At 42.8% G+C, this 139,265-nt stretch overlaps 1 protein-coding gene across 1 annotated transcript; it reads right to left on the bottom strand.

Annotated features, from left to right (window-relative positions):
- Window positions 1–30,374: 30,374 nt before the first annotated feature.
- On the bottom strand, window positions 30,375–107,016 carry LOC123990812 (uncharacterized mitochondrial protein AtMg00860-like; the record flags this gene model as incomplete). The annotated part of the gene is given in 4 exon segments (XM_046291700.1): window positions 30,375–30,410; window positions 106,494–106,516; window positions 106,519–106,623; window positions 106,626–107,016. Coding segments are annotated over 4 exon segments (555 nt in total), but the record flags the coding sequence as incomplete, so codon positions are not given.
- Between the last annotated feature and the right edge of the window lie 32,249 nt (window positions 107,017–139,265).

Raw genomic sequence — 139,265 nt, 5'->3', positions numbered from 1 at the left:
TGGATCGATGGAAAGATGAATGTACAGAGAGACCCTTGATGAAAACCTGCTCCAGAGTGCTCAGACTGGGGTGAAGGGTCACCTTCCAACAGGACAACGACCCTAAGCACACAGCCAAGACTACGCCGGAGTGGCTTCGGGATAAGTCTCTGAATGTCCTTGAGTGGCCAGCCAAATTAAATCAAATTTTATTGGTCACATACACATGGTTAGCAGATGTTAATGCTAGTGTAGCGAAATACTTGTGTTTCTAGTTCCGACAGTTCAGTAATATATCTAACAAGTAATCTAACAATTCCACAATTCCTACCTAATACACACAAATCTAAAGGGATGGAATAAGAATATGTACATATAAATATATGGATGAGCGATGACCGAGCGGCATAGGCAAGACGCAATAGATGGTATGAGATACAGTATAAACACTACCATTCAAAAGTTTGGGGTCACTTAGAAATGTCCTTGTTTTTTAAAGAAAAGCACATATTTGGTCCATTAGAATAACATCAAATTGATCAGAAATACAGTGTAGACATTGTTGTAAATGACTATTGTAGATGGAAACGGCAGATTTTTTTATGGAATATCTACATAGGCGTACAGAGGCCCATTATCAGCAACCATCACTCCTGTGTTCCAATGTCACGTTGTGTTAGCTAATCCAAGTTTATCATTTTAAAAGGCTAATTGATCATTAAAAAAAACTTTTTCAATTATGTTAGCACAGCTGAAAACTGTTGTTCTGATTAAAGCAGCAATAAAAATGGCCTTCTTTAGACTAGTTGAATATCTGGAGCATCAGCATTTGTGGGTTCGATTACAGGCTCAAAATGGCCAGAAACAAAGTATTTTCTTCTGAAACTTGTCAGTCTTTTCTTGTTCTGAGAAATGAAGGCTATTCCATGCAAGAAATTGCCAAGAAACTGAAGATCTCGTACAACGCTGTGTACTACTCCCCTTCACAGAACAGCGCAAACTGGCTAAAACCAGAATAGAAAGAGGAGTGTGCTTTTCTTTCAAAAACAAGGACATTTCTAAGTGACCCTAAACTTTTGAACGGTAGTGTACATATGAGATGAGTAATGTAAGATATGTAAACATTACTAAAGTGGCATAATTTAAAGTGCCTCGTGATCCATGGCTCGGTGGTGAGAAGCCAAGTTTCTTCAGCCTCCTGAGGTTAAAGCAGAGGTTGTTTTACTGACACCACACTTCAAGTGCCCTCACCCCCTCCCTGTAGGATGTCTCGTAATTGTTGGTAATCAAGCCCACTACTGTTGTGTCATTTGCAAACTTGATGATTGAGTTGCATGTGTGGCCACGCAGTCATATGCGAACAGGGAGTACAGGATGGGGCTGAGCAACCACCCTTGTGGGGCCCCGGTGTTGAGGATCAGCGAAGTGGAGATGTTGTTTCCTACCTTCACCATCTGGGGGCGGCCCGTCAGAATGTGCAGGATCCAATTGCACAGGGCACTTTATACAGTATATCCACAATAATGATGCTTATTCATGATTTCGACTGGCTGAGAAAAGCTGACTGCCTGTCCGTCTCATCCCGACTCCTGACACCTTCATTACTATGGGACAGCTTGAGATCGAATTTGAATATTGAAACAATGTTGCAAATCTCGGCGAGACAGAGAGCAATGTTTATACAAATCCCCTCTGTTGAAAACAAAATATTAATCTAAAAGAAATGTGAGATAATATCGAGATGCTTTTTATAGTCGATATCAAGTTTATAAATTGCCTGGCTGGGCTGATAGCGCAGATAGTGGATTGCGCAGTCAGATGGAACAGTGTAAATAGGCACTTTAACCTTATAGATTTAGCCGGTGGTAGACATTGGCTGGAATGCATTTTTAACCAATCAGCATTCAGGATTAGACCCACCCATTGTATAAATTTGGACAATGCCATTGATGACTTCACACCAGCAGATCTGAGAGTAGAAACAATTGACCAGTCTTTCAGACATTGCCATGATGCTCCTGTACTGCCCGCATCTGAGGGATTGAAGCGGAGAGAACAGGGCATGGCTGGGGTCCCTGATGAAGCTTAGGAAGTCAGTTTTATCTTTCTGAGATGGCGTTTCATGGGATTCTCAAGACATAACATGCACAGTTTTATCTACTCCAGGAAATTAGCTCAGTGCTGCCCTCTCTAATTGAGTATGTCAAGTTGAATGCAGCCCTGGGGTACTGCACAGGTAGCACCTAAATTATTCTTCTTCTGTATGCGTTTTTTAAAAATCGGTTCAAGGACATACAGTTGAAGTCGGAAGTTTACATACACCTTAAATAAAAATAAATAAATAAAATAAATAAAACACCTTAGCCAAATATATTTAAACTCAGTTTTTCACAATTCTTGACATTTAATCCATGTAAAAATCCCTGTCTTAGGTCAGTTAGGATCACCACTTTATTTTAAGAATGTGAAATGTCAGAATATAAGGGGAAAGAATGATTAATTTCCGCTTTTATTTCTTTCATCACACTCCCAGTGGGTCAGAATTTAACATACACTCAATTAGTATTTGGTAGCATTGCCTTTAAACTGTTGAACTTGGGTCAAACGTTTTGGGTAGCCTTCCACAAGCATCCCTCAATAAATTGGGTGAATTTTGGCCCATTCCTCCTGACAGAGCTGGTGTAACTGAGTCAGGTTTGTAGGCCTCCTTGCTCGCACACGCTTTTTCAGTTCTCCCCACACATTTTCCATGGGACTGAGGTCAGGCCTCTGTGATGGCCACTTCAATACCTTGACTTTGTAAGCCATTTTGCAACTTTGGACGTATGCTTGGGGTCATTGTCCATTTGGAAGACCAATTTGCGACCAAGTTTTGACTTCCTGACTGATGTCTTGAGATGTCAATATATACACACAATTTTCCGCCCTCATGATGCCATCTATTTTGTGACGTGCACCAGTCCCTCCTCTAGCAAAGCACTCCCACAACATGATGCTGCCACCCCTGTGCTTCACGGTTGGGATTGTGTTCTTCAGCTTGCAAGCCTCCCCCTTTTTCCTCCAAACATAACGATGGTCATTATGGCCAAACAGTTTTATTTTTTGCTTCATCAGACCAGAGTACATTTCTCCAAAAAGTATGACTTTTGTCCCCATGTGCAGTTGTAAACCGTAGTCTGGCTTTTTAATGATGGTTTTGGAGCAGTGGCTTCTTCCTTGCTGTGCGGCCTTTCAGGTTATATCGATATAGGACTCGTTTTACTGTGGATATAGATACTTTTGTACCTGTTTCCTCCAGCATCTTCACAAGGTCCTTTGCTGTTATTCTGGGATTGATTTGCACTTTTAGCAAAGTACGTTTATCTCTGGGAGGCAGAACGCTTCTCCTTCCTGAGCGGTATGACGGATGCGTGGTCCCATGGTTTTTAAACTTGCGTGTATTATTGTTTGTACAGATGAACGTGGTACCTTCAGGCGTTTGGAAATTGCTCCCAAGGATGAACCAAACTTGTGGAAGTCTACAATTTTTTTTCTAAGGTTTTATTTTGATATTTTCCCATTATGTTAAGAGGCACTGAGTTTGAAATACAGCCACAGCCACAGGTACACCTCCAATTGACTCAAATGATGTCAATTAGCCTATCAGCAATGACATCATTTTCTGGAATTTTCTAATCTGTTTAAAGGCACAGTCAACTTAGTGTATGTAAACTTCTGACCCAATGGAATTGTGATACAGTGAATTATAAGTTAAATAATCTGTTTGTAAACAAAGAAACTTGTGGAGTTTTTGAAAAACGATTTTTACTGAATCCAACCTAAGTGTATGTAAACTTCCGACTTCAACTGTACATCTGTGGTAATAGAATACATTTTTGGTACTATGATTGTCTTCTAATTGTAATGAACTTCGTCTGCTGTTTGAAGAGAGTCAGACCGAAATGCAGCGTGTAGGTTACTCATGACTTTTAATGAAGAAAATAGCGGTACATGAAATAACTGAAAATACGAAAACAACAAACAAGTGAAACTAATTACAGCCTATCTGGTGACTAACACAAAGACAGGTACAATCACCCACGAATTACAACGCGTACTCAGGCTGCCTAAATATGGTTCCCAATCCGAGACAACGAGAATCAGCTGACTTCAATTAGGAATCGCCTCAGGCAGCCAAGCCTAACAAGACACACCCCTAATAATACACACTCCCAATTAATACAAACCCCAATACGAAATACAACATATAAACCCATGTCACACCCTGGCCTACCCAAACAATTAACAAAACACAAGATACAATGACCAAGGCGTGACAGAACCCCCCCCCCCTAAGGTGCGGACTCCCGGACGCACCTCAAGAGCATAGGGAGGGTCCGGGTGGGCGTCTGTCCATGGTGGCGGTTCTGGCTCGGGACGTGGACCCCACTCCATAAATGTCCTAGTTCCTCCCCTTCGCATCCTAGGATAATCCACCTTCTCCGCCGACCATGGCCTAATAGTCCTCACCCTGATCCCCACATAACTGAGGGACAGCTCGGGACCGAGGGGCAGCTCGGGACAGAGGGGCAGCTCGGGAACGAGGGGCAGCTCGGGAACGAGGGGCAGCTCGGGACCGAGGGGCAGCTCGGGACCGAGGGGCAGCTCGGGACAGAGGGGCAGCTCGGGACAGAGGGGAAGCTCGGGACAGAGGGGCAGCTCAGGATAGAGGGGCAGCTCAGGACAGCAGAGCAGCTCAGGACAGCAGAGCAGCTCAGGACAGAGGGGCATCTCAGGACAGAGGGGCAGCCCGGGACCGAAGCAGCCCGGTACTGAGGGGAAGCCCGGTACTGAGAGGGAGCCCAGTACAGAGAGGGAGCCCAGTACAGAGAGGGAGCCTAGTACTGAGAGGAAGCTCAGTACTGAGAGGAAGCTCAGGCAGGTAGTAGACTCCGGTAAATCCTGGCTGGCTGGTGGACCTGGATGATTAAGTTTGTCTGGCCGATCAAGAAGATCTTGGCAGACTGGCACTTCTGGCGGATCCTGGCAGACTGGCACTTCTGGCGGATCCTGGCAGACTGGTGACGCTGGGCCGACTGGCGGCGCTGGGCAGACAGGAGACTCCGGCAGCGCAGGAGAGGAGAAAGGCTCTGGCTGCGCTGAACAGGCGGGAGACTCCAACAGCGCAGGAGAGGAGAAAAGCTCTGGCTGCGCTAAACAGGCGAGGCGCGCTGGACGCGCTGGGCCGACTGGGAGCACTGGTGGCGCTGGACAGACAGGAGACTCCGGCAGCGCAGGAGAGGAGAAAGGCTCTGGCTGCGCTAAACAGGCGGGAGACTCCAACAGCGCAGGAGAGGAGAACAGCTCTGGCTGCGCTAAACAGGCGATGCGCACTGGACGCGCTGGGCCGACTGGGAGCACTGGTGGCGCTGGACAGACAGGAGATTCCGGCAGCGCAGGAGAGGAGAAAGGCTCTGGCTGCGCTAAACAGGCGAGGCGCACTGGAGGCCTGGTGCGTGGTGCTGGAACTGGTGGTACTGGCGCGAGGACACGCACAGGAAGCCTGGTGCGGGGAGCTGCTACCGGAGGACTGGTGTGTAGAGGTGGCTCTGGATAGACCGGACCGTGCAGGCGCACTGGAGCTCTTGAGCACCGAGCCTGCCCAAGCTTACCTGGCTCGATGCCCACTCTAGCCCGGCCAATAGGAAGGGCTGGTATGAGTCGCAGCTGGCTCTGCACCCGCACTGGAAACACTGTGCGCTCCATAGCATAACACGGTGCCTGCCCGGTCTCTCTAGCCCAACGGTGAACACAGGGAGTATGCACAGGTTTCCTACCTGGCATAACTATTCTCCCTTTTAGCCTCCCCCCAATATTTTTTTTGGGGTGACTTTCCGGTTTCCAACCGCGTCGCCGTGCTGCCTCCTCATACATGCGCCTCTCCGCTTGAGCTGCCTCTATTTCCTCCTTGGGACGGCGATATTCTCCCGGTTGCTCCCAGGGTCCTTGACTGTCTAATTCCTCCTCCCATGTCCAAATCTCCAAATGATGCAGTCTCTCCCATTGCAACTGCTCTTCACGATTAACAGGGAGAGTAGGCTCAGGTCTATTCTCTGACTCAGCCACTCTCTCTCTGCGCTTTCCCCCTTTACCTTTGGTTTTCGCTCTGTATAGCAATGCTTTCCTTCTCGATTCCATACGTGTATAGCCCTCTTCGCATTGCTGTAGGGAAACCCAGGCGGGCTCCTGCACTCGCTCTGGGTCAGCCGCCCACCTGTCGATTTCTTCCCACGTCGTATAATCCCTGCTTCTGCCGTCCATAGCGTCCTCCTTTAGCTCCTGCCAGTTCACACGCTGCTCGGTCTGTGAATGGTGGGTGATTCTGTAATGAACTTTGTCTGCTGTTTGAAGAGAGTCAGACCGAAATGCAGCGTGTAGGTTACTCATGACTTTTAATGAAGAAAATAGCGGTACATGAAATCACTGAAAATACGAAAACAACAAACGAGTGAAACTAATTACAGCCTATCTGGTGACTAACACAAAGACAGGTACAATCACCCACGAATTACAACGCGCACTCAGGCTGCCTAAATACGGTTCCCAATCCGAGACAACGAGAATCAGCTGACTCCAATTAGGAATCCCTCAGGCAGCCAAGCCTAACAAGACACACCCCTAATAATACACACTCCCAATTAATACAAACCCCAATACGAAATACAACATATAAACCCATGTCACACCCTGGCCTACCCAAACAATTAACAAAACACAAGATACAATGACCAAGGCGTGACACTAATTTTATTTTATTTACACAAATATTGACCAGAAAGAATGGCATTTTCCCATTGCCTATAATGGGGGATCCTGATAAGGGGGAAAAAAGAGCCTGCAGTACCCTGGCTTTTCAGTTAGAAAAGTAAAAAAATACATTTATGGTCATTCAGTGTATTCTGTTTATTCCGAAACCACACATACACCATCTTCATAATGACACAACTCAGTTTTTTATTATTCAACAAACACAACTAGCATGATTGCTGCTCCATCTGAGAACAATTATAGCTGAACAATCAAAAATAACATTAGCCTCTTATTGAGAATCTGCTCGGAAAAAACACATTTCCAGACCCATCATCTTCCATCTTGCATTGTTTTTATATTGCCTAAGATGGCTATGGCTTTATTAAATCCGTAGCGCTAAAGATCCGCTTTATAGCGTGATTGAACATTAAAGGCAATGTTCCCGCAGTCGCCAAGACTGCATTAACGCAGATCTTTGGCAATACTGATTGAATCCAGCCCTAGGAGTAGACCTTGAAGTGACTTCATATTTGTTCATTCTTTCCCTGAAATGGAGACAAAGTCGTCTTGGGGTTTGGGGCTTGGGTCTTGGCAGAGTCCCAGCTGCTTGTCCTTTCCCTGGCAGAGTTGTGATGGTACAGCAGCCTCTGTGCTCTGAGCGCCTGCCGGGTAATGCTTTGAATGTTAATGAAATGTGTCATTGCGTGTTTTCCCAGTAATTAATTGTTCGCATCACATATTTGAAAGGCCACCAGGAACAGGTCCCAGCTGCATGCGCAATGCGCTCCCTTTTACCTCCCCCTTTGCTTCAAGGCCAAGAAAGAGAATGTTCATTGTGCAGCGCGGAACATCAGGATGTTGGCTCTGCCAGACACTGGAGGTGGGTGTTATGAGTACTAAAAGCACACACAGGCCTTAGATTTATTTATTTATTTAGCAAGGAAAGTCAGTTAAGAACAAATTCTTATTTAAAATGACTGCCTACCATGGCCAAACCTTAACCCGGCGATGCTGGGCCAATCGTGCGCCACCCTATGGGACTCCCAATCCCGGCCGGTTGTGATACAGTTGTAATGAATTAGTATTATAGCATCACATAGCTGCAAATTTAGAAACGCATGAGCTTATTGGCAACACAATACCATGCACATGCATTAACATATAGACCAGGGTTTCCCAAACTCGGTCCCGGGTCCCTCTAACCCCCAGGAGTTTGGGAAACCCTGATATATATATATATATATATATATATTTTTAAAATCTTGATTGAACTAGGCAAGTGATATAGACCGGGGTTATTCAAATCTGAGTCTGGAGGGCTGGGGTACTGCTGGTTTTCAACCTGATCATTTACTTGCACCTACCTAGGGTGTATTCATTAGGAACCAAACAAACCAAATAGAAGCAAACTGAACGGAACTGGGAGAAACCCACCTGAATTTTTCCAATAGAAACTTTTGTTTTCAATGCAATACGATTTCTGTATGGAGTAAACGGTTTCTGTTGCAAAATGTTTTAGACTAATGATTACACACCTGGTGTCCCAGGTCTAAATCGGTCCTGGGAAGGGGGAAATAATTAAAATCAGAAGTGGAATTGGCTTTAAGGTCCAGATTTGAATTAGCCTGATTGCTCCTGTAATTCACTCTGGATAAGAGTGTCTACTAAATGACAAAAATGTAAATGTACAAGTAATATAGACTGAATAAAGAAAAGGTTAAATAAGCCTACAGTAGTTTATTATGCTGTTATGCTCCTTTGGTATTATACTGTTTCAGGTTGCAATACTTTTTTTGCTATAGATGACCTTTGAGATCCAACAATTAAGTTAAATACTTGTCAGACAATACTATAGAACACTGTATTCATATACATGTATTCTGTGAAGGACCACTCAAGCAGTACTTTCAGGTCATGCAGATTTACTGTATCTGTCGACCAAAACGATATTGTAAGTAAGTAGTCAGGTGGGAAAGGACATGAGCAGGCAGACAAAAATATGATTTGTCATGTAATTACCATCAATCTCTTGAAACAACACAAGCGTTTGCTTTGCTCTAGCAAAAAGCCAGCAATATCAATTTGAAATATAATATGCTTTTTAAGGCTCAAAGAAAATCGATAACACTTTGAGATAACACAATTACATGACAGAGGACAAGATTGGGGATCTGGCCTGTTTAAAACGCAGGCCAAGATAATTGTGTCATAGCGATCAATAGCTATTTTCAAATGTAGTTATTTTTAAGTGTTTAGCCCTTATGATGAGTGGGTTGAATAACTGTCCACAAGCCATGATAACCCACAGAAATGCATTATCATAATTCAGTAATGTGTTTCGTGTGAGGAAATATATAATTGAGACAATTGTGAGTTCCTTTTTAGTGCTGTACTATACAGTGGGCCACGTAATCAGGAAAAGAATGTTGATATTAAATGTGAGAGCTCATCGAAGATAATGTCTCACTTTGAATTTGTTGCATCACCCTAACCCTAACCTTAACCCTTTTAGCTAGCCCTTCCACTAACCCTAACTTTATCCCTTAACCTTACTCCTAACCCTCACCCCTAACCCCTAGTCTAGCTAACGTTAGCAATTTCATAACATATCAGACATTATTGAAAAGTCGTAACATGTTGTATTCGCAACATATAAGATAAAATAAATTCGTAACATATAAATTTTAACATATCATACAAAATGGAGTGACTCAGATTTACGTACAGAATAATATGAAATGCTCTGAGACCAGGTTGCGTTATACGGTCCAATGTTCAGATGCTTCACTCTTCTTGAATGTTCTTGTCTCATGGCACATGAAGGCTGTTAGTGTCACACCTTGGTCATAGTGTTTTTGTGTTTCGTTATATATTTGGTCAGGCCAGGGTGTGACATGGGTTTATTTTGTGGTATTTCATATTGGAGTTTTGTAGTTATTGGGATTGCGGCTGAGTAGGGGTGTTGCATAGGCTTGGCTGCCTGAGGCGGTTCTCAATCAGAGTCAGGTGATTCTCGTTGTCTCTGATTGGGAACCGTATTTAGGTAGCCGGGTTTCACTGTGTATTTCGTGGGTGATTGTTCCTGTCTCTGTGTAGTGTTCACCAGATAGGCTGTAATTAGATTTCATGTTCCGTTTGTTGTTTTTGTATTTTCATGTATCGTAATTTTCTGCATTAAAGACATGAGTAACCACCATGCTGCATTTCGGTCCGACTCTCTTTCAACAAACGAAGAACGCCGTTACAGAATCACCCACCACACACGGACTGAGTGGCGTGGTAACAGGCAGCAGGAGCAGCGAAGGGAGGATGTTATGAACAGCAGAGGTATGGAGTATACTACGTGGGAAGAAATAGACAGCTGGGCGGTCGACCCAGAGAGAGTGTCGGCGCCCGCCTGGGATTCTCTGGAGCAGTGCAAAGAGGGCTATAGGAGAATGGAGTTGGAGAGGCAATCACGACGGCGCAGAGGGAAGCCCGAAAAGCAGACCCAAAAATGTATTGGGGGGGCTCAGAGGGCGAGTGGCTGAGTCAGGAGATAGACCTGAGCCAACTCTCCTTGTTTATCGTGAGGAGCCAAAGAGGAGACCAGAACCAGAGCCGGTGTTAGAGGTGAGCGAAGCAGAGACTGTGAAGGAGCTAATGGGTAAAGTGGAGGAGAGATGAGGGAGTTGCTAGTATGGTGCTATAGGTACGATATTCGTCCGACGGAGCGTGTCAGGGATTTGATGGCACCTGGGTTAGCACTCCATACTCGTCCTGAGGTGCGTGTTAGTCGGCTGGTGAAAAATGTGCCAGCCTCACGCACTAGGCCTCCTGTGTACCTACCTAGCCTTGCACGTCCTGTGCCAGTCCTGCTCTCAGGCTCTCCAGTACACCTTCACGGTCCAGTCCATCCTGTGCCACCTTCACACACCAGTCCTCCGGTAGCAGCTCCCCGCACCAGGCTTCCTGTGTGTGTCCTCGATCCTATAGCACCAGTTCCAGCACCACGCACCAGGCCTTCAGTGCGCCTCGCTTCTCCTGTGCTGTCGGAGTCTCCCGCCTGTTCAGCGCTATCAGAGCCTTCCTCCTCTACAGCGCTGCTGGAGTCTCCTGTCTGTTCAGCGCTATCAGAGCCTTCCTTCCCTCCTGCGCTGTCGGAGTCTCCCGCCTGTTCAGCGCTTCTAGAGCCTTCCTCCTCTACAGCGCAGCCGGAGCCTCCTGCCTGTTCGGAGCAGCCTGAGCTGCCAGTCTGCATGAAGAAGCCAGAGCTGCCAGTCTGCATGGAGCTGCCAGTCTGCAAGGAGCTGCCAGTCTGCAAGGTGCTGCCAGCCTGCATGGAGCAGTCAGAGCTGTCAGCCTGCATGGAGCAGTCAGAGCTGTCAGTCTGTATGAAGCAGCCAGAGATGTCAGTCTGCAAAGAGCTGCCAGTCTGCAAGGAGCTGTCAGTCTGCAAGGAGCTGTCAGTCTGCAGGGAGCTGTCAGCCTGCATGGAGCAGCCAAAGCTGTCAGTCTGCAAGGAGCTGTCAGTCTGCAAGGAGCTGCCAGTCTGCAAGGAGCTGCCAGTCTGCATGGAACAGCCAGAGCTGTCAGTCTGCATAGAGCAGCTAGATCCGCAAGTCAGCCATGATCTTCTAGATCTGCCAGTCAACCAGATTCTTCCAGATCTGCCAGTCAACCAGTCTCTTCCAGATCTGCCAGTCAACCAGAATCTTCCAGATCTGCTAGTCAACCAGAATCTTCCAGATCCACCAGCCAGCCAGGATCTACCGGAGCCTACTACCTGCCTGAGCTTCATCTCAATACTGGGCTTCCTCTCAGTACTGGGCTTCCTCTCAGTACTGGGCTTTCTCTCAGTACTGGGCTTCCCCTCAGTTCCGAGCTTCCCCTCAGTCACGAGCTGCTCCTCAGTTCAGTGGGGTTCTGGGTGAGGACTATTAGGCCATGGTCGGCGGCGAGGGTGGATTATCCCAGGACGCGAAGGGGAGGAACTATGACATTTATGGAGTGGGGTCCACGTCCCGAGCCGGAACCGCCACCATGGACAGACGCCCACCCGAACCCTCCCTATGGTTTTGAGGTGCGTCCGGGAGTCCGCACCTTAGGGGGGGGGGGTTCTGTCACGCCTTGGTCATAGTGTTTTTGTGTTTCGTTATATATTTGGTCAGGCCAGGGTGTGACATGGGTTTATTTTGTGGTATTTCGTATTGGGGTTTTGTAGTTATTGGGATTGCGGCTGAGTAGGGGTGTTGCATAGGCTTGGCTGCCTGAGGCGGTTCTCAATCAGAGTCAGGTGATTCTTGTTGTCTCTGATTGGGAACCGTATTTAGGTAGCCGGGGTTCACTGTGTATTTCGTGGGTGATTGTTCCTGTCTCTGTGTAGTGTTCACCAGATAGGCTGTAATTAGATTTCATGTTCCGTTTGTTGTTTTTGTATTTTCATGTATCGTCATTTTCTGCATTAAAGACATGAGTAACCACCACGCTGCATTTCGGTCCGACTCTCTTTCAACAAACGAAGAACGCCGTTACAGTTAGTGCTTTCTAGAATTATTGGAGTATGTAGAAGTATGCAACCATTTTACATGCATAGTTGTAATTATATAGATATTGCTTTGTAATAACATGGGTATGTCATTTTATTTCTGTTATAAGTTCAACTAACGTTTGAGAGTACAATCACAGTACAAGAGAAGATACTGCACATGATAACCTAATTACCAACCACAATATGGGCCATATGCTCTGCAACTCTATTTGCTCCCTAGGTAGGACAACGCTGTCTAGTCTATTGAATATATGACTCCTTTGAACAAATTCACTGCTTACTTTTGCTCTCTGGGAACGACTTCAGGTCTCTGGATTTGTTATGTAATTAACCTGTGAGTTGTGTTCTCGCAATCACACTCTCCTGCAGCTGGATTAGGTACCCTTTACATCATTCACTCGACTCGAAAGCTTTGATCAAATAGCACTGGAGTGACATTTTATTTTATTTAGCTAGGCAAGTCAGTTAAGAACAAATTCTTATTTACAATGACGACCTACACTGGCCAAACACGGTGCAACGACCGATGGGACTCCCAATCACGGCCGGTTGTGATTCAGCCTGGATTCGAACCAGGGTGTTTGTAGTGACGCCTCCCCCTTGGAGAATGCGTCACTCAGGAGACATAGCCAGCATCCTAACTGCTGCCTTATACCCTACATAATACACTACTTTTGACAAAGTATTTTATTATGTAGGGAATAGGGTGACATTTGGGATGTAACCAGAGGCTAAACCTAGTTTAATTCAAGTACCTTTTGACAGCACCCCTTTTGATTTGAATGAAACCTTCCATACACATTTGCCCATTTTAAGTGACTTTTTGGACCTGAATGGCAAAACATTCAAGAGACAAAGGACCTCAAAGTTGAACTATTTTGCATACTCCACTATACCATGAGACATCCATGTCTTCATCACTGGAAGAGATAAAGGGTGGAGATTGATATAATTTAAAAGCTTAAAAACAGGGTTCTCAAACTAGTGTATATAATGTCTTAAAATATTTTTTAGCTATATCAAAATGTTCCTTTAAAAAAAAAATATCTAAAAAAAAATTCATATTCGCATAGCTTAGACCCTATTTTACATCATCCAAGTATTTTGTGTTGTGCCTGCCATCGTTTGATACTCAACATCCTCTTGAATACAGGGTGGTTGTCATGTTTTGGCTGATAAAAGTATTAATTAAAATCGGGATAAAGTAGAAATTGGTCAGCACACCAGAGAATGTTAACATGAATGAGAATATCTGTTGTTTTAAATTATAGTGTCAATCTTCCGTAGGAAACCTATAGAAATATAGATAATAGAATAGACATGACCTGTTAAGTTGACAGTCATCGGTGGGTGGCCCGGCATTCATCTTTGTGGTAGTAATTGGAATTAAAACATTTAAATGAATAAAAATGTCAATGGTGTATCAGCTAAATTGCAGTGGTCTGAAAGGATGAATTCTATTTCTATGATTGAAATCACACCCACCCTGTATTTCAGATTATGACGTGGCTCAACCGATGTGTAAAGTTGGGTCATATGTGAATATGAAAATAAAACATAATGAAATAGTTTGACAACCCTGTTTCTAAGCTTTTAAATAATATCAAACTCAACCATTTATCTTTTCCAGTGTTAAAGAATGGAGGTCTCATAGTATGATGGGGTATGCAAAATGGGTAAACTTTGAACACCTTTATCTCCTGTATGTTTTGGCATTCAGGTCCAGAAAGTCATTTTCTGACCTCTTCTTCCCTTTTTGATTTAAACAAAAGTTTGGTTCAAATCAAAAGGGATGCTGTCAAAGAAGGGATTGAATTCAAATGGATTTACCCCATAACCTTCTGAATATAATCCTCACCCAGGGCCACTCAGTCGTCATGTTTCATTATTGCCTTTGCCATCCTGCGCCTTTGAGTTTTTCTATGAAATTGCATTCCAAATGGCACTACTTATGGTTTCCTTATGGGTCTGGAATAGGGTGCCATTTGGAATGCAGCAAAGTCATCTCTGGATGCCTATTGAGTACAGGTCCTCACAATATGTACACACAATGTGTCTCTTTTTATTCTCAAAATGTCAGTAACCTTGGATGGCATTGAAGTACAGTATGCTTGAGAATGTCCCTCCTTTGAAATGTTTCTTCACTGATGGAATTTTGGTATCATACAGTGCCTTCAGAAAGTATTCACATGCCTTGACATTTTCAACATTTTGTTGTGTTAGTCTGAATTATAATTTTTTGGGGTGGTTGCCTGTTTTGCATGTTATTTTGCCATTAATACCTGTCACTAATCAGTTGCGCCGTGATTGGGTAATGTTCTCTAGTTGCGCCATGATTGGCTGTGTTCTATCACTCATGGGAACACTACGTCACCGCCACATCTAAGGGTAGAAATAAAAAATTCAAACCCCTTGGGTGCTGCTATAGAGTTACATTAGAAGTGCCCATCTAAGAAGGCTCAAGATCATTGGCCACAGATAAAAGGATGTCAAATTATGTTATATCTACAGTAGCTTTGATTAGACCGATCATGACAACATAATGCTTTCAATATCTTAGCTAGCAAGCTAGCAGTAATCATCATGAATCAAGTCGACAATCTACTGGCAAAAGCTTATAGATGAATATAGATAATATTATAGATGAAACGTATCGGCCATTGGACATAAATATGACACAACAAGTTGGAAATCACAAATTCAACAATGAGTGGTTTGAAAGGAATTGGTGGATAAGTCTGGATTTAAGGGTCTCTTTTCCAAATGTAAAATGATGAACATTCAACATCGGCCATGCTGTCAATCCAGCATAATTTCTGCTGTGCTCAAAACAACTGTTAACTGGACACTTTTTCTAGAGCCACGACCTGAAGATCGCTGACGTCATCATAATTTGACCTTGTGTTTTCAGAGTTCCCAGTTGTCTTGAAAGTGCCATAAATTCAGAGAATGCGGCCCACCATTACACACACCTGTCACCATCGTTACACGCATCAGCGCTTCATGAGACTCACCTGGACTCTATTACTTTATTGATTGCCTCCCCTATATCGGTCACTTTCTCAGTTTCTTCCCCGTGTCTGCATTAATGTCGTTATGTTTTCTCCTGTCCAGACGCTGTCCTTGTTTGTTTCTGGTCTGTTATCCATTCACCTGTTACTCCTACCCCCTACTTTTTCGAACATTCTGTTAAAAATCATGCAACATTGCAGCGCCCTGCTACTCATGCCAGGAATATAGTATATGCATATGATTAGTATGTGTGGATAGAAAACACTCAGACGTGGTTAAATCACGGCTGTGACTATAACAGAACTGTTATGCAGGTGAATGAGGACCCAAAAGCGACTTGGCGAAAACAGAGTCTTTATTCCAGTAAAGGAAAATAGGCAATACTCCTAGACAAATCGGAGCAGAAAACAAAACATAAAAAACTAATTCCACTCGTAGTGACGAGGACAGACTGGAGACTCGACCATAAACTGTAGGTTGCCTCGGGAAGGCACCGACCGTAGCAGACTCAGACACCTGCTCACACGCAGCATCTGAGGGAAACAAGACACGACAGGGCGAGACAAAGACACAGCACGGCGAACAATATACAAGGATCCGACAGGACAGAAACGGAAGACAAGGGGAGAAATAGGGACTCTAATCAGAGGGCAAGATACGGAACAGGTGTGAAAAGATTAGATGATTGATTAGGGGAATAGGAACAGCTGGGAGCAGGAACGGAACGATAGAGAGAAGAGAGAGAGGGAGGGAGAGAGAAAAAAGGGAACGAACCTAATAAGACCAGCAGGGGGAAAACGAACAGAAGGGAAAGCAAAATGACAAGACAATATAAGACAAAACATGACAAGAACGTGCGTTTCATCGAAAAGTGCAGGAAAATCTGATCACTGAAAATGGGAAGATATATCCATGCGCCACTTCAACAAATTTGTTAAACGTGAACCACATTAAATGGGGCCGAGGTTGCAATACCTACAGCTTCCACACGATGTCAACAGTCTTGTCATTTGCCTACGATTTGTTTCTTGGTCAAACAGACACAAGGCAGCGCAGTTCTTCCGGTCTCTGACCGGATATTTTGGTTGAGATTTACCCAGACATTATTTCCAGACGTACAGCTATAGAATATACATCGCCTCGTGATCAATTTGATCGCTTATTAACGTTTACTAATACCTAAAGTTGCATTACAAAAGTATTTCGAAGTGTTTTGTGACAGTTTATCGTCAACTTTTTTAATAAAAAAAATGACGTTACGTTATAAAACGCTATTTTTTTCGTTGATTACACAGTCTTCATAGATCGATATCTAGGCTATATATGGACCGATTTAATCTGAAAAAAAGACCCAATAGTGATGTTTATGGGACATCTAGGAGTGCCAACAAAGAAGATGGTCAAAGGTAATGAATGTTTTATATTTTATTTGTACGTTTTGTGTAGCGCCGACTATGCTAATTATTTTGTTTACGTCCCCTGCTGGTCTTTTGGGGTGTTACATGCTTTTAGATAATAGCTTCTCATGCTTTCGCCGAAAAGCATTTTAAAAATCTGACTTGTTGCCTGGATTCACAACGAGTGTAGTTTTAATTCAATGCCCTGGATGTGTATTTTAATGAACGTTTGAGTTTTAACGAGTGCTATTAGCATTTAGCGTAGCGCATTTGCATTTCCAGATGTCTAGATGGGACGCCTGCGTGTCAGGTAGGAGCAAGAGGTTAAATGTTCACTCCCTGTACTTGCTTCTCATCTCCCAGCATCTGTCCAAACAGTAAATGGGGTTGAATGAACTGTTTCACTGCCAGACAAGGCTCCACTGATAGCCAGGTGTAGTAGTGGTAAGGTAATTGGACTGCTGTTGGGACTCCTTTATGTAGGCCCTAATAGTTTGTGGGCACCGTTGGTCACCGTTATAGTGCAATTAACGTGTTGTTTAGTGTTGTGTTGTGTAGTGGCTTTGATGGCATGCACCCCTCCCCCCCCCAAAAAAATATTTTCCCCACCAAGATTTACATGCTAAAATCGCCACTGAATAGAGCCAAGCACAGGCAAAATCTTAGAGGAAAACCTGACTCAGTCTCAACAGACACTGGGAGACAAATTCACCTTTCAGCAGAACAATAACCAAAATCACAAGGTAAAAAATACACTTGAGTTGCTTACCAAGACAACATTGAATGTTCCTGAGTGGCCAAGTTACAGTTTTGACTTCAATTGTCATGACAATCTATGGCAAGAGTTGAAAATGGCTGTCTAGCAATGATCAACAACCATCTTGACAGAGCTTGAAGAATTTGTGAAAGAATAATGTGCAAATATTGTACAATCTAGGTGTACAAAGCTCTTAGCGACTTACCGATAACTAATCACAACTGTAATTGCTGCTAAAGGTGATTCTAACATATATTGACTCGGGTGTGAATACTTACGTAAATTAGATATTTTTGTATTTCATTTTCAATACATTTCTAAACAAAAATGTTCACTTTATCATTAAGGGGTAGATATACAGTATATGTGTCATGTTTGTCATTTATTATCATGTCTTGTCCCTGTGCTCCCCATTCTATTCGTTTCCCTCTGCTGGTCTTATTAGGTTCTTTCCCTCTTTCTATCCCTCTCTCTCCCCCTCCCTCTCTCACTCTCTCGCTCTCTCTTCTTTCTATCGTTCCGTTCCTGCTCCCAGCTGTTCCTATTCCCCTAATCATCATTTAGTCTTCCCACCCCTGTTCCCGATCCTTTCCCCTGATTAGAGTCCCTATTTCTTCCTTTGTGTTCCGTTCCTGTCCTGTCGGTTCCTTGTTTAGAATTCACCGTGCTGTGATTGTGTATCGCCCTGTCCTGTCGTGTTTTTGCCTTCATCAGATGCTGCGTGTGAACAGGTGTCTCTGTCAGCTACGGCCTGCGCCTACCCGAAGCGACCTGCAGTCTGTGGCCGCTTCTCCTGTTATTCCCTGTTTGGACATTTCCTGTTAAGGATTCAGGATTTGTCGTTTTCTGTTTGGACTTGAATAAACTCTGTTTCTGTTAAGTCGCTTTTGGGTCCTCTTTCACCTGCATGACAGAAGGAACCGACCAAGGAATGGACCCAGCGACTTCAGACGCTCGTTACACTGCCGTCGAGATCCAAGGAGCCATGCTCGGCAGACACGAGCAGGAATTGTCTGCTGCTCGCCATGCCGTGGAGAACCTGGCCGCTCAGGTTTCCGACCTCTCTGGACAGTTCCAGAGTCTACGTCTCGTGCCACCTGTTACTTCCTGGCCTGCCGAGCCTCCAGAACCTAGGGTTAATAACCCACCTTGCTACTCCGGGCAGCCCACTGAGTGCCGCTCCTTTCTCACGCAGTGTGAGATTGTGTTCTCTCTCCAACCCAACACATACTCTAGAGAGAGAGCTCGGGTTGCTTACGTCATTTCACTCCTTACTGGCCGGGCTCGAGAATGGGGCACAGCTATCTGGGAGGCAAGGGCTGATAGCTCTAACAAGTTCCAGAACTTTAAAGAGGAGATGATTCGGGTTTTTGACCGTTCAGTTTTTGGTGGGGAGGCTTCTAGGGCCCTGGCTTCCTTATGCCAAGGTGAACGGTCCATAACGGATTATTCTATTGAGTTTCGCACTCTTGCTGCCTCTAGTGAGTGGAACGAGCCGGCGCTGCTCGCTCGTTTTCTGGAGGGACTCCACGCAGTGGTTAAGGATGAGATTCTCTCCCGGGAGGTTCCTTCAGATGTGGACTCTTTGATTGCTCTCGCCATCCGCATAGAACGACGGGTAGATCTTCGTCACCGGGCTCGTGGAAGAGAGCTCGCATCAACGGTGTTTCCCTGCTCCGCATCGCAACCATCTCCCTCCTCTGGCTTTGAGACTGAGCCCATGCAGCTGGGAGGGATTCGCATCTCGACTAAGGAGAGGGAACGGAGGATCACCAACCGCCTGTGCCTCTATTGCGGAGTAGCTGGACATTTTGTTAATTCATGTCCAGTAAAGCCAGAGCTCATCTGTAAGCGGAGGGCTACAGGTGAGCGCAACTACTCAAGTCTCTCCATCAAAATCCTGTACTACTTTGTCGGTCCATCTACGCTGGACCGGTTCGGGTGCTACATGTAGTGCCTTGATAGACTCTGGGGCTGAGGGTTGTTTCATGGACGAAGCATGGGTTCGGAAACATGACATTCCTTTCAGAGAGTTAGAGAAGCCTACGCCCATGTTCGCCTTAGATGGTAGTCATCTTCCCAGTATCAGATTTGAGACTCTACCTTTAACCCTCACAGTATCTGGTAACCACAGTGAGACTATTTCTTTTTTGATTTTCCGTTCACCGTTTACACCTGTTGTTTTGGGTCATCCCTGGCTAGTATGTCATAATCCTTCTATTAATTGGTCTAGTAATTCTATCCTATCCTGGAACGTTTCTTGTCATGTGAAGTGTTTAATGTCTGCCATCCCTCCCGTTTCTTCTGTCCCTACTTCTCAGGAGGAACCTGGCGATTTGACAGGAGTGCCGGAGGAATATCATGATCTGCGCACGGTCTTCAGTCGGTCCCGAGCCAACTCCCTTCCTCCTCACCGGTCGTATGATTGTAGTATTGATCTCCTTCCGGGGACCACTCCTCCTCGAGGTAGACTATACTCTCTGTCGGCTCCCGAACGTAAGGCTCTCGAGGATTATTTGTCTGTGTCTCTTGACGCCGGTACCATAGTGCCTTCTTCCTCTCCGGCCGGGGCGGGGTTCTTTTTGTTAAGAAGAAGGACGGTACTCTGCGCCCCTGCGTGGATTATCGAGGGCTGAATGACATAACGGTTAAGAATCGTTATCCGCTTCCCCTTATGTCATCAGCCTTCGAGATTCTGCAGGGAGCCAGGTGCTTTACTAAGTTGGACCTTCGTAACGCTTACCATCTCGTGCGCATCAGAGAGGGGGACGAGTGGAAAACGGCGTTTAACACTCCGTTAGGGCATTTTGAGTACCGGGTTCTGCCGTTCGGTCTCGCCAATGCGCCAGCTGTTTTTCAGGCATTAGTTAATGATGTTCTGAGAGACATGCTGAACATCTTTGTTTTTGTCTATCTTGACGATATCCTGATTTTTTCTCCGTCACTCGAGATTCATGTTCAGCACGTTCGACGTGTTCTACAGCGCCTTTTAGAGAATTGTCTCTACGTAAAGGCTGAGAAGTGCTCTTTTCATGTCTCCTCCGTTACTTTTCTCGGTTCCGTTATTTCCGCTGAAGGCATTCAGATGGATTCCGCTAAGGTCCAAGCTGTCAGTGATTGGCCCGTTCCAAGGTCACGTGTCGAGTTGCAGCGCTTTTTAGGTTTCGCTAATTTCTATCGGCGTTTCATTCGTAATTTCGGTCAAGTTGCTGCCCCTCTCACAGCTCTTACTTCTGTCAAGACGTGTTTTAAGTGGTCCGGTTCCGCCCAGGGAGCTTTTGATCTTCTAAAAGAACGTTTTACGTCCGCTCCTATCCTCGTTACTCCTGACGTCACTAGACAATTCATTGTCGAGGTTGACGCTTCAGAGGTAGGCGTGGGAGCCATTCTATCCCAGCGCTTCCAGTCTGACGATAAGGTTCATCCTTGCGCTTATTTTTCTCATCGCCTGTCGCCATCTGAGCGCAACTATGATGTGGGTAACCGTGAACTGCTCGCCATCCGCTTAGCCCTAGGCGAATGGCGACAGTGGTTGGAGGGGGCGACCGTCCCTTTTGTCGTTTGGACAGACCATAAGAACCTTGAGTACATCCGTTCTGCCAAACGACTTAATGCCCGTCAAGCTCGTTGGGCGTTGTTTTTCGCTCGTTTCGAGTTTGTGATTTCTTACCGTCCGGGTAGCAAGAACACCAAGCCTGATGCCTTATCCCGTCTGTTTAGTTCTTCTGTGGCTTCTACTGATCCCGAGGGGATTCTTCCTTATGGGCGTGTTGTCGGGTTAACAGTCTGGGGAATTGAAAGACAGGTTAAGCAAGCACTCACGCACACTGCGTCGCCGCGCGCTTGTCCTAGTAACCTCCTTTTCGTTCCTGTTTCCACTCGTCTGGCTGTTCTTCAGTGGGCTCACTCTGCCAAGTTAGCTGGTCATCCCGGTGTTCGAGGCACTCTTGCGTCTATTCGCCAGCGCTTTTGGTGGCCGACTCAGGAGCGTGACACGCGCCGTTTCGTGGCTGCTTGTTCGGACTGCGCGCAGACTAAGTCGGGTAACTCTCCTCCTGCCGGTCGTCTCAGACCGCTCCCCATTCCTTCTCGACCATGGTCTCACATCGCCTTAGACTTCATTACCGGTCTGCCTTTGTCTGCGGGGAAGACTGTGATTCTTACGGTTGTCGATAGGTTCTCTAAGGCGGCACATTTCATTCCCCTCGCTAAACTTCCTTCCGCTAAGGAGACGGCACAAATCATTATCGAGAATGTATTCAGAATTCATGGCCTCCCGTTAGACGCCGTTTCAGACAGAGGCCCGCAATTCACGTCACAGTTTTGGAGGGAGTTCTGTCGTTTGATTGGTGCGTCCGTCAGTCTCTCTTCCGGGTTTCATCCCCAGTCTAACGGTCAAGCAGAGAGGGCCAATCAGACGATTGGTCGCATACTACGCAGCCTTTCTTTCAGAAACCCTGCGTCTTGGGCAGAACAGCTCCCCTGGGCAGAATACGCTCACAATTCGCTTCCTTCGTCTGCTACCGGGTTATCTCCGTTTCAGAGTAGTCTGGGTTACCAGCCTCCTCTGTTCTCATCCCAGCTTGCCGAGTCCAGCGTTCCCTCCGCTCAAGCGTTTGTCCAACGTTGTGAGCGCACCTGGAGGAGGGTGAGGTCTGCACTTTGCCGTTACAGGGCACAGACGGTGAGAGCCGCCAATAAACGCAGGATTAAGAGTCCAAGGTATTGTTGCGGCCAGAGAGTGTGGCTTTCCACTCGCAACCTTCCTCTTACGACAGCTTCTCGTAAGTTGACTCCGCGGTTCATTGGTCCGTTCCGTGTCTCCCAGGTCGTCAATCCTGTCGCTGTGCGACTGCTTCTTCCGCGACATCTTCGTCGCGTCCATCCTGTCTTCCATGTCTCCTGTGTTAAGCCCTTTCTTCGCACCCCCGTTCGTCTTCCCTCCCCCTCCCGTCCTTGTCGAGAGCGCACCTATTTACAAGGTACATAAGATCATGGACATGCGTTCTCGGGGACGGGGTCACCAATACTTAGTGGATTGGGAGGGTTACGGTCCTGAGGAGAGGAGTTGGGTTCCGTCTCGGGACGTGCTGGACCGTTCACTCATCGATGATTTCCTCCGTTGCCGCCAGGATTCCTCCTCGAGTGCGCCAGGAGGCGCTCGGTGAGTGGGGGGGTACTGTCATGTTTGTCATTTATTATCATGTCTTGTCCCTGTGCTCCCCATTCTATTCGTTTCCCTCTGCTGGTCTTATTAGGTTCTTTCCCTCTTTCTATCCCTCTCTCTCCCCTCCCTCTCTCACTCTCTCGCTCTCTCTTCTCTCTATCGTTCCGTTCCTGCTCCCAGCTGTTCCTATTCCCCTAATCATCATTTAGTCTTCCCACACCTGTTCCCGATCCTTTCCCCTGATTAGAGTCCCTATTTCTTCCTTTGTGTTCCGTTCCTGTCCTGTCGGTTCCTTGTTTAGAATTCACCGTGCTGTGATTGTGTATCGCCCTGTCCTGTCGTGTTTTTGCCTTCATCAGATGCTGCGTGTGAACAGGTGTCTCTGTCAGCTACGGCCTGCGCCTACCCGAAGCGACCTGCAGTCTGTGGCCGCTTCTCCTGTTATTCCCTGTTTGGACATTTCCTGTTAAGGATTCAGGATTTGTCGTTTTCTGTTTGGACTTGAATAAACTCTGTTTCTGTTAAGTCGCTTTTGGGTCCTCTTTCACCTGCATGACAATATGGGTGAGAAAAATATAGATTTAATCCATTTTGAATTCAGGCTGTAACACACCAAATAAGTGGAATAAGTCAAGAGTTGTGAATACTTTCTGAAGGCACTGTATGTCAATCTCTGCAGTAAAGTCATACTACACACATAATATTGTTTTCAAACACCCAATTTTGCTCAAGGACTAGGTTTACAGACAATAATGTAATGGCATTGCTCAATAAAATTCACAAATAGTTTTTTAAAACAAAAACTCAGTTTAATGGTTAATTTAATGTCGTTACACTGTGTAGAATAACACCTTTTACTTGCTTGTTATAAAAGTGCTACCTGTTGAATATCTGTACAAAATAAAGCTGGAAAAGTTCCTAGTTGAAAACAAGTCCTGCACTCATTAGCTGAATACCCACAGGATGTGTTTCTTGACAGATTCTTGGCATGGCAAATTTGGTGCTCCATTTTAGATGATAGTGAGTTGTTGTCAGATGTGTGCGTACTGGTAGCAAAGTCAGGTGCAGGAGAGCAGAGATTTGTGAACAGGCGCACACTTTATTTAGGCAAAAGTGCAAAACGTGCAAAACAGTCACAATAATTATGTTTATCAATAAACATCTTTGTGAAAAATAACACAGAAAAAACAAGACAGTCTGGGGCGTCAACAAAACACACATAACACAAACAATCTTACTGTCATGACTGTCCTGCTCGGCTCAGGTTACCAATGACCACAATCCTGCAGAGAGATTTCATCTCCACCAGAGGAGAAGGGATCACAAGGGAGAGGAAGATGTGGGGGTTTTATGACCCCTCATGCCCATGGTAAATCTTAGGCCACCAACAAAATTCCTTTGTCCTCTCACTATGGAGAACCAGCATCAGCACATTAAACATGAAATAAAGGGACTTTGGAACAATGGTTTCCGTCAGCCACAATGGTGGTCATGACGATAGGTGGAATATGAAAATGTATGTCATTTTTGTTTGGTTATTAAAGGTTAATAGATGACTTTATTACAAAAACATAGTAACGTTAAGAGTTTTCCTAGTATATGTTTGATGTTTATACATTGTACGTTGTGTGGAAAATGTCCAAATCAAAGATAATTATTTGGTAAAGATGAAATGTGAAGTTAGTTGTCTAAAAATGTCACGAATCCCGTTTCCTGAGTCTGTTTTTTTGCCTGTGTTCTGTCCTGGAGTGTTTTTTCCGGCGTCCTGGAACGCACCCTGTCTGGTTGCCGGGCAATGTAGCCAGTTGGGAGTTCTGATTACCCGCACCTGTATCCCATCAGCTATCTGCACACCTGGTCCTGATCATCATCTCTCCTCTTCATAAGCCCGGACCTGACATCCATTCCCTGCCGGATCGTTAGCCATGAACAGTATGTTGTGCCATAGTATCAGCCTCAAGTTGGATAGAATTTGTTTTGTTGTTTTTTTTACGTATTGCTTGCCTTAAACTTACCTCCGTTTGTTCTGTCTTCAGTTACTCACCCGGATCATTTACCCCATTCCCGCCTGGTCGTCGGAGGATTCCGCTACCCCATTGGATCCAAATATTTACTCCCATCAACTCACCACCGCTGCCCGCTACGCCACCTGGATATATCTACCCATTCACATTCACTTGTAAATAAATACTCACCTTCTTCCTACTCTCCTTGTCCTGGTCTGCTTCTGGGTTCGATTTTGAAAGAACGTGACAGAACGATCCGGCCAAGGATGAACCCAGCGGACCTGGACTCCGTTTGCCATGCCATTACCCAGCAGGGGAAGACATTGGGACAACACAAGACGGCGCTACAGGAGATAGCGGGTTCAATCCAGAACTTATCTGCTAGCTTGACACAAATCCAGGATCAGCTCAGTTTGCCGGCGATTCATTCACCACCTGTTTCACCCATCTCACCTGCCGTGTCTGGTGCGGTTTCCTTCTGTGAACCCAAGGTACCGACACATGATATATATGAAGGGGATTTGAGAAGATGCCATTCATTTCTTATGCAGTGTGGGTTAGTGTTTGATCTGCAGCCCCATTCTTACGCCACTGACAAGGCTAGGATAGCCTTTGTTATTGAACTGCTGCGTGGAAGAGCTCTGGAATGGGCTTCAGCCGTTTGGGAACGACAGGAGACCTGCATGGCTTCATACCAGGAGTTCACGGGAGAGATGAGAAGGCTTTTTGACCATCCAGTCCGAGGTAAGGACGCAGCTAAACGTTTGTTCACTCTTCGCCAAGGAGCTCGCAGTGTGGCAGACTTTATGATTGAGTTCAGGACATTGTCTGTGGAGAGTGGTTGGAAGGAGGAGTCACTACAAGCGGCTTTTTACCAGGGGTTGTCAGAGCAACTCAAGGACGAGCTGATATCCTATCGAGAGCCTAGTGACCTAGACAGCTTGGTCACTTTATCTATTCGGGTAGATAATAGAGTCCGAGAGAGAAGGAGGGAGAAGCAGTGGGGCCCATCCAATCAATCAGCAACTCGGTTACCATTCGGTTCAGGAAGTGAACCAGAACGTATTGATCGTTATTCCCCACACGGGATTAGTGGAGGGGTCTTGCCACCAGATCCTGAACCAATGCAAGTGGGGCGACACGGGCTAACTCCGGAGGAGCGCCAGCGTAGACGTGAGACCAACAGCTGTCTCTACTGTGGTAGCTCGGGACATTACATCTCCGCTTGTCCACAGCACCCGTTAAACTGCCCGGCTCGCTAGTTTTGGGAGGAATTTTAGCGAGCCAGTTTCAACCTCTCAAAGATCCTGTCAGACCCCGTTTTCCTGCGACCCTTATGAATAAGGATCAGAGCTTAGAGATGAACGCTTTTATCGATTCAGGTGCCGATGGCAGCTTTATTGATGCCGACTTGGTGGAACACCTGGGGCTTTCCAAGGAGCAATTGCCGGAAGCCATTGAAGCAACCACTCTGAACGGCAATAGTCTGGCACGGATCACTATGAGGACTGAACCGGTTAAGATGTTGTTGTCGGGGAATCATTCAGAGTTTATCTCCTTCTTCATTCTGTCCTCACCCCATGTTCCTCTGGTTCTTGGTTACCCCTGGCTGAAGGAACACAATCCCTCGTTTGATTGGGTGATGGGTAAGGTAACTAGTTGGAGCATTGATTGTCATGCTAACTGCCTTAGGACTGCCTGTTCTCCTGCCGTTTCCAGTCAGGTCAGTGACTCTGCTCCTCCTGATTTGTCCTTGGTTCCAGAAACATATCACGAGTTGGGTGAAGTATTCAGTAAACAGAAGGCTCTGTCCCTTCTGTCCCTTCTGAGTGGTTGACTGGGTTCAATACTCCGATGGGACATTTCGAGTACCAGGTGATGCCGTTTGGACTGACCAACGCTCCTGCTGTGTTCCAAAGTATGGTGAATGACGTTCTGAGAGATATGATTGGTATTTTTGTGTTCGTTTACCTGGATGATATCCTCATCTTCTCGAAGGAGCTTTCTAGCCACGTTCAGCATGTCAAGCAGGTCCTGCAGCGGTTATTGGAGAACCGTCTGTTCGTGAAGGCTGAGAAGTGTGATTTTCACGCCCACACGACGTTCTTCCTCGGGTACATCATCTCCAGGGGAGAGATCAAGATGGACCAAGAGAAGGTTCGGGCGGTTCGGGATTGGGTCCAGCCCCGTACGAGATTGCAGCTCCAGAGATTCCTGGGGTTTGCAAATTTTTATCGGAGGTTTATCCGTGATTACAGCCGGGTGGCTGCCCCATTAACTGTACTGACGTCTTGCACCAGAAAGTTCTGTTGGTCTCCTGAGGCAGACCGAGCATTTCTAGATTTGAAGAGCCGATTCACCAACGCCCCGATTCTCTCTCAACCTGACACTTCCCGTCAGTTCGTTGTGGAGGTGGATGCGTCTGATGTGGGGGTGGGCGCCATCCTGTCCCAGCGTAGCTCCACTGACGGTAAACTCCATCCCTGCGCCTTCTACTCTTGTCGTCTTTCTCCAGCTGAAAGAAACTACGATATGGGTAACCGGGAGCTTCTCACTGTGAAGCTTGCCTTGGAGGAGTGGCGTCACTGGTTGGAGGGAGCGGAGCAACCGTTTGTGGTCTGGACTGACTAAACGTCTCAACTCCCGTCAGGCCCGGTGGGCTTTGTTTTTTGGACGCTTCAATTTTTCCCTGACGTTCCGACCTGGGTCGAAGAACGGGAAGGCGGACGCCCTGTCCCGGATGTTCTCCAAGACGGAGGAGAGTGGGGCCAAGACTGAGACGATTCTTCCCCAGAACGTTGTCGTGGGAGCCGTTACATGGAGGATTGAGGAGGAGGTGATGGCGGCTGTTCGTGCCTGAGTCGGTTCGTTCTGCTGTCCTTCAGTGGTCCCACGCCAGCAAGATAGCTTGTCACCCTGGTGTTGCTCGGACTATGGCGCTACTGCGCAGACGATTTTGGTGGCCTGCCATGGGAGAAGATACCCGGAGGTTTGTTGCCGCTTGTCCTGTTTGTGCGCAGAATAAGAGTACCAATCGGGCCAGCTCTGGGCTTCTTCACCCCCTACCTATTCCCCGGCGACCTTGGTCGCATCTGGCCCTGGATTTTGTCACGGGGTTGCCCTCTTCTGTTGGTAACATGGTTATTCTGACCATTGTGGATAGATTCAGCAAGTTTGCCCACTTTGTTCCCCTCTCCAAGCTGCCTTCTGCCACTGAGATGTCCGAGATCCTGGTTAGGGAGGTGTTCAGGGTCCACGGGTTGCCCTGTGACATTGTTTCTGACCGTGGTCCTCAGTTTACCTCTGCTGTCTGGAAATCCTTCTGTTTGGCCATTGGAGCTACAGTCAGTCTCACATCTGGATTTCACCCCCAATCTAATGGTCAGGCGGAGAGAGCCAACCAGAAGATGGAGTCCATGCTGCGCTGTCTTGTTTCCTCTGATCCCACCTCTTGGTCCTCTCAATTACCCTGGGTCGAGTATGCTCATAATACTCTCCCTTCATCTGCCACTAGGATGTCTCCCTTCCAGTGCCTGTACGGTTACCAACCTCCCTTGTTTCCTTCTCAGGAGCGAGATCTCTCGGTTCCTTCTATCCAGACCCACATTCGTCGTTGCCACCGCACCTGGCATCGGGCCAGGAAGGCCCTCCTTAAGGTCGAATCGGAATACGGCGAATCGTCGCCGTATTCCTGCCCCCGCTTATTCCGTCGGAGATAGGGTTTGGTCGGCTACACGGGATCTTCCTCTACGGACTGAGTCGAGGAAACTGTCACCGATGGTCCTGTCTACACGGTGCGCCGCATCATGGACTCCAGACGGCGGGGTCGAGGGTTCCAGTATTTAGTGGATTGGGAAGGATATGGTCCTGAGGAGAGGAGTTGGATTCCTCGGCGTCAAACCTTGACGATGACCTGCTTCGCGACTTTTACCGCCTCCACCCTGGCGCTCCGGGTAGTCCGCCCGGTGGCGTACGTCGGAGGGGGGGGGGGGGGGTTCTGTCACCAATCCCGTTTCCCGAGTCTGTTTTTTGCCTGTGTTCTGTCCTGGAGTGTTTTTTCCGGAGTCCTGGAATGCACCCTGTCTGGTTGCCGGGCAATGTAGCCAGTTGGGAGTTCTGATTACCCGCACCTGTAATCCCATCAGCTATCTGCACACCTGGTCCTGATCATCATCTTTCCTCTTCATAAGCCCGGACCTGACATCCATTCCCTGCTGGATCGTTAGCCATGAACAGTATGTTGTGCCATAGTATCAGCCTCAAGTTGGATAGAATTTGTTTTGTTCTTTTAACGTATTGCTTGCCTTAAACTTATCTCCGTTTGTTCTGTCTTCAGTTACTCACCCGGATCATTTACCCCATTCCCGCCTGGTCGTCGGAGGCTCCGCTACCCCATTGGATCCACCTATTTACTCCCATCAACTCACCACCGCTGCCCGCTACGCCACCTGGATATATCTACCCATTCACATTCACTTGTATATAAATACTCACCTTCTTCCTACTCTCCTTGTCCTGGTCTGCTTCTGGGTTCGATTTTGAAAGAACGTGACAAAAATTGGATTTGATTAAAATCTAGACCTTGCCTCTTAACTTGGCACGCCCAGAGAATTGTACTAAAGGCGGTTACGCCCACTTCTGACACGAGGGTATAAAACCTGTGAGTGAAGAATTAACATATCAGACTAAATGACCCAAGCTGCAGCCAAGGTCTAAAAAGTCAACGAACCCAAAACGCGACACAAGTTTGAAGATAAAGAAAAAAAAATTCTACCCAAGCTACGGATGAGTAGCTGTGTCTAAGCGGGTGAATTCAAGCCGGACCACCTAGCCTCCACTCTCCATCGAATCGTGGTATCTACACTGTTTCATTTCTACGCTGTGAGCTCTGAGCCACAGCGCTGTCTGTCCCCAGAAGACCCCTTCCAGAGCAAGGGCGAGGAAACAGACCACTAAGCCAAAAGGACACTAACATCGTGAGGACAACCAGAGAGTTGCGCCGGAGAAGAGCGTCAATTGAGCAGCCTAAACGTTCCACGCAGAACTTCCCATCAAATTTTATTGGTCACATACATGTGAGGAGCAGATGTTATTGCGGGTGTAGCGAAATGCTTGTGCTTCTAGTTCCGATGCAGTAATATCTAACAAGTAATATCTAACAAATTACAAACATATACCCAATATGCACAAATCTAAGTAGGAATTAATTAAGACTATATACATTGGCGAGCGACGTCAGAGCGGAATGGACTAAGATGGTCTCAGGGGCCAAGCTGAATTTCTTCAGTCTCCTAAGGTTGAAAAGGAGCTGTTGCGCCGCCTTCACCACACTGTGTGAAAGGACCATTTCAGATTGTCAGTGATGTGCACGCAAAGGAACTTGAAGTTTCCGACCCTCTCCACTGCGTTCCCGTCGATGTGGATGAGGGCGTGCTCTCTCTGCTGCCTCCTGTAGTTGACGTTGAGGTTATTTTCCTGGCACCACTCTGCCAGGGCTTTCAACTCCTCCAGGTAGGCTGTATCAGTGTTAGTAATAAGGTCTACCAATGTTGTGTCGTCAGCAAATGTTATGATTGTGTTGGAGACATGTTGTCATGGGTGAACATGGAGCACAGGAGGGGGCTGCTCACGCTGTGGGGACGTGTTGTCATGGGTGAACAGGGAGTACAGGAGGGGGCTGTACACTGTGGGGCCCCTGTGTTGAGGATCAGTTTGGCAGAGGTGTTGTTGCCTACCTTCACCTCTTGGGGTCAGCCTGTTCAAAGTCCAGGACCTAGTTGCACAGGGAGAGGTTCAGACCCAGGGCACCTGAACTTAGTGATGAGCTGTAGTCGATGTACAGCATTCTTACATAGGTATTTCTCTTGTCCAGGTGGGATAGGCCAGTGTGCAGTGCGATGGCCATTAAGTTGTCCGTGGATCTGTTGGGGTGATGTGCGAATTGTAGTGGGTGTTGGGTAGGGTGGAGGTGATATGATCCTTAACTAGCCTCTCAAAGCACTTCATGATGACAGAAGTGAGCGCTAAGGGACGATAGTCATTTAGTTCCGTTACCTTCGCTTTCTTGGGTACAATGGTAGTCATCAAGAAAGAGGAGACAACAGACTGGGATATGTAGAGATTGAATATGTCCGTAAACACTCCAACCAGCTGGTCTGCACATGCTCTGAGGCGCGGCTAGGGATGCATCCTTGCCATTGTTAACACGCTTAAATTACTTCAGCCACAGAGATAAAGGGAAATCATTTCTTGTTCAATATCAACAGACTTAGAGATGTTCCATTTCATGGTTATTAACGGCAGTATATCTTGAGATCTTGTTGACACAGATGCATTATTGCAACACAATCTGCTGATCTAGTCATTGCACCAATGTTTTTTATCTGGTGTTTTCATTTCAGGTCACTGTTGTCTATTATCTGCATATCAGTGTGGAGAGTGTTGTGTCTATGGTTACGCCTTATGCCTTTGAGGTACTGTACAAAAGAACAAAACGTGACTTGATCCCTGAGGGAGATGAGTTGATAGGGACATGAACCCAACATGGAATAACAATGAGGTTGTCAAAGTCATAACCAAACAGCTGACAGACGCAACAAAAGCCATGTTCGATGCTGAAACTCTTGAATATCTTGGGCAAATACCTAGAATATGGTGCTCACAACTGGATATTTATTTATAACGGGATTCTTCTGTTGAAGTAGAGGCGGACCAAAACGCAGCGTGGTTATTTTTATACATCTTTAATAAAGATGAAAATAGAACAATATACAAAACAAGAACCGTGAAAAAACAAAAACAGCCCTATCTGGTGTAACAAACACAAAGACAGGAACAATCACCCACAAACCCCAACACCAAACAGGCTACCTAAATATGGTTCCCAATCAGAGACAATGACTAACACAGAAACAGACAAACTAGACACAAACTAGACACACAACGTAGAATGCCCACTCAGATCACACCCTGACCAAACAAAACATAGAAACATACAAAGCAAACAATGGTCAGGGTGTGACAGTAGCAAGGATCAGATGTTAAAAAATCCATTCCTTCAAGCTATTTTGATCCCAATGGAATTTGACTCTTCTCTCAACACGATATTCTAATCCACTTCAACACCATTACAGTTAGTTTTGGGTAAAACAGGCAGGCAAAACCATTGCATAATCAAAATCACCTGTTCCATCATCCATGGCTTGATAGTGGATGTTTCCCAAATGGTAACATTTTCCCTATAAAGTGCATTACTTTTGACCAGAGCCCTATGGGACCTTGTCAGAATTAGTGCACTATAAAAGGCATGTGGTGCCAGTTGTGACACAGACAGTGAGCCAGTGTCTGCTCTGAATGTTGAACCTGTGTTCGGTCTCCCATTGCCGCATCACCGACTCCCCAGATATATTATTAGGTCTAAATATATGGAGATCCATACAAAAAGTAAAGGTATGTTTCATATTATTCACAAAACGAGCATACATGAGCATGTGTCGGCTGAGATATATTTCAACACGGCGAAGGAGATCTGCTTGTGCACGGTAGTGGAAAGGGACACAGCTATGAGAGAGCATGGCAGTCTTTGGTTAGGCTTGATGGTAAAGTTCCAAAGTGACACAGATTTTAAGCATTGAGATAATTGAGACCTATATTGTGTATGTGTGCCATTCAGAGGGTGAATGGGCAAGACAAAAGATTGAAGTGCCTTTGAACGAGGTATGGTAGTAGGTGCCAGGCACACCAGTTTGTGTCAAGACCTGTAACACTGCTGGATTTTTCACACTCTACAGTTTCCCATGTGCATCAAGAATGGTCCACCACCCAAAGGACATACAGCCATCTTGACACAACTGTGTGAAGCATTGGACTCTTAACAGTGGAACGCTTTTGACACCTTGTAGAGTCCATATCGCAACAAATTGAGGCTGTTCTGAGGGCAAAAGGGAGGGATGCAACTCAATATTAGGAAGGTGTTCTTAATGTTTGGTATACTCAGTGTATACTTTTAGTTTTCCAAAACACAGTGTTCACCTTTTGAGGAATCTGTGATTAATATGCACTTAGACAGCAGAGGTATCCAATTAAGTATCTTAATCATATCAGACAGAGGTAACGGCACAGGAGCTGGAGACATGAGGAAATTTTAGCCCTTATTACGGCTAGTAGCTGAGAATTAGCAGTGCATGGTTGTTTGCAGTGCTTAGTTTACTAGAGACCAGAATTTTGGAATGTTTTAAAAATGTAATCAGAAGGCATAGTACCTTAGGATAACATAATTACAGGTAACCTACATTTGATACTGCATAGGCTAAGGTCAGGTGCACAACCTATTAGGGACATTTTTACTCTTTACATATTTTTTATGAACCTTTACCAGTTCAATGTAGATGCAAATGTGGGATTGTTTTGTATAATCTTTTTCTTAAATAGTGTAATAAAATATGGAAATTAGGCAATATAGGCCTACATGTGCTTGTACCGCCAATTTACTTTTCTAGACACAAGATAAAGTCAGCATATTTTGGGGCTGCTTAATTTAAAAAAGACACTCTAGGACTATTCAAAGTGTGTGGATGAACATACTTTATCTTTCTATCAAAAATACACAACGTTCATTTTTGAGAAATGAATACAGGATATTTAAATATATATATATATATATATATATATATATATATATATATATATATACTGCTCAAAAAATAAAGGGAACACTAAAATAACACATCCTACATCTGAATGAATGAAATATTCATATTGAATACTTTTTTCTTTACATAGTTGAATGTGCTGACAACAAAATCACACAAAAAATATCAATGGAAATCAAATTTATCAACCCATGGAGGTCTGGATTTGGAGTCACACTCAAAATTAAAGTGGAAAACCACACTTCAGGCTGATCCAACTTTGATGTAATGTCCTTTAAAACAAGTCAAGTAGTGTGTGTGGCCTCCACGTGCCTGTATGACCTCCCTACAACGCCTGGGCATGCTCCTTATGAGGTGGCGGAAGGTCTCCTGAGGGATCTCCTCACAGACATGAACTAAAGCATCCGCCAACTCCTAGACAGTCTGTGGTGCAACGTGGCATTGGTGGATGGAGCGAGACATGATGTCCCAGATGTGCTCAATTGGACTCAGGTCTGGGGAACGGGCGGGCCAGTCCATAGCATCAATGTCTTCCTCTTGCAGGAACTGCTGACACACTCCAGCCACATGAGGTCTAGCATTGTCTTGCATTAGGAGGAATCCAGGGCCAACCGCACCAGCATATGGTCTCACAAGGGGTCTGAGGATCTCATCTCGGTACCTAATGGCAGTCAGACTACCTCTGGCAAGCACATGGAGGGCTGTGCGGCCCCCCAAAGAAATGCCACCCCACACCATGACTGACCCACCGCCAAACCAGTCATGCTGGAGGATGTTGCAGGCAGCAGAACGTTCTCCACGGCGTCTTCAGACTGTCACGTCTGTCACATGTGCTCAGTATGAACCTGATTTCATCTGTGAAGAGCACAGGGCGCCAGTGGCGAATTTGCCAATCTTGGAGTTCTCTGGCAAATGCCAAACGTCCTGCACGGTGTTGGGCTGTAAGCACAACCCCCACCTGTGGACGTCGGGCCCTCATACCACCCTCATGGAGTCTGTTTCTGACCGTTTGAGCAGACACATGCACATTTGTGGCCTGCTGGAGGTCATTTTGCAGGGCTCTGGCAGTGCTCCTCCTGCTCCTCCTTGCACAAAGGCGGAGGTAGCGGTCCTGCTGCTGGGTTGTTGCCCTCCTACGGTCTCCTCCATGTCTCCTGATGTACTGGGCTGTCTGTTGGTAGCGCCTCCATGCTCTGGACACTACGCTGACAGACACAGCAAACCTTCTTGCCACAGCTCGCATTGATGTGCCATCCTGGATGAGCTGCACTACCTGAGACACTTGTGTGGGTTGTAGACTCCGTCTCATGCTACCACTAGAGTGAAAGCACCGCCAGCATTCAAAAGTGACCAAAACATCAGCCAGGAAGCATAGGAACTGAGAAGTGGTCTGTGGTTACCACCTGCAGAACCACTCCTTTATTGGGGGTGTCTTGCTAATTGCCTATAATTTCCGCCTGTTGTCTATTCCATTTGCACAACAGCATGTGAAATGTATTGTCAATCAGTGTTGCATCCTAAGTGGACAGTTTGATTTCACAGAAGTGTGATTGGCTTGGAGTTACATTGTGTTGTTTAAGTGTTCCCTTTATTTTTTTGAGCAGTGTATATATTCAAGATATCAATTGCTTCAGTAAAAGTCCAAATAATACATCTCAGAACAAGCACACAAAATGTAATGAATGCACATGCTTCTGAAGCCAAGATAATAATTAATAATACATTTAACTTGTTTAGCGCTTTAATTAGAGTTTTCTCCAAGCTCTACTGAGGAAAAATAATCTGTATACAATAAAAATAGCATGCATTTACAATCAATGCAGGTAAAATAGCAATAGTGGGTTAGGTGATAAATACGTTTTAGATTGGGACTAGGACGATGATATATCCATATCCATCAACCACAACAACCGTTATGGATGTGTGAGATATCATAATGCTGAAGTTTGGTGTGAATGTAAAATTAGCACAGAATGTTGAGTTACTGTACTTGCCTACTTCCATAAGAAATACGAATATACAGTTGAAGTCGGAAGTTTACATACACCTTAGCCAAATACATTTAATCTCAGTTTTTCCACAATTCCTGACATTTAAAAAGTCACTGTTTTGGGTAAGTTAGGATCACCACTTAGGTTAAGAATGTGAAATGTCATAATAATAGTAGAGAGCATGATTTATTTCAGCTTTCATTTCTTTCATCGCATTCCCAGTGGGTCAGAAGTTTACTGCACTGTTGAAGCTAGAAACACAAGCGTTTCGCTGCACGTGCGATAATGTCTGCAAATCTGTGTACAAGACCGATAAACTATGTTGATTTGAGATGTACAAAATGCCAAGTCTTACAGTGAACACGTTAATTTGCTCTCTAACAAACCAAACCTATAACTGGCATATGAACCAAAAAGAGGAAATGTTTGTTATGAAGCGATAGAGGAGAGGATAAGGGAAACAAGATCTTAGCTAATGGAACAACTCACTATCGTCTAAAATGTAGCACCTAATTTGCCATGTCAAGAATCTGTCAAGAAACACATCCTGCGGGTATTCAGCTAATGAGTGCAGGACTTGTTTTTAACCAGGAACAGACATCTGAACTTTTCCATCATTATTTTGTACAGATATTCAACAGGTAGCACTTTTATAACAAGCAATTAAAAGGTGTTATTCTACACAGTGTAACGAGACATTAAATTAACCATTAAACTTTGTTTAATAAAAAAAACTATTTGTGGATTTTATTGAGCAATGCCATTACATTATTGTCTGTAAGCTTAGACCTTGAGCAAAATTGGGTGTTTGAAATCAATATTATGTGTGTAGTATGACTTTACTGCAGAGATTGACATACAGTGCCTTATGAAAGTATTCACAACCCTTGACATATTCCACTTATTTTGTTGTGTTACAGTCTGAATTCAAAATGGATTAAATCAATTTTTTACTCACACATATACATATATGAAGTTGGAAGTTTACATACACCATAGCCAAATGCATTTAATCTCAGTTTTTCACAATTCCTACCATTTAATCCAAGTAAAAATTCCCTGTTTTAGGTCCGTTAGGATCACCACTTTATTTTAAGAATGTGAAATGTCAGAATAATTAGTAGAGAGAATGATTTATTTGAGCTTTTATTTATTTCATCACATTCCCAGTGGGTCAGAAGTTAGTATACTCAATTAGTATTTGGTAGCATTGCCTTTAAATTGTTGAACTTGGGTCAAACAGTTTGGGTAGCCTTCCACAAGCTTCCCACAGAGCTGGTGTAACTGAGTCAGGTTTGTCATCCTCCTTGCTCACACACGCTTTTTCAGTTCTGCCCACAAATTTTTATATAAGATTGAGGTCAGGGCTTTGTGATGGCCACTTCAATACCTTGACTTTGTTGTCCTTAAGCCATTTTGCCACAACTTTGGAAGTATGCTTGGGGTCATTGTCCATTTGGAAGACTCATTTGTGATCAAGCTTTAACTTCCTGACCGATTTCTTGAAATGTTGCTTCAATTTATCCACGTAATTTTCCTCCCTCATGAAGCCATCTATTTTGTGAAGTGCACCAGTCCCTCCTGCAGCAAAGCACCCTCACAACATGATGCTGCCACCCCTGTGCTTCACGGTTGGGATTGTGTATTTTGTCTTGCAAGCCTCCCCCTTTTTCCTCCAAACATAACGATGGTCATTATGGCCAAACAGTTCTATTTTTGCTTCATCAGACCAGAAGTACAATCTTTGTCCCCATGTGCAGTTACAAACCGTAGTCTGGCTTTTTTTATGGCAGTTTTGGAGTAGCGGCCTTTCAGGTTATGTCAATATAGGACTTGTTTTACTGTGGATATAGATACTTTTGTACCTGTTTCCTCCAGCATCTTCACAAGGTCTTTTGCTGTTGTTCTGGGATTGATTAGCACTTTTCACACCAAAGTACGTTCAACTCTAGGAGACAGAAGGCATCTCCTTCCTTAGCGTTATGACAGCTAAGGGGTCCCATGGTGTTTATTCTTGCGTACTATTGTTTGTACATATGAACGTGGTACCTTCAGGCGTTTGGAAATTGCTCCCAAGGATGAACCTTGGGACAAGACTTGTGGAAGTCTACATTTTTTTTCTGAGGTCTTGGCTGATTTTCTTTTGATTTTCCCATAATGTCAAGCAAAGAGGCACTGAGTTTGAAGGTAGGCCTTGAAATACATCCACAGGTACACCTCCAATTGACTCAAATTATGTCAATTAACCTATCAGAAGCTTCTAAAGACATTACATCATTTTCTGGAATTTTCCAATCTGTTGAAAGGTACAGTCAACTTAGTGTATGTAAACGTCTGACCCAATGGAATTGTGATACAGTGTATGATCAGTGAAATAAGCTGTCTGTAAACAATTGTTGGAAAAATGACTTGGGTCATGCACCAAGTAGATGTCCTCACCGACTTGCCAAATCTATAGTTTGTTAACAAGAAATATGTGTTGTGGTTGAAAAACAAGTTTTAATGACTCCAACCAAAGTGTATGTAAACATCCGACTTCAACTGTATATGGTCTAAATATCCAAATCATAAACTCTTATCAAATAACTATTTTCTTCAACATCACCCTCCCTCACCGGAGGACAACTTATTGTAATGATAAGAATACTCAGTCTTTAAACACTTGTTTTTCCGTGTTGTTTACCCTACTAACTACGAAAACCTCCTAGTTCCCTTCATGCATAAGTGGCAGTTGTCAGCCCTCTCTTTCACTTACAGAATCCCATCTGTCCAGAAAATCCTACATTTGACTATCAATATTGGCCATATAGCCCTCCACAATATAACAACGCTTAAATAGTCTTTGGAAGCTGTTCAATCTCAATGATTCCTGCTCTAGTGTCTTAAAAATAAACACTTTCCCCTCTTATCAGATTACTTTATTAACCTAAATGTACTTCATGGAGACAAATGTATTGCCCAATTGCATTGTATGACAAATCATTTTTAACGCGCAAATAACAAGTTAGAGGAAATAAGTACGATGGCGCGCCACATGCAAAGTTCTTATCTCAAACAACTTTGAAGGTTACATAATCCCATAAATGTTGGTGTGCAGGGGAGACATTGCATTCAGTTTATACTTATAGGCCATTAGTAAAGTTAGAGGCCTCCATCCGTTGTGTACAGTACATTGCAAATCATATCACACCCTAGATGCCTTCGCTTTCAGAAGTTTAGCATTACAGAGCTAATGGTGTGCTATTAATCATTTTACATTAAAATGTCAGTTAAAGCTAACAGAATTAAATGTAAATTCTACATGGAAAGGCCAAAATATTCCCACGGGTGTTCTGAAAACCACATGCAGGTTCTCATTTATAAGTGTGGGAGATTCAACGTTTTAATTCACAAGTTAAATTGCATGTCAAAATATCCCATCTGCAATTGAATGAAAAATGTATCTCCAGGTAACCAAGGAAACATTAAGGTATATTAATTCTCTAGTTTTACTTTTTTTATCCAGGCACTGTATGTATCAAGAGTCTCAGAGCAGTAGTGCTGGTTTAGGATCAGTGTTGCATTTTCAATCATAATTATTAAAAGATTACATGGACAAGGGGTACTGTACCTGATCCTCGATCAGCACTTCATATGTACAGCCCCAGAGCTCGACTTAATATGGTTCTGGGAAACCGGCCCCTAGGGTTTATTTATCTCATTTGAGTATGGGGCCTTACTTTACATGCCCATTTCATAATTATATCGATATTACACATATTATACTTACATAATGTGTCCAGATAACATAGTAGCACATAGCCTCAACATTGCAAAAAATTATAATTACATTATGACAGCAAATCATGTTGGGAGAATAACGTCCTCGAAATGTTCTTCTAAATATTGGCATGTTGACGAAATAGAAGAGAACTAACAGGCGTTATGGATGTTACATGAAATGGACAAGATTTTTGGGGAGACTGAACACACTAGCAAAACACTGTGAGTTTGTAAGTCTTAGGTTAAAACATAAATAGTTATTTTGAAGCAAAGACTTGGGTGAACACAAAGACAATCATTTTGAAAATACTGTAATTTCCATTATTATTTTGGACAGAAAAAACAACCGTTATGAATTGTGTACCTTTCGTTGTTTATTTGATGGTCTGAAATATACATATACAAATAGGAAAGCTTTCTTGATCAACAATATCAGAACACATTTGTTGCCATTTGGAATGTTTTTACATGTAATTTGTTTAGCGCTTTCCTTAGAGTTATTTCAATGACCTATTTACAATAAAAACAGCATGCATTTAGAATCAAGGCAGGTAAAATAGCAATAGTGGGTTAGGTGATATACATTTTAGATTGGGACTGGGAATATGATATACACATCAATCACAACCATCCCGGGCACCATCCAAATGAGAAGACATTCCAATGTTCTTAAGGATTTTCATTCTTATTGCAGTTAACTTTATACAGTCCATAGTGGATTTCATATTTATTGCTCCTCCCTTTGCAAACGACTGAGTCAGATCTATTGCTAGACACCCACAGTGGTTTATTGCCCGATTCCGAATACATTGCTGGAAATGGTGATTCCTCTCATAACACTTAATTGAATTGGAAAATCTTGGTTTTCATGAATGACAGCATTTTGATAAGAATTCAAAGGTTATTTGGGGAATATAGTTCCAACCTGGAAAATCTTGTGTTTTACTAGCTTCTCGTATTGTTTTTAGCTTTGTCATCAATATGCTCTGCAGACATGTATAGCTTCAGCTGCACCTTTGGGGTATCGTTTAGTATCTTACTAGACATGAGGAAGTGTCAACTCATGTCTATTGCAAATTCTCTCTAGAGTGAAGCAAAACACATTCTGTTGATTTGATAGTGTATCTTATTTCTTTAGTACTGCAATTTTAGCACTAAATGATTTCAGTGTTTAAAAATAACTTCAGTGAACACAAATCCTTGAGATGATCTGATGTATTTATCACCTATCCCACTATTGCTATTTTATCTGCCTTGATTCTAAATGCATGCTGTTTTTATTGTATATAGATCATTGAAATAACTCTAACGAAAGCGCTAAACAAATTAAATGTAAAAATGATTTCAGTGTTTAAAAACAACTTCGGTGAACATAAATCCTTGAGATGATCTGATTAGATGATTGTTAACACTGGCAACCAATTATCACTCCTTTTAGTATTTGTGCCTCAGTGTCGTTGTGTTTTGCCCTTTCTGAGTTATTGAATACATCTTCCATAGTTGGTTTCCCAAAAATAATTGTGGATGATCTTCAAAGTCCTTGAAAGAAAACATTTAACTCAGGCATAGTCTATGTGTCATGTTTGTCATTTATTATCATGTCTTGTCCCTGTGCTCCCCATGCTATTCGTTTCCCTCTGCTGGTCTTATTTGGTTCTTTCCCTCCTTCTATCCCTCTCTCTCCCCCTCCCTCTCTCACTCTCTCGCTCTCTCTTCTCTCTATCGTTCCGTTCCTGCTCCCAGCTGTTCCTATTCCCCTAATCATCATTTAGTCTTCCCACACCTGTTCCCGATCCTTTCCCCTGATTAGAGTCCCTATTTATTCCTTTGTGATCCGTTCCTGTCCCGTCGGTTCCTTGTATTGTATTCACCATGCTGTGATTGCGTTTCGCCCTGTCCTGTCGTGTTTTTGCTGTGATTGTGTATCGCCCTGTCCTGTCGTGTTTTTTTGCCTTCATCAGAAGCTGCGTGTGAGCAGGTGTCTCTGTCGACTACGGCCTGCGCCTACCCGAAGCGACCTGCAGTCTGTGGCCGCTTCTCCAGTTATTTCCCCTCTACAAGTCTAGAGGATTTCTGTTATTCCCTGTTTGGACTTAAATAAACTCTGTTTCTGTTAAGTCGCTTTTGGGTCCTCTTTCACCTGCATGACAGAAGGAACCGACCAAGGAATGGACCCAGCGACTACAGACGCTCGTTACACTGCCGTCAGGATCCAAGGAGCCATGCTCGGCAGACACGAGCAGGAATTGTCTGCTGCTCGCCATGCCGTGGAGAACCTGGCCGCTCAGGTTTCCGACCTCTCTGGACAGTTCCAGAGTCTACGTCTCGTGCCACCTGTTACTTCCTGGCCTGCCGAGCCTCCAGAACCTAGGGTTAATAACCCACCTTGCTACTCCGGGCAGCCCACTGAGTGTCGCTCCTTTCTCACGCAGTGTGAGATTGTGTTCTCTCTCCAACCCAACACATACTCTAGAGAGAGAGCTCGGGTTGCTTACGTCATTTCACTCCTTACTGGCCGGGCTCGAGAATGGGGCACAGCTATCTGGGAGGCAAGGGCTGATTGCTCTAACAAATTCCAGAACTTTAAAGAGGAGATGATTCGGGTTTTTGACCGTTCAGTTTTTGGTAGGGAGGCTTCTAGGGCCCTGGCTTCCTTATGCCAAGGTGAACGGTCCATAACGGATTATTCTATTGAGTTTCGCACTCTTGCTGCCTCTAGTGAGTGGAACGAGCCGGCGCTGCTCGCTCGTTTTCTGGAGGGACTCCACGCAGTGGTTAAGGATGAGATTCTCTCCCGGGAGGTTCCATCAGATGTGGATTCTTTGATTGCTCTCGCCATCCGCATAGAACGACGGGTAGATCTTCGTCACCGGGCTCGTGGAAGAGAGCTCGCATCAACGGTGTTTCCCTGCTCCGCATCGCAACCATCTCCCTCCTCTGGCTTTGAGACTGAGCCCATGCAGCTGGGAGGGATTCGCATCTCGAATAAGGAGAGGGAATGGAGGATCACCAACCGCCTGTGCCTCTATTGCGGAGTTGCTGGACATTTTGTTAATTCATGTCCAGTAAGAGGCCAGAGCCCATCAGTAAGCGGAGGGCTACTGGTGAGCGCTACTACTCAGGTCCCTTCATCTAGATCTTGTACTACTATGTCGGTCCATCTACGCTGGACCGGTTCGGGTGCTACATGCAGTGCTTTGATTGACTCTGGGGCTGAGGGTTGTTTCATGGACGAAGCATGGGCTCGGAAACATAACATTCCTTTCAGACCGTTAGACAGGCCTACGCCCATGTTTGCCTTAGATGGTAGTCATCTTCCCAGTATCAAATTTGAGACACTACCTTTAACTCTCACAGTATCTGGTAACCACAGTGAGACTATTTCTTTTTTGATTTTCCGTTCACCGTTTACACCTGTTGTTTTGGGTCATCCCTGGCTTGTATGTCATAATCCTTCTATTAATTGGTCTAGTAATTCTATCCTATCCTGGAACGTTTCTTGTCATGTGAAGTGTTTAATGTCTGCCATCCCTCCCGTTTCTTCTGTCCCTACTTCTCAGGAGGAACCTGGCGATTTGACAGGAGTGCCGGAGGAATATCATGATCTGCGCACGGTCTTCAGTCGGTCCCGAGCCAACTCCCTTCCTCCTCACCGGTCGTATGATTGTAGTATTGATCTCCTTCCGGGGACCACTCCTCCTCGAGGTAGACTATACTCTCTGTCGGCTCCCGAACGTAAGGCTCTCGAGGATTATTTGTCTGTGTCTCTTGACGCCGGTACCATAGTGCCTTCTTCTTCTCCGGCCGGGGCGGGGTTCTTTTTGTTAAAAAGAAGGACGGTACTCTGCGCCCTGCGTGGATTATCGAGGGCTGAATGACATAACGGTTAAGAATCGTTATCCGCTTCCCCTTATGTCATCAGCCTTCGAGATTCTGCAGGGAGCCAGGTGCTTTACTAAGTTGGACCTTCGTAACGCTTACCATCTCGTGCGCATCAGAGAGGGGGACGAGTGGAAAACGGCGTTTAACACTCCGTTAGGGCATTTTGAGTACTGGGTTCTGCCGTTCGGTCTCGCCAATGCGCCAGCTGTTTTTCAGGCATTAGTTAATGATGTTCTGAGAGACATGCTGAACATTTTTGTTTTTGTCTATCTTGACGATATCCTGATTTTTTCTCCGTCACTCGAGATTCATGTTCAGCACGTTCGACGTGTTCTACAGCGCCTTTTAGAGAATTGTCTCTACGTAAAGGCTGAGAAGTGCTCTTTTCATGTCTCCTCCGTTACTTTTCTCGGTTCCGTTATTTCCGCTGAAGGCATTCAGATGGATTCCGCTAAGGTCCAAGCTGTCAGTGATTGGCCCGTTCCAAGGTCACGTGTCGAGTTGCAGCGCTTTTTAGGTTTCGCTAATTTCTATCGGCGTTTCATTCGTAATTTCGGTCAAGTTGCTGCCCCTCTCACAGCTCTTACTTCTGTCAAGACGTGTTTTAAGTGGTCCGGTTCCGCCCAGGAGCTTTTGATCTTCTAAAAGAACGTTTTACGTCCGCTCCTATCCTCGTTACTCCTGACGTCACTAGACAATTCATTGTCGAGGTTGACGCTTCAGAGGTAGGCGTGGGAGCCATCCTATCCCAGCGCTTCCAGTCTGACGATAAGGTTCATCCTTGCGCTTATTTTTCTCATCGCCTGTCGCCATCTGAGCGCAACTATGATGTGGGTAACCGTGAACTGCTCGCCATCCGCTTAGCCCTAGGCGAATGGCGACAGTGGTTGGAGGGGGCGACCGTTCCTTTTGTCGTTTGGACAGACCATAAGAACCTTGAGTACATCCGTTCTGCCAAACGACTTAATGCCCGTCAAGCTCGTTGGGCGTTGTTTTTCGCTCGTTTCGAGTTTGTGATTTCTTACCGTCCGGGTAGCAAGAACACCAAGCCTGATGCCTTATCCCGTCTGTTTAGTTCTTCTGTGGCTTCTACTGATCCCGAGGGGATTCTTCCTTATGGGCGTGTTGTCGGGTTAACAGTCTGGGGAATTGAAAGACAGGTTAAGCAAGCACTCACGCACACTGCGTCGCCGCGCGCTTGTCCTAGTAACCTCCTTTTCGTTCCTGTTTCCACTCGTCTGGCTGTTCTTCAGTGGGCTCACTCTGCCAAGTTAGCTGGTCATCCCGGTGTTCGAGGCACTCTTGCGTCTATTCGCCAGCGCTTTTGGTGGCCGACTCAGGAGCGTGACACGCGCCGTTTCGTGGCTGCTTGTTCGGACTGCGCGCAGACTAAGTCGGGTAACTCTCCTCCTGCCGGTCGTCTCAGACCGCTCCCCATTCCTTCTCGACCATGGTCTCACATTGCCTTAGACTTCATTACCGGTCTGCCTTTGTCTGCGGGGAAGACTGTGATTCTGACGGTTGTCGATAGGTTCTCTAAGGCGGCACATTTCATTCCCCTCGCTAAACTTCCTTCCGCTAAGGAGACGGCACAAATCATTATTGAGAATGTATTCAGAATTCATGGCCTCCCGTTAGACGCCGTTTCAGACAGAGGCCCGCAATTCACGTCACAGTTTTGGAGGGAGTTCTGTCGTTTGATTGGTGCGTCCGTCAGTCTCTCTTCCGGGTTTCATCCCCAGTCTAACGGTCAAGCAGAGAGGGCCAATCAGACGATTGGTCGCATACTACGCAGCCTTTCTTTCAGAAACCCTGCGTCTTGGGCAGAACAGCTCCCCTGGGCAGAATACGCTCACAATTCGCTTCCTTCGTCTGCTACCGGGTTATCTCCGTTTCAGAGTAGTCTGGGTTACCAGCCTCCTCTGTTCTCATCCCAGCTTGCCGAGTCCAGCGTTCCCTCCGCTCAAGCGTTTGTCCAACGTTGTGAGCGCACCTGGAGGAGGGTGAGGTCTGCACTTTGCCGTTACAGGGCACAGACGGTGAGAGCCGCCAATAAACGCAGGATTAAGAGTCCAAGGTATTGTTGCGGCCAGAGAGTGTGGCTTTCCACTCGCAACCTTCCTCTTACGACAGCTTCTCGTAAGTTGACTCCGCGGTTCATTGGTCCGTTCCGTGTCTCCCAGGTCGTCAATCCTGTCGCTGTGCGACTGCTTCTTCCGCGACATCTTCGTCGCGTCCATCCTGTCTTCCATGTCTCCTGTGTTAAGCCCTTTCTTCGCACCCCCGTTCGTCTTCCCTCCCCCCCCTCCCGTCCTTGTCGAGAGCGCACCTATTTACAAGGTACATAAGATCATGGACATGCGTTCTCGGGGACGGGGTCACCAATACCTAGTGGATTGGGAGGGTTACGGTCCTGAGGAGAGGAGTTGGGTTCCGTCTCGGGACGTGCTGGACCGTTCACTCATCGATGATTTCCTCCGTTGCCGCCAGGATTCCTCCTCGAGTGCGCCAGGAGGCGCTCGGTGAGTGGGGGGTACTGTCATGTTTGTCATTTATTATCATGTCTTGTCCCTGTGCTCCCCATGCTATTCGTTTCCCTCTGCTGGTCTTATTTGGTTCTTTCCCTCCTTCTATCCCTCTCTCTCCCCCTCCCTCTCTCACTCTCTCGCTCTCTCTTCTCTCTATCGTTCCGTTCCTGCTCCCAGCTGTTCCTATTCCCCTAATCATCATTTAGTCTTCCCACACCTGTTCCCGATCCTTTCCCCTGATTAGAGTCCCTATTTATTCCTTTGTGATCCGTTCCTGTCCCGTCGGTTCCTTGTATTGTATTCACCATGCTGTGATTGCGTTTCGCCCTGTCCTGTCGTGTTTTTGCTGTGATTGTGTATCGCCCTGTCCTGTCGTGTTTTTTTGCCTTCATCAGAAGCTGCGTGTGAGCAGGTGTCTCTGTCGACTACGGCCTGCGCCTACCCGAAGCGACCTGCAGTCTGTGGCCGCTTCTCCAGTTATTTCCCCTCTACAAGTCTAGAGGATTTCTGTTATTCCCTGTTTGGACTTAAATAAACTCTGTTTCTGTTAAGTCGCTTTTGGGTCCTCTTTCACCTGCATGACACTATGTTACGTTACGATACGATACAATGTACTTTATTGTCCATTTACATGGACATTCATTTTGTGCAGTCATACAAATACGCAAAACAATACACTACAATATATACAATATGGAACACACTGGAAAGTTAATAGTCTAATGCACACATATTCACAATCCCTGTGGCCTACTGTCCACCCATGTTTTGGGCCTACTTCTGTCCTACAATATAGAGCCCCACAGTGGAAGTGTCATAATACCCATAAAACCTAGCAGTCAAACACAGAAATGGTTCCAATAATTTCCCCACCAAACAGTTAAAATAAGGTCTGTGCTTCGTGTCGGCTAACCCTGGTGTGACGTTTTGATAACCATGTAAGTCTCTCTGAGACAAGGTGACTTTTATCAATATATTCCTCTTTAAAAATATGCAGAAAAACAATATCCTTAGACTAATCATATCTTCTCTGCAACATATACTGTATAGTAATTAATGAGAACAGCATACATGTACATAAGCAAGTGAAGTAAATATGCCAATTTAGTTTCAGCAGACCAGCTCTCTCTGGCTTTTCAAAGTGGATTCAGAGGATTAGACTTTAGAAGCCCTACAGTAATAAAACTATAATTTGCATTATTTTCACGTAGTGCCTTGTGCTTAGACCCAGAATAAATTATATGATTTAAGTCAAAACCTTGCATAGATAGATATTATACTTGCCTGTCATTGTCATTGCTAATTAACATATGTATTACCTGGTTGCTATAATCCTCACATATGTCATAACATTTTTAATGAAAGCAAAGCTTTGAATTCATAAATTGAGCTCTTCATATGGTATATAAATAAAAGGTTAAGATATGGTAGAGATGCAGGGAGACTGTTTTCCAACCAATTTCACATATTACTGTGCACTCTTTATAGGTAGACCCTTATAAATACACATGACACAAACACAAAGTGAGAGATACAAATCACCTCCAGATTTGTATAGAGATTATACAGCAGGTGCACGATAAAATGGATAACAGACATGTATGTACCAATAGCCGACATTTTAACAACTCTGGTGAAACAGCAATTTGCACATCCCATATTCCACCTGCTAATATTACAGGGAAAGATGTTTGTCTCCATGGCCAATCATGATACTTTGCTTAAACCTTAAGCAAACTATAAACCTTGAAAGCACAACCTCGGATATGGTCTACTGTCCAATGGACATTTGAATGTATGATATCATATATACTTATTGCTTCTGATGTCTTAGTGCCTTGGCCATTGGGTCGAAACAAAAAATGTAAGGTTGTGGAAGTTAAAGGTATAGTTCACCCAAATTACAAAATGACTTATTGGTTTCTATACCTGTAAGCAGTCTATCAATGGACAGGGTAAAACAGCAACACATACTCTTTACCCATTTATGTAGATTCCCACATATGCACATGTATAACAAATATTATTTCAGGTCTTCGTGTATAGAGTGATTCTGTTTTTTTACCACCAAAGTCAGTCCTTATTTGATAATTTTTTGACTTTTTATGAAAATATGACTTGGCTTAAATGTTACTCTGTACTTGTTATTCTTTTTTCGGCAACGCTTTTTTAAACCATCCGAATTTCCTACACCTCAGCTAAATAAAACTTGGTCTGCACTTAAATGTTCCTGTGCTTTCAAGATCAGAGTTAGCGTAATACAACTTTCATTTCTAAATACAGAGCCAAGCTCAACTACTGTCAAACTGATATAATAATTTCTGCGGATTTCATAAGAGGATGTCAGTTAAATTATTCATTAACCTGTTGAACCAGATACAGTATTATCTTTACATTTACAGAATAGTGAATAAAATGTATTATACTTTCCTTCTATTCTCTGCATCAGCAGTGCAATGAAAATGTCGGGGGAAACTCTTATAACCTGTATAAAAGGGCTGTTTTTACCAATGACTTTGAAGGGATGTATCTCAATGGAATTGACCTCCCCTTTAATACATATCAATACAGTATCTAAAATTGACCTCCGACATGGTGCCTTCCTGTGTGGTGCCTGGACTGCCTATTCAGAGTATTTTCTCGCTCTTGCTGCAGAAATCTATTCTCTATTCATCACACCCTACAACTCTCGCTCAGCCATTGGGTACACAGAAAAACAGTACAGAGATGTATTTTACCTCTGGTGGATCAATCCCGGGGGACCCACGGTACAATGATACTCCAGCCTTTTAAACATATTGCTTCAGGAAAGGCTGAAGAAATGCACTAGGCCCTTCAAACTCAACTCTGAACCTCGAAGCCAGTTCCACTGCATTTTTTCATTGTTCCCCTATAATGAGGGACTGATTTAGACCTGGGACACCAGGTGTGTGCAATTAATTATCAGGAAGAACAGAACCAGCAGGCTCTGGTTGAATACCCCTGCACTAAACCTATTTTGAGTCTATTACTGTCAATATATTTTTTACCAATCTAAAACACATTGCAAAGTTTTGCTCAAATGTACATTGTACTGTATGCCTTTAGTTTATAAGCTTGCCTTTATGTGTTCAAAATGAGTAATAAGCATGTATAAACCTTTATTTGTTATAATCAAGTATTCATCTTTATGTCTTATCCACCTCAATCAGCCTGACTAACCGGTGTCTGTATGTGCCCTCGCTACTTTTATAGCCTGTTATTTTTCTCTGTCTTTTTACTATTGTTTTTATTTCTTTACTTACCTATTGTTCACCTAATACTGTTTTTGCACTATTGGTTAGAGCCTGTAATTAAGCATTTCACTGTAAGGTCTACATATGTTGTATTCAGCGCACGTGACAAATAAACTTTGATTTGATTTGAGGTTCATAATATGTCTTTAAACAATATGGATCGTATGGATTCTTATGAGGCTGATGAGTCTAAGGAAAGTGAATGAGGAAACATGGTTGTCTGTAATCATGAGTAAGAATGCTAGAATTGTAATTAAGGCCATTAATAAAGTATTTATCATGCCATGTAATCATGACAAATGTGTCAGTTGGAGAGAAACACGAACATGTACTGTTCAGGATCCCTAGAGGGGGTTGTTTGTCAAGTAAGGCTACGTTATGTAATGCCATTATGCCTTCAGTGTGCTCTATGTAGTAGTCTGTCACAGGCCTCGTGTGTTTTCAGTAACATTACAATTTTGAGCATTACTAAAGCTTATGAGATCATGTTGGCTGTATGATGGAAATACGCACACATTCAGATGAGAAGCTCTGGTGAACACCTGGAATTGTCCAAGACCCATGCCTAGTAGTTGTGGTTAGGTTACAGAGCCACAATTGATTGGGATGTTGTTTACACAGTATTTATTAGAGCTGTTATCAATGGGGCAAAGAGATAAATGTGCCTTTTTACACTCTTAACATTCTGAATGCTCACCGAACTATGAAATTTCAAAGACATTTGAAGGAAATGCAAGTATATTAGGGGAGTGCCTTTATTGTACGTCACCATGTTACTGAATGCATTTTAAGGTTAGTATAATGTTAAGAACAAAGGAGTAATGTTAGGAACTCTAAAGGTGAACTACAGGATACAGAAACTCATGTTACTGCCTGCTGTGTGGGCCTGTCGATTGGATTATTTCCATTTATGCAATACTGTAGGTTCTCTTTACACAGCACAGCACATTATATTTTACATTTAGATATCATATGTACGTAGAAGTAGGAGATAAACTGAATTTTAAGTGCTGGACCATACTGCCCTACAAAGGCAAAATGCAGTAAGTATGAATTTGGACAAAAATATTTAATCTGTTGTAATGGCCAGGTACTGTCACGCCAGGCAGAACATCATTACCCACACCTGTCACCATCGTTACGTGCATCAGCGCGTCATGAGACTCACCTGAACTCTATTATCCTTATTGACTGCCTCCCCTATACCTGTCACTTCCTCAGTTTCTTCCCCGTGTCTGCATTAATGTCCTTTTGTTCCCCCTGTCCAGACGTTTTCCTTGTTTTGTTTCATGTCCGTTATTTATTACATATTCACTCCCTGTACTTGCTTCTCATCTCCCAGCGTCTGTCCTCACAGGTACAATATATTATCTGATGTTCTATTTCGTTTCTTGACACAAGAACAAGCCAGTCGATCAGAATATATTATGAAGGACCAGAAATGTCTATCTTGACAGAAAAATTGTCAGATTTTGCAGTTTAAAAAAGTATGCTGTTACTGCACCTTGCCTTTGTACGGCAGAATACAGGTAAAGGCAATTTGTTAATTGAGAGCTTTTAGCTGGAATAGTCTCTGCAATACTTACATACAAGAGTATACTCCATGATATGATACATTTACCATTAGTGATCAGTGGTAAACATGTCACCTAAGCTTGCTTTGAGTATGGAACATATTCCATAAAACAGAAAATACTGCCCTGGTCAAAATTCAGATGCTCTCACAGCTTGAGAGACCATGACTGTGCCAAATTCAGAGTGAGCACAAACAACCCCCCTGCCCTGGCACCCACCCACTGTCTCCCTACAGTGCTTCTATCTCATTCTCTTTTTCCATGTATTCCAACCACGTGTACTGAATGCACACGCTATATGGGGTCTAAACCAGTGGTGTAGAAAGAACCCAATAACTCAAGTAAAAGTGAAATACTACTTGAGTAAAAATCAAAGTATTTGGTTTTAAATATAGTATCAAAAGTAAATGTAATTGCTCAAATATATTTATGTATCAAAAGTCAAAATAAAAGTGTAAATAATGACAAATTACTTATATTAAGCAGACCATACGGCACCACTTTCTTGTGACATCCAGGGGCACACTCCAACATTCAGACATAATTTACAAATGAAACATTTGTTTTTAGTGAGTCCTCCAGATCTGAGGCAGTAGAGAGGACCAGGGATGTTCTCGTGATAAGTGGGTGAATTGGAACATGTTCCCATCATGCTACAGTAATACAAAATTCAAAATATTTTGTTTGTCAGTGTTACAACTTCTAGGAGTAGTGGGTGCTGAGTCAGGCGCAGAGAGCAGAGGGTAAAGGACAACTGTATTTATTCCGGAGAAAAGTAGGTCAGCCTAAACACCAGCAATACAATGACAGGCCCAAAAACAGGACACAAATAGTCCGGAGAAATACAGAAAATATCACATCCACAAAACGAACAGAGAAACAAGCCCGCACAAAAGCCGGCGGGCTTACTGGGTTTAAATAGCCCACAATCACAACCTAAACACAAAACAGGTGCAACTAATCAGACACAACTAAATGAAACAGAAAAGGGGATGACAGGAAGAGGCACCATCTTCGGCGGGATTCGTGACAGTCAGGGAAAATGTATGGAGTATAAAGTACATGATTTTCTTTGGGAATGTAAAAATATAAATAGTAAAGCACAGATACCCCCAAAAAACACTTGAGTGCTACTTTAAATTATTTTTACTGAAGTACTTTACACCACTGGTCTAAACGATTCGGTGCGCATGAAAACACACACTGTTGAGAGTGTCAAAGAAAACGAACAGATTAAGGAAAATTTGATTGAACATTAACATAAATCACAATGATGAGAACAAAATGTTCAATATGATTGAAATCCATTTTTGGAGAACCAGATAATTAACCATCTTGATATTACCTTTGCATTTGTTTGGTTCCCAGCAACTTTTGAGAAAATGGGAGCATTCTGTGCGCTAGTGTTACAAATGCCTTGTCTTTCACAAGAAGCACACTGAGCAGAGCAATATAATTACATTTGCCTCTCGATCAACAATTGTTACTAGCACTGCTAACATGGAAGCATCCTGAAACACTAGAATCTCAAACTGTGTTCCGAGAGCATTTCTGTTTGCTAATGTAGCTATGAAGCTTCCCTCTCTATTTATTTAATTTGATTGAGTACATGTTTTGTTGTTGCCCTTTTTCTCCCCAATATTGTGGAATCCAATTGGTAGTTACAGTCTTGGCCCATCGCTGCAACTCCCGTACAGACTGGGGAGAGGCGAAGGTCGAGAGCCGTGCGTCCCCCCAAAATACGATCCCACCAAGCCACACTGCTTCTTTGACACACTGTTCGCTTAACCCGGAAGCCAGCTGCACCAATGTGTCGCTTCCCTCTCTTTAAACCATTATAAAGTGTCCCTCTTTCCAACATATAGTGCTACATGTACTGCTTGATATGTTTTGGGGTGTTTTTTTATACTCAGTATTCATCTGTCTTTTGTTCTTTTGTCAGATGCAACCCTTGAATAATCATGCCAATGATGCAGTGTGGGTGCCAACATTTCCTAGAAACCAAACCTAAAGAGAGTGGTCAGAGACAATAGAGATACCCAAACCAAACTGACTTACACACAGAAAGGTCTTGGTGGACTATTCCCCCTTGAATCAATAGACGCCACTGTGGCTAAGGGTATGCATTGCAAAGGACACTATTCCCTATATAGTGCATCGAAAAATGACACCCTATCCCCCGTAGGGGGCTCTTTTGACAAGAGCTGTGGTAGAAAGTAGTGCACTATGAAGGGAAAAGGTTGCCTGACGTCTCATCCTGAATTGAATTATTCTGCCCTATCGATCGTTCCATACATCTGTCTAAACCTACCATCCTAGAAGTTGTTTGTGCTGACGTCAAAAATACGTGATTCATGATTTGTGTAGGCCAGCTCTGGTCCAACCCATCAGTTTCTGGAACCCATCAAAATGCTTTGAATGTGTTTGCATTTGAGAAGTTATTGAGGAGAAAGAAAATCCAGTCTCATCGTGGAGAAGAAACATTAGTGGGCATGGCGTTTGGCCAGAGCAAAGTGGATGGGCAGCCAGGCAAAGGAATAGAGTACCATTTGAGACACAATATGATCTCGGTGAGCTGGTTTGTTTCCAACTCTTTGACTGTGTTCGAGAGCATCGAAACCTTGATGTATCATAGGTAAATTGTGTCTGACTGACTGATCTACAAATAGTATTGAGTAATTATTGATGATGTAAGGTGATTTGTAGATCAGTCAGTCTCGATTCGCCTTTAAAGTCGCCTGCAATGTAGAACGTGCCCATTGTCTTCATGAGTCACGGCCCAGACTGCAGACTGCAGGGGGTGCTTGGAAACAATGGGGAGTGTCACTATTACCCAGCAGGGAAAACCTGATCCTGATGCAGTGCACAGTTAATCCACACATTCCCCAGATTCCATTATATCTGGAGATTGAAAACACAGAGGAACTACCCATTTCAAGGGATTTATGATCAGAACTGGAGCCTCTAAAATTTTAAATAGATGTATTTTCCATATTTACTTCAGCAATAGTGGCCCCAAAAAACCCACACTGTATTTGATAAGGCTATGAAAGGCAAATAACTCACTCAGTATTCCTCTGTGTGTGCGTGCATGTATATGACAAGTGTTGTGTCAACAGATATTAAACATATCCCGATTTCACATGGGTACATCAAAAGGTCACATTGAAATCACAAACAAATTGTCTAAAACAGGCTAATTCAAATCTGGACCTTGAAGCCAGTTCTGCTGCTGAATTCCATTCTTGCCCTCGAATGAAGGACTATTTTAGACCTGGGACACCAGGTGCGCACAATTCATTGTCATGTAGAACAGAAAACAGCAGTTTTCCGGCTTGGATTTAAATACCTCTGGTCTAAAATGTGAATAACTTAACTTAACATATTATATTATTTTTATTTTATAGCTAATAAGTGGCCTACTTCAAATTTCACTTGATACTAGTAACCCAATTCTCTCCCCTAAAAATACTGGAATATCTTTTTCATGGATTATCTGCGAAAAGTAGCAATAGACCTAATTCCTGCTAAAATAGTTTGAAGTATACCATCAGTTTAACCTAAAATCATATTTTGTACAGATTTAAGAATGAAAATATGGACATACACATTGAATGTTGGCACCATAACACTAGAGAAACATTTTAATAAATCAGATATTGCACTTAAGATTGACTTCTAACCAGGGTTGAGGAGTAACTGATTACAAAAACTGTAATAGGTTACTTTACCAGCAAATATATTGTTACCAGATTAGATACTTTTGAAAACTAGATGATTACTTCTAGGATTACTTTTAATTTCTGAAAGGATGTTTGCGAAAAACAATTATTTGACACCTTTCAGTTTTCCCAATGGCATTGAAAAAAGGTGCACGTTTAAGTTTGTTCCACCTTAAAGAGTTAAAGAGTCTGACCACAAGTCAGAGACCACTATGATGACACATCAAATGTGAAATGGATAGCGGGAAAAGAGCAAGATTTGGAATTTGTAGACTACAGTCCAATGGTGCGACTGCAGTTGCCATCGAAAGATGATCCAATTTGATTAACAACTTGGTCTCAGAGCATTTCATATTATTCTTTAAATATGCCACACTCCATTTAGTATGGTATTTTACGTTTGGTATGGTTACATAAGAGAGATGTTTACTTAAATCAAAAACTAACCTTTTTAGCTAACCCTGCACCTAAACCTAATCTTAACCCTTTTAGCTAACCTTAACCGTTTGACCAAACTCCTAAACTTAGCCCTAACCTTAACCCCTAACCTGAACTCCTAGCCTAGCTAATATTAGCGAGCTAGCTAAAGCTAGCCAACCTACCAGAATTCATAACATATTGTATGTTTTGCAAATTCGTAACATATAATGATAATTGTAATTCATAACATACTGTATCATACGAAATGGGTCATTGACATCCACAAATCAATACATACCATACAGACCATAATATTTAGTATCATACTAAATGGATTGTTCAGATTTACGTACTGAATAATACAAAATGTTCTGAGACCAGGTTGTGAATAAACACTTGGATGTAAGGATGACAACAGCAGTGTATCCTATAGGTGATACTGATATCACTTATTATTAATATATACATAGCACATTGGTGTGAATCATACTGTTGCTCTTTCAGTTAGCTATTTGCGCCTTACGAGATCATACAGGTCACAGTGGTGGGTATAATATATGGGGCTTTGGTGAAAGAATGGATATCACTGTGAAAGACTACATTCAATTTGCTGAGTAGAGTGTTGGAGGCTATTTTGTAAATGACGTCGTCGAGGATCGGTAGGATAGTCAGTTTTACGAAGGTATGTTTGGCAGCATGAGTGAAGGATGCTTTGTTGTGAAATAGGAAGCCGATTCTAGATTTAATTCTGGATTGGAGATGCTTAAGGTGAGTCTGGAAGGAGAGTTTACAGTCTAACCAGATGCCTAGGTCTAATACTGCTTAAGGGAAAAGTAATCTAAAAGTAACTGGAAGTAGTCATATTGCATTACTGAGTTTGGGTAATTCAAAAGTTACATTACAATTTTAGACAGATAACTAGTAACTGTATCGGATTACATTTAGAAAGTAACCTACGCAAGCCTGCTTCAACATACATTTCCATATGCTTTTCATATACAGATTTTCCAGGCAAGGCTCTTCTCAGTGCCAATAGCTGTGGTGATTTTCAAACCAAATATTTTCCAAATTAGATCAATTAAAGATACAGAAACCACAAATATAATTTGTCAAACAAGCAAACATAGTATTACTAATAGATTTCAGAGATTTGTTTCTGTTTTTGAGGAATGAGGGGAGGGTCTTTGAAAATGCCCACCAAAAAAAGAAACAGATTGCCATAAATTGAAGTTGCTGTTTTTTATGTTGTTTTTTTTAAGCCGGTGGATGTAATTCATAATTCTGTGGGAAGAGAACCTACAGAGGGCATCTTTGATGATTCCCTCTAATGTGATCCAATCTCTCTTGTGCCTCAATTCTTAATCGACATTCATTTTCACATCATTCAATTCCTACCTTTAATACCTTGATTAGACTGTGGCAGTTGTTCAAATTCAAACAAGGCAGCAAGTATTTCAACAGCAGAGCCGATCCTATTGATTCAGAGAACAGACGAGATTCAAACCACATCCAAGTAATGCATAATGAAGGGTGTCTTACAAGTGTAAATTTCCCTCCCCGGAGTATTCGCTGCTGATAATGGCCTGTGTGTATTATGAATTATAAGACAAAGGAAAATGCCGATTGCTGTGCTTTATTTTATTCCTCACAGCTCTATTGAAGTTCATGAAGGGACAGGTGCTGTGTTTGGTCCCACAGGGACTCTAGAACATTTGAAAACACTACAAATATACAAATTTCTATTCTTCCTACCTGTTCATGCCTTTTCACATTCACAGGTGCTACATGTGTCCCTTATCCCCTTTGCACCAGTTTGTTAGGCTGTGTAATCAACAACATAGTAACTTGCGAAGTGAAGGAAGAATCTATAGGCAACTGGGCTGCTTTGTTAAATAACTACATTTAAACAGTGAGGATGTTATGTAGATTGCTGTTTACTACACACATACTGAGGAAGCTGACCCTACTGTACTTGAGGGTTGAGGAAGGACACCTTTTCATGTAAGAAATTATCCTATAATGGTTGAAAATGGAATCCGTACTGCTGTAATCCTATTGATCTAAGAAATCTCAATTTTCAATTGTGGTTTTGGGAGGTTAATATCATGCGTTCTATGGTTTTTCTTACCTTCTTATCTCCTGCCCTCGGTCAACCTGTGTCACCAGAGGTTTCCTCAGATGGCCCTAATGGTGATAGCTGTTTTAGTTCCCAGATGTCTTCTTATTTGTCTTGGTGAGTAGGCATCTGTCCATAGCTACATTTAAAAAATAAAAAGATTCAACCTTTATTTAACTACATACACATCTGTCAACTCTAAGGGGTTTTGGGAGACCATCTCCAAATTCAACCTTGAATTCATATTACTTTGTCAACACCTAGCAAGATCGTAAAGATCTTTGGAATCTCTTGGCTTAGGTGTTGATTTGACAGCTGCTGGACCTGGGTTTGAGTCCTGAAAGAGGCTAACCCCCAAAATTGCTACATTGGTGTTGGAAAGGTGATGACGCTACCATGAAGCCATTGAAGGCATTCGTTGCAATACTTAAGGCTTATTGGTACAAAGGATTTACACGTAGACTCCTCTTCATTCCTTTTCCCCTGCAAAAACTCATATTGTTGTTAATGATACGGCAGACGGAGCTGTCTTCTGGTCAGGCTCCGTAGACGGGCACATCGCGCACCGCTCCCGAGCATACTACTCGCCAATGTCCAGTCTCTTGACAACAAGGTAGATGCCTTCCAGAGAGACATCAGAGATTGTAACGTTCTTTGTTTCACGGAAACATGGCTCACTCGGGATACGTCATCAGAGTCGGTACAGCCACCTGGCTTCTTCACGCATCGCGCAGACAGAAACAAACATTTCTCTGGTAAGAACAAGGGTGGGGGTGTATGCCTTATGATTAACGAGACGTGGTGTGATCATAACAACATACAGGAACTCAATTCCTTTTGTTCACCTGCCTAGAATTCCTTACATTCAAATGCTGAGCGCATTATCTACCAAGAGAATTATCTTCTATCATAATCACAGTCGTGTATATTCCGCCCCAATCAGACACATCGACGGCCCTGAAATAACTTCATTAGACTCTATGTAAACTGGAAACCACATATCATGAGGGTGCATTTATTGTAGCTGGGGATTTTAACTTCTTGGTGACATGGCAGTATTTTCACTTCCGGATTAAATGTATGCCCAAATTCAACTGCATGCTACTCATCCCCAGAAGATATGCATATCATTAGTAGATATGGATAGAAGTTTCTAAAACTGTTTGAATCATGTCTGTGAGTATAACAGAACTTATTTAGCAGGCAAAACCACCGAGGACAAACCATTCAGATTTTTTTTCTAGGTCACTCTCTTTTTTTGAAATGAGTTTTCATTGGGAATCCAGATTTCTAAGGGACCGTCTTGCAGTTCCCATAGCTTCCACTGGATGTCAACAGTCTTTAGAAATTGGTTGAGGTTTTTCCTTTGTGTAATGTACGGCCATCTTGAACGAGGGTAACTTGAAGTGTACTGTTAGATAGAGGCACGTGATCAGAAAGCTAGCTACAGTTTGTTTTCCTCCTGTATTGAACACAGATCATCCCGTCTTCAATTTTACCAATTATTTACGTAACAAAAATACCTAAAGTTTTATTACAAAAGTAGTTTGAAATGTTTTGGCAAAGTTTACAGGTAACTTTTGAGATATTTTGTAGTAACGTTGCGCAAGTTGGAAACTGTTTTTCTGGATCAAATGCGCCAAATAAATGGACATTTTGCATATACATTGACGGAATTAATCGAACAAAGGGACCATTTCTGATGTTTATGGGACATATTGGAGTGCCAACAAAAGAAGCTTGTCAAAGGTAAGGCATGAATTATATTTTTATTTATGTGTTTTGTGTCGCGCCTTCAGGGCTGAAATATGCTTCTCTCTCTTTGTTTACTATGGTGCCATCCTCAGAAAATAACATTGTTTGCTTTCGCCGAAAAGCCTTTTTGAAATCTGACATGTTGGCTGGATTCACAACAAGTGTAGTGTTAATTTGCTATCTTGCATGTGTGATTTCATGAAAGTTAGATTTTTATAGTAATTCATTTGAATTTGGCGCTCTGCATTTTCTCTGGCTTTTGGCCAGGTGGGACGCTACCGTCCCACATATCCCAGAGAGGTTAACAGGGCTAATCTGAAAACAAGGCTCCCTAAATTTTATCAGAGTATCGAATGCGCGACCCGGGCTGGCAAAACCCTGGATCATTGTTATTCTAACTTCCGTGACGCATATAAAGCCCTCTCCCGCCCTCCTTTCTGAAAATCTGACTAAGACTCCATTTTGTTGCTCCCAGCTTATAGACAGAAACTAAAACAGGAAGCGCCCATGCTCAGGTCTGTTCAACGCTGGTACGAAAATCGGATTACATGCCTCAAGATTGCTTCGATCACGTGGACTGGGATTTGTTCTGCTTAGCGTCGGACAATAACATTGATGAATACGCTGATTCGGTGAGCGAGTTTATTAGCAAGTGCACCGGTGATGTTTTACCAACAGTGTCTATTAAAACATTCCCCAACCAGAAACAGGGGATTGATGGCAGCATTCGTGCAAAACTGAAAGCGTGAACCATTGCTTTTAATCAGAGCAAGGTGACCGGAAACATGACAGAATACAAACAGTGTAGCTATTCCCTCCGCAAGGCAATCAAACAAGCTAAGCGTCAGTATAGAGACAGTAAGTAGAGTCACATTTCAACGGCTCAGACACGAGAGGTATGTGGCAGGGTCTACAGTTAATCACGGACTACAAAAGCAAAACCAGCGATGTCAAACTAAACAACTTCTTTGCTCGCTTTGAGGACAACACATTGCCACTGACACGTCCCTCTACCAAAACCTGCGGGCTCTCCTTCACTGCATCCAATGTGAGTAAAACTTTTAAACATGTTAACCTCGCAAGGCTGCCGGCCCAGACGGCATCCCCAGCCACATCCTCAGAGCATGTGGGAACAGCAGACTAGGATAAGGATTGATTGAATATGTCCGTAAACACACCAGCCAGCTGGTCCCACATGCTTCGAGAGGGCCACCATTGTTCCTGGACCCAAGAAAGCAAAGGTAACTAGCTAAATGACTATCGCCACGTAGCACTCACTTCCGTCATCATGAAGTGCTTTGAGAGACTAGTCAAGGACCATATACCTCCGCCCTACCTGACACCCTAGACCCACTCCAATTTGCTTACCGCCCCCATAGGTCCACAGACGACGAAATCGCAATCACACTGTACACTGCCCTAAACAATCTGGACAAGAGGAATACCTATGTAAGAATGCTGTTCATCGAAGACAGCTCAGCATTTAACACCATAGTACCCTCCAAGCTCATCATTAAGCTGGAGGCCCTGGGTCTCAACCCCACCCTGTGCAACTGGGTCCTGGACTTCCTGACGGGCCGCCCCCAGGTGGTGAGGGTAGGTAACAACATCCACCGCTGATCCTCAACACTGGGGCCCCACAAGGGTGCGTTCTCAGCCCTCTCCTGTACTCCCTGTTCACCCATGACTGCGTGGCCATGCACTCCTCCAACTCAATCATCAAGTTTGCAGGCGACACTACAGTGGTAGGCTTGATTACCAACAACGAAGAGACGGCCTACAGGGAGGAGGTGAGGGCCCGTGGAGTGTGGTGTCAGGAAAATAACCTCACACTCAATGTCAACAAAACAAAGGAGATGATCGTGGGCTTCAGGAAACAGCAGAGGGAGCAGCCCCCTATCCACATCGATGGGACAGTAGTGGAGAAGGTGGAAAGTTTTAAGTTTCTCGGCGAACACATCACTGACAAACTGAAATTGTCCACCCACACAGACAGCGTGGTGAATAAGGTGCAGCAGAGCTTCTTCTACCTCAGGAGGCTGAAGAAATTTGGCTTGTCACCAAAAGCACTCACAAACTTTTACAGATGCACAATCGAGAGCATCCTGTCGGGCTGTATCACCGCCTGGTACGGCAACTGCTCCGTCCACAACCGTAAGGCTCTCCAGAGGGTAGTGAGGTCTGCACAATGCATCACCGGGGGCAAACTACCTGCCCTCCAGGACACCTACACCACCCGATGTCACAGGACGGCCAAAAAGATCATCAAGGACAACCACTCGAGACACTGCCTGTTCACCCTGCTATCATCCAGAAGGCGAGGTCAGTACAGGTGCATTCAAAGTGGGGACCGAGAGACTGAAAAACAGCTTCTATCTAAAGGCCATCAGACTGTTAAACAGCCATCACTAACATTGAGTGGCTGCTGCCAACATACTGACTCATCTCCAGCCACTTTAATAATGAAAAATGTATGTAATAAATGTGTCACTATCCACTTTAAACAATGACATTCTTATTCATTCCTTTACACTTGTGTGTATAACCTAGTTGTTGTGAAATTGTTAGGTTAAATTACTTGTTAGATATCACTGCATGGTCGGAACTAAAACTATGTGTATGTGACAAATAAAATTAGATTTGATTTGAGATGGCATGACAAAGCCACTCTACTATTGTCATCCTGCAAAGACCCGTCTGTACAATGTACCAGAATTCCTAAATAAGCCGCAATATTTCCAACACATCACTTTAGGTGGCTAGACATTCAGCTAAAAGCAATGCTTTCTGGCAAGAGGTTCACCCTATTTTAATAGTGTCACTGCTGTGCTAAAAGGTTAGAGTACACAAGTGCACCGCTAAGGACATGAAGAAGAGAGCAGATTGCTTTGACAGATACACGGGGTTGAGGAGACTCTTTGCAACCTTTGCATCAAAGTATTGATCAAAATGAATTCATTTCTGATTTATATGCAGACACATTAGTGTGAGCCACAAATCACAATTACCATAGGGACCACTGGTTTCTGAATGGGAAAAGTGTGTAAGGCCTTTGGGCATATTAACTTGTGTGATATTTGCATTTGTGGTCATCTACGGAAATATATTTTTTGCTCCACAAGCAAATAGATGACAAATATCAGTATTCTGAGAAAGTACATCCATAAATACACCCACAAGTGTATGCTAGTGGTGACTAACGTGTTCTCTGGGCTTTCTGCAGTGCAATAAGATCATAAAGAAGTCTCCTCAGACCAAATTATGCAGAGAACAGCAGCATTTCCCCTGCCTTGACCTGTGAATCATGACACAAAGATGCCATTACAGTAGATCAGAGCTCCAACTACAGATGTTTAACATTCTTCACCACAACCAACATCCCTTTGAAACCTTTACCAATATTCCATGTTAAAATATCAATGTTGTAAAACATTCAAAAAGAGAATGTTCCACTAATACACTGGCTAAACAAGTTGAAGTTAATTACATTTTCAACAATTCTGCATGACGAATAATTGCTAACAATATTTGATTGTTAATTAAACATAATACAAAAATATATGTTGAATCTACTTTATTTAATCAAGTCAATTTGCATTATTTCTTACTGTTATTAAAACATGAAATAAAAAATGTGTTGATTGCAAAGATGTTGGGGGTCCTTGTTAACATTTGTTCTTTTTTCAGGTGGAAAGTCAAATTGAATTACGATAGTTGCACCATTTCGCATAATACTGATTAATTACAAATTGTGAAGATCTTACATTGTTCTCATTACTAGTAGTTAAACTTTAACACTGCTTATTTCTTACACAAACAGTATTTTACAAACATCAAAGCCTCTTGGATAAAGTTTGTCCCAATTCTGTTCTGTGAGGAAACTTGTTTGTCAACGTGTGGTTAATACTCACAGTTAATGATTTTCCATCATTACAGATTTCCAACTAGTCTAAACATATTTTGTGGAAATAAGAGGTCACTACTGGAAATGTACATGTTAAAAACATGTTGAATACACAATAACTACTACACAATAACATATTATATTCGAACACAAATTGAATTGTAACATGCATTTAAGCAATCTTTGCTTTCACAAACCCCTGAAAAGGTAGTTTGTAGTTCATTTAAAATGTATTGGAAATTAAACTGCTTATCAAGTCATTTCACATCCCATGGAACATGTTCCAAATGGAATGTGTTCATCTTATGTGAAGTGTCCGGTATGGATGGCTTAAATGATTTGATTTTATTCTCCAATCAAACCAGCATATTCTTTGGTCCATATTCTTTGGTCCAGGACTCGGTTTAATCTGTGTCCAGGAAACTGGCCCTGACTGTGTAAAATGAGGTCATCTTGAAATCTGCAGAGCTGCATGTGTAATGTTCACCTATGTTTTCATCACCAGTACACAACATTTTCTGGAGTTGTTGACTCTTCAAACCTGTCACGCCCTGGTCGAAGTATTTTGTGTTTATCTTTATGTATTGGCTCAGGCCAGGGTGTGGCATGGGGTTTTTGTATTGTGGTGTGTTTTGTCTTGGGGTTTTGGTGTGTATATATTGGGATTGTAGCTAGTGGGGTGATCTAGCAAAGTCTATGGCTGTCTGGAGTGGTTCTCAATTAGAGGCAGGTGTTTATCGTTGTCTCTGATTGGGAACCATATTTAGGCAGCCATATTCTTTGAGTTTGTCGTGGGTGATTGTCCTTAGTGTCCTTGTTCCTGTCTGTGTTAGTTTTCACTAGTATAGGCTGTTTCGGTTTTCATTACGTTCTTTGTTTTGTAGTGTTTGTATTATAGATTTGTGTTACGTTTTTTGTTCATTAAACATGGATAGCAATCTACACGCTGCGTTTTGGTTCAACTCTCCTTCACCACACCTAGAAAACCGTTACAGAATCACCCACCACAAACGGACCAAGCAGCGTGTCAACAGGCAGGAGCCACAGGAGAAGCAACAAAGGCAGCAACAGCGGTGCAATGAGGATTGGACATGGGATGATATATTTGATGGCAAGGGTTGCTACACATGGGAGGAGATCCTGGCGGGAAGGGATCGCCTTCCATGGGAACAAGTGAAGGCAGCGAGGAGAGCAGAGGCAGCCGGAGAGAGGAGCCGGCGATATGAGGGAACACGGTTGGCAAGGAAGCCCGAGAGTCAGCCCCAAAAATGTATTGGGGGGGCTCACAGGGAGTAGGGCTATGCCATGTAGGAGACCTGCGCAAACTCCCTATGATTACCGGGGGGCTAGAGAGACCGGGCAGGCACCGTGTTATGCAGTGGTGCGCACAGTGTCCCCAGTGTGGGTGCATAGCCCGGGGTGCGGTATATTCCAGCTCCTCGTATCGGCCGGGCTAGAGTGGGCATCGAGCCAGGTAAGGTTGGGCAGGCTCTGTGCTCAAGAGTTCCAGTGCGCCTGCACGGTCCGGTCAATCCAGTACCACCTCCACACCCCAGCCCTCCGGTAGCAGCTCCCCGCACCAGGCTTCCTGTGCGTGTCCTCGGTCCAGTACCACCAGTGCCAGCACCACGCATCAGGCCTCCAGTGCGCCTCGCCTCTCCAGCGCTGCCGGAGTCTCCCGCCTGTTCAGCGCAGCCAGAGCCTTCCTCCTCTACAGCGCTGCTGGAGTCTTCTGCCTGTTCAGCGCAGCCTGAGCTGCCAGTCTGCATGGAGCAGCCAGAGCTGTCAGTCTGCAAGGAGCTGTCAGTCTACATGGAGCAGCCAGAGCTGTCAGTCTGCAAGGAGCTGTCAGTCTACATGGAGCAGCCAGAGCTGTCAGTCTGCAAGGAGCTGTCAGTCCGCAAGGAGCTGTCAGTCTGCATGGAGCAGCTAGAGATGTCAGTCTGCATGGAGCAGCTAGAGATGTCAGTCTGCATTAAGCAGCCAGAGCTGTCAGTCTGCATGGAGCAGCCAGAGCTGTCAGTCTGCAAGGAGCTGTCAGTCTACATGGAGCAGCCAGAGCTGTCAGTCTGCAAGGAGCTGCCAGTCTGCAAGGAGCTGACAGTCTGCAAGGAGCTGTCAGTCTGCATGAAGCAGCCAGTGCTGTCAGTCTGCATGGAGCAGACAGAACTGTCAGTCTGCAAGGAGCTGTCAGTCTACATGGAGCAGCCAGAGCTGTCAGTCTGCAAGGAGCTGCCAGTCTGCAAGGAGCTGTCAGTCTGCAAGGAGCTGTCAGTCTGCATGAAGCAGCCAGAGCTGTCAGTCTGCGTGGAGCAGCCAGAGCTGTCAGTCTGCGTGGAGCAGCCAGAGCTGTCAGTCTGCAAGGTGCTGCCAGCCTGCATGAAGCAGCCAGAGCTGTCAGTCTGCATGAAGTAGCCAGAGCTGTCAGTCTGCAAGGAGCTGTCAGTCTGCAAGGAGCTGCCAGTCTGCAAGGAGCTGCCAGTCTGCAAGGAGCTGCCAGACTGCAAGGAGCTGCCAGTCTGTAAAGAGCTGTCAGTCTGCAAGGAGCTGTCATTCTGCAAGGAGCCGCCAGTCTGCCCAGCGCCGCCAGTGCCGCCAGAAGTGCCAGTCTGCCCGGTGCTGCCAGAAGTGCCAGTCAGCCAGGATCTGCCAGGATCTGCCAGTCAGCCAGTCGGCCAGGATCTGCCAGTCGGCCAGGATCTGCCAGTCGGCCAGGATCTGCCAGTCTGCCAGGATCCGCCAGTCGGCCAGGATCCGCCAGTCGGCCAGGATCCGCCAGAACTTCCAGTCGGCCAGGATCCGCCAGTCGGCCAGGATCCGCCAGTCAGCCAGGATCCGCCAGTATCTGCCAGATCCGCTAGTCAGCCAGGATCCGCCAGTCAGCCAGACTCTTCCAGATCTGCCAGTCAGCCAGATTCTTCCAGATCTGCCAGTCAACCAGACTCTTCCAGATCTGCCAGTCAACCAGACTCTTCCAGATCTGCCAGTCAACCAGACTCTTCCAGATCTGCCAGTCAGCCAGACTCTTCCAGATCTGCCAGTCAGCCAGACTCTTCCAGATCTGCCAGTCAGCCAGACTCTTCCAGATCTGCCAGTCAGCCAGACTCTTCCAGATCTGCCAGTCAGCCAGACTCTTCCAGATCTGCCGCAGTCAGCCAGACTCTTCCAGATCTGCCAGTCAGCCAGACTCTTCCAGATCTGCCAGTCAGCCAGACTCTTCCAGATCTGCCAGTCAGCCAGACTCTTCCAGATCTGCCAGTCAACCAGAACCTTCCAGATCTGCCAGTCAACCAGAACCTTCCAGATCTGCCAGTCAACCAGATCTGCCAGAACTGCCAGTCGGCCAGGATCCGCCAGTCGGCCAGGATCCGCCAGTCGGCCAGGATCCGCCAGTCAGCCAGAATCCGCCAGATCCGCCAGTCAGCCAGGATCTGCTGAGACCACCAGCCAGCCAGGATCTGGTAGATCTATCTACCTGCCTGAGCTTCCTCTCACTCCTGAGCTTCCTCTCAGTCCTGAGCTCCCTCTCACTCCTGAGCTCCCTCTCACTCCTGAGCTCCCTCTCACTCCTGAGCTCCCTCTCACTCCTGAGCTTCCTCTCACTCCTGAGCTTCCTCTCACTCCCGAGCTTTCTCTCAGTCCCGAGCTGCCTCAGTCCCGAGCTGTCCTTCAGTCCCGATCTGCTCCTCAGTCTAGTGGGGTTCTGGATGAGGACTACTAGGCCATGGTCGGCGGCGAGGGTGGACTATCCAGGGACGCGAGGAGAGAGGACTAAGACATTGACTAAGTGGGGTCCACTTAGTATTTTGTGTTTTATCTATATGTATTGGCTCAGGCCAGGGTGTGGCATGGAGTTTTTGTATTGTGGTGTGTTTTGTCTTGGGGTTTTGGTGTGTATATATTGGGATTGTAGCTAGTGGGGTGATCTAGCAAAGTCTATGGCTGTCTGGAGTGGTTCTCAATCAGAGGCAGGTGTTTATCGTTGTCTCTGATTGGGAACCATATTTAGGCAGCCATATTCTTTGAGTTTGTCGTGGGTGATTGTCCTTAGTGTCCTTGTTCCTGTCTGTGTTAGTTTTCACTAGTATAGGCTGTTTTGGTTTTCGGTACGTTCTTTGTTTTGTAGTGGTTGTATTTTAGATTCGTGTTACGTTTTTTGTTCATTAAACATGGATCGCAATCTACACGCTGCGTTTTGGTCTGACTCTCCTTCACCACACCTAGAAAACCATTACAAAACCTGTATGTCTCCAATAGTTTGGACATTTAAAAGTACAGACAATGTAATCGTCCACCTCAAGTGCTTTAGGAGGTGTGGACATAAAATATTACACTGATTCCCAAACACTTACAGATTCTTCATGATTGCTAATGAAAGTCAATGTTAAAAGTATATGCAGAGAAAAAGAAAAGAGACCTAGCACACTGCTCACTTGCAAGTCTCTCCTCTGCATTTTCATCAAAAAACTTCAACTGACCTGCTGTGAACTGTAATCTACATGTGTTGAATGGTTCTTTACAATACTGTCATACAATCTACCATACAAACACAGCTTTACATACAAACTTAGAGGGGTAAACATACTGCTTTTTCATGGGTGTTCTAGTATTTGCATTCTTCATGATTTAGTTTATCTGTGAAATACTTAAATTATGGCATTATGCCTGCATAATATATTCAGAAGTTCTACTCTTGGGTATTTGGATCAACAGTTCAGGCCCTTTCGTCTTCACCGAACAACCAGCCCAACAACTGTACGGCAATAATTTGACAGGGGACTTTTTTTTCTTCTCTCGCCTCGTTACAAATTGAAGAAAATGGACGGGGAAATGTTGCTGAAGTTGAAGTCTTGTTGGCAGTTGACTCGCTTGCATATTTCTCCCCCACCACCTCCTAGATGATACGCTCAGGGATCAATTAGTGGCCATGAATGAGGGAGATATAAGCCATGCTTATTTGCATAGTGCTTTCATCACACCGGCGCAGCCCCAAAACACTCCCCTGCCTTTCGGCTGTACAGCCGCTGATCAGCTGGGAGCGAGGCAGCAACATGTAGGGCAGATATCAAAGAGGTCTGACAGGCTTTGCAACGCCTGTCCTAGCCTAGTGCTCACTGGGAGACTCCAGTACTGTGATAAGTTAACTCTCAGCCTGCTACTGAGGAGTGATGTCATGGGCTAAAAGTGCTGCAGATCTCAGAGAAATGAAAACCACCAGGAGGAGGATATAAGGGGGAAACAGCAGCTGGGGAAACTGCATTTCTCACCCTGTCAAAGAAGTGTCATTTAAAGGCACACAGCTTAAACAAGAGAGGAGAGGTACTCTTTGTAAGTCAGGTGGGGTTTGTTGAATTAGAGTTGCAATACAGAGGCACACCTTTACGCGACGTGGGGATAACTGAGGATTTTGGATGTCATGGTCTAAGTATCCACACCTTGGATATCTTTGTTTGTGGATATTTGTTTTTTGTCTTGTTGTCATGCTAGCGACTGGTTAGTGTGAGGGGTTACGGTAAGGTTAGGTTTAGGCATGCTAGCGAGTTAAGGTAGGGGTTGGGTGTATGATAAGGTTGAACACTTGTCATCAGCGAGTGGCAGATATTTGAATACGAGTCCTGCGAGTTACGCCCTCCGCCACCCTAACCAATCTCCTTCTCAGCAATGCCATTTCCCGTTGACTTCTGCCGACATCAGGGATAGCTCACTCTGGAAATTCCTTTACTGAGGTCTCTACTGAGTTAAGTAAAAGCTGATTTACCTTTCTTGCACCTTATTTGTAGAACAATCTTCACAATGTTCTTAAATGTGATGTTCTGGTGCCTCTAGGGCAATTCAGAAAGCTGATTGAGGACCTTATTACTTATGAATGATTTTGTTCTTTATTCTGCTTGCATTTTGTATTTATATTTTGATGTGTATTTTCTGTCATTTATGTAATTCAGGACTCTGTAAAAGAGACCTTGGTCTCAGTATGACTCCCTGATAAAATAAAGGTAAAATAAATAAATAATTGCCAGTTGATTTTAATTTAATATTCAAATTCAATATTTTATATATTCCGTTTCAATATGGTAGATGTTGCATTCATTGTTTGTGTATTAAGTTTACAATTTATAATTTCAAGTTTATCAAATATTAAAATGAACTTCTCAGATGCATTCAGATGAAGTTTTCAAATTCAGTTCTCTAAATTCAGATTAAAAACCAGAGATAACATCCTGGTACTTTGCCAGTCAGGAGAGGTACAGAAGAGCAGATGAACCAAATGTTCTCTATGGTCAACCAAAGCTTTTGGCAGTTTCTGATGTTGAATGTAGTTTGCGCTAGCATTAGAACCGTTTCAGCTATACGCTATTATAACCCATTCCTGAAAGCTAAGACCCTTTGGAACATGGACCTGCCTTCTGTTCCCCTCTATGATGATCAGAGGCCGTGCAGGACATGGTAGAATTTGCCACAAAACATTTGCTCTATTGTTACCACTGGTGAGAGAACAGGCTGACACTATCATATGAACAAGAGCAAAAAACATGACAAAATATAAACCAATTACCATGCACGCAACACTTCAGTGTACAATAATATAAAATTCTAAATGTATCACTATGTACTGTTTACAGTGAGAGATAGGAGGGCCTTTGCACATGTAATATGACCCCCATTAACTCTACAATCATCAGAGAAGCCTATGAGAAGTTCCTCTGTTCATTCTGAGACACTCTGGCGTCACTGAGTCATTCTAATGATTCTAGAAAACTAGGATTAACATATAGAACATATCAAGCACCTATATGATGATCAAAAGCCTAGGCAGGAATGTGGATCTATTCCCAGAATTGGAAAACAGAGACTAAGCATTACGCCAGCACAATCCATGTGACTGTATAGCATCATCAACATCAATAACACAGGTTGTAGATGGATCAGGATTAATATAGTTGCACAGTTTGACCTCACAAGGTTGAAGGTTGAGTTCATAAACCAATATGGTAGCTATTTCTTTATGTGACTGAGGGTTGTTTGTCTGCATGTAATTACTCCAGAGGGTGGTTTTGTCTGCCCAACTTTAACGGTTTTCTTCCGTTGAAGGAGAGGACCAAAATGTAGCGTGGTTAGTGTTCAACATGTTTAATAAAGACAATAAACATGAACACTACAAAATACCAAAACAACAAATGTGAAAAACCGAAACAGTCCTATCTGGTGCATAGACACAAAGACAGAAGACAACCACCCACAAAACCCAACACAAAACAGGCTACCTAAATATGGTTCCCAATCAGAGACAATGACAAACACCTGCCTCTGATTGAGAACCATAACAGGCCAAACAACAAACCCAACATAAAAACACAATACATAGAATGCCCACTCAGCTCACGTCCTGACCAACACTAAAACAAAGAAAACACAAAAGAACTATGGCCAGAACGTGACACCAACGCATCACCGGGGACAAACTACCTGCCCTCCAGTACACCTACAGCACCCGATGTCACAGGAAGGCCAAAAAGATCATCAAGGACAACAACCACCCAATCCACTGCCTGTTCACCCCGCTATCATCCTGAAGGGGAGGCACAGGTGCATCAAAGCTGGGGCAGAGAGACTGAAAAACAGCTTCTATCTCAAGGCCATCAGACTGTTGAATTGTCATCATTAGCACATAGAGACTGCTGCCTACATACATAGACTTGAAATCACTGGCCAGTTTAATAAACAAAACATACATATATATATATATATATATACATATGTTTACATATATTGCATTACTCATCTCATATGTGTATACTGTATTCCATACTATTCTGCTGTATCTTAGTACATGCCCCTCTGACAATTCTCATCCTCATATTTATATATTCTTAATTACATTCCTTTACTTATATTTGTGTGTATTGGGTATTTGTTGTGAAAAACGTTATATTACTTATTAGATATTACTGCACTTTTGGAGCTAGAGACACAAGCATTTCGCTACACCTGCAATAACATCTGCAAAACACATGTATGTGACCAATAAAATTAGATTTGATTTGCTTTATGTGACTGAGGGTTGTCTGCATGTAATTACTGCACAAAATGGAGTCAACATTTTGATTCTACTGACTTTTGGAATATTGGAAACTTATTTTTGCATCTTATATCCCTTTTTACAGTAACATTTGTGACCTACCCTTCAAACTACTAAACATTATAACACATTTTTCTACGTCATTTCGGGAACTAGCAAAGACGTTGTGCGGTTTGAAGTGCAGAACTTAGTTTGGGATTTGGATGTAAGCTAGCATTGTTTTTCAAACTAATTAGCAAACTCAAACATTGTCCAGCTACTCTATAACTTTATTTTCCGTGCCATCCTACATATCGAATCTAGTCATAACGTCCTATCAGACTTTTTCCTGTTGCTGGTGTTAATGCACCTTAAGTGCAGAAGTATTTAAAAGGAGTCCGGATAACATTTCAGTAAAGGTTTCATGACCAGTGAAAAAGACTACACAACTGAGTGGCATTTTTTGTATCATATCCTGGGCACAGCATGAAAGGTGGCCGTACGCAGACACACTAGACCGAGAAAACATTCCTTTCCTTGAGATGTGAATAATGCATTTAATTAAATAAGCAATTAGCAACACTTACCGTGCGTGAGGTAAAATAAAGTGCTATTAAAGTGCTATATCGTTCAAAGCCACAGAGGCAATGTGTCCTTCAAACACTAAACACTGCAATTTGACATCACCATATAATTTAGGAGGTAAGAATACCATTTCAAAAACCAGGCATTGAGGAAAAACTAATCCTTGGGTTAAAAGCCCATTGCCTTACCTTATACAGTATCCTTTAAGCCTGCATTCATAGACTGTTTTTAAACGGTTCAAAACACAACATATAAATGGATTAATCAAACAGGAATTGTTAAAAGCAATATAATGACTCATATAATGACTCTTCTTTAGGGGAATGAACTGCACTTCCCATTGTAGTAATCCAGTCATGAAGGTGATGAGGTGGACCTGTACATTATGAATTTAGCTGCCATGCAGATTAGCCTAGACACTCCCAACACATCCATATCCAACATTCCCTGCCACAAACCTTACGGATCATTTCTGTTCCTCCTCTCTTTTTTCAAATTCAGAATTAAATTAAATTATACATTGATAGACTTGTTTAGATATTTGATTGGTAGGTGTTAAAAACGGCGGGTGATAGTGAATAGTGGTCGGGGCAGGCTCTAATGGCTTTCAAGCAGGAGCACCTCACTACTGTGACCTTTGTCTATGACATGTAGTGATTTAAGATAATTCACTCATTATTAAATAACTGTCAGATGTTCAATATTGTAAATAAGCTCATTATCTAAAATGCTGAAAGATTACATAGTGTGCGGAGACAATGCCCCACTTTATATTCAATGTATATTTTTATGTCAGGGCCTGTTGGGAAATTCATACTGGAACTTGGGAAATAATACATTATTTTAAAGGTGATCAGGAACTTGGCTACCCGAAACTTTTTGTTTTTTGGGATAGTGCAGTAGGAAGTGGTAGATCTGTAAAAAAAGTTGTGAAGAGGGGAAATTTAAGGGCATAGACAAGAGGAGAGGCCGGGATGAGACTTGTACACCTGTCGACCGGGGAATACAGTGCCTTGCAAAATCATTCATTCCCTTTTTCCTATTTTGTTGTATTACAACCAGTAATTTAAATGGATTTTTATTTGGGTTAAGTGAAATGAAAAAAAAATGTACTTGTTTCATAAAATAAAATAAAAAATAAAAAAAGCGGAAAAGTGCAATGTATTCATCCCCTTTGCTATGAAGCCCCTAAATAAGATCTGGTGCAACCAATTACCTTCAGAAGTCATATAATTAGTTAAATAAAGTCCACCTGTGTGCAAACTAAGTGTCACATGATCTGTCACATGATCTCAGTATATATACACACCTGTTCCGAAAGGCCCCAGAGTCTGCAACACCACTAAGCAAGGGGCACTACCAAGCAAGTGGCACCATGAAGATTAAGGAGCTCTCCAAACAGGCCAGGGACAAAGATGTGGAGAAGTACATATCAGGGTTGGGTTATAAAAAATATCAGAAACTTTGAACATCCCAAGGAGCACCATTAAATCCATCTATAAAAAATGTAAAGAATATGGCACCACAACAAACCTGCCAAGGGAGGACAGCCCAACAAAACTCACAGACCAGGCAAGGAGGGAATTAATCAGAGAGGGAACAAAGAGACCAAAGATAACCCTAAAGGAGCTGCAAAGCTCCACAGTGGAGATTGGAGTATCTGTCCATCACACCACTTTAAGCCACATCCTCATCGGCAGACTCGACAGCCTTGGTTTCTCAAATGATTGCCTCGCCTGGTTCACCAACTACTTCTCTGATAGAGTTCAGTGTGTCAAATTGGAGGGTCTGCTGTCCGGACCTCTGGCAGTCTCTATGGGGGTGCCACAGGGTTCAATTCTTGGACCAACTCTCTTCTCTGTATACATCAATGAGGTCACTCTTGCTGCTGGTGAGTCTCTGATCCACCTCTATGCAGACAACACCATTCTGTATACTTCTGGCCCTTCTTTGGACACTGTGTTAACAACCCTCCAGGCAAGCTTCAATTCCATAAAACTCCCATTCTGTGGCCTCCTATTGCTCTTAAATACAAGTAAAACTAAATGCATGTTCTTCAACCGATCGCTACCTGCCCGCCTGTCCAACATCACTACTCTGAACGGCACTGACTTAGAATATGTGGACAACTACAAATAGGTGTCTGTAGACTGTAAACTCTCCTTCCAGACCCATATCAAACATCTCCAATCCAAAGGTAAATCTAGAATTGACTTCCTATTTCGCAACAAAGCATCCTTCACTCATGCTGCCAAACATACCCTTGTAAAACTGACCATCCTACCAATCCTCGACTTTGGCGATGTCATTTACAAAATAGCCTCCAATACCCTCCTCAACAAATTGGATGCAGTCTATCACAGTGCAATCCCTTTTGTCACCAAAGCCCCATATACTACCCACCATTGCGACCTGTACGCTCTCGTTGGCTGGCCCTCGCTTCATACTTGTCGCCAAACCCACTGGCTCCATGTCATCTACAAGACCCTGCTAGGTAAAGTCCCCCCTTATCTCAGCTCGCTGGTCACCACAGCACATGCTCCAGCAGGTATATCTCTCTAGTCACCCCCAAAACCAATTCTTTCTTTGGCCGCCTCTCCTTCCAGTTCTCTGCTGCCAATGACTGGAATGAACTACAAAAATCTCTGAAACTGGAAACACTTATCTCCTTCACTAGCGTTAAGCACCAACTGTCAGAGCAGCTCACAGATTACTGCACCTGTACATAGCCCACTTATCATTTAGCCCAAACAACTACCTCTTTCCCTACTGTATTTAATGTATTTATTTATTTTGCTCCTTTGCACCCCATTATTTTTATTTCTACTTTGCACATTCTTCCATTGCAAATCTACCACTCCAGTGTTTTACTTGCTATATTGTATTTACTTTGCCACCATGGCCTTTTTTTGCCTTTACCTCCCTTATCTCACCTCATTTGCTCACATCGTATATAGACTTGTTTATACTGTATTATTGACTGTATGTTTGTTTTACTCCATGTGTAACTCTGTGTCGTTGTATGTGTCGAACTGCTTTGCTTTATCTTGGCCAGGTCGCAATTGTAAATGAGAACTTGTTCTCAACTTGCCTACCTAGTTAAATAAAGGTGAAATAAAAATAAATTTAAAAAACCCATACACTCCACAGAGCTGGGCTTTATGGAAGAGTGGCCAGAAAAAAGCTGGTGTTCGCCGAAAGGCATATGGGAGACTCCCCAAACATATGGAAGAAGGTACTTTGGTCAGATGAGACTAAAATGGATCTTTTTGACCATCAAGGAAAACGCTATGTCTGGCACAAATCCAACACCTCCATCACCCCGAGAACACCATCCTCATAGTGAAGCAATGTGGTGGCAGCATCATGCTGTGGTGATGTTTTTCATCAGCAGGGACTGGGAAACTGGTCAGAATTGAAGGAATGATGGATGGCGCTAAATACAGGGAAAGTCTTGAGGGAAACCTGTTTCAGTCTTCCAGAGATTTGAGACTGGGACTGGGACGGAGGTTCACCTTCCAGCAGGACAATGACCCTAAGCATACCGCTAAAGCAACACTTGAATGGTTTAAGGGGAAACATTTAAATGTCTTGGAATGGCCTATTCAAAGCTCAGACCTCAATTCAATTGAGTATCTGTGGTATGATTTAAAGATTGCTGTACACCAGCGGAACCCATCCAAATTGAAGGAGCTGGAGCAGTCTTGCCTTGAAGAATGGGCAAAAATCCCAGTAGCTAGATGTGGCAAGCTTATAGAGACATACCCCAAGATACTTGCAGCTGTAATTGCTGCAAAAGGTGGCTCTACAAAGTATTGACTCTGGGGTGTGTGTAGTTATGCACACTCAAGTTCTTTTTTTTGGTCTTATTTCTTGTTTATTTCACCCCAAAAATATTTTGCATCCTCAAAGTTGTAGGCGTGTTGTGTAAATCAAATGATACAAAACCCCCCAAAATACATTTTATTTCCAGGTTGCAAGGCAACAAAATTGGAAAAATGCCAAAGGGGGTGAATACTTTCGCAAGCCACTGTATGTGTGGCCTGAAGTCGAGTGCTTTGCCACTCAACTTTGCCACTTGAATCCAGGACAACAACGGCACACATGGCTTACACGGTTGAGGAGTAAACTACTTTACAATACACAATGAGTATGAGTTAATAATTTATTACACGATTTGATGCAATGTCAAAGAGTGTCATTATGGTAAGCAGTGGGATTCGTTTTCAACTTTTTCATGTTGAAATGCATTGCATGTCCCCAGTTGTCCTTTTTTGTATCTGAAAAAGAAACTGTCCACACACTACATAGAATTAATTGAAGTTCAAAAGAGAACAATCATACTCTCATTTGAGTTAAATAATATAAAGATTCAGAAAAAGTGATAACCCTTCCAGAAAAACCATGATTTCACATGTGAGATTTCCACATTTTGCACATTAACATTTTTGATGATATTTCACATGAAGTTTTACATGGATTTTCACATGATGCCATACAAACAATAATGAGTCATTAGGATATGCCCAGTACGTCACCAAATAGACACAGTATTTTCAACTATTGAGTACATTGTGTATGTACATATACTTACACAGTATTTATTATTCAACATCTCCTCACCTGGGATTTGAACTCACACCCTTTTGTTTTATAGCATTCCAATCTTTCTGCTATGGCACATGTGAATCATGTCATTACATTAGATCAGAGTTCCAACTACAGATGTTTCACATTCTTCACCACCACCAATAGGCCTTTGAAACCATTACCCATAATCTATGTTACAATGTCAATATATTAACACATTCAAAAAGAGAAAGTTCCACTAATACACTGGCTGAACAAGTTGATGTTAATTACATTTTCAACATTTATGTATGCTGAAAAATGTAAACAATATTTTATTGTTAACTAAACATAATCAACAATATATATGTTGAATCTAATGTATTTAGTCAGGTCAATTTGCATTATTTTTTACTTTTATTAAAACATTAAATAAACATTTTGCCGATTTCAAATGTATTTGTGGCCGTGTTAACCCGTTCTTTCTTCAAGTGGAAAGTAAAATGTAATTACAATAGTTGCCGCATTTTGCATAATACTGATTCATTTCAAAATGTAAAGATCTTAAATCATTCTAATTACTAGTAGTTAAACTTTAACACTGCTTCTTCTTACAGAAACAGTCTTATTCCAAACATCAAAGCTTCTTAGATAAAGTTTGCCCCAGTTCTGTTCCGTGAGGAAACTTGTTTGTCAACGTGTGGTTATTATTCACAGTTAAACATTTTCCATCATTACAGAATCTGAACTAGTTTGAACATATTTCCACATTTTGTATAAATAATAGGTCTGTAATGGAAATGTACATGTTCAAAACGTGTTGAATATATACTAATTACACAATAACAATTTGTATTCTAACACAAATTGAATTGTATCATGTTAACAAGCAATCTTTGCTTTCACAAACACCTGAAAAAGTTGTTTGGAGTGCATTTTCTTTGTTTCTAAATACATTTAAAATGTATTGGAAATGAAACAGGTTCAAGTAATTTCACATCCTATGGAGCATGTAACAAATGAATGTGTTCATTATTGTGTGAAGTTTCCGGTCGGGATGGCTTTAATAATCCTTTAATTTAGTTGTTTTTATTCTCCAAGAGAATCAACCCTCTTAGTTGAAAATGTTTCCTGGACACAGAGGACACAAGGTTTCCCGGACACAGATTAAGGCAGCATATTCTTTGGTCCAGGACTAGGTTTAATCTGCGTCCAGGAAACTGTGTAAAATGAGGTCATCTTGAAATCTGCAGAGCTGCATGTGTAATGTTCACCTACGTTTTCATCACCAGTACACAACATTTTCTGGAGTTATTGACTCTTCAAATCTGTATGTCTCCAATAGTTTGGACATTTAAAAGTACAGACAATGTAATCGTCCACCTCAAGTACTTTAGGAGGTGTGGAGATAGACATAAAATATTACACTGATTCCCAAACACTTACAGATTCTTCATGATTGCTAAGGACAGTCAATGTTAAAGGTATATGCAGAGAAAGAGAAAAGAGACCTAGCACACGGCTCACTTGCAAAACCTTCGACTGCATTTTCAGCAAAAAACTTCAATTGACCTGCTGTGAACTGTAATCTACATGTGTTGAATGCTGCTCTTTACATGTATTATGCTAAGAACATAAAACATGACAAAATATTGAAAGATTCCCAAGCACGCAACAGCTCAGTGTGATGTAAACATACTGTAAAATAACATATCAGTCAAAAAGTATTCTCATGTACAGTTTACAGTCAGAAATAGGAGGGCATTTGCACTTGCAATGTGACCCCTATCTACTCTACTATCATCAGAGAAGCCTATGAGGAGTTCCTCTGTTAATTCTGAGTCACTCTGGCATCACTGAGTCATTCTAATGATTCTAGAAAACTAGGATTAACATATAGAACATAGCAAGCACTTATAGAATTGGAAAACATAGACTAAGCATTCTGCCAGCTAATCAATGTGACTGTATAGCATCATCAACAGCATTAACAAAGGTTTAATATGGATCAGGATTCATGTTTTTTTTTTTCAGATTGACCTCACAAGGTTGAGTAATTCATAAACCAATATGGCACCTATTGCTTTATGTGGCTGAGGGTTGCTTGTCTGCATGTAATTACTGCACTAAATGGAGTCAACATTTTGTTTCTACTGACTTTTGGAATATTGGAAACTTATTTTTGCATCTTATAGCCCTTTTTACAGTAACATTTGCGACATATCCTTCAAACTACAAAAAATTGTAACATGTATTTCTATATTTCTTAACTAGCAAAGACGTGCTGTTTGAAGTGCAGAACTTAGTTTGGGATTTGGATGTAAGCTAGCATTGTTTTTCAAACTAATTAGCAAACTCAAACATTGTCCAGCTACTCCACAAGTTTATACAGGTTTATTTTCCGTTTCATCCTGCACATCGAATCTACAGTCATAACTTCCTATCAGACTTTTTCCCGTCTCTGGTGTTAACGCACAGTAAGAGCAGAAGTATTTAAAAAGAGTCAAAGTAACATTTCAGTGAACATTTCATGACCAGTGAAGAAGACTCCACAATTGAGTGGCATTTTTTGTATCATATCCTGGGCACAGCATGAAAGGTGGCCGTACGCAGACACACTAGACCGAGAAAACATTCCTTTCCTTGAGATGTGAATAATGCATTTAATTAAATAAGCAATTAGCAACACTTACCGTGCGTAAGGTAAAATAAAGTGCTATTAAAGTGCTATATCGTTCAAAGCCACAGAGGCAATGTGTCCTTCAAACACTAAACACTGCAATTTGATATCACCATATAATTTAGGAGGTAAGAATACCATTTCAAAAACCAGGCATCGAGGAAAAAGCATGAGAACCTCACCACTGTGACCTTTATCAATGACATGGAGTGATTAAGAGAATTAATCCGTTATTAAATCACTGTCAGATGTTCAATATTGTAAATTGGCTAATTATCTAAACTGCTGAAAGATTACAGTTTGCAGAGACAATGCCCCCCTTTATGTTTAAGGTATATTTTTATTTCAGAGCCGGGTGGGAAATTCATACTGGAGCTTGGTGAGAAATTCATACTGTTACTTAAAGTTGATCAGGAACTTGGTTAACCAAACATATTTAATTGTCTTTGGGATAGTGCAGTAGGAAGAAGTAGATCTGGAAATATGTTGTGAAGAGGGGAAATGTAAGGGCATAAACAGGAGAGAGAGGCCGAGATGAGACTGTACACCCGTCACCTAGTATACAGTGCATTCGGAAAGTATTCAGACCCCTTCCCTTTTTCCACATTTTGTTACGTTACTGCCTTATTCTAAAATTGATTACATCAATCTACACACAATACCCCATAAAGGCTAAATTTCTAATTTACGAAAAATAAAAACAGAAACATCTTATTTACATAAGCATTCAGGCCCTTTGCTATGAGACTCGACATTGAGCACGGGTGCATCCTGCTTCCATTTATCATCCTTGAGATGTTTTTACAACTTGATTGTAGTCTACCTATGGTATATTCAATTGACTGGACATGATTTAGAAATGCACACACCTGTCTATAAGGTCCCACAGTTGATAGTGCATGTCAGAGCAAAAACCAAGCCATGAGGTTGAAGGAATTGTCCATAGAGCTCTGAGACAGGATTGTGGGGAATGTTACCAATACATTTCTGCAGCATTGGAGGTCCCCAAGATCACAGTGGACTCCATCATTCTTAAATGTAAGAAGATTGAAACCCCCAAGACTCTTCCCATATGGTCACTGTGACAGAGCGTCAGAGCTCCTCTGTGGAGATGGGAGAACCTTCCAGAAGGACAACAATCTCTACAGCATTTTGCCAAAAGGCACCCAAAATCTCTCAGACCATGAGAATCAAGATGCTCTGGTCTGATGAAACCTAGATTGAACTCTTTGGCCTAAATGCCAAGAGAGTTCTGGAAGAAAGAAACCTGGCACCATCCCTATGGTGAAGAATGGTGGTGGAAGCGTCATGCTGTGGGGATGTTTTTCAGCGGCAGGGACTGGGTAGGTTCACCTTCCAACAGGACAACGACCCTTAAGCACACAGCCAAGACAACGTAGGAGTGGCTTCGGGACAAGTCTCTGAATGTCCTTGAGGTGCCCAGTCAGAGCCCGGACTTAAAACCGATCTAACATCTCTGGAGACCTGAAAATAGCTGTGCAGTGACACTCCCCATCCAACCTGACAGAGCTCGAGAGGACTGCAGAGATGAATGGAGAAACTCCCCAAATACAGGTGTGCCAAGCTTGTAGCATCACACCAGAGAAGACTTGAGATTGTAATCGCTGCCAAAGGTGCTTCAACAAAGTACTGAGTAAGATGTCTGAATACTTACGTAAATGTGATATTTCGTTTATAAAAAAAAACTGTTTTTGCTTTGCATTATGGGGTATTGTGTGTACATTTAGAAGGAAAAAACATTTAAACAATTTTAGAATAAGGCTGTAACGTAACAAAATGTGGAAAATGTCAAAGAGTCTGAATACTTTCCAAATGTACTGTATGTGTGGCCCAGAGTCGAGCGCTTTGCCATTTGACCAGACTCCAGGACAACAACAGCACTTTTTGACTATCACACATGGTTTACATGGTTGAGGTTGGTTTTACTATACACAATGATATAGAACCTCTTAGTATGCGTGAATAATTTATTATACCATTGGAAGTGATATCAAAGAGTGTCATTATGGGAAGCAGAAGGACTCGTTTTGTACTTTTTCATGTTGATATGTATTGCATGTCCCCAGTTGTCCTTTTTTGTATCTGACAGAGAAACCATCCACATAATAAGTAGAATTCATTTAAATTCAAAAGAGACAAACTCACACTCTCATTTGAGTGAAATAAGTTAAGATTTGCACGTAATTTTTTTTGGAACACTTCAACTGTGATGATATTTCACATGTGGATTTTCACATTTAATCACAAATCTTTCACATGTAGATTGAAACGTTCTCATGATGCCTTGCAAACAAAAATTAATTGTTAGGACGTCCCCGGAATATCACGCCGCACCGTTTTCAACGTACATATTAGACACACATGATGTATATATACAGTGCCTTGCGAAAGTATTCGGCCCCCTTGAACTTTGCGACCTTTTGCCACATTTCAGGCTCCAAACAAAAATAATTAAAACTGTATTCTTTTGTGAAGAATCAACAACAAGTGGGACACAATCATGAAGTGGAACGACATTTATTGGATATTTCAAACTTTTTTAACAAATCAAAAACTGAAAAATTGGGCGTGCAAAATTATTCAGCCCCCTTAAGTTAATACTTTGTAGCACCACCTTTTGCTGCGATTACAGCTGTAAGTCGCTTGGGGTATGTCTATCAGTTTTGCACATCGAGAGACTGAATTTTTTTCCCATTCCTCCTTGCAAAACAGCTCGAGCTCAGTGAGGTTGGATGGAGAGCATTTGTGAACAGCAGTTTTCAGTTCAGTCCACAGATTCTCGATTGGATTCAGGTCTGGACTTTGACTTGGCCATTCTAACACCTGGATATGTTTATTTTTGAACCATTCCATTGTAGATTTTGCTTTATGTTTTGGATCATTGTCTTGTTGGAAGACAAATCTCCATCCCAGTCTCAGGTCTTTTGCAGACTCCATCAGTTCTTCTTCCAGAATGGTCCTGTATTTGGCTCCATACATCTTCCCATCAATTTTAACCATCTTCCCTGTCCCTGCTGAAGAAAAGCAGGCTCAAACCATGATGCTGCCACCACCATGTTTGACAGTGGGGATGGTGTGTTCAGGGTGATGTGCTGTGTTGCTTTTACGCCAAACATAACATTTTGCATTGTTGCCAAAAAGTTCAATTTTGGTTTCATCTGACCAGAGCACCTTCTTCCACATGTTTGGTGTGTCTCCTAGGTGGCTTGTGGCAAACTTTAAATGACACTTTTTATGGATATCTTTAAGAAATGGCTTTCTTCTTGCCACTCTTCCATAAAGGCCAGATTTGTGCAATATACGACTGATTGTTGTCCTATGGACAGAGTCTCTCACCTCAGCTGTAGATCTCTGCAGTTCATCCAGAGTGATCATGGGCCTCTTGGCTGCATCTCTGATCAGTCTTCTCCTTGTATGAGCTGAAAGTTTAGAGGGACGGCCAGGTCTTGGTAGATTTGCAGTGGTCTGATACTCCTTCCATTTCAATATTATCGCTTGCACAGTGCTCCTTGGGATGTTTAAAGCTTGGGAAATATTTTTGTATCCAAATCCAGCTTTAAACTTCTTCACAACAGTATCTCGGACCTGCCTGGTGTGTTCCTTGTTCTTCATGATGCTCTCTGCGCTTTTAACGGACCTCTGAGACTATCACAGTGCAGGTGCATTTATAAGTAGACTTGATTACACACAGGTGGATTGTATTTATCATCATTAGTCATTTAGGTCAACATTGGATCATTCAGAGATCCTCACTGAACTTCTGGAGAGAGTTTGCTGCACTGAAAGTAAAAGGGGCTGAATAATTTTGCACGCCCAATTTTTCAGTTTTTGATTTTTTTTTTTTTTTTGAAATATCCAATAAATGTTGTTCCACTTCATGATTGTGTCCCACTTGTTGTTGATTCTTCACAAAAAAATACAGTTCTATATCTTTATGTTTGAAGCCTGAAATGTGGCAAAAAGTCGCAAAGTTCAAGGGGGCCAAATACTTTCGCAAGGCACTGTATTTATTAAGTAATTATTATTCAACATGTCTTCACCTGGGTTTTGAACTCACAACCTCTTGGTTCACAGCATTGCAATCTTCCTGCTATGCCACGATGTCTGTATCAGTGACAAATTTTACCTGTATTCTTACAAGTTAGACTTAAAGTAAATTTCAGCTTTGTGTAATACACTGAAGAAAATTGATAATATTTTTGTGATTCAAGAGTAACATTAAAGCAGAAGACAACTATAGACCTTTTCAACTTTCAAAACAATAACATGTTCTATATGCAAGCTCAAACAAAAGGTTCCCCAGTAAACATCTGGTGCTGCAGCAAGCCATAATTGCTGCACGCTAGTTAGTTAGTTGGCTAGTTGCACAAAATAACAAGTTTGTATTTCTTGATCCAACCAAAAAAAGGAAAAATCTAGTAGATTTTCCAGATTAACAATAATGTAAGCTTTCTGCCCGCTAATCACATTAGCGCACGTTACCTCAACCATCCCGCGTGGGGGGGGGGGCAATCCCATAGACATTTTTAACTGCATATTAATTACACCAGGAAGATACATACTGTAACATAAGCAAACAGATCGTAACATTATTTCAATCATCTTGTATTTAGAAATCAAATCAAATCACTTTAAAATATTCCTTTCTGCACACCCTAAATATAGTGATATTTTCTAAAAATGTCTCTCCCCTATGCATGTGATCTTTAAGGCCTACCTTCATTACAAGGGTAGGGCTTGCACTAATTAATTTCATGACTGCATGTACAGTCGGTGTTGAAGTCAAGTCTGGCATCCTTTAATATGGTTAGCCTCAATAATTTTCTAATGGAAAAAGAAAACACACACTGGTCTTGATAGTATCATCATTTTCTTTTCTTTAAAATTATTAGCAAATGATTCCCACACACGTTCTCAAAAGTGTGACTGCTTTTCCTATTAATAATAGTATCATTTAAAATGGAGAAAACATCTTAACAAAATGTAAACACTGTGTGAGGATTTGCTAATCCTGTTTCAGTATAGAAATGATAAACCACATGTAACTGTGCATTGGACATGCCCACGAGGCCAATACTATTCCCATTATATGTCTACATTGGGCATGCATGCCATAAATAATCTCACATCCACTGTTACCAAAAGGGGTAGTAGAGCACAGATAGTGGAGGCACGAGAGAAATACCCTGGAGACTGACCACAGTGAAGAGTCACTTTTTCTTGGGCTGCAAAGTAGCCATATAATGTATGAGTTCCATCCCTGTTTGGCTAAACCTAATCAAGTTAAATGTAAGCTAGTTGACAGGTGAGTGCTAGGCCTTTATCAATTCATCCTTCCTCGATTCCACTCCTCACCTCCTTCTAAAAACCCATTGCAGAAGAACGTCAGAGGGGAGGGACTTTGTACCTTCTCCTCCAATACAGTTGCGATACAATACAGGTGAGCAGATAAGGAAAGACAAAGTGACACAAAGCCCTAGTAGCTATTGTGTGGTGATGTCACCCGCACTGAGACCTAAAGTACTGTTATTCTAGCCCAACCAAAATCATGGTTTTGGAAGGCTTATGAACGCTGGTTTGTGGGTATGAAGTGCTGTTGTGTACAGGGGTTGCATCCTAGTTCAGCCTTACATGGATTGTTACACTCACACCAATGTTCAAGGACACCAGCTGCAGCTGCAAATCTGTGCAATTTCAGACAAATGAGAGTGAGTGACAACCAAATAAAACAGACAAACAGGGAATGTTCAATGACCAAAACATACACTATACTTAAATCAAAGAATCAACACATTATTTCATATCATATCACATAAATCACATCTCTGTAAATGGTTAGTGGGTTTAGACGTGAATCTTACTCCAAATCAAGAGAGGATTGAATAGATAATTACTAGTGTCTAATACAAATAATAAGAAAAATGTCAGGGCTGGTAAGGAAAAGAAACCTGCAAGGAGCAAGGTTGGACATGCATGTTCTAGGTCTATATCTGCACTGTTACTTTTAACTGTATTTTTGTAGTCGTACAACCAATTATAACGTAAACAAATAGCATATGTAACCCATTGGAGATGTACCCTTCAGTCTCTACAGCTTTTACAGGTCTCTGTATCTGACGTTAGGAAACATAGAAATTAGACCAGGACTTCCTTCATTATTCTCAAGTGTTGTAACATTTGATATTTCTTTGCAATTGTGTTTTTGTATTGTTATAGTTCTCTCTTTGGATTGGAAATCTGTTAATTTGCTAAATAGCTTAGTTACTAGCTAGGTAGGTAACATTGTTTTTAGGAAATAAAGCTAAGGTTTGTGTCATAAAAAAAGACTGTCTATCCTAGGTATATGTAGCTAGCTAGCTGACTTTACATAGAATAGATGGTTAACTTGATAAACATCTTACTTGTGTGCTACACATCATCCTGGCACCGCTACCTCCTGCTGCTAACGTTACTATCCATGCAGGCAATGCAGCCTGCTGTGATGCTTTTTTGGAAAATCTATAAACGTTCAATGAAAAAATTGATTTGTCCCCAGACGTAAGGACCATCCCACCCACTTATACTATGGTCAAAATGCTAATTTTGACCTTGAGAAAAACAAGTTAGCTAGCTAGCTGTTTATAGCTGCGATGGATCAGCCATTGTTTATAAACACACGGGAAGTTCTTTGGGGGTTCCAGGATTCACTTCCGCTCCTCCTCAAAAAGCAGTTAAAAAGGTCTATATAGAAAACCATCAAATTGCTGTAATAATTGTCATGCTCTGACCTTAGTTCCTTTGTTTTAGTATGGTCAGGGCGTGAGTTGTGTGGGTTGTCTATGTTCCGTTTTCTATGTTGTGTTTGCGTTTGGCCTGGTATGGTTCTCAATCAGAGGCAGGTGTCGTTAGTTGTCTCTGATTGAGAATCATACTTTCTGTGTCTGTGTGTTCCACACGGAACTGTTTCGGTTGGTTATTTCACGTGTCGTTTATTGTTTTGTTTCAGTGTTCGAGTGTTTTAATAAAGAGCATGAACACGTACCACGATGCGCATTGGTCCTCTGATCCTTACTACTCCTCCTCGTCATATGTTCACATGTATTCAATATAGTGTTCACATGTTAACACCGCCTTTTCACGTGAGGAGAATAACATGTTTTCACCTCACGTGTGAATTGCATATTCACATGTGGAATTTGCAGTTTGACGAGTGAAAAACTTTCACATATGAAAATCTAACTCTCACATATGTGGAGTTATAAAACAAAGAGGGTAGAATTTGACAAATGTTTTGACAGATCATAGAACATTATTTCACAACATAACGCTAGGCACAGAAGCACAGACCCATTACACAACAGAACATGCATCTTTTTAAGCTGAGTCACAAGCACTGACTTAAGTGAATCCATCATATGGTGAACCTATTCAAACACTTGGAAAGCTTTAGTTAAGAAACTCGCCTTGGGGTTGAGAACAAGACTCCTCTCTCATCTTCAGTGGGAACAAATGAGTATCCTTAGGCTTGGGATTTACTCTTGAGATAATGCAGTCAACTAAGGGTCCTTCAAAAAAGACGAATGATAGCCTCAGAGATCTGTACAGTTGTAGAAGCATGAAGAGGAAGGTTGTTAGAGAGAAGGGACAATAGATCATCTTCTAAAGATTGGGAGAAGGAAACTATTCAGTCGGAACCTTAACACACAGAAAGAGACAAGGCAAGTTAGTGTTTAATGTTTTTCCAGTACCAGAGAGATTCATCTCCTTTGTGTCATTGGACATGGGAAACACAAAAACAGTAGCATGGATCACTCTTATCTCACTCCATCCCGGTCTCAGAGCATTTCATATTAAATCCGAGACATGATGTCCATCATCCATTTTGTATGATAAGTTACAAATCAGCGAAATGTACAATATGTTAAGAATTTTTTAAAAGTATGATAAGTTAGGATTTGGCAACACTTACACTACCGTTCAAATGTTGTGTAACTTAGATATATCCTTGTTTTTGAGAGAAACGCACGTTGTTGTCCATTAAAATAACATTAAATTGATCAGAAATAAAGTGTAGACAATGTTAATGATGTAAATGACTATTGTAGCTGGAATTTTTTAAATGGAATATCTACATAGGCGTACAGAGGACAGTTATCAGCAATCCTCACTCCTGTGTTCCAATGTCAAATCAAATTGTATTTGTCACATACACATGGTTAGCAGATGTTAATGCAAGTGTAGTGAAATGCTTGTGCTTCTAGTTCCGACAATGCAGTAATAACCAACGAGTAATCTAACCTAACAATTCCACAATGACCACCTTATACATACAAGTGTAAAGGGGATAAAGAATATGTCTGTGTGGGTGGACCAATTCAGTTTGTCCGTGATGTGTACGCAGAGGAACTTAAAACTTACTACCCTCTCCACTACTGTCCCGTCGATGTGGACAGGGGGGTGCTCCCTCTGCTGTTTCCTGACGTCCACGGTCCTCTCATTTGTTTTGTTGACGTTGAGTGTGAGGTTATTTTCCTGACACCACACTCCGAGGGCCCTCACCTCCTCCCTGTAGGCCGTCTCGTCGTTTTTGGTAATCAAGCCTACCACTGTAGTGTCGTCCGCAAACTTGATGATTGAGTTGGAGGCGTGCAGGGCCACGCAGTCGTGGGTGAACAGGGAGTACAGGAGAGGGCTCAGAACGCACCCTTGTGGGGCCCCAGTGTTGAGGATCAGCGGGGTGGAGATGTTGTTACCTACCCTCACCACCTGGGGGCAGCCCATCAGGAAGTCAATTAGCCAGTTGCACAGGGTGGGGTCGTGACCAAGGGTCTCGAGCTTGATGACAAGTTTGGAGGGTACTATGGTGTTAAATGCTGAGCTGTAGTCGATGAACAGCATTCTCACATAGGTATTCCTCTTGTCCAGATGGGTTAGGGCAGTGTGCAGTGTGGTTGCGATTGCGTCGGTGCACCTATTGGGTCGGTAAGCAAATTGGAGTGGGTCTAGGGTTTCAGGTAGGGTGGAGGTGATATGGTCCTTGACTAGTCTCTCAAAGCACTTCATGATGACGGAAGTGAGTGCTACGTGGCGGTAGTCATTTAGTTCAGTTACCTTACCTTTCTTGGGTACAGGAACAAGCATGTGGGAACAGCAGACTGGGATAAGGATTGATTGAACATGTCCGTAAACACACCAGCCAGCTGGTCTGCGTATGCTCTGGGGATGCGCCTGGGGATGCCGTCTGGGCCTGCAGCCTTGCGAGGGTTAACACATTTAAATGTTTTACTCACGTGAGCTAGAGTGAAGGAGAGCCCGCATGTCTTGGTAGCGGGCCGTGTCAGTGGCACTGTATTGTCCTCAAAGCGAGCTAAACATATATTTAGTCTGTCTGGGAGCAAGACATCCTGGTGCGCTTTTGGGGCTGGTTTTCTTTTTGTAATCCGTGATTGACTGTAGACCCTGCCACATACCTCTTGTGTCTGAGCCGTTGAATTGCGACTCTACTTTGTCTCTATACTGACACTTAGGTTGTTTGATTGCCTTGCAGAGGGAATAGCTACACTGTTTGTATTCGGTCATGTTTCCGGTCACCTTGCCCTGGTTAACTTCTTGATGCTAGGGGGCACTATTTTTCTGTTTGGAAAAATAACGTTCCCAAAGTAAACGGCCTATGTCTCAGGACCAGATGCTAGAATATGCATATAATGGACAGATTAGGATAGAAAACACTCTAAAGTTTCCAAAACTGTCAAAATATTGTCTGTGAGTATAACATAACTGATATTGCAGGCGAAACCCTGAGGAAAATCCAATCAGGAATTGCCTCTTATTTTGAAACCCTTCTGTTCTTACACATGTCTAGCCTCCATTTAAAGGGATATCTACCAGATTCCTTTTTTTCTGTGGCTTCCCTAAGGTGTCAACAGTCTTTTGACATAGTTTCAGGCATTTATTTTTTTAAATGAGCGTGAAGGATCACATTGCGTAAGTGGAGAGGTCGGGGCTCTCAGAGTGAGTTTGTGCGCAATTGAGTAAAGCTGTGTTTCGCAATATTGCACTTGTGATTTAATGAATATGAATATTTGTTAGTAATATTATTTGACTGTTGCGCTATGCTATTCAGCGGTGGCTGACGAAAATTATCCTGCTACAAGGATGGGGATCGTCAAGAAGTTAAAAGCAGCGGTTCGCGCTTTCAATTTTGCGTGAATGCTGCCATCAATCCACGGTTTCTTGTTTGGGAATGTTTTAATCGTTGCTGTGGGTATAACATTGCCGATGCACTTTCTAATGAACTCGCTCACCAAATCAGCGTATTCGTCAATGTTGTTGTTGGACGCAATGCGGAACATATCCCAATCCACGTGATCGAAGCAGTCTTGAAGCGTGGAATCAGATTGGTCGGACCAGCATTGAACAGACTTGAGCGCGGGAGCTTCATGTTTTAGTTTCTCTCTGTATGTTGGAAGCAACAAAATGGAGTCATGGTCAGCTTTTCCAAAAGGAGGGCGGGGGAGGGCCTTATATGCGTCGCGGAAGTTAGAATAACAATGATCCAGGGTTTTACCAGCCCTGGTAGCACAATCGATATGCTGATAGAATTTAGGGAGTCTTGTTTTCAGATTAGCCTTGTTAAAATCCCCAGCTACAATGAATATTATATATATTATTATATATTTCATATATTGAATGCAGCCTTAGGATATGTAGTTTCCAGTTTACATAGAGTCAAATAAAGTTCGCTCAGGGCCATCGATGTGTCTGCTTGGGGGGAATATATACGTCTGTGATTATAATCGAAGAGAATTCCCTTGGTAGATAATGCGGTCGACATTTGATTGTGAGGAATTCTATGCCAAGTGAACAAGGACTTGAGTTCCTGTATGTTCATATGACCACACCACGTCTCGTTAATTATAAGGCATACCCCCCCGCCCCACTTCTTACCAGAAAGATGCTTGTTTCTGTCAGCGCGATGCGTGAAGAAACTAGCTGGCTGCACCGACTCCGTTAGTGTCTCTCGAGTGAGCCATGTTTCCGTGAAGCAAAGAACAATGTCACATTGTGTAAACTAATCCAAGTTAATCATTTTAAAACATGCCATTTTCTGTAACCAAGCATTGCCTTACTGCCTGTCATTCAACATGGTGTCAGAAGTGGATTGTTTTATTGACAAGAGAAAGGACAGGAGAAGGACAATATTGAAATGAACGCAGGTAAAAAGGAAAAGTTTCTCTCTACCAAACTTGCAAAATCACTTACAATGCACATTTCCTGCAGTCAAATCGCCCTCTAGTGGCCTCATGGGTGGAAAGTTATTAATATTTTTCATAATTTCCTGAATTAAAAAAATGAAGAAAATCCTGTTTCTATTTCAAATTATATTGTTACATTTCAGTCTTCTGTGATGTATATAAAGTGTAATATTGGGATGGAAATTCAAAATTGAATACGTTTCAACTCTATATCTGACATGGTACAGGTGTCTTCTTTTTTTTAAACATAACCATGTGTGTGAGGTGTTTACTTTTGTTTCAAAGTAGTCTACCAAGAAACACTCTGTGTCATCCTGATTTAGCCCACTGCAGTAAAAGGATTTAAGTCAGGAGTATGTTGTAGAGCGTTGTCATCATCAAATGTAATGTCTAACAACATCGCCCAGCCAACCTGCTGTCAAACTCTCTTCAGATCTAAAGTAAGAGGATATCTACACAGCAGCCAACACATCCTTGGCAATCTATTAGATCTACATACTGAAAATATGCATAACATCAAAGACACGTACTGAAGAAAATATGGATAACAGAGTCAACCATGGCAGGCCATCTCTCATCACATATGGAAGCAATAGCAGTCAGAATATGGGAGCACTATAGCTTTCTCAGAAGGATCATATTTTATGATAGTTATACTCCAGGGCCTCTTGGAATCCAGAGTTAAAGATGAGTTGTTGCAGCGGTAATTAGTAAACATTCCCTTGGCTCTCTAGTTCAGTTATAAGTGAGAAATGAGGCACCTGAGCCTCCCTAACTGCCAACATGGCACTCAGTCAAGCTGGCAAAGAGTGGCTTTCTGAAACGTGCAATTTTATCAGCAGCAGTCTAGTTTTTTCCACAGGCATTCACAAAGACCACTATTATATATGAAATCCTGTTTTTGAATCAAATTTATGGAACTATCCAACAGCTAATTCTTACTTTTGAAAATCTAGATAACACTTAAAGGGACATGGCTGCGGGAGTATTGTTATCTGCTCTGCTGATTAGTACTTATCTCCGCTCATACAGGTGTAATATATGCCTAGTTCACAAACTAATATACACTGCTCAAAAAAATAAAGGGAGCACTTAAACAACACAATGTAACTTCAAGTCAATCACACTTCTGTGAAATCAAAATGTCCACTTAGGAAGCAACACTGATTGGCAATACATTTCACATGCTGTTGTGCAAATGGAATAGACACCCCCAATAAAGGGGTGCTCAAACGGTCAGAAACTGACTCCATGAGGGTGGTATGAGGGCCTGACATACAGCCCAACACCGTGCAGGACGTTTGGCATTTGCCAGAGAACATCAAGATTGGCAAATTTGCCACTGGCTCCCTGTGCTCTTCACAGATGAAAGCAGGTTCACACTGAGCACGTGACAGACATGACAGAGTCTGGAGATGCTGCGGAGAACGTTCTGCTGCCTGCAACATCCTCCAGCATGACCGCTTTGACGGTGGGTCAGTCATGTTGTGGGGTGGCATTTCTTTGGGGGGCCGCACAGCCCTCCATGTGCTCGCCAGAGGTAGCCTGACTGCTATTAGGTACCGAGATGAGATCCTCAGACCCCTTGTGAGACCATATGCTGGTGCGGTTGGCCCTGGGTTCCTCCTAATGCAAGACAATGCTAGACCTCATGTGGCTGGAGTGTGTCAGCAGTTCCTGCAAGAGGAAGGCATTGATGCTATGGACTGGCCCGCCCGTTCCCCAGACCTGAATCCAAATGAGCACATCTGGGACATCATGTCTCGCTCCATCCACCAACGCCACGTTGCACCACAGACTGTCTAGGAGTTGGCAGATGCTTTAGTCTAGGTCTGGGAGGAGATCCCTCAGGAGACTATCCGCCACCTCATCAGGAGCATGCCCAGGCATTGTAGGGAGGTCATACAGGCACGTGGAGGCCACACACATTACTGAGCCTCATTTTGACTTGTTTTAAGGACATTACATCAAAGTTGGATCAAAAAAGTATTTAATAAGAATATTTCATTCTTATTTCATTCTTATTCTTATTCTTATTCACCCTTTGTCCCACCTCCCACACATGGGGTGACCTCACCCATTACAACCAGCATGTCCAGAGATACAACCAGTGCCTGGGCTTACCTCCGCTGTACGCGCACCACACCATACCCCTGTTTGCGCATCATGCCCTGAATATATTATATCATGCCCAGAAATCTGCTCCTTTTATTCTTTATCCCCAACACTCTAGGAGACCAGTTTTGATAGCCTTGAGCCGCACTCTCATACTACTCCTCCTCTGTTCCGCGGGTGATGTGGAGGTAAACCCAGGCCCTGCATGTCCCCAGGCACCCTCATTTTTTTACTTCTGTGATCGAAAAAGCCTTGGTATCATGCATGTCAACATCAGAAGCCTCCTCCCTAAGTTTGTTTTACTCACTGCTTTAGCACACTCTGCTAACCCTGATCTCCTTGCCGTGTCTGAATCCTGTCTCAGGAAGGCCACCAAAAATTCGGACATTTCCATACCCAATTATAACATTTTCCGTCAAGATAGAACTGCCAAAGGGGGAGGAGTTGCAGTCTACTGCAGAGATAGCCTGCAAAGTAATGTCATACTGTCCAGGTCCATACCCCTTGCTGTCCCCAGTCCAACTGGCCATGCTGCTGCTCCAGTTTCAACTGTTTTGCCTGGGCTATGGAACCCTGACCTGTTCACCGGATGTTCTGCCTGTCCCAGACCTATTATTTGACCATGCTGGTCATTTATGGACATTTGAACATCTTGGCCATGTTCTGTTATAATCTCCACCTGGCACAGCCAAAAGAGGACTGGCCACCCCTCATAGCCTGGTTCCTCTCTAGGTTTCTTCCTATATTTTGGCCTTTTTATGGAGTTTTCTCAGCCAACGTGCTTCAACACCTGCATTGCTTGCTGTTTGGGGTTTTAGGCTGGGTTTCTGTACACCACTTTGAGATATCAGCTGATGTACGAAGGGTTATATAAATACATTTGATTTGATTTGATTTTGAAAACCGTTCTGTCTGGTTTACTTAATATAAGGAATTTGAAATGGTTTATACTTGTACTTTTAATACTTGTACATTTTAGCAATTCAATTTACTTTTAATACTTAGGTACATTTAACCTAAATACGTTTAGACTTTTACTCAAGTAGTACTCAAGTAGAATAGTAATGGCGCCAGAGGAGATGGCTGACATTTCACGGTCCCCTACCCAATTGCTATTGTGTGTGTTTTTTCGCTACTTATTTTGTACATAATGTTTCTGCCACCGTCTCTTGTGACCGAAAATGTAAGGATCCAACAGCGAGTGGGTAATCTGCCTTTACCATCGATCCTATTAGCCAACGTACAATCATTGGATAATAAAATAGACTAATTACGATCACGTACATCCTACCAACTGGACATTAAAAACGGTAATATCTTATGTTTCACCGAGTTGTGGCTGAACGACGACATGAGTAACATGTCGCCATTTTACGCTGTGTTGGCAAAATAGAACAGACGCTTCTGGTAAGCAAAGGGGTGGCTGTCTATGTACATTTGTAAACCACAACTGGTGCACAAAATCTAATGAAGTCTCAAGGTTTTGCTCACCTGAGGTAGAGTATCTCATGATAAGCTGTAGACCACACTATTTACCAAGATCATTTGCATGTTTATTCATTGTAGCTGTCTATTTACCACCACAAACAGATGCTGGCACTAAGACAGCACTCAATGAGCTGTATACGACACTAAGCAAACAGGATAACACTCATCCAGAGGCGGCGCTCCTCGTGGCCTGGGACATTAATGCAGGGAAACTTAAATCAATTTTACCAAATTTCTTCCAGCATGTTAAATGTGCAACCAGAGGAGAAAAAACTCCAGACCACCTTTACTAAACACACAGAGACGCGTACAAAGCTCTCCCTTGCTCTAACCTACTGATTCCTGCTAACAAGCAAAAATTAAAGCAGGAAGCACCCTTGACTCGGTCAATAAAAAAGTGGTCAGATGAAGCAGATGCTAAGCTACAAGACTGTTTTGCTAGCACAGACTGGAATATGTTCCGGGATTCTTCCAATGGCATTGAGGAGTACACCACATCAGTCTCTGGCTTTAACAATACGTGCAACGATTATGTCGTCCCCACAGTGACTGTATGTACATCCCCAACCAGAAGCCATGGATTACAGGCAACACCCGCACTGAGCTAAAGGGTAGAGCTGCCACTTTCAAGGAGCGGGACTCTAACCCGGAAGTTTATAAGAAATCCTGCTATGCCCTCTGACGAACCATCAACAGGCAAAGCATCAATACAGGATTAAGATTGAATCGTACTACACGGGCTCCGACGCTCATCGGATGTGGCAGGACTTGCAAACTACTGTCATGACTTTGCCCTCTTTGGGGATAGCGAGTACCATCCCCCTCTCTCACCACCTCTCTCTCTCTTCCCCCCACCAACAGGCTCTGTTAGGCAGCTCATAAATTCCTAGAGGAGTTCTATCCTCATGGACAGAGTATAAGAGAGAGTGAGTTTTCATAGAGAGAACAAAGGAACTTCTTCCACATCACAGAACTTGAGAACTGAACAATATTCATTTTCTGGAGAATGTATAAACGGTCGGTGAAGTATCCAGCTACGAACTGGTCCGTTTCGTACAATTTGGTGACCTCAGGAAAGACAATACAGCCACATTACCATAACTCTGTTTAGACAAGAGTCTCAGTTGTGAGGCTTGCATCTAACTAATTAATGAGTAAAGATGAAATCCTTCGTGAAATTATGTAATGTAATTTTTTAACCATATCTACTTTGTTTGTTTATGTGCATTTCTGTGATTATTTAGTTAGTTAATAAATCAATGATTGAGACAATTGATGTACGGATGATTAAGAGTGAAGACGGTGTTTGTGCAGATAACCAACAATTTATGACGTTTGGAATGAGACTAACGTGAGGTAAAGAAAAATTAATTAATTATGAGACTATTTGATCAGATATTAATATATATGAAAGTTATATTAGGAAAATTATAAATTTGTAATCTGAATATTTTCCTTGGTGCCCCAACTTCCTAGTTAATTACATTTATATGATTAGAATAATCACGTAATCATAATTACAGATAATTGATTTGATAAAGTAACAGTCTTCATTTTAATGATGCCAAAGACACGACACTACTACAGACTACAAAGGGAAGCACAGCCGAAAGCTGCCCAATGACACAAGCCTACCAGATGAGCTAAATTACTTCTACCCTTGCTTCGAGGCAAGCAACACTGAAACATGCATGAGAGCATCAGCTGTTCCGGATGCCGTGTGATCATGCTCTCCGTAGCTGATGTGAGTAAGACCTTTGAACAGGTCAACATTCACAAGGTCGGATGGCCAGATGGATTACCAGGACGTGTACTCTGAGCATGCGCGGACCAACTGGCAAGTGTATTCACTGAGATTTTCAACCTGTCCCTGACTGAGTCTGTAATACCAACATCTTTCAAGTAGACCACCAACACTAAGGTAATCTGCCAAAATGACTACCGACCCATAGCACTCACGTCTGTATCCATGAAATGCTTTGAAAGGCAGGTCATGACTCACATCAACACCACTATCCCAGAAACCCTAGAACATGTCCAATTTGCATACCGCACCAACAGATCCACAGATGATGCAATTGCAATTGCTCTATTGCATTCCACACTGCCCTTTCACACCTGGACAAAAGGATCCTGGACTTCCTGACGGGCCGCCCCCAGGTGGTAAGGGTAGGTAACAACACATCCGCCATGCTGATCCTCAACACGGGGTCCCTCAGTGATCTGATCACCGCCTGATCTCCGAAAATGATGGTACAGCCTATAGGGAGGAAGTCAGAGACCTTATTGTGTGGTGCAAGGACAACAATCTCTCCCTTAACGTGATCAAGACTAAGGAGATGATTGTAGACTACAGGAAAAGGAGGACCGAGCACGCCCCCATTCTCATCGACGGGGCTGTAGTGGAGCAGGTTGAGAGCTTCAAGTTTTTGGCGTCCACATCATCAACAAACTAACATTTTCCAAGCACACCAAGACAGTCGTGAAGAGGGCACGACAAAACCTATTCTACCCCAGGAGACTGAAAAGATTTGTCATGTGTCCTCAGATCCTCAAAAGGTTTTACAGCTGCACCATCCGGGCAGTGGTATACCAGGCAGTGGTCTTAAAACTGCATTGTTGGTTAAGGGCTTGTAATTAAACATTTCACAAGGTCTACACCTGTTGTATTCGGCGCATGTGATAAATAAACAAATATTTACTGGGTGACTTCCACTTTTACTTGAGTCATTTTCTATTACGGTATCTTTACTTTTACTCAAGTATGACAATTTAGTACTTTTTCCACCACTGCTTCTTTAACTTGCCATTTACATCAAAACTTTGCTTAGAAAAAAGTTTACTTCTCCTTTAAATGAATAAAAACATGGATCCAGATTGAGGAACATCATGATGGCAGCGTTATAGAGCATAAAGTTACATGTTATATTTAGGAGTTAAAATAAGTAACAAAAATCTGAAATAGTGACAGTTCATCTAAATCAATTTCACTAGTCATGGTAATTAATGATTCACTTTGACAGAAGTTGTGACGGTTTGGTGAAGTGCAGCACATGTATGACAGAATATTAAATTACTTCCACATTGTACTACTTTTAAACCTTTGGATGCCGTCTATCATAGCACCATTCATTTTATCACTGGTGACATCCTGTATCAAAAGGTTGGCTAGCCCTCATTAAGGTCATTACTCCCTTTTTGATTAAAAAGCCCTTCCACACCAGCTTCCAACTTACCTAACTTTGTTGTTAAAGTATATATTTTTTAAACATGTCACACCAAACCCGCTCACAGAGATGGTTAACTCTTGAGATTCCTCAGGTCTCCACTGAATTAGGTAAATCTGCTTTTAGTTTTAATGCACCTCATTGCTGGAACCAACTGGAAAATACCCTGCAATTGGATGCTCTGATGCAACTTGGGCAATTTAAAATATTGATTGGGGAACTATTTGCTGAGGAATGTGGCTGTTTTTCTTGATTGTTTGTTGTGCTGTATTTTAGATGGTTTTTGTGATTTTGATTAGATTTGTTCTATTAATTGTATGTGCAGGGCTCCCTTGCGAAAGAGACCCTGGTCTCAATGGTGACTCCATGTTTAAATAAAGGTACTTAAAGTGTAAGCCCTTCACAATGATTGAGAGGATGCCTTCATTTTGAAGTGAGTCAGTGTGGTTCCTCTAAAAGGTGTCACAAATATGTTTACAATACAAAGCACTTGAGGAATTCACTTGGGCTTTAATCAGTTTGTTTCAGAAGTATTTGGCAGGTATGTAAGACTATTGTTATTTTTTTCTGCGTATTATTTTCATATTTACACTCACTCATTTACATTTACATTTAAGTCATTTAGCAGACGCACTCCAGACCAATCAAACACTTTCAAGATCAAGAAAACATTAAGGTATGTTGTAATGTATGTGGAATATCCCTTTAACAGAATCAAAAAGCCTAGATTCAGCTTCAGTTTGTTTTCTGGTTTTGGAAATGTAATATGGCCTTGTTCTGCCACATTGTACACTGTAGTTCACCTGTCCTTGCTATTAATGTCATCAGCAGATGCTGTCAGGCTGCCATGTAGTTGCACCAGGCAAAGAACAAACTGAACAGTCACAAAAATCATGATAAAAGGCAGGTCAAGCACACACTAGTTATAAAATATATCTTAAGTATATAATCGCTGAGGGAAAAACAGTGGCCTTGTGAGCAAATAGGTATCACATGGAAGTGCTTCTGTTTCCAGTACTCACACCATTTAATAAACACTTGCTCAAGGGCACATCAACAGATATTTCCCTTAGTCGGCTTAGGGAGTTGAACCACCAACTTTTCAATTACTGGCCCAACACGCTTCACCGCTGGCTACCTGCCACCTAGGGTAAGTGATGGTACATATTGTACTTTTGGATCTCCTGAAAATGCTTTAATGGATCAGCCAGGGTCCATGTCCATCATTTTTGGTTAACAATTAAGCACCTTAATATATTTCCATTCAAATGGGCAAATACAGTTTTTTAGCAAAAAATCTATTTCTCAAGCAAGAATATTGCTAGGACTGTTTGGGAGAGGGAAGGAAGAAACTGAATGGTAGCTGTTATTGGCAGAGGGTTTACCACATGGTGATGTCACCATGAAAAGCCGACATTCCTGCCCATGCAAACCCATGAATGTTGTCCTTAACAGCCTCAGCCCGGCGTCCAACCAAGCGAACTGTCACAGCCGTTGAAAGAACTGGACCAAAGCCCACCGCAGTGTGGTGAGCGTACATTTTTCCTTTATTAAAAATGACACCAACAAAACAATACAAAACGACCGTGACGCTATAGGGCTATAGTGCCACAAACAAAGACAACTTCCTAACCAGAAAGGAGGGGAAAAGGCTACCTAAGTATGGTTTTCAATCAGAGACAACGATAGACAGCTGTCCCTGATTGAGAACCATACCGGTCAAAACAAAGAAATACAAAAACATAGAAAATAGAACATAGAATGCCCCCCCAAATCACACCCTGACCAAACCCAAAATAGAGATATAAAAAGCTCTAAGATCAGGGCATGACACTAACATATGGAATTGTTTTAAGATGGTCATACCAAGGTTCATTTAGCTATTTGATTTAGAATTTTAGGACCCCTTTAGGTATAAAAAAAATATTTGATGAAACAGTCAATTTGGCCTTACCGCTATTAGCACATAGAAACTCATTTTATAACAGAATGAAACATGGAAAAACAGATAGTCCAAAATAAATATAAAGAAATTTTGTTTTAAAGTGTCTGTACTATATCTGAGAGATATAAGAAAGATCAGGAAAATATCATTTTTTTCTACCCATAACTAACAACATTTTGGGGGGCACTGAACTACTTCTATATATGTACTTCCATTCATTTTTTAAACTGGTACCAGGCTACCGTCAGACAAGTCTTGTGAGGCGACATGTACGTGTTTGTGAGCGTCTCACCTTTCCATTGAGGGGTCATATTAGTGTGTAGCCCAAACTGTTCGGACGCTACAGTTGGCGGTACTGACTTCAGACGAGTCCCATGACCCTTGTTGGGTTTGTGGATTAAAACGGCGAACACCATTGTGGTCACGAGATCTTTCTTTTCGGACGCTAAAGACGTTTTCGTGAGAATTCGTGAGAATACCAATTTTTCGGGATGTCTCATGGTCCGACAAACACTGCTGTAGCTCAGCCACCTTCCACCGCAGATGCCCGCCAATGGCGGATGTGGTGGATTGAGACAGAGTCCATGCAAAGAAACAGATATCTCCATCTTAAACCGATGGATTTTAATGCTAATTCGGTTTCCACGGGGGCGCAGACATCGACTCTAGGTTAAGAATGAAATAATTAGACAATTCAAGACAACCAGTACTGTCCCAGTGACAAATAGGCGTAAAGTGAAAGTTATTTGGCAATAATCCCAGGAACTAATCTTATTAGGCTATGCTTTTAAGTAGAGCTTTGAAAGAGAAATGTCTTTTGAGTTCAAGGGAAACGGTTGCTTTTGAAGATACCTCTGCCTTATTGGATATGTCTCCAGCAGAATAAAACAAAACTTGGATGAGAGGCGAGAAGACACCTGAGAAGCACACGAGTACACAATTTGAGGATTGCTGGGGAGTGAGACCTTTTGCTAGACCATTTTGCTCATTGCAGGAGATTTGGGAGAAGGAAAATGGAGTAATGGATAGAAGATGAGAGTGGATGGGCAGGACAAACCGCTACGTCCCCAATCCTCAGACTACAACATTTTATTCTGGTTTGGGATTCCATATAACCATAACCCAATGTATCTAACCTAATAACATGCAAATTACTCAGTGAACACTTCTATTTCTCTGCATATTTCCAGAGAATCAAGTGGATTATAGGCCATTATAGGGCCACAAGGAACTGTCGTAAAATAAATATTGGACAAAATATTGTGCCTTCCTGTAAGTCACTAACACTTGTTTGTATCTAACTAGCCATGTGTATTGCATAATGCTTGCTTGTTAGCTTGTAGTAAGGACTAGTGAGTGAGCTGTGTCCGTCAAAATAACAGGTATAATACTTTTCTGCATTTGGATATTTATGCAAACCTAGAGTTTCCACCAAGTTGGTATAGATATTGGCTTAGGCTACTTTGGGTCATTTGGTAGGTTTGTCTCCCCAGCAGGTCTGGACATATAGGCAAGCAAACAAGAGTCTAAATACCTTGACCATTCAAGGGCAGACAAAGACTGGAAATAGCAACACGACATATCTAAGACTAGTGACTAGCTCACAGATCATTGCACCTGTACATAGCCCATCTGTAAATAGCCCATCCAACTTCCCCATATTGTTATTTATATTTTTGCTCCTTTGGACACCAGTATCTCTACTTGCACATTCATCTTCTGCACATATATCACTCTAGTGTTTAATTGTGATAACTTCGCCACTACGGCCTATTTATTGCCTTACCTCCCCTAATCTTACCTCATTTGCACACACTTTATATAGATTTTTAATATTGTGTTATTGACTGTATGTTTGTTTATTCCATGGGTAACTCTGTTGTTTGTGTCGCACTTCTTTGCTTTATCTTGGCCAGGTCACAGTTGTAAATGAGAACTTGTTTACAACTGGCCTACCTGGTTAAATATAGGTGAAATAAATCAAATTAAATAAAACTTTTGATTGAGATGAACTTCTCTCGCTAGCCAGCCAGCTAACATCAGCTAACCGTCGAAAAAGCTAGGGGTAAACAGTGACGTACAGCACCAGTCAAAAGTTTGGACACACCTACTCATTCCAGGTTTTTTATTTATTTAAAATGTTCTACATTGTAGAGTAATAGTAAAGACATCAAAACTATGAAATAACACATACATGTGGTAATGTAGTAAATAATGTAGTAACCAAAAGAGTGCTAAACAAATAAAAATATATTTTATATTTGAGATTCTTCAAAGTAGCCACCCTTTCCTTGACAGCTTTGCACACTCTTGGCATTCTCTCAACCAGCTTCATGGTGTGCCTTGTTAAACGTTAATTTGTGGAATTCGTTTCCTTTTTATTGCGTTTCAGACAATCTAGCTCCAACAGTGCAGTAATATCTAACAATTTCACAACAATACACACAAATCTAAAGTAAAGGAATATATAAGTGTTTGGACGACCAATGTCAGAGCGGCATAGACTAAGATACAGTAAAATAGAATAGAAAACGAGATGAGTAAAGCAAAATATGTACACATTATTAAAGTGACTAGTGTTCCATTATTAAAGTGGTCAGTGATTTCAAGTCTATGTATATAAGGCAGCATCCTCTAATGTGCTAGTGATGACGATTCAACAGTCTGATGGTCTTGAGATAGAAGCTGTTTTTTAGTCTCTCGGTCCCAGCTTTGATGCACCTGTACTGACCTCGCCTTCTGGATGATAGCGAGGTGACCAGGCAGTGGCTCAGGTCGTTGTCCTTGATGATCTTTTTGGTCTTCCCGTGACATCGGGTGCTGTAGGTGTCCTGGAGGTGTCCTAGTTTGCCCCCGGTGATGCATTGGGCAGACCACCCCACCCTCCGGAGAGCCCTGCGATTGCAGGTGGGGAAGTTGCCGTACCAGGCGGTGATACAGCCCAACAGGATGCTCTCAATTGTGCATCTGTAAATCTTTGTAAAAGATGTGACAAGGTAGGGATGGTATACAGAAGATAGCCCTATTTGGTAAAAGACCAAGTCCATATTGTAGCAAAAACAGCTCAAATAAGCAAAGAGAAATGAGAGTCCATCATTACTTTAAGACATGAAGGTCAGTCAATACGGAACATTTCAAGAACTTCAAGTTTCTTCAAGTGCAGTCGCAAAAAACATTAAGCGCTATGATGAAACTGGCTCTCATGAGGACCGCCACAGGAAAGGAAGACACAGAGTTACCTCTGCTGTAGAGGATAGAGTTTACCAGCCTCAGAAATTGCAGCCCAAATTAAATGCTTCACAGAGTAAGACACATCTCAACATCAACTGTTCAGAGGAGCCTGCGTGAATCAGCCATTCATGGTTTTGCTGCAAAGAAACCACTACTAAAGGACACCAATAATAAGAAGAGACTTGCTTGGGCCAAGAAACATGAGCAATTGGCATTAGACTGGTGGAAATCTGTCCGTTGGTCTGATGAGTCCAAATTTGCGATTTTTGGTTCCAACCGCTGTGTCTTTGTGAGATGCAGAATGGGTGAACAGATGATCTCCACATGTATGGTTCCCACCATGAAGCATAGAGGAGGAAGTGTGATTGTGTGGGGGTACTTTGCAGGTGACACTGTCAGTGATTTATAATTCAAGGCACACTTAGCCCACATGGCTACCACAGCATTCTGCAGTGATATGCCATCCCATCTGGTTTGTGTTTAGTGGGACTATCATTTGAGAGTGAAGGAAAAGCAGACAACAGGTGCTCAGCATATTTGGAAACTCTATCAAGAGAGTTGGAAAAGCATTCCAGGTGAGGCTGGTTGAGAGAATGCCAAGACTGTTCAAAGCTGTCATCAAGTGAAAGGGTGGCTACTTTTTTGGTTACCACATGTATGTATTATTTCATAATTTTGATGTCTTATCTGGCATTTGTGAATCTATAAAGAATATGCAATGAAAATACCCTGCTTCTCACAAGTGTCATGGGTGAACAGTGAATAGCTATTAACATACTTCATTTGCAGGTGTGTGGGAAGGCTCTCATATTGTTTGCACTTCATCCGGTTATATGCTTGAGTGAATTATACAATGTACAGTCGTTGCCAAAAGTTTTGAAAATGACACAAATATTATTTTTCAGTCTTTTTCCTCAGTTTGTATGATGTCAATTTGCATATACTCCAGAATGTTATGAAGAGTGATTAATTGCAAAGTCCCTCTTTGCCATGCAAATGAACTGAATCCCCAAAAAACATTTCCACTGCATTTCAGCCCTGCCACAAAAGGACCAGCTGACATCATGTCAGTGATTCTCTCGTTAACACAGGTGTGTGTGTGTGTGTAACAAGGCTGGAGATCACTCTGTCATGCTGATTGAGTTCAAATAACAGACTGGAAGCTTCAAAACGAGGGAGGTGCTTGGAATAATCTTTCTTCCTCTGTCAAGCATGGCTACCTGCAAGGAAACACGTGCTGTCATCATTGCTTTGCACAAAAAGGGCTTCACAGGCAAGGATATTGCTGCCAGTAAGATTGCACCTAAATCAACCATTTATCGGATCATTAAGAACTTCAAGAACAGTGGTTCAATTGTTGTGAAGAAGGCTTCAGGAGCCTAAGTAAGTCCAGCAAGCGCCAGGACTGTCTCCTAAAGTTGATTCAGCTGCGGGATCGGGGCACCACCAGTACAAAGCTTGCTCAGGAATGGCAGCAGGCAGGTGTGAGTGCATCTGCACGCATAGTGAGGCAAAGACTTTTGGAGGATGGCCTGGTATCAAGAAGGGCAGCAAAGAAGACACTTTTCTCCAGGAAAAACATCAGGGACAGACTGATATTCTGCAAAAGGTACAGGGATTGGACTGCTGAGGACTGGGGTAAAGTCATTTCCTCTGATGAAACCCCTTTCCGATTGTTTGGGGCATCCGGACAAAAAGCTTGACCAGAGAAGACAAGGCGTGCGCTAACATCAGTCCTGTGTCATGCCAACAGTAAAGCATCCTGAGACCATTCGTGTGTGGGGTTGCTTCTCAGCCAAGGGAGTGGGCTCACTCACAATTTTGCCTAAGAACACAGCCATGAATAAAGAATGGTACCAACACATCCTCTGAGAGCAACTTCTCCCAACCATCCATGAACAGTTTGGTGACGAACAATGCCCTTTCCAGCATGATGGAGCACCTTGCCATAAGGCAAAAGTGATAACTAAGTGGCTCGGCAAACAAAACATCGATATTTTGGGTCCATGGCCAGGAAACTTCTCAGACCTTGAGAACTTGTTGTCAATCCTCAAGAGGCGGGTGGACAAACAAAAACTCACAAATTCTGACAAACTCCAAGTATTGATTATGCAAGAATGGGCTGCCTTCAGTTAGGATGTGGCCCAGAAGTTAATTGACAGCATGCCAGGGTGGATTGCAGAGGTCTTGAAAAAGAAGGATCAACACTGCAAATATTGACTCTTTGCATCAACTTCATATAATTGTCAACAAAAGCCTTTGACACTTATAAAATGCTTGTAATTATACTTTAGCATTCCACAGTAACATCTGACAAAAATATCTAAAGACACTTGAAGCAGCAAACCTTGTGGAAATTAATAGTTGTGTCATTCTCAAAACTTTTGGCCACGACTGTACTGTATCTACTGCAGCAAGGTCACCAGTTCATAATTTTGTGCAGAGCCCGAAGTGACATTCCTGGATAGTGACATATCTAATCTTCCCACCAGAAACTGGGTTTCAATCCCAGTGTCCACCCTTCCTACTGTTCTCCCACTTGCCTCTCTATCTCTCTGTTTAGAACTGTCTAAATAAAGTGTAAATAGCAACAATACAAAAAAAGAGAATTTAGCGTTTCAGGTATATTCTTTTTTTTATGTATGCCCATCGCTCCTCAGGGAGCATAGGCCATCAACAACTCCTCTCCATCGCATCTCTCTCTGCTGCTTGGAGGAGAAAATGGATAGAACAGTCATAGGTGCTGCATGATTGATTTCCATACGGTTAATGAGATGTAAGGTAGTGAACCTGACTTAACTCACTTTATTAGATGGTATCACACTTTTCAGAGCCTACATCAGAACCTTTTAAATCATCTGTGACATTGTTGATGGAAAATGTATGTGAAACTATACGAACTGTAGCTGTTATGCTGGTGAATGAGGACCCAAAAGCGACTTAACGAAAACAGAGTCTTTATTCCAGTATTTGACAAAAGTAAAAATCCTGGATATTATCAAGGAGAAAACAAAACAGGAAAACTGGAATCCACTCGTCAGTAGCGAGGACTGACTGGAGACTCGACCATAGACTGCAGGTTGCTTCGGGAAGGCACCGACCGTAGCAGACTAAGACACCTGCTCACACGCAGCATCTGAAGAAGGTAAAACACGACAGGGCGAGACAAGGACACAGAACAGCGAACATCATACAAGGATCCGACAAGGACAGAAGCGGAAAACAGAGGGAGAAATAGTGGCACTAATCAGAGGGCAAAATAGGGGACAGGTGTGAAAAGAGTAAATGAGGTAGTTAGGAGAATGAGGAACAGCTGGGAGCAGGAACGGAACGATAGGGAGAGAGAGCGAAAGAGGGAGGGGAAGAGAGGGATAGAAAGAGGGAAAGAACCTAATAAGACCAGCAGAGGGAAACGAATAGAAGGGAAGCACAGAGACAAGACATGATAACCAATGACAAAACATGACAGTACCCCCCACTCACCGAGCGCCTCCTGGCGCACTCGAGTTTACCCTGGCGGCAACGGAGGAAATCATCAATCAACGAACGGTCCAGCACGTCCCGAGATGGAAACCAACTCCTCTCCTCAGGACCGTAACCCTCCCAATCCACTAAGTACTGGTGACCACGTCCCCGAGAACGCATGTCCATGATCTTTCGTACCTTGTAAATAGGTGCGCCTCGACAAGGACGGGGGGGGAGACGAAATGGGGCGCGAAGAAAGGGCTTGACACAGGAGACATGGAAGACAGGGTGGACGCGACGAAGATGTCGCGGAAGAAGCAGTCGCACAGCGACAGGATTGACGACCTGGGAGACACGGAACGGACCAATGAACCGCTGAGTCAACTTGCGAGAAGCTGTCGTAAGGGGAAGGTTACGAGTGGAAAGCCACACTCTCTGGCCGCGACAATACCTAGGACTCTTAATCCTACGTTTATTGGCGGCTCTCACAGTCTGCGCCCTGTAACGGCAAAGTGCAGACCTCACCCTCCTCCAGGTGCGCTCACAACGTTGGACAAACGCCTGAGCGGAGGGAACGCTGGACTCGGCGAGCTGGGACGAGAACAGAGGAGGCTGGTACCCCAGACTACTCTGAAACGGAGATAGCCCGGTAGCAGACGAAGGAGAGTTGTGAGCGTATTCTGCCCAGGGAGCTGTTCTGCCCAAGACGCAGGGTTTCTAAAAGAAAGGCTGCGTAATATGCGACCAATCGTCTGATTGGCCCTTTCTGCTTGACCGTTAGACTGGGGATGAAAACCGGAAGAGAGACTGACGGAAGCACCAATCAAACGACAGAACTCCCTCCAAAACTGTGACGTGAATTGCGGACCTCTGTCTGAAACGGCGTCTAACGGGAGGCCATGAATTCTGAACACATTCTCAATGATGATTTGTGCCGTCTCCTTAGCGGAAGGAAGCTTAGCGAGGGAATGAAATGTGCCGCCTTAGAGAACCTATCGACAACCGTAAGAATCACAGTCTTCCCCGCAGACGAAGGCAGACCGGTAATGAAGTCTAAGGCGATGTGTGACCATGGTCGAGAAGGAATGGGAAGCGGTCTGAGACGACCGGCAGGAGGAGAGTTACCTGACTTAGTCTGCGCGCAGTCCGAACAAGCAGCCACGAAACGGCGCGTGTCACGCTCCTGAGTAGGCCACCAAAACCGCTGGCGAATAGAAGCAAGTGTACCCCGAACGCCGGGATGGCCAGCTAACTTGGCAGAGTGAGCCCACTGAAGAACAGCCAGACGGTAGAAACAGGAACGAAAAGAAGGTTACTAGGACAAACGCGGCGGCGACGCAGTGTGAGTGAGTGCTTGCTTAACCTGTCTCTCAATTCCCCAGACAGTCAACCCGACAACACGCCCATCAGGAAGAATCCCCTCGGGATCGGTAGAAGCCACAGAAGAACTAAAGAGACGGGATAAGGCATCAGGCTTGGTGTTCTTATTACCCGGGCGATAAGAAATCACGAACTCGAAACGAGCGAAAAACAACGCCCAACGAGCTTGACGTGCATTAAGTCGTTTGGCAGAACGGATGTACTCAAGGTTCTTATGGTCAGTCCAAACGACAAAAGGAACGGTCGCCCCCTCCAACCTCTGTCGCCATTCGCCTAGGGCTAAGCGGATGGCGAGCAGTTGTGATTACCCACATCATAGTTGCGTTCCGATGGCGACAGGCGATGTGAAAAATAAGCGCAAGGATGGACCTTATCGTCAGACTGGAAGCGCTGGGATAGAATGGCTCCCACGCCCACCTCTGAGCGTCAACCTCGACAATGAATTGTTTAGTGACGTCAGGAGTAACAAGGATAGGAGCGGATGTAAAACGCTTCTTGAGGAGATCAAAAGCTCCCTGGGCGGAACCGGACCACTTAAAGCACGTCTTGACAGAAGTAAGAGCTGTGAGAGGGGCAGCAACTTGACCAAAATTACGAATGAAACGCCGATAGAAATTAGCGAAACCTAGAAAGCGCTGCAACTCGACACGTGACCTTGGAACGGGCCAATCACTGACAGCCTGGACCTTAGCGGGATCCATCTGAATGCCTTCAGCGGAAATAACAGAACCGAGAAATGTGACAGAGGAGACATGAAAGGCGCACTTCTCAGCCTTCACGTAGAGACAATTTTCTAAAAGGCGTTGGAGCACTGTCATGTTTTGTCATATATTGTCTTGTCATTCTGCTTTCCCTTCTGTTCGTTTCCCCCTGCTGGTCTTATTAGGTTGTGCAGTTCCCTCTTTCTATCCCTCATCTCTAATCTTCCCTCTCTCACTGGGTCTCGCTCTCTCTTCTCTCATCGTTCCTTCCTGCTCCCAGCTGTTCCTATCCCCTAATCAATCATTTAGTCTTCCCAACCTGTTCCCGATCCTTTCCCCTGATTAGAGTCCCTATTTCTTCCTTTGTGTTCCGTTCCTGTCCTGTCGGATCCTTGTATGTATTGGTCACCGTGCTGTGTTTGTGTATCTCCCAGTCGTGTCGTGTTTCCCTCAGATACTGAAGCAGGTGTCTGAGTCTGCTAGGTTCAAGTGCCTTCCGAGGCTACACTGCTGTTCAAGATCGAGTCTCAGTCGGTTCTCTGTGACATTGTTGATGGAAGTTGTGTTTTTTGATTGTATTTTACTTTACTGGATTAAAGACTCTGTTTTAACGCCAAGTCGCTTTTTCCTCATTCACCTGCATAACAGAAGGATCCGACCAAGAATGGACCCAGCGACTATGGATTCTCTCTACTCTACTCTCGAGTTCCAGGGACTGCGGTGCTCGGGAGGCACGAGCAGGAACCTGACTGCTGCTCGGCATGCCGTTGAGACCCAGGCCGCTCAAGGTCTCAGACCTCTCAAGACAGTATCAGAGTCTTCGTCTCGTGTCACCAGCTACTTCCGGTTCTTCCGAGCCTCCGGAACCTAGGGTTAATAACCCACCTTGTTATTCTGGGCAGCCCACTGAGTGCCGCGGAAAACAGAGGGAGAATAGTGGCACTAATCAGAGGGCAAAATAGGGGACAGGTGTGAAAAGAGTAAATGAAAGTTACCCAGTGTGATATCGTGTTCTCTCTCCAACCCAACACATACTCAAGAGAAGAAGCTCGGATTGACTACGACATATCACTCCTTACTGGTCGGGCTTTCGGCAGTGGGGCACAGCTATCTGGGAGGCAAGCGATGTAATGTTACTAACAATTATCTGAACTTTAAAGAGGAGATGAAAGGGTTTTTGATCGAAAATCAGTTTTTGGGAAAACAGCTTCCTGGTCCCTGTCTTCCCTATGTCAAGGTAATCGATCCTAACGGATTACCCAATAGTTTCGCACTCTTGCTGCCTCCAGTAACTGGAACGAGCAGGCGTTGCTCATCAATTTCTGGAGGGACTCCACGCTAAGGTTAAGGATGAGATTCTCTCTCGGGAGGTTCCATCCAGCGTGGATTCTTTGATTGAACTCGCTATTCGCATTGAACGACGGGTAGATCTTCGTCACCGAGCTCATAGAAGAGAGCTCGCGTTAACTGTGTCTCCCCTCTCTCCGACACTGCCGTCTTTCCCCACTGACTCAGGTGTTGAGCCCATGCAGCTGGGGGTATTCGATCTCAGCTAAGGAGAGGGAACGGAGGAATCACCAACCGCCTCTGTCTCTATTGCAGTTCCGCTGGTCATTTTGTCATGTCATGTCCAGTTAAAGGCCAGAGCTCATCAGTAAGCGGAGGGCGACTGATAAACGCTACTAGACGGTCCTCTCCGTCACAACATGACTCTACTTTACCGGTCCATCTACCTGGACCGGATCGGCAGCATCCTGCAGTGCATTAATAGACTCTGGGGCAGAGGGCTGTTTTATGGACAAGCCTGGGCGCGGGAACATGACATTCCTCTCAGACAGTTAGGGAGCCCACGGTCATGTTTGCCTTGGATGGTAGTCCTCTCCCCAGTATATTATATGAAACACTACCTTTAACCCTCACTGTATCTGGTAACCATAGTGAGACCATTTCTTTTTTGATTTTTTGTTCACCTTTTACACCTGTGTTTTGGGTCATCCCTGGCTAGTGTGTCATAATCCTTCTTTTGATTGGTCTAGTGGTTCTGTCCTTTCCTGGAGCGTTTCTTGTCATGTGAAGTGTTTAATGTCTGCTATTTCTCCTGTTTGTTCTGTCCCCTCTTCTCAGGAGGAACCTGGTGATTTGACAGAGTGCCGGAGGAATATCATGGTCTGCGCACGGTCTTCAGTCAACCAGAACCAACTCCCTTCCTCCTCACCGGTCGTATGATTGTTGTTCTGATCTCTTTCGAGAAGCGTTTTGCTTCCGCTCTATCCTTGTTGCACCCGACGTCACTAAACAGTTTATTGTTGAGGTTGACGCGTCGGGGGTGGGCGTGGGAGCCATTCTGTCCCAGCGCTCCGATACTGAGTGGGGTCCACCCTTGTGCGTATTTTTCTGCTTCTGCTCCTGGTCTTGCTGGGTCTCAGTCTGTTCCCTGCCATCGCATCTCTCCTGTTCTTGTTCCTGCCCTTGCTGTGTCTCAGTCTGTCCCTAGTTGTTACTCTCCTGGCCCGTTTGGTCCTGTTTGCTCTAAAGTTTTCAGTTCACTACCCGTGCCTCATTTTTTTTTTGCTTAGTAGTACCCTAGTTTCCCTTTTTATCGTTTTTTTTCCCGTTACGGTCCTGAGGAGAGGAGTTGGGTTCTTTCTCGGGACGTGCTGGACCGTTTGATCTATGATTTCCTCCGTTGCCGCCAGTGTTCCTCCTCGAGAGCGCCAGGAGGCGCCGGTGAGTGGGGGGTACTGTCATGTTTTGTCATATATTGTCTTGTCATTATGCTTTCCCTTCTGTTCGTTTCCCCCTGCTGGTCTTATTAGGTTCGTTCCCTCTTTCTATCCTCTCTCTCCCCCTCCCTCTCTCACTCTCTCGCTCTCTCTTCTCTCTATCGTTGCGTTCCTGCTCCCAGCTGTTCCTATTCCCCTAATCAATCATTTAGTCTTCCCACACCTGTTCCCGATCCTTTCCCCTGATTAGAGTCCCTATTTCTTCCTTTGTGTTCCGTTCCTGTCCTGTCGGATCCTTGTATGTATTGGTCACCGTGCTGTGTTTGTGTATCGCCCAGTCGTGTCGTGTTTCCCTCAGATACTGCGTGGTGAGCAGGTGTCTGAGTCTGCTAGGTTCAAGTGCCTTCCCGAGGCTACCTGCTGTTCAAGATCGAGTCTCCAGTCGGTTCTCGTCATTACGAGTGGAAGTTGTGTTTTTTGATTGTATTTTACTTTACTGGATTAAAGACTCTGTTTTCGCCAAGTCGCTTTTGGGTCCTCATTCACCTGCATAACAAGTACACGTCGAACGTGCTGAACATGAATCTCGAGTGACGGTGAAAAAATCAGGATATCGTCAAGGTAGACAAAAACAAAGATGTTCAGCATGTCTCTCAGTACATCATTAACTAATGCCTGAAAAACAGCTGGAGCATTAGCGAGACCGAACGGCAGAACCCGGTACTCAAAATACCCTAACGGAGTGTTAAACGCCGTTTTCCACTCGTCCCCCTCTCTGATGCGCACGAGATGGTAAGCGTTACGAAGGTCCAACTTAGTAAAGAACCTGGCTCCCTGCAGAATTTCGAAGGCTGACGACATAAGGGGAAGCGGATAACGATTCTTAACCGTTATGTCATTCAGCCGTCGATAATCCACGCAGGGGCGCAGAGTACCGTCCTTCTTAACAAAAAAAACCCCCGCTCCGGCGGGAGAGAAAGAAGGCACCACAGTGCCGGCGTCGAGAGAAACAGACAAATAATCCTCGAGAGCCTTACGTTCGGGAGCCGACAGAGAGTATAGTCTACCCCGAGGGGGAGTGGTCCCCGGAAGGAGACCAATACAACAATCATACGACCGGTGAGGAGGAAGGGAGTTGGCTCTGGACCGACTGAAGACCGTGCGCAGATCATGATATTCCTCCGGCACTCCTGTCAAATCACCAGGTTCCTCCTGAGAAGAGGGGACAGAAGAAACAGGAGGGATAGCAGACATTAAACACTTCACATGACAAGAAACGTTCCAGGATAGGATAGAATTACTAGACCAATTAATAGAAGGATTATGACATACTAGCCAGGGATGACCCAAAACAACAAGTGTAAAAGGTGAACGAAAAATCAAAAAGGAAATGGTCTCACTGTGGTTACCAGATACTGTGAGGGTTAAAGGTAGTGTCTCATATCTGATACTGGGGAGAAGACTACCATCTAAGGCAAACATGGGCGTGGGCTTCCCTAACTGTCTGAGAGGAATGTCATGTTTCCGAGCCCATGCTTCGTCCATAAAACAACCCTCAGCCCCAGAGTCTATCAAGGCACTGCATGAAGCAGCCGAACCGGTCCAGCGTAGATGGACCGACAAGGTAGTACAGGATCTTGATGGAGAGACCTGAGTAGTAGCGCTCACCAGTAGCCCTCCGCTTACTGATGAGCTCTGGCTTTACTGGACATGAAATGACAAAATGTCCAGCAGAACCGCAATAGAGGCAAAGGCGGTTGGTGATCCTCCGTTCCCTCTCCTTAGTCGAGATGCGAATACCTCCCAGCTGCATGGGCTCAGTCTCTGAGCCGGGGGAGGAGATGGTTGCGATGCGGAGAGGGGGAACACCGTTAACGCGAGCTCTCTTCCACGAGCTCGGTGACGAAGATCTACCCGTCGTTCTATGCGGATGGCGAGTGCAATCAAAGAGTCCACGCTGGAAGGAACCTCCCGGGAGAGAATCTCATCCTTAACCTCAGCGTGGAGTCCCTCCAGAAAACGAGCGAGCAACGCCGGCTCGTTCCAGTCACTAGAGGCAGCAAGAGTGCGAAACTCTATAGAGTAATCCGTTATGGATCGATCACCTTGACATAGGGAAGCCAGGGCCCTAGAAGCCTCCCTACCAAAAACTGAACGATCAAAAACCCGTATCATCTCCTCTTTAAAGTTCAGATAATTGTTAGAACACTCAGCCCTTGCCTCCCAGATAGCTGTGCCCCACTCTCGAGCCCGACCAGTAAGGAGTGAAATGACGTAAGCAATCCGAGCTCTCTCTTTTGAGTATGTGTTGGGTTGGAGAGAGAACACAATATCACACTGGGTGAGAAAGGAGCGGCACTCAGTGGGCTGCCCAGAGTAACATGGTGGGTTATTAACCCTAGGTTCCGGAGACTCGGAAGACCAGGAAGTAGCTGGTGGCACGAGACGAAGACTCTGAAACTGTCCTGAGAGGTCGGAAACCTGAGTGGCCAGGGTCTCAACGGCATGACGAGCAGCAGACAATTCCTGCTCGTGTCTGCCGAGCATTGCTCCCTGGATCTCGACGGCAGTGTTACGAGAATCCGTAGTCGCTGGGTCCATTCTTGGTCGGATCCTTCTGTTATGCTGGTGAATGAGGACCCAAAAGCGACTTAACGAAAACAGAGTCTTTATTCCAGTATTTGACAAAAGTAATAATCCTGGATATTATCAAGGAGAAAACAAAACAGGAAAACTGGAATCCACTCGTCAGTAGCGAGGACTGACTGGAGACTCGACCATAGACTGCAGGTTGCTTCGGGAAGGCACCGACTGTAGCAGACTAAGACACCTGCTCACACGCAGCATCTGAAGAAGGTAAAACATGACAGGGCGAGACAAGGACACAGAACAGCGAACATCATACAAGGATCCGACAAGGACAGAAGCGGAAAACAGAGGGAGAAATAGTGGCACTAATCAGAGGGCAAAATAGGGGACAGGTGTGAAAAGAGTAAATGAGGTAGTTAGGAGAATGAGGAACAGCTGGGAGCAGGAACGGAACGATAGGGAGAGAGAGTGAAAGAGGGAGGGGAAGAGAGGGATAGAAAGAGGGAAAGAACCTAATAAGACCAGCAGAGGGAAACGAATAGAAGGGAAGCACAGAGACAAGACATGATAACCAATGACAAAACATGACAGTAGCCCTTTCCTGCAGTCAATTACCAAAAGCACCCTCTTTGGCCTCATGGATGTAATGTTATTAATATTTGTCATAATAGTAATTTATAATTAATAAAGCTTTTTATTTTTAAGATGAAAATCTGGTGTTTCTACGTCAAACAGTTTTATATTTCAGTCTTCTTTAATGTATGTACTGTGTAATTTTTGGATTCAAACTGAAAATGGAATACATTTCAACAATATATCTGACATAATACAGGTGTCTTCTTATTTTAAGCCCATAACCATGTGTGTGAGGTGTAGACTACCAAGAATGACTGTGACCCTGATTTAGCCCACTGCAGTAAAAGGTTAAACTCCTTGCTTATAAGAACCATTATATTTGTATAGGGACCACCCTGAAGAGTTTTATTCACCCAAAAGAGCTGGAAATCATTACTGCACATCTAAAGAAATGCTTGTGGCTGTATTTTTCAGAGTACTTTCTAAAATAACCCATCATCACCATCCCATACAGTGTAGGTCTGTGGTTCTTCAAGAGGTATCTGACAGGCACATTTGTCTTATTGATATACCTGCACTGTTGGGCTCTCTGACTTTTTATCAATGCACAATACACCCACATCTACAGTATATGCATCAGGAAAATTAATACTTTTTAATCAACTTCATCTTCATAAGACATTTGTCTACTTTGCAACATTTGGACCACATACTGGATGCACTAATGGTGTGTTGTACCTGGAGTTCATAACTTGTGCTGTAACTGGAGTTCATAACCTGTGCTGTAACCGGAGTTCATAACTTGTATTGTAACTGGAGTTCATAACTTGTACTGTATCTGGAATTCATAACTTGTACTGTATCTGGAGTTCATAACTTGTGCTGTAACTGGAGTTCATAACTTGTACTGTATCTGGAGTTCATAACTTGTACTGTATCTGGAGTTCATAACTTGTGCTGTAACTGGAGTTCATAACTTGTACTGTAACTGGAGTTCATAACTTGTACTGTATCTGGAGTTCATAACTTGTACTGTATCTGGAGTTCATAACTTGTGCTGTAACTGGAGTTCATAACTTGTACTGTATCTGGAGTTCATAACTTGTGCTGTAACTGGAGTTCATAACTTGTACTGTAACTGGAGTTCATAACTTGTACTGTATCTGGAGTTCATAACTTGTGCTGTAACTGGAGTTTATAACTTGTACTGTAACCGGAGTTTATAACTTGTACTGTATCTGGAGTTCATAACTTGTACTGTATCTGGAGTTCATAACTTGTGCTGTAACTGGAGTTCATAACTTGTACTGTAACTGGAGTTCATAACTTGTACTGTATCTGGAGTTCATAACTTGTGCTGTAACTGGAGTTCATAACTTGTACTGTAACTGGAGTTCATAACTTGTACTGTATCTGGAGTTCATAACTTGTGCTGTAACTGGAGTTTATAACTTGTACTGTAACCGGAGTTCATAACTTGTACTGTATCTGGAGTTCATAACTTGTGCTGTAACTGGAGTTCATAACTTGTACTGTAACCGGAGTTCATAACTTGTACTGTATCTGGAGTTCATAACTTGTGCTGTAACTGGAGTTCATAACTTGTGCTGTAACCGGAGTTCATAACTTGTGCTGTAACCGGAGTTCATAACTTGTACTGTAACTGGAGTTTATAACTTGTACTGTAACTGGAGTTCATAACTTGTGCTGTAACCGGAGTTCATAACTTGTGCTGTAACTGGAGTTCATAACTTGTAACTTCATAACTTGCTTAGATGTTTGAAAAATGTCATTACGTTAAACTAAACAATGGGGAGTGCAAAACTTAATTTTGTTGTGATTATTACTGCTTGAAGCTAATACAGAATTAAGGGAATCGCAGAATAGGAAAATATATAACAATTACTCCATATAATATGAATATGTCCCTTGCATTGATGTTATTTTAGAGTTTTACCTGAGGGTATGATACCACCTCCTTATTTGTAAAATAACTACTAATTCATTGGATTTATGTAGTGCTTTTCTAACAACTGACGTACTCAAAGCGCTTTACATAGTAAGGAGGAACTAACTTATTACCGCTTCATTTTCATCTTTTGGCCCAACATCATCATGAGCTGACAGTGATAGTGGGTTAGCCACTATGCCACATACTGTAGCTAAGACAACAAACATTATGCATATTGTGTTGACACACAAAAAAAGGTGCAAAGTATGTCACGTTCTGACCTTAGTTCCTTTGTTTTGTCTTGTTTTTGTATGGTCAGGGCGTGAGTTGGGTGGGTTGTCTATGTTAGTTTGTCTATGATTTTCTATTTCTGTGTTTAGCCTGGTATGGTTCTCAATCAGAGGCAGCTGTCAATCGTTGTCCCTGATTGAGAACCATATTTAGGTAGCCTGTTTTCCATTGTGTTTTGTGGGTGGTTGTTTCCTGTTTAGTGTTTTTGTTTCAGCTTTCAGGACTGTTTGTTTGTCGTGTTGTCTAGTGTTGCATATTTAATTAAATAATATGAACACTTACCATGCTGCACCTTGGTCCTCCTCTCCTTTCCCAGACGACAAGCATTTCAAAGTAGTGATGTCTTCGCTAATTGCAGAAATCAGATCGTGGTTTTAATTAACGTGAAATAACAACTATGAAACACATACCATGGATACTCGATTTGGTTGTTAGCAATTCCAGTCTTCCAGAGTTCACATATACAGTGCCTTCAGAAGGTATTCATACCCCTGGTGTAGAAAAGGCCCATGGAGTTGGTGGAATACTCCTTTAATTAATTGCCATTTACTCAGCTGGGCCAGGGGCGCTTTAATTAGGTCAGGTGGAAATGTCCTACAGATCTCAACTCTATAAAAGGAGGAAATTGCCATCGCCTGATCTCGCTGCTTTCTCTTCCCTAAATCCATCTGATCCAGAAGTTCTGTGCGTCCATGAATCCACGTAAGTCCACCGACTCTTACCTTTCATCTGAATGATCTGTGGTGATCGGGAGAGTGGGCCATTCAGTTATTGTTTATAGTTATCACCAAGCGCGGCTTGGAGCGCACGCTTCAAACATATTGTGTAATGTGAATTGTTAATAATGACTGCTATGATTTGATCTTTGATTATGAATTTGATTGTATACATGTTATTTGTTTCCTTTGTGATGCAGCACAGACTACCAGTAAATATACCACTTTATGGTTAAAGGAATTCCTGCCTCAGTCTCATACATTCCTCTGTCACCTGACACGTGACCACCTGTTCACCTTCACTGTCAGTCATCCTACCTGTCCAGCTACCCACACAGATTTCACTAATCTTTCAATGGTCCTTTGAGCCGGATGATGACTGAACCAAAGACAGGTGAAAAGGAAATGGAGGCGGAGAGGGAAGAATTGTCTCCACTGGAAGGAAGAAGAGAGGAGGAGAGAGCAGCTGAGGGAAAGCTCTTGGAACAAAGGAAATATCCAGGAGCTAAGCCTAAAGCAACAAAGGCTTCATCCTCAACTACCAGGAGCACCAGAAGAACCAGGCAAGCACCTGGTTATCTTAAGGACTATGTGGTCGAGGTTCCGACATCAAAGGGCAAGCACACCAGAGCTCAAAGAGTTGATGGATCAACTATATGTTTCAGCCATCAACCATCCCCTCTGAGCCAAGGACCGGAAACTGCTTTGGAGCAGGAAAGTGGTCTACGTGAGGAACCTATGGAAGAGGTAACTCCCACTGCACAGGTCGACCAGCTTCCAGAGGCAGGCTCCGCTCACCCCTTAACTAATGGGAAATCGTCGAAGCACTCTAGACGGAGTGGGAGTTCGACCAGTGGATACCCCTTTGGAAGTGGCCATGGCAGCCGCCATTCACTAGCCCTCAGCAATTCACAGAACGCTGTCCTACAAGAGAGGATGAAACTATTAGCTTTGGAGGAGATTGAGCGTCAGATTGAGGAGGAACAACAGGCTGACGAACGATGTCACCAATTGGATGTGCAGGCCCGTAGAGCTCTACAGGAAAGGGAATTCATTGCCAAGGACCTGGCACAGCAGCGACGGCACCGTCAAGCCAGAAGGGAATTAGAGGAGGCACGGATGGTCTCATCCTTCCTGGAGAGGAACGAACAGGGAGTTGACCTGACCACCCCTCCACATGGACCTGAACTGTCTGCCTTTCTTTCCCAATCTGCCCCTCTGGTACAGCATGGCACACAGTCCTCGGAGGCTCCGGGGTCAACAGCCAACACGGAGCACGGGAGACGGGCCGCTCCGCCAACGCCCTCTATGCCAGTGACACAAGTTAGCATTCCTCCATCTGGACAAACTTAATCCACATTTTGATGTGATACAGCCTGAATTCATTTCAGGATTTTAACAAATGTATTCATACACAACACCCCATAATGACAACGTGTAAACATGTTTTAAGACTTTTTTTGCTAGATTATTGAAAATGAAATACATAAATATCAAATTTACATAAGTATTCACACCCCTGAGTCAATACATGTTAGAATCACCTTTGGCAGTGATTACAGTTGTGAGTCTTTCTGGGTAAGTCTCTCTAAAAGCTTTGCACACCTGGATTGAACAATATTTGGACATTATTCATAAAAAATTCGTCAAGCTCTGTCAAGTTGGCTATTGATCATTGCTAGACAGCCATTTTCAAGTTTGGTCCTAGATTTGTTTTAGTAGATTTAAGTAAAAACTTTAACTGGGCCACTCAAAAACATTCAATGCCGTCTTGGTAGGCCACTCAAGTGTATATTTGGCCTTGCGTTTTAGGTTATGGCTTAGCCTGTGCTTAGCCTGTGCCTGTGTTTAGCTCTATTCCTTTTTTTATCCTAAAAAAACTCCCTAGTCCTTGCCAATGACAAGCATACTCATAACACGATGCAGCCACCACCATGCTTGAAAATATGGAGAATGGTACTGTGTGTTGTGTTGGATTTGGCCCAAACATAATGTTTTGTATTCAGGACATGAAGTTAATTTCTTTGCCACATTTTATGCAGTTTTACTTAATTGCTCTATTGCAAACAGGATGCATTTTGTGGAATATTTTATTCTGTACAGGCTTCTTTCTTTTCATTTTGTCATTTAGGTTAGTATTGTGAAGTAACTACAATGTTGTTTATCCATCCTCAGTTTTATCCTATCACAGACATGAAACTCTGCAACTGTTTTAAAGTCCCCATTGGCCTTACGGTGAAATCCCTGAGCGGTTTCCTTCCTCTCAAGCAACTGAGTTAGGAAGCACGCCTGTATCTTTGTAGTGACTGGGTGTATTGATAAACCATCCTAACTGTAATTAATAACTTCACCGTGCACAAAGGGATATTCAATGTTTACTTGTTCTATTTTTACCCATCTACCAATAAGTGCCCTTCTTTGCGAGGCTTCGAAAAACCTCCCTGGTCTTTGTGGTTGAACCTGTATTTGAAATTCACTGCTTGACTGATTGACCTCACATATAATTGTAGGTGTGGGGTACAGAGAATAAGTAGTCATTCAAAAATCATGTTAAACAATATTATTACAACTTATTATGTGACTTGTATATATGCACATTTTACTCCTGAACTTATTTAGGCTTTCCATAACAAAGGGGTTGAATACTTATTCAATCAAGACATTTTCATTTTTTCTTAATTTGTAAACATTTTGAAAAAATATAATCCCCTTTGATATTATGGGGTATTGTGTGTAGACCAGTAACACAAAATCACAATTTAATCCATTTTAAATTCAGGCTGTAACACAAAAAAATGTGAAGAAATTCAAGGAGGTGTGAATACTTTCTGAAGGCACTGTAGATTTACAGTTGACAGAACATGTAGACGGCACGAGCATCAAGTATCAAACATAATATTCAAACTTTTATAATTGATTCATTTAAATCAAGAATATCCCCAGGTTCACCATATATAATTTGAATAACTCCTGTGAGTGAACCTCTTGTGTGCAGGGGTTTCATACAATACGTCACAGACAAATAATAAATAATGGACAATGGAGGAAAGGACTAACAGTCCTTCAATCATGAAACAAGCAAGGTTAGAGCTGACTACCACATTGAGTTAAGGAGCTTGGTGGAAGTAAGGCTAAATCAGCATATTTTCCTTCCTTTATTCATGTTATTCCCTTTGAGTTCAGAGTAAGCTTAATAAAGGGTAAACTACACTTGATATCCAGCCTCGAATCAGTCAGAGAGACTCTTTAAATATTTCCCTTTGTTTCACTCTTGATTTGGAATTTGATATTTGCCACTACTACTGCGCTTACCCTGTCAGTGTTAATCTCCACTTCACCGGTGCTGTGATCTGCGCATTATTGCCTCCTAGTCGAGGGTATTACCTCCCCTCTATGCCACACTGAGCCTTCGGGCCTGCCATCAGCAACGCAGCAGGGATCCTCTCTCTAAGCACAGGTTGCTACTATTGGATGATCTAGCATAGAGGAAATAACATTTAACTACACGAAAGAGAGTGAAGGAGAGCCGGCTCAGTCAAAGAAGCACGCGTGGCGTGTAAATGACAGACTGCGTTATGTGAGTGGGAAACTTGCAGGTGTTTTCAGGTCTCAGGTATTTCTTTTTTTAACATTGCTCAAATGTATCACAAACTCCACAGTGTATACTTTCTTTAGGTATGAGAGGACCTCTGCTGTCAGAAATGCTTTGTAAGCTGCATTACCTAAGACAACTGTGGGTTACATCGAATCAGCGTGCAAGCCACATTTGGCCCATGAGTCACCAGTTTGAGACCCCTGTTTAACATTTCCCACATTAATAGAGCCTCTCCAAAAATACTGTCTCTTGAAACTATTACTGTTTATAGCACAATATAAAGGGTACATTTAGAGCTTCATATGCCCATTGTTCAACATTCTGCATACACATTGGATTATCCACTAATGTTATCTACTTTGGAATTCAAGGGAGCTGCATGGTAAGTCCAAACCCATTCACAATGTCAAATACTAGCTATTCTCATCCTGGCACCCAGGTTACTTGCACATTTGTGACATTCTTCAGGGGAGAATGCATTTGAACATCATCCAAATGAATGAGTTTGCTTAGGAGCACCATTCTAATGAATATGTAAATACAGTACATAACTGAGAATGGAGAGTTCTTGTGGTTCCGCTGCTGTGAGGGATATCTCTCAAAATGTATTGAGGCTCTGCAGAATGGCATTAGAATGAATTAAAGCAATAGGTGGTGTGCAAATGCCAAGATCATTAGCAGTCAGCTGAAGCAGGAAAGAGGCACAAAGTAAAGGAGTGCCAGATAGGTGTCTAATTGAGTGTCAGTCATAGGGAGCAGCTAATTACCTGTGTTTTACTCAGATATACTGAATTTACAGTGCATTCGGAAAGTATTCAAACCCCTTGACGTTTTTCACATTTTGTTACTTTACAGCCTTATTCTAAAGTGGATTAAAAAAAATGTCCCTTATCAATCTAAACACAATACCCCATAATGACAAAGCAAAAGCAGGTTTTGATAAATTTATGCAAACATAGAAAAATGAAATATAACATTTACATAAGAATTCAGACCCTTTACTCAGTTCTTTGTTGAAGCACCTTTGGCAGGGATTACAGCCTCAAGTCTACTTGAGTATGATGCTACAAGCATGGCAAGCTCTGTCAGGTTGGATGGGGAGTGTCACTGCACAGCACTCTCCAGAGATGTTTGATCGGGTTCAAGTCCAGGCTCTGGCTGGGCCACTCAAAGACATTCAGAGAATTGTCCCGAAGCCACTCCTGCGTTGTCTTGGCTGTGTGCTTAGGGTCTTTGTCTTATTGGAAGGTGAACCTTCGCCCAAGTCTGAGGTATTGAGTGTGCTGGATGAGAAAAACATCCCCACAGCATGATGCTGCCACCACCACGCTTCACCGTAGGGATGGTGCCAGTTTTCCTCCAGACGTGACCATCTTGTTTCTCATGGTCTGAGAGTCATTTAGGTGCCTTTTGGCAAACTCCAAGCGGGCTGTCATGTGCCTTTTACTGAGAGGTGGCTTCCGTCTGGCCACTACCACTACTGGTGGAGTGCTGCAAAGAAGGTTGTCCTTCAGGAAGGTTCTCCCATCTCCACAGACAAACTCTAGAGTTCTGTCAGAGTGACCATCGGGTGATCCAATAATAATGGAGCCGGAGGGGATGGCTGCCTTTTTATGGGCTCCTAACCAACTGTGCTATTTTGTTTTATACATAGTTTGGAACTAATTCTGTACATAATGTTGCTGCTACCGTCTCTTATGACCGAAAAAAGCTTCTGGACAAAGATTATTTTCTTTAATGAGTCCAACGAAAAGGATATACTGCTTTGTCGAGGCGGCCCTTAATCCCTGTCATCCGTGTGAAGAAAAGACAAAGATAATGGGGAGGAGAGGGGGGAGCCTTGCAAGAATTTGCAGATGAGAAGGTAAACCACCGTTACCCTCTGTACTATTGGCCAACCTGCTATCATTGGAAAACAAAATGGACAATCTACAATTTAAGACTATTCTACTTAACGGGACATTAAAAACTGTAATATCTTATGTTTCACCGAGACGTGGCTAAACAATGACAGAAATAATATAGAGTTGGCTGGCTTCTCTGTGGATCAGCAGGACAGAGCAGCTATGTCTGGTAAGATGAGGGGTGGGGGTGTGTGTCTATGTGTCAATATCTGCTGGTGAGTGATGTCTAATATTAAATAAGTCTTTAGGTATTGTGCACCTGAGGTAGAATACCTCATGATAATGTGTAGACCACACTATCTACCAAGAGAGTTCTCATCTATATTATTTGTTGTCATCTATTTACCACCACACTGGCATTAAAACCACACTCAACAAGCTGTATAAGGCCATAAGCAAACAAGAACATGCTCATCAAGAAGTGGTGCTCATAGTGGCTGGGGACTTTAATGAAGTCAAACTTAAATCCGTAATACCGCATTTCTACCAGTCACATGTGCAACCAGAGGAAGACAAAAACTCTAGACCACCTCTGCCCTCTATTTGTCATTGCTGACCCTATTTCTATCCTGATTCCTGCTTACCAGCAAAAACTAAAGCAGGAAGTACCAGTGACTCGCAATACAGAAGTGGTCAGATGACATGGCGGCTACGCTACAGAGCTGTTTCGCTAGCACAGACTGGAATATGTTCCGGGATTCATCCAATGGCATTGAGGAGAATAACTCCTGTCACCAGTTTCATCAATAAGTGCATCGAGGATGACGTCCCCAAAGTAACCGTACATCCGGACACTTATAACAAATCCCGTTATGCCCTCAGACGAACCATCACACATGTCGGATGTCGCAGGGCTTGAAAACTTTTATGGACTACAAAGGGAAACCCAGCCGTGAGCTGCTCAGTGACACGAGCCTAAAAGACGAGCTAAATGCCTTTAATGCTCCTTTCAAGGCAAGCAACACTTATCCATCCATGAGAGCACCAGCTATTCCAGATGACTGTGTGATCATGCTCTTCATAGCCGTAGTGAGCAAGACCTTTAAACAGATCAAAATCACAGGGCCAGACAAATTACCAGAACGTGTACTCAAAGCATACATGGACCAACTGTCAAGTGTCTTCACTGACATTTTCAACCTCTCCCTGCCTGAGTCTGTAATACCAACATGTGTCAAGCAGACCACCATAGTCCCTGTGCCCAAGAAATCCGGAGAAAAGGAATCTGGAGAAAAGCAGTCCGAAATGCTCTGGGTTGATATTGTGCTGTGCAGGCTGGCAGGAATTGCCTGGGATGAGGCTGGCAGATGTCAGAGTTAACGGTGATGACCGCTAGCAGTGGCTAACTGACTACTAGCTAGTAGCTAGTTAGCTGGCTAGCTTCCGAAGGGGATTCCGGTTCTAAAGTGTAAAAAAATAGCAGATCCATACCAGATTGGGTGAGGCGGGTTGCAGGAGAGTATGTTCAATCCATAGATGGAAAATGAGATTAAAAATATAAAAAATACATGTGAAATATATGAAGGAAAAAACGATATATACAAGGGACGGGACAAAACAATCAAAACAGACATCCCACCCCTACGCCATCTTGGAAGCCTTCTTTGCTCCCGGATGGCAAGCGGTAGAGGAGCGCCAAGTCTAGGGACCAAAATGCTCCTCAACAGCTTCTACCCTGAAGCCATAAGACTGATAAACAAGTAATAAAATGACCACCTGGACTATTTATATTGCCCCCCTTCCCCTTTGTTTTTACACTGCTGACACTCACTGTTTATTATCTATGCATAATCAATTTGCTAATTACCTCGACTAACCTGTACCCCCGCACATTGACTCGACTAACCTGTACCCCTGCACATTGACCCTGTATATCTGTATATAGCCACGTTATTGTTATGTAATTTTCTTGTTACTTTTTAATTTCATTACATTTTTTTACTTTAGTTTATTTAGTAACTCATTGAACTACATCTTTGGTTAAGGGCTTGCAAGTAAGCATTTCACGGTTGTTTTCGGCGCATGTGAAAAATTAAATTTGATTAGATTATGATTTTATTTTATTCTTGGTCACCTCCTTGACCAAAGCCCCTTCTTCCCCGATTCCTCAGTTGGTCGGGCAGCCAGCTCTAGAAAGTGTCACGCCCTGGCCTTAGTATTCTGTGTTTTCGTTATTATTATGGTTAGGCCAGGGTGTGACATGGGGATTTATGTGGTTTGTTTTGTCTGGGGTTGTTTGTAGTAATGGGATTGTGGTTAGAGTAGTACTCTAGGTAAGTCTATGGTTGCCTAGAGTGGTTCTCAATCAGAGGCAGGTGTTTATCGTTGTCTCTGATTGGGAACCATATTTAGGCAGCCATATTCTTTAGGTCACTTGTGGGTGACTGTTCCTGTCTTTGTGTTTGTGGCACTAGATAGGACTGGTTTCTTTTCTTGTTTTTGTAGATTGTTGTATTTTCATCTTTATTAAAGATGTACAAAACTAACAACGCTGCATTTTGGTCCGCCTCTCTTTCACCAGAAGAAAACCGTTACAGAAAGAGTCTTGGTGGTTCCAAACTTCTTCCATTTAAGAATGATGGAGGTCACTGTTTTCTTGGGGACCTTCAATGCTGCAGACATTTTTTGGTGCCCTTCCCAAGATCTGTGCCTCAACACAATCCTGTCTTGGCGCATTATGGACAATTTCTTCGACCTCACGGCTTGGTTTCTCCTCTGACATGCACTGTCAACTAGCCTTTCCAAATCATGTCCAATCAATTTAATTTAACCTCTCTGCGCACCGAACGGGATGAAATTCGACAACATACGGTGATCGCTACATAAATAGTCATATTAAACATTCATTAAAATACAAGTGTTTCGAAAGCCTAGAATCTTGCTAATCCAACTGCGTTGTCAGATTTTAAAAAGGATTTAGTGCGAAAGAATACGATTCGATTATCTGAGGATAGAGCCCCCCAAAAAACAACTATTTCAACCAGCACAGGCGTAACAAAATCACAAACTGCAATAAAATCAATTGTTTACATTTGACCATCTTGCTCTGTTTGCAATCCCAATGCTCATTGTTACACAATGAATGGTCTTTTGTTTGATGAAATACATTTTTATAGCCTAACACGAAACATTTTGTGAACCGCTTTCCAGTATATATATATATATATATCTATATATCTGTTTATTATACCTGTTGATACAGGGCTCATGTGAAACTATTCTAACTGAACATTTTCTTTCACAGTGACACTGACTCCGAATGGGAGCCCCCAGTGCCAAGGTGTCCATCCCCCACTGAAGCTGGTTCATCCAGCTCTTGCCACAAGTGGTGTTCAACTGCCCAAATGTATTTCTGCAGGCATGGATGTGCCTCAGGGCCAAATGGGCACAGCATGGAGGCGTCGCTGTGTTCTTTGCGAAATGAAGTCCCCCATTACCTGCACCACATGCTTGGTGACCCTTTGCTTTACAGAAGAAAGAGACTGTGGCACCTGGCATCAGCAGCACAATATTGTGCATGCTAAATGCATATATTTTTTTTTCATGTTTTTTCTCAATTTTTTGGGGGGGTGTGTTAGAATACCATTTTGGTATTTTGTTTATAGTTATTTGTTTCAAAATGTATAACTTCACCAATTTGGCCACTTGGGTACATTTGGGCTACTTGGTACTTTTGCCCTCATATGTTTTTCACTGAAATTCTCCCCATCATCCTATCTGAATGTTTGTTTTGTCTTGTCTCATTGTAAAGATGATGATATAAAAATGAAAAAACCTATGTTTTTTTCATTGTATTATCTAAACCAGATCTATTGTGTTATAATCTCCTACATTCAATTCACATTTACACAAACTTCAGAGTGTTTTCTTTCAAATTAAATCAAGAATATGCATATCCTTGGTTCTGAGCCTGAGCTACAGGCAGTTAGATTTGGTATGTCTTCAGGTGGAATTTGAAAAAAGTAGGGGGGTAGCTGTAAGAGGTTTTAATCTTGACGCTACCCATCCCGGTACCGGGATAATTATAATCAGCAACCGCTGAATAACATAACGCCACAGTCAAATAATATTACTAAAAAATATTCATATTCATGAAATCAGAAGTGCAATATTGCAAAACACAGTTTATCCTTTTGTTAATCCACCTGTCGTCTCAGATTTTGAAATGATGCTTTACAGCGAAAGCAATCCAAGCGTTTGTGTAAGTTTATCGAAAGCACATCATAACATTATGTACACTAAGCATTAAGTAGCTAGGTCACGAAAATCAGAAAAGCAATCAAAAAAATAATTTACCTTTGATGATCTTCGATGTTTTCACTCACGAGACTCCCAGTTACACAGCAAATGTTCCTTTTGTTCCATAAAGATTATTGTTATACCCAAAATACCGATGTTTGTTTGTCGCGTTATGTTCAGAAATCCACAGGAAAGAGCGGTCATGACAACGCAGTATATTCCAAATAATATCCACAGAAAAACATGTCAAACGTTTTTTATAATTAATCCTCAAGTTGTTTTTAAAATAAATATACGATAATATATCAAAAGAGTGTGTAGCTTTTTCAATAACAGCAGGAGAAACAATGGCCGCTTTACTCAGTTGCGCAAAACTCACTCTGAGAACCCCCACCTATCCACTTATGCAATGCGATTCTTCACGCTCATTTTTCAAAATAAAAGCCTGAAACTATGTCTAAAGACTTTTGACACCTTAGGGAAGCCATAGAAAAAGGAATCTGGTTTATATCCCTTTAAATGGAGGATAGGCATGCATAGGAACAGAGAGGTTTCAAAATAAGAGGCACTTCCTGATTGGATTTTCCTCAGGCTTTCGCCTGCAATATCAGTTCTGTTTTACTCACAGACAATATTTTTACAGTTTTGGAAACTTTAGTGTTTTCTATCTGATTTCTAATTATATGCATATTCTAGTTTCTGGGGCTGAGAAATAGGCTGTTTCAAATGGGTACGTTTTTTAGCCAAAAACAAAAATACTGTCCCCTACACACACAGGTGGATTCCAATCAAGTTGTACAAACATCTCAAGGATGATCAATGGAAACTGGTTGTACCTTAGCTCAATTTCTATTTTCATTGCAAAAGGTCCGGATACTTATGTAAATTAAGTGTTTCTGGGTTTTTTTAAATACACTTGCAAGCATTTCTAAAAACACTTTTTCACTTTGTCATTATGGGGTATTATTTGTAGATTAATGAAAATATTTTTGTATTTAATCCATTTTAGAAAAAGGCTGTAAAGTAAAAAAAAATGTGGAAAAAGGGAAGGGTTCTAAATACTATCCGAATGCACTGCAAGTGAAATTGACTAAACTATTTGGAGAGTGCACAGGGTTCACTTAGGGAGTAGTGTGAGTGTAGATGGTGTGAACTAGGAAGTGAAACCAGTCATTGACGCAAGATGCATGCTAGTAAAAGTTAAGGATGTAAATGTGTGTCGTTAGAGTCACGTTCATGACATGGTTTATGAACAGCGTCAAATTGACGATGAAGGATGTTTCCAAATGGCACCCTATTCCTTATATATTCCCTGGACTTCCTGGTCAAAAGTAGTGCATTGTAAAGGGAATAGGGTACCAGACGTCAATTCAGCATCTATTCCACATTGGTTCAACGGAATTTCATTGAAATTACTTGGAAACAACATTGATTCAACCAGTGTGTGCCCAGTGGGACTTTATCAGAGGGTCACATTGACGACACAGTTTAGCAGTAGGGTCTCATTGATAAAGGACATACTGATAATATATTGTTAAGGCGGCAAATAAATTAATGATTAATGGGTTAGAGTGACCATGCGTTAGCTCTAATGAGATTTGATTGGATATTAAAATCCAGTAATCTGCTGAACTCACTACTGAACTAAAGCCTTAGCTTCCAACACGGGTCTGCAGGTGTCAGACAAGGTTATCCACCGTCACCTCCACTACAGTAAGATCAAGATGGGTGTGGCAAGGGGAAAAGTAGACTGAATGAATAACAAAGGGATGAAACAGGAAATGTTTGTGTGGGTTTATATTCAACAAGAGCTCCATGATCTACAGAGAGAATACAGTAGACGGCACGTGTCAAACGTTTGATTTATGACCCTATGGCTGGATGACGTGTGCATGCCCATATTTGGGCATCCGGTCAAGACATCCTGGCGGGAAGTTATCACGTGCTCTAGGGAGTGCCAAAATAGGGGCATCCTGTCAGGACATCCTGTTCCTGTTCTCACGCCTTAGAGTGAGTATGTAGTACATCGGTTCCTTTTGAAGCTGTCAAGCTTTAGTTGGTGTTTATTTAAGAAGATAGTGCATCATCAGATGTTAAAACTATCCCTGATGAGGATTCGGAGGAGCAACTGGAGGGCACCGAATTTTACTCATTAGGTTCTGGGGTACCCCTTCCGTCTTGACCATGTCCTCTAGTGGTGTAGGGCCTTCGGTGTGGATTATACATTTTATCATAAAAAATACATGCATTTGCCATATAGATAACTCGTAAAATTCGGTGTCCTCCTATTGCTCCTCCGAATCATAGTTATAACATCTGATGTTGGATGATCCAAAGCATTTATCCCCGGGAGCAGTTGGCTCAATGTTGGATATCCTACAAACGTAGATAATATTAACATATATTTATACAAAATATATAAATTTTAACTTGTAAAAATGTGCATTTGGCCTAAAATACATACCTAAAAAATTGGTTGTTTACCCATTTTAGAATATCTGTAAAAACAAAAACAGATAAAGTCTGTTTAATGTTAGAACAATATCAAATTGTAATATCCAAACAATTCCCAGAAAAAATACCAAACGCATCCAAATCTAATATATTATTTTAACGAACTGCTCCTTCAAAATTCTCCATTAGGATGGACTCACAGATTATGTTTTAGCTGCTAGGTCTTCTGCTCTTCTGGGCAGTTGGGCCGGGGGTTTGGACTTGCGTTAAAGTCGGTCGTACAGAAGTGTAGAATACGGTCTGTTTCACTAGCCTTGTTCCGCAGTCGTGTCCCTAAGGTGTCATTTGGGGTGAGTTTACAGAGCGGGGGTGAAGTATTTCTGGGGCGCCATCCTGTATGCAAAAATTGACCTGTAGGACCGCAAATGTCTAGAGACCAAAAGCAGTGTTTTATAACACCAGGAGGGGATGTCTAGACCTATTCTATGCTGGCTGTATTGCCTTTTGATTTCCTACAAACTCAGGGATATAACACCTTCTATTATTCTAGTCGAACCCTGTATACATATGTCACCGGTATACCATTGATTTAAACCCTAGGGGTCTGTCTCGACATATTGTATTCTGTCTGGGCTGTTTGACTTTTTAGCCCCCACATCCTCTGGGGTGAGAAACATTTGGATTTGAAAGGCTTGTGTGTTAATTAAGCAAAGGTGCCGTTATTGTTTCATCCCTTTTTGATGGGGGTAGGCAGGTATCTGGACAGAGAGAGAGACAGAGAGAGAGAGAGAGAGCGCCTTAAGTGCAAAATGCCATGGTATTGTTGAACACACACCCCCACCGAAACCCATTGTTTTGAAACACACCCATACACGCCCGCACGCGCACGCACACGCACACGCACACAATTCTAAATCTTTAGTACAAACCTTTTTAAAACATGCTATAATTATTTTAACAATTTTACTACGCAATATTTAAACATGTTCGAATGTTTTATGTATAAACATTGTTGGACCAGAGTTGTACATCATTACCACACACAGTACTGAACTTTAATAACCTTTTAAATATTTATGTTTCTAACAGGCTGATGCAGGAAAGAATGTATTCGTATAAAATAATACATTGTTTTGAAACACACAGATCCATTTTCCCCAAAAGCCTTTCTCTGCGAGAGAGAAGACGATTGATTCCCATTCGTTAAAGGGTGTGATAAAATTTAAAACCATTTATTTAATTCAAAATATTTAGTACAGACATTTTAAAACATGTTAGAATTAATTAAACAATTGTACTATTCCTTTCTTACAGGTAAAGGGTCCGGTTATAGATTTATACATCCTGCCGTTTCCAATTCCACCCCGTCGTCAAGACAGGCTCTCTTGCTCACAGATATCCCACACAATCCCCAGCTCCGTAAGTTTTCCAGGCATAAAGTAGTTCACATCCAGAAAGGCTTTGGAAAATACATACGAACTAGCAGATTTTGTAGCATCTCTACTATATCTGACATGTTACTGTGGTCTTTTTTTAAGTAAATAAACATGTGTGTGAAGTGTACACTTTTGTTTCACAGTAGATTTGTTTAAGACCACCAAGAAACACCTGATTTATCCCACAGCATTAATTAATAAGCTGGGTAGAAAATTAATCTCTTTAAGTCATAAGTAAAGGCCTTTCAAAAAGAGCCTGGCATGATTGACTGTGACAGCCCCCACCCTGTAGAGCAGCTCTCTTTTGATCCCCAACCTAGGTATATCACCGGTTGTTTGTTGTATATATGCCATCCTTTTGTTGAATTGTTTAGATAATGAAAACATTGTTTCAAACACCCATGCAGAGACACACACACACACACACACATGATAAGAGCGCGTGATAACTTCCCTCCAGGATATCCTGACCGGATGCCCAAATATGAGCATGCACACGTCATCCGGACATAGGGTCATAAATCAACCGTTTGACGCATGCCGTCTACTGTATTCTCTCTATCTACAGTACATGATAATAAAGTAAGAAGTAGCATTATTGTTTTAATAGATCATACAAATTTAACCACTCAAATACGGACTGGCCATAGGGGAGTTTGGCGAATGCCAAATGGGCTGGTCCAGCTTTAACCCAGTGGGCCTGTCTACATTGTTTGTTTGTTTGGTTGGTTGGAAAGAAAACGGGCCGTTGTGGTGGACAGGGAAAGAAGGGCCGGTGTGGGGGCCTCAATGTCAAATAATGGGCCGGTGGACCGATTTCTGGTCCCAGTCTGTCCCTGAACCCAATGGATGATTTTTCCTCGTTTGACAAAAGACTTTGTTCTTGTTTTTTTTTGCTTCAGGAAATGCACTTGTAATAATGAGTAACGTACCCTTATTGAATAAGCACTCCACCTCTGTTCCCCCTGGTTGTCATCCCAGAGCGTGTTTGTCTACTCACACAGAGAGACCTATTTCCTCCCCATCAATTAATACCACGCGATTAATTGTGCCAAGATTAATGGATGTGGTAATCAGACAGTTTTCTAAAGAGTGACTGTTAATGGTGTCTAGCGGAGTCTAGCTTTCCAAGGACATTAGCGAAGGGTGGCTCTTTGAATAGACGGATGAGAGGGAAATGGGAACTAAAAACAAATACAATAACCAAACAGTCTCCTTTATATCGCAAAAACAAATTATATTAGGGCACCCATCATCAATTAAGACAGGTGTGGTGCAAAAACCATTGTTGGCCCGGCTCTCACTGAGGGATTGGAGACATGGATGCATTATGTTTGAATATACTTCAAGAACAATGAGGGCTTTTCTTTAGGAGGAGAATTTGGATAAACTTCTTTGCGGAGTTCAGCGTTTGAATTAGAATAAAAGCTTTCGACAGTGAATGAGATCGGCTTACATCTCAGAGGAAATTGGCTGCTTTCAGTCAATCTTTGTCATAATAATGGTTATTGTCGTCGATCTGTTCAGAAATCTCTGAAAATTTTCAGTTTTTATGTATGATTTTCATTGATCATTTGTAATCTTTTGCAAGTCTCACCATTTATTGTTTAGCTGTTAATTTTTCAACATGTTACGTTGTGTCAAAATTCTGTAAAATTTGTAATCTTTTTAAGAGCAATTGGCAATCAGTAAATATCTTCTGGCTCTGTTTGAGAGTTTACACTGTCTTAGGTCAGTTAAGATCACCACTTTATTTTAAGAATGTGAAATGTCAGAATAATAGTAGAGAGAAATGATTTATTTCAGCATTTATTTATTTTATCACATTCCCAGTGGGTGAGAAGTATACATACGCTCAATTCGTATTTGTTTAGCTGTTAATTTTTCAACATGTTACGTTGTGTCAAAATTCTGCAAAATCACCGTGCGCTGCCACTTTAAGAGCGCATTGGCAATCAGGAAAAAGGGAATAAAGATCTTCTGGCTCTGTTTGAGAGTTTTCTTTGCAAAAGTTGCAGCGTACTGCGGCGCAGATTTTATGACAGGTTATTTACAGTTGAAGTTGGAAGTTTACACTGTCTTAGGTCAGTTAAGATCACCACTTTATTTTAAGAATGTGAAATGTCAGAATAATAGTAGAGAGAAATAATTTATTTCAGCATTTATTTATTTCATCACATTCCCAGTGGGTGAGAAGTATACATACGCTCAATTCGTATTTGGTAGCATTGCCTTTAAATTGTTTAACTTGGGTCAAACGCTTCGGGTAGCCTTCCAAAAGCTTCCCACAATAAATTGGGTGAATTTTGGCCAAATTCCTCCTGACAGAGCTGGTGTAACAGAGTCAGGTTTGTAGGCCTCCTTACTCACGCACACTTTTTCAGTTCTACCCACATATTTTCTATGTGATTGAGGTCACGGCTTTGTGATGGCCACTCCAATACCTTGACTTTGTTGTCCTTAACCTCTCTGCGCACCGAACCAGCACAGGCGTAACAAAATCACAAATTGCAATAAATTAAATTGTTTATCTTTGACGATCTTCCTCTGTTTGCAATCCCAATGCTCATTGTTACACAATGAATGTTTTTATGTTTGATAAAATCCATTTTTATAGCCAAACACAAAACATTTTGTGAACCGCTTGTGTCGTAAATTCCATATCATTCAATTTTTGACGAAACATTCGATGTAAATACACACATTTATCATGACAACCAAACGTGATGGGTCATTTCGCGGGATGTATTGACTGAAAGAAACCTATTTGAAGACAACAAGTAATGACATCATTGTGCACCAATGATATGACCACTGTTTCGTTGATTGACTGTATTTTAACCCAATGACCACTGATCGTCTTGAAATCTAGCTTGGTTGATAGCCAATGAGCTGAGGTAAATGGCAATATGTAATGGTTATGTGTTGGAAGACCAACCCATATAGTAAACTCCGGCGTAAAGAGGGTCATTCGCCATTGAAGATTCATATTGTAAGGAACCGCGCATGTTACACACAGCACTATTTTGGTAAAGCGCATCTTCAGCTGTTTATATATCAATCAGTATGGCGACTAAGTCAGGGAAAGCTAAATCGAAGTCTAGATATACAGATGTACACACAATTTTAGAAGAAATTGATCGGGAAAGTGAGACAGAGATTGTTGTAGGAGGATTCATTTAGCTAGCATAACTTTGATTCCCAAATTGAGGAATACTTTTTGAACGGAGAGGACATCGTTTTGGACTGGTAAGTTCTTCTCATGCAAATGCCGTTGTTTGAAATTAATAATATAAAATATTATTTGTGATTTTTTTTATATTTTAGTAGCAATACATAAAAATTAATGAAATGTGTAAAGTACACGTTGGCTATACATTGTGGGTGGGGGTATGTTTGTATGTATGTGTATGACCCATAGCCTATGTTTGTGTGTGTATATATACATATTGTGGATTAGAGGCAGCATGGCCGAGATGCGTGTCTGCCGCTCCACCCCACCCCCACATGAAATAGCCTATTTGAGGCTGTTGAGGGGAGGGCAGGCCCACAACAATGGCCAAAGTGAAATGGAGACAGTAGATACAGCTGATCTGTTGTAATATAATAAAGACAGTCGTTCTAGCTGGTCTGTCATAATATAATAGTGACAGTAGTTCTAGCTGAAATGTCATAATGTAATGTAAAATAGACAGTAGATCTAGCAGGTCTATAATAATATATTCAACCTTATGTTCCCTGTACTCTATATATATCTGTTTATTACACCTGTTGATACAGGGCTCATATGTGAAACTATTCTAGCAGAATATTTTCTTTCACAGTGACACTGACTCCAAATGGGAGCCCCCAGTGCCAAGGTGTCCATCCTCCACTGAAGCTGGTTCATCCAGCCGGACACCAGTTGTCTCAGCGCTACTGGGGCATGGACTGCAAAAGATGTCCCCATTCCAACTGCAATGAAGGACTACAACAAGAGTATGGGAGGTGTGGACCTGTCAGATGTGCTGATAGGCTATTACAATGTTCTCCATAAGATGATGAAATGGTACAAGACCTTCTTCTATCATTTCATCGACATTGCTGTGGTGAATGCATTCCCCCTACACAAGGAAATGGCTAAGAGCTGTGGAAAGCCCCCCATCTCACAGCTAGCCTTCAGAGAGCTGCTCATCAAGGAGCTTGCTGGCTACAGCACCACAGCACCACGTTCTGGCCCTTCTGCTCCTGCCATAAGTGGTGTTCATCTGCCCAAATGTATTTCTGCAGGCATGGATGTGCCTTAGGGCCAAAAGGATACAGCATGGAGGCGTCACTGTGTTCTTTGCAAAATTATGTCCCCCATCACCTGCACCACATGCTTGGTGACCCTCTGCTTTACAGCAGAAAGAGAGTGCTATGGCACCTGGCATCAGCAGCACTATATTGTGTAGAGGACTGAGGGTCTTTCAAATATTGAAAGTGTTATTTTGTAAATGTATATATATATATATTTTCATGTTTTTGCTCAATTTTGGGGGAGGGGGTGAGTTAGAATACCATTTTGGTATTTTGTATTTAGTTATTTCATAAAAAATGTGTAACTTCACCAACTTGTCCACTTGAGTACATTTGGGCTACTTGTGTGGGACATGATAAATGTCATGTAGCACACTCATTTTGAAAGTTATCATTCTGAAACTTTGCACAATTACTGTTGCCATCTTGTGTTTTTCACTGAAACTGTCCCCATCATCCTATCTGAATGTTTTGTCTTGTTCATTTTAAAGATAATGATATAACAATAAAATAAAAAACATGTTTTTTTCAGTGTATTATCTAAACCAGATCTATTGTGTTATATTCTCCTACATCCAATTCACATTTACACAAACTTCAGAGTGTTTTCATTCAAATGAAACCAAGAATATGCATATCCTCGGTCCTGGGCCTGAGCTATAGGCAGTTAGATCTGGCTATGTTTTCAGGCAAAAATTGAATTGAATTGGCTGTAAGAGGTTTAAGCCATTTTGCACTTTGGAAGTATGCTTGGGTCATTGTCCATTTCGAAGACCCATTTGCAACCAAACTTCCTGACTGATGTCTTGAGATGTCTTGAGATTTATCCACGTAATTTTCCTCCCTCATTGATGACATCTATTATGTGAAGTGCACCAACCCTCCAGCAGCAGAGCACCCCACAACATGATGCTGCCACACCTGTGCTTCACGGCTGGGATGGTGTTCTTCAGCTTGCAAGCATCCCACTTTCTCTTATGACCAAACAATTATATTTTTGTTTCATCAGACCAGAGGACATTTCTCCAAAAAGTACAATCTTTGTCCCCATGTGCAGTTGCAAACTGTAGTCTGGCTTTTTTTTACAGCGGTTTGGAACAGTGTCTTCTTCCTTGCTGAGAGGCTTTTCAGGTTATGTCGATATAGGACTTGTTTTACTGTGGATGTAGATACTTTTGTACCTGTTTCCATCAGCCTCTTCACAAGGTCCTTTGTTGTTGTTTTGAGATTGATTTGCACTTTTTGCACCAAAGTATGATCATCTCTAGGAGACAGAATGCGTCTCCTTCCTGAGCGGTATGACGGCTCAGTGGTCCCATGGTGTTTATACTTATACCATACAGAAGCTTCTAAAGCCATGACATCATTTTCTGGAATTCTCCAAGTTGTTCAAAGGCACAGTCACCTTAGTGTATGTAAACTTCTGACCCACTGGAATTGTGATTGTGAAAAAGTAGTGCTAGTTTGACCACCTGATGGCATCTTTGAGAAACATTTGATAGCCTTCAATAATGGCTTTACGAGAGAATGTGGGCACGTGGGAGACCGGAATTCAATTCCCCGACGGGGAGGCTGTAGGCCGTCCTTGTAAAGTAGGCTGTCCTTGTAAATAAGAATTTGTTCTAAACTGATTCCGTATGTGTTATTTCATAGTTGTGATGTCTTCACTGTTATTCTACTATGTAGAAAATAGTCAAAATAAAGAAAAACCCTTGAATAAGTAGGTGTCTCCAATCTTTTGACTGGTACATGCTTTATTAATTAGATTTATATTATGGTGTTTCTATTCCAAGAAAAACTAAAAACCCTTTGGGTTTCCGTCAGGATGGTACAGAAAATATGGCGCTGTACAATGTGACGATCGAGTGCACAGTACTGGGCTATTTAGATGAAGATTCCCTGTGTGCATGCCAGAGACAGGGTTTCAATTCCCCGACAGGGAGGAAGAAGTAGGCTGTCCTTGTAACTGGGCAAGTCTTATCTGACTTGCCCAGTTAAATAAAGGTTACACTAAGAGCATAACATTTCTACACCCTAATTTTCTCATTCTAATCTAACCAATACCCAAACGGAGATTCAGTGAAAATAAATTAATCAAAATAGATTAATCAAGACCAGTCCCCATGCTTGTCTCAGAGCATCACAAAACGGTGCTAAAATAGTTGTAGCCTATTGCTTCTAACTTCAATATGCTCTTTAAATAAATAAGACCTACACCAATTTTTAACAGCACATTACTCAACACTAGTGAGACTCATGTTGCCTACTGCAGGCCTACAGTATATCAAAAAAATATGATGTAATTACACATGGAGGATATTTCTGTAATTCAGTGACATTTATTCCAATAGTAATTCATTATGGATCCGTAACTAAATAAATATTGTCATTTTGAAATAGTATTTTTATCATTATTTTATTAATGAAAGAATAAAGATGCCATTACTAGTTACATTGTTTAAGTTTGAACGTGCAGACTGGCACTAAGAACAGAACAGCAGGAACGTTTCCCATTTGTTAGTGCATGCCCCTTAATTAAAGTGTTGCCAGTGTTAGATTCTGTCTTATGCACTATAGCCCGTTACCATATATGTGATTGAATATTATCTGCTGTTGGCTTGTGTGGATGTACAGTGGGGCAAAACAAGTATTTAGTCAGCCACCAATTGTGCAAGTTCTCCCACTTAAAAAGATGAGAGAGGCCTGTAATGTTCATCATAGGTACACTTCAACTATGACAGACATAATGAGAAAAAAAATCCAGAAAATCACATTGTAGGATTTATTATGAATTTATTTGCCAATTATGGTGGAAAATAAGTAGTTGGTCAATAAATCCTCTTGGTACTAGGGGGCAGTATTTTCATTTTTGGAAAAAAAACGTTCCCGTTTTAAATGGGATATTTTGTCAGGACAAGATGCTAGAATATGCATGTAATTGACAGCTTTGGATAGAAAGCACTCTAACGTTTCCAAAACTGTAAAGATATTGTCTGTGATTATAACAGAACTGATGTTGCAGGCGAAAGCCTGAGAAAAATCCAATCTGGAAGTGCCCCAGGTTTTGAAAGCGCTGTGTTCCAATGACTCCCTTTTCAGCTGTGAATGTACCATCAACGAGCTTACGCTTTCTACGTATTCCCCAAGGTGTCTACAGCATTGTGACGTAGTTTTACGCATTTCTGTTGAAGAATAGCCGTAGGTGGCCACATTGCGTAAGTGGTCACATGGTGGCTCCGAGAGAGAATCTCGCGTAAAATACACAGGTAGCCATTACTTCAATCGGTCCTAGTGAAAAACACATTTTCCCGACAGATATATAATCGAATAGATATTAGAAAAACACCTTGAGGATGGATTCTAAACAATGTTTGCCATGTTTCTGTCGATATTATTTTCGGCGTTGTGGTGACCGCAATTTCCAGCCGATTTCTCAGCCAAACGTGAAGAACAATTTCGCCTACAAAAATAATATTTTGGGAAAAAATGAACTTTGGCTGTCTACCTGGGAATCTCGTGAGTGAAAACATCCGAAGTTCATCAAAGGTAAATTATTTAATTTGATTGCTTTTCTGATTTCCGTGACAAGGTTGCCTGCTGCTAGCAAGGCATAATGCTATGCTAGGCTATCGATAAACTTACACAAATGCTTGTCTAGCGTTGGCTTTAAAGCATATTTTGAAAATCTGAGATGACAGGGTGATTAACAAAAGGCTAAGCTGTGTCTCAATATATTTCATTTGTGATTTTCATGAATAGGAATATTTTCTAGGGATATTTATGTCTGTTGCGTTATGCTAATTCTTTTCTGGCGATGATTATGCTCCCGCATGCGGCTTTGGGAGTCACAAAAGGATAACAAAAGTTTATCTCAATACTTTGTTGGCAATGACAGAGGTCAAACGTTTTCTGTAAGTCTTCACAAGGTTTTCACACACTGTTGCTGGTATTTTGGCCCATTTCTCCATGCATCTCCTCTAGAGCAGTGATGTTTTGGGGCTGTTGCTGGGCAACACGGACTTTCAACTCCCTCCAAAGATTTTCTGTGGGGTTGAGATCTGGAGACTGGCTAGGCCACTCCAGGACCTTGAAATGCTTCTTACGAAGCCACTCCTTCGTTGCCTGGGTGGTGTGTTTGGGATCATTGTCATACTGAAAGACCCAGCCACATTTAATCTTCAATGCCCTTGCTGATGGAAGGAGGTTTTCACTCACAATCTCACGATACATGGCCCCATTCATTCTTTCCTTTACACGGATCAGTCGTCCTGGTCCCTTCTCAGAAAAACAGCCCCAAAGCATGATGTTTCCACCCCCATGCTTCACAGTAGGTATGGTGTTCTTTGGATGCAACTCAGCAATCTTTGTCCTACAAACATGACGAGTTGAGTTTTTACCAAAAAGTTCTATTTTGGTTCTGACCATATGACATTCTCCCAATCTTCTTCTGGATCATACAAATGCTCTCTAGCAAACTTCAGACGGGCCTGGACATGTACTGGCTTAAGCAGGGGGACACGTCTAGCACTGCAGGATTTGAGTCCCTGGCGGCGTAGTGTGTTACTGATGGTAGGCTTTGTTACTTTTGTCCCAACTCTCTGTAGGTCATTCACTAGGTTCCCCCGTGTGGTTCTGGGATTTTTGCTCACGGTTCTTGTGATCATTTTGACCCCACGAGGTGTGAGATCTTGCGTGGAGCCCCAGATCGAGGGAGATTATCAGTGGTCTTGTATGCCTTCCATTTCCTAATAATTGCTCCCACAGTTGATTTCTTCAAACCAAGCTGCTTACCTATTGCAGATACAGTCTTCCCATTCTGGTGCAGGTCTACAATTTTGTTTCTGGTGTCCTTTCACAGCTCTTTGGTCTTGGCCATAGTGGAGTTTGGAGTGTGACTGTTTGAGGTTGTGGACAGGTGTATTTTATACTGATAACAAGTTCAAACATGTGCCATTAATACAGGTAACGAGTGGAGGACAGAGGAGCCTCTTAAAGAAGAAGTTACAGGTCTGTGAGAGCCAGAAATCTTGCTTGTTTGTAGGTGACCAAATACTTATTTTCCACCATAATTTGCAAATAAATTCATTAAAAATCCTACAATGTGATTTTCACACCATGAACAACATGACCATTTATATATTGTCCTGCTAATAACAGGGTTAATAAAATATCTGTGAGAATATCCAACGGGCTTTCATATAATTCCAAATTAATAATAATAATTGTCTGAAAAATAACAGTATTTTTTTTACGTTTTCAAATAACGTAAAATGAGTGAGAAAAAGGACATTCTTGAACATGGGGTGAGACATTGTTACTAATTTGTAAATTATGCCAGTTTGTTGCTTAGAATGATTTATTTCTGTTTTTAGAGTGAGAGAAACTAAAAGCCAACATCTCATTGGTCTCCCAGTCAAGGGCAGCACAGGTATTGAACCATCATCTGTAGCAGCACAACTTGCACTGCAATGCTGTTTTTTTGACTGTTGCGCCACTCAGGCGCTGTATAACGTGACTGGTTGGTAGTGGCCTACAGTACTACAGTAAGACCAAAATAATTCTAGCAAAATAAAATAACAAAAACCTTAGTGTAACAAAA

This window comes from Oncorhynchus gorbuscha, linkage group LG02 (assembly GCF_021184085.1).
Source record: "Oncorhynchus gorbuscha isolate QuinsamMale2020 ecotype Even-year linkage group LG02, OgorEven_v1.0, whole genome shotgun sequence".
Classification (NCBI taxonomy): Eukaryota; Metazoa; Chordata; class Actinopteri; order Salmoniformes; family Salmonidae; genus Oncorhynchus; species Oncorhynchus gorbuscha.
The sequence above is the reverse complement of the archived record's forward strand: the minus strand, read 5'-3'. Positions and strand labels throughout refer to the sequence as shown.